Below are 138,655 nucleotides of genomic sequence, written 5' to 3' on the forward strand. Positions count from 1 at the left end.
CTAACTGCTAATAAATATTTTGTGGGAAAATAGGATATTACTTGCGTATGGTGCTAATGAAGATTAGGAGTTTCATTTAATGGCAACTCAAGCTGTGAATATAACATTTGCATAGTGATACATGAAGCATTTCCCCCCCTCGTTTTGGCTGTAAGGGATGCAGAATGGAGCTGCAATATTTCTTATTTGAAGATGCAAGTGTACAAGATTGACAGATTGTGCTCTGGCAAGAGAGAGAGAACGTTTTTCATCTAGCTTGCTTCTTTCAATTCTCTTTTCCAACCTTAATAAATGCCAAAACTTTAACCAACATTGAAGTTTTATCTAACTTCAGTTAGCTGTCACAATCTCCATGGACTGCAATTATAGTTTGTGGAGCTATTGCATAGTATTTATGAGGTATAATCACAGTTTGAGGATAGAATTACTTGATTAAATCCCTTCTTCTGCTAAAGTATCTACTTAAATTGCTAATTGCTCCACTTTTCTATAGCTAGACTCACCGGGTTGAAAACTGTATAAAAAAATGGCTGTGCAGGTTATGAATTACATTGTTTAGTAGATTTATGATATTTCTTCTGGTTTAAGTGATCTTACAGGATCTCTTTTTATCCCATTGTGTGTGCGAGGGGTGTGGGTGTGGAAATTAAGTTCCTTGATTGCTTATGGTAAACATTTGTGCAGATGATTTCATCAACATCATCTAGTTCTTTTGACTTCATAAGGACATTACGCGTGGCTGGATATGGTTTGCTATTTTTAGGGCCATCACAGCATCTTTGGTTCAATTTTATGTCAAAAGTTCTCCCAAAACGTGATGTGCTAACTACCTTCAAGAAAGTTTTTAGGGGACAAGAATGCTACCCTTTTTTCTCCTATAATGCAGCTTTACAAGGTGAACAAATTTTTTATTTCATTATGATTTCAGTGTTCTAGGGCACTAGTATTTTTATAACGGCATTTATAGTTGGCTCTCCAGGGTATCTTGTGTTTTTTTCCACCACAAGGTTATCGAGAGGCAGTAAGTGGTCAATTCTTTATCATCTCTCATTTGTACAAGTCTGTGGAGGCAACACCAGAGCCCTCCTTTAGGTATCAATGCCTGTACTTGGATCAATTTGGCCTTATGGCAGGGCTCCATCTGTTTGATACCAGTGAAGGTTTGGCGTTGTCCTGGATGTTATTGGCTGCTGGCATATGCGGGACAATAATTAATAAAAATTAAAGCAAGAAAAGAAAGAAGCTTTTAGAGAAGAAATTGAGAAGAAAAAGTAAAAAAAAATAAAAATGATTGGAGATATGCAAAATCTGTAAATTTTTCATTAATCATCAAAACTCCCTAACATTTAGAAAAGTATGATATAAATACTAAAACCATAACTAGAACAAGCATTTGGGTTTATGGCTCACTAAATAAAATACCTAATAATAATTAAATCAAACCCAACAAATAAAAGTAAATTAAAAAACCTTAACTAAGAGTTCATATAAATTAAGCCCAAAAACATAAGCTAAAGCCCAATTTCTCAATGATTTGGGCTATCCTCCATCGTCTATGATCATACGCGTGCGTAAACAATGTTTCCAGTTCGGTGTCCCCTTCTCTCGGGGTTGGAAGAACTCGACCCCGTCAAGTATAGGTCAAGGTAGCTCTGATAATGCTCTCCAAGATAATGATCAAGCTGTTCTGATGTCTCTATGATAATCCAAGTATAGTTTGAATCTGGTCGTCGAGCCCATATATTGGGATTAGGGGTGAGCAAAAAAACAGATAAACCAATTAAACCGAGAAAACCGGAAAAAAAACCTAAAAAACCGAACAGAAAAAAAAACCGAATTAACAAATTAAAAAATCACAAAAAAATTCTGGTTCGGTTCGGTTTCGGTTTCCAAAGTCTGAAACCGATTGAACCGAACCGAGCCGAACTGAACCGGTTCAACCAGACCAGCACTTGAAAAAAAAAAACAACTATAAATAGGATGCTTTTTCTAACCCTAAGCCAACTTTGCTCTCTGCATTCCCTAAACAAAAAAGTAGCCGCCCCTCCCCTCTTCTCTATGCATCTCTCCCCTCCCCTTCCTTTTCTCTCTACATATCTCCCCTCCTTTTCTCTTTGCATCTCTCCTTTTTGATTGGAGAAGGAGATCGGGTTGGTGCAACAGAGTTGGACCGGTCGCCATTGAGAGCAAGTTTAGGGTTTTTTCTTTATAGGTGTGTGGTGGCGGCTCCAAAACGAAGTGGAGGGAAGATTAGAGAGTAAAAAAAGGGATTTTTTTAACTAGCGTGTAAGGGTTTGACCCTTCCTCTTTGATTTGTTTCCTCTTGTTCAAATAATAATGTTTTGATGATTTTACATTTTAATAACAGATATCTTTTGATCTTTTCTTTGTTTTTTTTTCTCCAATCAAATTACTTCTGTTTTTTCCTTTTGTTTTGTGTATCATTTTGCAAAGTTTAATTCTTGGGCAAAGATCTAACAAAAAGAAAATCGGGATTGAATTTCTGGATATTATGCATGCCCAACCAGTTAAAAAAAGAGTCATACTTGTTGAGAAAGCCAAGATTTCTCAGAATATAAGCATAGAAAGCACAGATCTGTGAAATTAAAAATAAAACGAAAATAAGATCCTTGAAAAAATATGAACAATGAAAAAACCCAAAAATAATTTTCGGTTTAAATTGGTTTGGAAGGGAAAAAAACCGAACCGAACCGAACCAAACATGGTCGGTTCGAACCGGTTTTTGGTTCGGTTCGGTTCAAAAACTTGAAAAAAAATAATTTCAGTTTGATTGCTTATTTTGGCCCAAAACTGGACCAAACCGAAAATGCTCAGTCCTAATTGGGATTTGGTGAGTTCATCATCCCTGATAAAAACAACTTGTGCATTCAAAGTAGCATTAATATGTTCTTTTTGTGTCAAAGATATGGATGCTGAGGTAGGGGTATCAAAAGAAGCATTAGGGATAGGTTGTATTTTATAAATACTGAGGTATTTCATGTTAAAAGTAGAGCTAATATCAAAGTTTAATGGCAATTTAATGATATAATTATTTGATTTAATTATTTGCAACACTTTGAATGGTCTAACACTACTTACTTGTAATTTATGATCGGTTTCCAAAAGACACCGTTCAGGTCTAATCTGTATCATGAAATAATCTCCAACATTAAGTGCATCATGATACTTAAGTAAATCAGCTTGAAATTTGTATTATTCATTATTTGCTTGAATTTGTTTCATGATCTCAATATGTAAATTATGAACCCTACATGGTAACGACTCGGCTGACTTAGACATCCTATCTTGAGGAGATATGGGAAGGTGTTCTATAGGCTTCTCAGGTTTGTAACTATGAACACTAAGTGATTGAGGGTGTGGAATGAGACAAACATTGTTTGAAACCTGTGTAGATATGGTATGAACACAATCAAGTGAACTAGGATTATCTTCATCTTCCTCATCACGTGCATGTGGTAAGGGGTCAAAAAGCTCAACATGTTGCTCTAAACTTATGATGTGCTGGACACCAAGCATGTTGGGTGAGGAATCAGGTAATTTAGGAGGACTAATATCATGAGACTCTTCTAAGACCATACTTATCTCTATAGGTGATTCCACTGAAGAGTTCCCTGAAACTTCTTCTACTATTGAAACAGATATATCAGACTTTTTTTTAACCTCATTCTCAAGCTCACGTGGACTCCTTGTGTTAGGTCCCTCTTCTTGCACATCCCTGTCATCTAGGTCACTAAAATCCTCAAGATTTGGCTCATACACTTCAACACTATAATATTTCTCTTTACCTATATACTTATGTTTTTGGATGACTAAGGGTTTAGAGGTGCAATCTAAAGAGATATAACTAAAACCTAAACAATTAGTACACTTAACCTTTGAACTCACTTTAGACACTTCATTGACAACTCGTTTGCCCTTATCTTTCTTACAAAGTTGGGCGCTACTAGGATTAGGTCTGTGGGGTGAAGCACCTAACAAGGAATCACTACTTCTGAATTGGAACTTAGTAGGGATACTATAAGAGTCTTGACGATTCTTTCACTGATTCTTTGTGACCAACTTGTAGTCTTTAACTAAGGTATAAGCTTGGTCAAGGGTAGATACACCTTGAAATACAACTTCTCTTCTAAGATCATCTTTCAAGCCTTTATAAAATCTACCCAAAGTCATGGCTTTATTCTCTCTTATGGCACATCTAATCATGTAATCGTTAAACTGCGTTATATACTCATTGATAGACTTATTCCCTTGTCTTAGATTGTTCCATTGGTATAAGAGTTTATTCCTATAAGACTGGGGTAGGTACTTCTCCTGGAGTTTTTGTTTCATTTTGATCCAATCAGTTATAGGAGGTTTACCTCTCATCTCTAAACAATCCTCAACATCTCTCCAATAAATTTTGGCTTCATCAATGAGTTTCATCTTAGCAAATCTAACTTTTTTATTATCAGACAAGTTATGTCACTCAAAGAATCTATCCATATCACGAATCCACATATCAAATATCCAAGGGTCATGACGACTGTCAAAAGTGGGGGCTTCTATTTTGTTAGGACTCAAGACTCGCTCATCAAAGTCATCGTATTTAGAGTAACCTAAATGATAGTCATATTGATGGCGCTCAGAGTGAACTTGTCCATAATAATTAAATCAAATCCAATAAATAAAAACAAATTAATAAACCTTAATTCAAAGTTCATATATATTAAGCTCAAAAACATAAGTTAAAGTCTAATTTTTCAATGGTTTGAACAATTCTTCATCGTCTATGATCATACGCGTACATAAACAATGTTTCCAGTTTGGTGTCCAATGATACTATTGTTGTGCATACTGGACCGAAAGCAAACACAAATAAAACACAAACAAGCAGATTTTACGTGGTTCCCCAAAACCGGGTACGTCCACGGAGACAGCAGATTGTATATTATTGAAGGAATGATACAAACACTCAACTCAACCCAATACAACCCACAAAATCAGTGTTTCACTCTAACACTCTTCTCTCTCAACTCTACACTTGCACTCACCACTGCACTCTCTATTCTCTCTCCCTCGTTTCTCACTTCTGTCTTCTATCTTATATCTACATGAGAAGGGGAAGCATCAATATAATGGCTGAAAAGGAGAGAGTGGTTGGAAAGGAGAGGGTGGTTGAGGGTTGTTGAGAAAAAATGTTGACAATTGCTACAAATCTCCACCTTGGCAAGATTTTTCCATCCAATCCTCATGATCAATCAATGCTGCCTCTAACGCGCCATATGGCGCTGCACCCTGAAGGTGCTCAACACCGAGAGATGTTGACCAAGTCCAAACAATGTTGGAACTTGATCCCTGAGACACATTTTGTGAGCATGTCAGCTGGATTATCTGCAGTACCAATCTTCTGTAGCAGAATATCCCCTTCATCCACAATTTCTCGAACAAAATGAAATCGAACATCGATGTGCTTGGTGCGGGAATGATGAACCTGATTCTTTGCAAGACAAATAGCACTTTGACTATCACAATGGACATCCACGTGCTCTTGAACAATTCCCAAATCTTCAATCAACCCATGTAACCAAATAGCTTCCTTGAAAGCTTCTGTTACTGCCATGTACTCTGCCTCAGTTGTTGACAAAGCTACTGTTGATTGTAACGTTGACCTCCAACTTACAGGCCCTTTAGCAAGTGTAAACACATAGCCTGTTGTGGAACGACGCTTGTCTAAGTCACCAGCATAGTCCGAGTCCACATAACCAACTAAATTTTGTCCGAGTCTATCATCCCCTCAAACTTCAAACCAATATCAGTTGTGCCATGAATGTACCGTAGAATCCATTTAACTGCCTGCCAGTGACACTTTCCCGGATCATGCATATACCTGCTCACCATACTGACAGCATGTGAAATATCTGGTATCGTACAAACCATTGCATACATTAATGCACCAACTGCATTTGCATAAGGAATTTGAGCCATATGCTTGCGCTCTTCCTCTGTGTGTGGAGACATTGAAGCACTTAGCTTAAAATGAGGAGCTAAAGGTGTGCTTACAGGCTTGGTCTTACCATCTACCCCAAATCTCTGTAGAATTTTTTTCAAGTATTGGGTCTGTGTCAAACAGACTGTGCCTTTTCTTCTGTCTCTCTGAATCTCCATGCCAAGAATCTTCTTAGCTTCTCCAAGGTCCTTCATTTCAAACTCAGTTCTCAGTTGAGCTTTCAGTCTATCAATCTCCACCTTGCTCTTCGATGCGATCAACATATCATCCACATATAAGAGCAAATAGATGAAAGAACCATCAAGAAGTTTGCGAAAATATACACAGTGATCAAACTGACTCCGTGTGTATCCATGTTCTGCCATGAACTTATCAAATCGCTTATACCACTGGCGAGGAGATTGTTTCAATCCATACAATGACTTCTTCAGTTTACAAGCCCAATTCTCTTTCCCAGTGACTTTGAAACCATCTGGCTGAGACATGTAAATTTCCTCTTCCAAATCTCCATGTAGGAAGGCAGTTTTCACATCAAGTTGGGCTAACTCCAAATCAAACTGTGCAACCAAGGCTAACAGAATACGGATTGATGAATGCTTAACAACTGGAGAGAATACCTCATTATAATCTATCCCCTCCTTCTGAGCATAGCCTTTTGCTACCAATCTTGCTTTGAATCGGATGTTGTCTTTTCCAGGATTACCTTCCTTCTTGGCATATACCCACTTGCAACCAATTGTCTTCTTTCCTTTAGGGAGTTGTACCAAATCCCAAGTCTGATTCTTGTGGAGAGATTTCATCTCTTCATCCATTGCCTCGTTCCATTTTGCACTTTCTACACTCTGTACTGCTTCTTTGTAGGTGTAGGGGATTCCATCATCAATCACTGGAAGTGCATAAGCCACCATGTTACAATACCGAGCAGGTTTCTTGATAACCCTTTTTGGTTTACTCGTTGCAATGGATTCTTGTTGTGTGGTTGCTGGAGTTGTTGCATCCTCTTCATCTGAACTTTCATCTGAATCTCCTTCAGTAGGGATTGTCTGAACAGTCTTTATAGGGATGACTGAAGTCTCCAACTCCACCTGTTGTGCATCACCAGACTGTTTTTCCTTCTCCTGTGATTTCTCTTGCTGTAACATGCCAGACTCATCAAAAGTGACATCTCTACTCAAAATCACTTTCTTTGATTCAGAACACCAGAGTCTGTAACCTTTCACTCCTCCACTAAAGCCCAAAAATATAGCTTTCTTGGCTCTAGGCTCTAGCTTGGACTCAGTAACATGATAATATGCTGAGCAACCAAATATATGCATAGAGTCATAATCATTTGCAGGAGAGCCTGACCATACCTCCAAGGGGGTTCTTCCATTTAATGCTGCTGAAGGTAACCGGTTAACAATATGACGAGCATAGTTTAATGCCTCGCCCCAGAACACTTTGCTTAGTCCTGAATGTGATAGCATACATCGGACTTTCTCCACCAATGTGCGGTTCATGTGTTCTGCTATTCCATTCTGCTGTGGTGTTTTGCGAACAGTAAAATGTCGTTTGATCCCTTCATCCTGACAAACTTCAAAGAAAGGATCTGAAGTGTACTCACCACCATTATCTGATCGAAGAGTCTTAACTCTCCTTCCAGTTTGAGTCTCCACCATTTTCTTCCATTTCAGAAAGATATCAAGGACCTCATCCTTGTGTTTCATCATGTACACCCATACTCGTCTTGAGAAATCATCAATAAAAGTAACAAACCAACGATTACCTCCAATAGATTCATTCTTTGAAGGTCCCCATACGTCTGTGTGAACATAATCTAGGATCCCTTTTGTGTTGTGTACCGCAGTGCCAAACTTGACCCTTGTCTGTTTTCCAAGAACACAATGCTCGCAGAACCCATGCTTCCCAGTCTTGGCGCCTTTTAATAGACCTTGCTTGACTAATCCTTGCAAAGCCTTTTCACCAGCATGCCCTAAACGCATGTGCCAAAGTCTGGAATTATCTGCTTCATCATCTTCTATGCTTTTGGAGACAGCTGCTGTACCAGTAACTGTAGATCCATCCAGGAAATATAAGTTTCCTTTCCTCGTGCCTCTTAAGACAACTAATGCACCACGGATTGCTCTCAGAACTCCACCATGCATGATAATCTTATAACCACTGGATTCTAGGACTCCAAGTGAGAAGAGATTTTTCTTCAAACCAGGTACATACCGTACATCTGTTAGTGTCTTGACTACCCCATTATGCATCTTCAGATGGATAGTCCCAATCCCTTTGATCTCACTAACATCATCATTACCCATCAACACAACTCCTCCATCGAACTCCTCGAGTCTCGAGAATAAGTGCTTGTTAGGGCACATGTGATAGGAACATGCAGAATCAAGAATCCATTCACCATAATGGTTTTCTGGTGATGAGACCATGAATGCAGAGTCTCGTTCATCCTCATCTCGTGCAACGTTCACAGTTGGTTCATCTTTTTCCTTGTTGCCCTTAATTGGACAATCTTTCTTCCAGTGCCCTTTTTTGTGACAAAAGGCACACTCATCTTTTGCAAGATATCGTCTGTTTGATGATTCTCCTCTGGATTTTGAGCGAGATCTCCCTCGCCCTCGAAATCTTCTGGGGTTTGTTCTGCCTCTAACTGTCAATGCTTCTGACGTTGACTCCTTGTGAACAATCTGGTCCTTCTTCCGGTACTCATTGTTCACCAAAGCATTGGACACATCAATGAATTTAATCTTTTCTTTACCATACAGTAAAGTGGTGACAAGATGTTCATATGTGTCAGGCAGTGAATTTAATAACAGTAGAGCTTTATCTTCATCATCAATTTCCACATCTAAATTCTTCAAATCAGCTATCATTTTATTGAAATCATTCAGATGCTCATTCATAGAAGTACCTTTCTTGTGCTGAAAACGGAAGATCCTTTTCTTCAAGTAGAGACGATTCTCTATACTCTTCTTCATAAACTTGTCCTCCAGTGCTTGCCATAATTCCTTTGCAGAGTTTTGTTCTGAAAAGGCGTACTTCTGATCCTTTACAAGACAAAGTCGGATGGAGCTGCAAGCCAGCCGATTTATCCTTTCCCAGCTTTTATCATCCAGATCCTCTGGTTTATCTTCTAGAGTGAAATCTAAATTCATTTGGACAAGCATATCCATGACTTCACATTTCCACATGCCAAAATTACCTTTCCCATCAAACTTCTCCACCTCAAATTTGGTATTTGATACCGGGATGTATTGTGGAGGTATACTAGCATTCCCCACTGATTTTTCTTCTGAAATATCAGCCATTATGACGTCTTTGGATTACAAATGGAATCCCGAACTTGTTAAAACACACACTTTTATGCTCAAAAGTGCCAAAACAGTAACTTCGGTATGCTGTTTAACAAAACGGACACCACGGTTGCGTCCGGAATGGTTGAAAATGCTAGGAACCAACTTGACTCGGCCAAAAACGGGTCAAAAAATCACTGAGTTGGCTAAAAAACCAATCTGACCGAGTTGACTCAAGAAAGGAATATTCTGTCTCTGATAAAGAATATTCTGTCACAGGAATATTCTCTTACTGTTAACGGAATATTCTTATTCTGTCAAGAGAATATTCTGCCACTGTTGGATGACGTGGCTGATGACGTGGCTGATGACAGGGCGATGTGGACCCTCTGTTGATGACGTGGATGATGACTCAGCGCCTACGTGTCGGATGACGTGGCTGTCTTCTCAGACGAGAATTCCGGCACTGACTGGTTTTTCCGGCGGTTTTCCGGCGAAACTTCGGCGAGCTCTACAGGGCTCGTTTCAACTCCGATTTCGACGATCTTTATATCGCCGGACTCGTATCGACGAGAGGAATCTCCGCAGCTGGTCAAAATCAAGATCTGAGAACTTTGAAAATTCTGCAACTTTGAACAGAGAGCTGAAAAACGTGTTTTTCTGTGTTTAAGCTTCCCTAATGCTCTGATACCAATTTGTTGTGCATACTGGACCGAAAGCAAACATAAATAAAACACAAACAAGCAGATTTTACGTGGTTCCCCAAAACCGGGTACGTCCACGGAGACAGCAGATTGTATATTATTGAAGGAATGATACAAACACTCAACTCAACCCAATACAACCCACAAAATCAGTGTTTCACTCTAACACTCTTCTCTCTCAACTCTACACTTGCACTCACCACTGCACTCTCTATTCTCTCTCCCTCGTTTCTCACTTCTGTCTTCTATCTTATATCTACATGAGAAGGGGAAGCATCAATATAATGGCTGAAAAGGAGAGAGTGGTTGGAAAGGAGAGGGTGGTTGAGGGTTGTTGAGAAAAAATATTAACAATTGCTACAACTATGTGCAAGCTAGCTTTTTTAAAAAACCTTTGGAGCTGTTATAGGTCTTCCGCGGGGCCGTACTGCTCATTTTGATGATTTCTTTGCCTAGCCAGTGCTGCAGCTAATTAAAACAGCCTCGAACAGAAGGCCCCGCTGGATTTTACTGCTGCAACATGATAATTTAAACCAAGCCAGGCACTGTCTTTACATGTTTGCTTTATTGTTTATTTTCTTCCAAAAAAACTGGGCCTCAACCGTATGTTAGGACATGAGATGGCTTTCAATTCGTTTCACTCTACATCCCTCGCTTTAGTGATGGGAGATATGTCAACTTGCCCGTAGACCTATTTATATTTGCATATTTCTCTTATCCTTTGGTCTTTGGCGTTCCTGAATGACTGTTCTGGTACCAACTCAGGTGAAAGCGGCGATGAGATAGTAGCTAGATTGCAGCGTGACCTCCTTCCAACTCTGAGGAATGGTCTTTTGTAGTGGCCAGCATGTGATTTTACGACATATAAATTTGTGCCCGTTCATCTACAGGTATATATGGGTCCTTTTCTTTCCTATATATGAAAATTTGTATGAGCCTAATTTCTATGACTCGGAGGTAATTTGTATATTTCTTTGCTAACATATGGGATTTCCGGTAATGCTTATGACAGCCATTGATGAACAGTATTTGTACATATGTGTGGACAATCTATTTAACATATATGGCAAGCTCAAAGGAAGCGAGCAAGGATTAATCCTCAGATTTGGACTTTAAATGCTGCACATGTTTCCCTGTTTGAGTTATAGGAGAAGAATGCAACGGCTTTACCCCTTTTGCTGGTTCAAGATAATTTAGGCATTGAAATTAGATCAAATTATTGCTTGTAGGTATTCCTTTTAGCTCTAGATAATCATGCTCGTGTCGTGAAATTTAAAGCTTAGATCCTATTGTATAGGATTCTTGATCATTGGAGTTGGAATACATGCATTCATGCTTGCACCTTCTCATATCTCTCCCTATCCCTTTTTTAAGCAGACTGTTCTAAGAATTTTGTAGATAATTAAATTTTTATTGGCTGATACTAATGGATGATGCCCGTTCATCGGCCAAGAAAATTTACTTGGCAGGCATTGCCAACATACAAAGGTAACTTGATGCGTGCAATGATTTGATTATAGTATATTAAGAAAAAAATAAAAGGGTGAATAATTTTACTTCGGTCTGATTTTGAGTTAAAAAACATAACCAAACTAAAATTTATAATTTTTAAAAATCACAAACCAAATCAACATAACCAGTTGATTCAAACTATTCATTTTAATTCAAGTTTTTTTTTTATTAAAAAAACCTATGTCTATTTAATTGGATTTTCTTGAATTTTTTTTTTGTAATGGGCTCGAGCTTTTCTAAGTTTTTCTTAAGTTTTAATTTACATAGACCATGAGATATGTTTTTTTGTCTTCCCAACTCGCTTTTTTTTGGGTCATGGCTCAATTTAACTATATAACAATTAACTTTAATTTTAATTTTGTGGGAGTGCAAATCAGTTTAGTTTGGTTTAGTCAGTTTTAACATTTTAAAATTAAAAGTAAATTAAATATTTTTAAAAAAATTATTTTAAAATTAATTTTATTTTCTTGGTTTAATTTTTTATTCATTTTTTTTCTCACCCCTGAAAAAATTATGTTTGGCATGCTCTTACGGGATTGTACACTATGAATTCCTACATTTGAAACAACGACTAGACCCAATATGTAGCATAGTCATAATTTTTTAAGTGGATCAACCAGCCATACACAATCAACTTAGAAAATGACAAATTGCTAATTATAAATCAATTCACACCAATAATTTAAATACTATAATAAAAAATCAAACTCATATTTAAAGTAAAATACATAGAATAAAACTATTTATACTTAAATTACCTAAAAAACGGGGTGTTTTCTTTGTTGGGAACAATGCAATTCATAAAATTTGTTATTAAAAACAATGCAATCCAATATTTTTTTAATACAAAAGTTGCTGTATATGGATTTTCCTATCTTTATTTATAATTAAATATATTATAAGAAATTAATCACCATCATTCGTCATTTTTTTGGAAAATATCTGTTTATAAAAAAATTAAGGATTAAATCATAGTTAAATTAAATTAAATATTGACATAATAAAATTCAATGTACTCGATTAAATTTTAATAACCTAATAATTTTTTAGCCGGGTTAATATTAAGGATTTTTTTTTAAATAAAACAATATCGTTATAATTTATCTAAATATACCGATTATTGATCCAAGCCCGTGTAGTTTTCCAAGTCAGTTGTGACAACTATGAAATGACCTATAAAAGCAGCAACATATCGCCTCCCAAGTAAAAGAAATCGCGGTCAGGGTTTTTGGCACTTGAGAGCGGCGCAGCGAGTCAGGCATTACTCCGTCGATCACAACAACTAGATGGGCCACTCAAATATTTGGAACTCGCATCCCAAGAACTACGGTCCTGGATCCCGAACCTGGTATTTTATGGAACTCGGCTTCTCTTTGTTTTTTTTTTACTGCCATCTTGATTTGATGATTCCCGTGTTGTTTTAGTTTAATGTCCTGTCTTCTTTTTGATTTGGTGTTCGATGTCTGTATGCTATCTATTTTCGTTGGTTAGTTTTCAAATTTGAAAGAACAACTCATGAAATCCATATTTGCTCAAGTTTGTGCTTAGGTTTGATGTTTTTCTTGATTGCCTTGTTTGTTTAGGTCCTTGTAAAATGATGGTGATCCCTTTTAGGTCAAGATATTGTATTTTTTTTTCTTTTGATTATCTAGTTGCTATGTGGACTAAATCTCTTTCCTGAGTGAATTTCACGTCCTAACTTTATTTAGTTAAGGATTTTGATTTGAAATCTCCTTGTTGGCAGCCGAGTGTGTGGAAACCCTCATGGGATAATCAGGAAGTATGGACTGATGTGTTGTAGGCAGTGCTTCCGCAGCAATGCGAAGGAAATAGGCTTCATCAAGGTAAGACCACATAAATATTTGTTAATTCTGTTATTTTTATTTTTACATTTATTTTTGTTGGCTCATACAGTCTTATGGTTGCTGCATGAACTGTTTTCGGAATGCCTTTAATTTTGGATTGGTAAATAGTTCTTGTCATACAATTTTGAACTCTAGAGATCCTTTATTTTCTGATAATTTTTACAATGAACTGTTTGTTTAGATAAATCCCATAAGTTAGAATGAAGCAAAACAGGAACCAATTCGACTTGGCTCGAATTTGTAGTGGCCTCTTTTATTATGCAAGGTTCATGGTTTGAACTCTCCCTAGAGTATTCGAGCCTTCAACCGTCATCTCTTTGCAAAGGAAAAAGGAATAAAATAGGAGCAATTTTCGTACTAAATTCTTTGAAGTGTGGGATTGCCATAGATTAGTCCGCATTGTCGTTGCTAAATTTGTTTATTAAGTGAGGTGAGACATATTTGTATTTGTTTCTGACTGCAGTACCGCTGAATGGAGAACTCGTTGATATCTGTTTTTGAAGGCTCTGTCTGAAATATGGTGTGCGGGAGTTTTATCTTCCTTTTCTTTTATCATCTCCAGTGATGTAATCTACTGAATTCTGAAGTTTTAACTATATTGTCTTGTGTTATTTTTAGAAAGGAATTTGTTTAGAGTATTTTGATTTGTATTTTCATTTCATTTGTAGCACGCTGTTTATGTTTTGTGATGGTTTCTCCTTTGTTTAGAGTTCTGTTTTAACATTAGCCAATCCTGGGGATTTACCGATGTGGTTTTTGGTCTAAGCATGCACTTGTTCAACAGAGTTGTATAAAGAGGAACCCTACCCAGATACCTTATTGAACTGATGTTCAAGTACCACATGGTAATTCTTGCAACCTTAGCTCAGACAGTGGAAATTTTTTGGTTCGCCTGGATGGCCTTGTGGTGTTAGGTTCCTGTGTCACCCGACCCATTCTTTTGATCGTACCTGTTTGGTATTGTGGTTAAGTTGGCAAAAAACAAATGGAGTCAGAAGTAGGTGTTTGGTAACCCTTTCCAAACCATGTTTTTGAAAACTTGGTACACTTAAAATCATGGTTTTTACAAAAGCTGAAATTTGAGGCTTTTTTAAAACCATGGTTTTAGATTCAAATCATGGTTTTGAAAACAGAATCCCAAATGAAACCTAAGTCAGCTGGGGCCAGGTTACTATCAAAGTCGTGTTTCCAAAAGTAATTTAGCCTGGCATTCAACCTGTTAAAGCAATTTACCAAGTTCTTTCATAACTCTTATGTTTCATATTGTTAGTTAAATTTCTTTGCATCATGATAAATGACTATCCTCCGCCAAGAATTACACAAATAATTCAATTTAATGCAAAACGGCAAGACTTGGAATTGTGAATTTCTTAATTGTAATGTACTGCTTATCCAGTTAAACGTGATTAGTGAAGGAAAACAAGTTCCAAATGTGAAATAGCCAAATGGTCATGCCGCTTGGCGCGCGCGCGCGCGGGGTCAAGAACGCTATTGTCAATGACCAAGTGCACTTGAGGGTCTAGCTGCTGTGGTCAATCGTGTGACTTGTTCCGCCCCCGTCCCGGGTTCGACCCTCTATGTGCACGCCTGTCACCCTCGCGGTGCTTTACCTGCTCCTGGGCTTGCAGGATGTCTAGTGGGATGTGGGGAATAGTCGTGGTGCGTGCAAGCTGGTCCGGACATCTCATGTAAATCAAAAAAAAAAAAAAAGTGTACCCCGAAGCTTGTAAAAAGGTATAACGTGGTTGCCAAATTCAATGAAATTGAAATAGAGGCCCTTAACCAGCTATGATCCAAGAAGTTTTTGGAAAATTCTTTCTGGCATATAAGAAATAGAAACAACTGAAGAGATGGGCTGTACCACTAGGATATATCTCGTAATTTTGCAGTCAAAATTGCTACCCTTATCTTTTTTCTTTAAGCAAATGAGAAATTATGAACAGAGCACGCACCAGTGATACACACACGCTCGATTTTATTTTGCCTGCTTGTATTGCATGGCTTTGTATTGGGGGCTCACTGTGTAATTCACTCACCACCCTCGATTTTGATGCCTGCTGGGGTCTGGTTACTAGCAAGGTCGTGTTTCCAAAAGATTGCTTGAACATGCAAGTCCCAGGTATTCGTGCCGCTGTCTGAACTAGATGAATTATTAGCCGCTTCTATTTCTTACACAGAAAATAATTTTGAATAATCTACGATTGTTAAAATAGGAACTTGGCCGTCTTATGTTGGAAAGAAAAGAAAACCATAAAATAACCAGGAAAAACAAAGAAAGAAAATATAAATATCCGAAAATACCTACGAAATGTAATAAATAAATAAATAACATCTCCAGGGTATAATTCAGGGACCTTTTCGACTTCAACTGGTCAATATGGCTCTTAGAACATCATGATAAAATTTAAACACTATAAAAAATTATATATATTTTTGTTAAAAAAAATTCATTTGACACGTATGAACTTTTTGATGGATTTAAACTTGTAGCCATTCTATGACAAATCCATATCTGATAGCTTAAATCTGCCGAGTCTCTTGCATCAATTCGACTCGACCAGGTCAAATGAATTACTAACAAGATTTGTATCTGAAACACTCCTGGCCCAGATAGAGAATGAGCCTAAATTGCAAAAACAGAACCCACAGCCTATGATACTTCCAACCTTGAAATTGCCCTAGTTATTTACGATCTGTTTCTTACACGCTCACAATGCCCTTACGGGAGCTCTGTTTGCTTGTTGTGATTTTGATGTGTGATAGGCTTACAAGCTTACAAGACTTGGTTATGTAGTTAGGCTTGTAGACGAAGGTAGTTTTGATATTACTAGAAATGGATTGATTCATGATCCATTCAGATGAATAGTCTAATATATATGTGAATGAACAAGTGAAATAAATCTAGATATAGAACAAAGTTCGGAATAACTAAGATTGATTAACTTTTTTCAAATTAATGATAATATAAAATCTGATTATTGGAGTGAATTTAAATTTTTATAAGTGATATTAACGCTTCGTTGAATCAACCGTTAGATATTTCAGAATTACATTTTGAATATTGATGTTTCTGATATGATAATTTTTAATATTTTTTCTATATTTTTTTGGATTCAGTGTTTTAATTTAGATTATTTATTTATTTTATTTATGTTTTTTAATTCTTTGTTAATTTTTTTAACCTATTTAAAGTTTTTTGTAACCTCTTAGAGAAAAAACACCCACAGTATACATTTATTTTCAGACAATAAAAATGATGAATTGAGGATTCACGTAATCCATTAATCTTCTGTATCTTTCTCTTGTGATTTCTTGCCGTTACTGTACAGTGTAGCTTCCGCCTGCGCAATAGTTTTTTGCGTCCCTTCGCAGTTCCAATTATGAAGACCTGTGATGCATTAAATTGGATCAAATTTCCCATTAAATATTAATCTTGTTAAATCTTGATCTTCAATCAGTTGTCAGCTTCTCGCTTTCATCTTCCCCATCAACAATGTCGGGTCTCTGTCCCGTATTTCGTGCTTTGAAAGGCTTTGCCCGTACTTCGATGACTCTTCTGTGAAGAAAGAGAAGAATTTCAAGTCAAAATTTAATGCTTCTATCATATATATATATATATATATATAGATCGGCTGGCTGCTTGCCTTCCATTATGGATATTCGACGTCCTGCTCTTGGCTTTTAAGGAGTTATAAATTGTTACTGCAAATTTTGACCAAGATAACTTTTAGTTGTCGTTTCCCAGATAAGAGAGAGAACCACAAGCACATCAAAATTCTGAATAATAATTCTGATATCCAAAAGAGCTCACAAAGTGACTTTAAATTGCTAGGATTGAAAATTTTGTTAATTTTTTAATATTTCGAAAATAAAAAATTATACGAACTAAAAACAAAGGTCTAAATATATAATAGGATTTGGTGTCTTGAAAAACCTCAAACATCATATCTTGATGCCTGCGACATGCATCTCTTGCATTAAAAATGTTATGATATGCACAAAAACATCGCAAATCCGACTGAACTATTGTTTCCTTAATTTCATCCTTGCGCTGATATGTCTTGCCAAGGCAGTTCAGCATCGTCACTACTCCAAAATACCCTGGATTAGCATGTCATTAGAAGAGGGTTTTACATCGTTCATCCAACTGTAGAATTTGACTCTTTAGTTAGTGAGATCAGTGCTCTTCTTGAGCTGAAAGAACTGGAGCAGCTTTCCAGTTAAGGAAAAATAAGATCTCTAGCTAGTTCAGTAAATAAAATTGCTTAACATCTCATAGATTTTCTTTTCTTGATTGCCAAGGAGTATTCGGATCATTGACTAACTTAGCCCCCAAGGAGATGTAAGAGCTGGAACTTCGTATCAATGATCCCCTTGGAGGGTTGGTCCAAGTGTTAAACGAGTTTACTTTCTTCATAGTTATAGCATCAAATTTAATACGAAACTCCTAGCAAAAAAGCAAATGGTGTCGTTTGATAAACAAGGTGATGCATGGCGGTTTGGTGCAAAATTGCTTTTGCTTTGCTGTCAGGACTCAGGAGCAGCAGAGGACGTGCCTGACGGCTCGCATTCCACCACAACTCTTTCGAAATCTGCATTAATTTCTTTCATTCATTCCTCACTGTTCTCTTCTACACTAAAAAGCATACAACACAAAGACAAAACCCCAATTTACTCCCTTCCTGCATCTCTCTAGCAATGTGAGACAATGATGCCCACATGCTTTCTTTTATTGTTCACTTAACCTCATAAAAACAACGCATTCTCTTTTTTTAATTTCCTAGACATGGGCTCTTACCCTTTTACTCCTTATCTCCACTGATTTTCTGGAAGACTTTCTTGCTCTCTCAATCTTTTGTGACGAAAGCTGATCAGCGATCATCCCTTTTCTTCTGGTCTTATCTGTGGGCTTACTTGCATACTAAGGGGCTGTAAGGTGTCTTCTTAAGGAAGATTCTACAGTTAGGTTCGAGGAGACAGGCTTTTGTTTGTGTGTCCTTTCTGTTATTTTCAATACATTATGAAGGTTTCTGGTCTCTGGATTTTGTACTTGATGGTTGGGACAGCCTTAATGTTCCTTAACTGCTCATCAGGCACGACTTGCTTGGCAATTACTGGTAAGTGCCTAAGTGGTACTACTAACTATTTTCAGCTCCACTTGTGGTTTTGTTTGCATCATCGTACTATAAGACAAAGACATTGGCAGAAAATTTTTCTGATTTCATGTAGGATCTTGTAGAGATTCTCATTCTCATTGTCTTCTCTTAATTTGGTTGTTGGGTTTTGATTCTTGACATTGCTTGCTCTTTTTATTGCATGTTCACATTTGGTTCTCACAATTAGGAAACAGATTGAGAAAATAATGCAATGATAACCTTTTTGTGCGTGGAGATATGTTTTCAATGATCGATACCTAAAATGAGTTCGGTCCCTCTTCACTACGAATTGTCAATGTCAAGGCTATGATTCTGATCTCTGTAATTGAAGCAGAACTGCTTGTTTTCTTTCACCTATCAATTGCCGAAGTCACACTAAGAAATCAGGGCTTGCAATACAAAATCCTTGTGTAGCTGAGTCCCTGCTTTTACTTAAGAGTCGAATTTCGTGATCCCTATTGGGTTGTTCTATCATCATACCAGCAGCATTTATTGTTGTAGTTAGCCGTCATGACAAATCAGGTGAAAGTATACATAGAAAATCCAAATCATGCCCGAGTAAAGCTTCTTAAATCCCAAATATTTATCAAGTAATCAATATATTTAATCATTAATGTGCTTGAAGTAAGTTAATTGAACACAGGCATTTCTGCAACTCGACAGACTGGAGAGTACTGTTAAATAATATTCGTCGGTGGCCGAAATTCTTTTTAAACATGGAGCGCTGGGTGGATTCTATTATCAGGCGCATTGATTTATGCAAAAATGAATTCTTAGTTCAAAGGCTTGTGTAACCAAAGGAAGACTAGCCACTAGATACAAAAATAAAGAAGAGGTTGTATTCATCTGGCACCTGTCGTTGTTCTTGAATGGATCCTTGGTTGTAGAGACTGAATAGTTAGCAGAAGAGTGAATAATATGTATTTGTTGTCTTGTAATCATGCTGCAACTTAAGGGTCGGTCCAGAATATGCTGGCTTCAAATCATAGGATTCTTTGAACAATTGGAAATCTTTTCCAGATACAACTTGTGAATTGTGATTGCATTTTAGTATCTTTCCTCTAAATAACACTCTAGTCTAGAGTGCGCATTGTGCAGCAAGGACCGCAACAATTATACATTTGTGGGCAATTAGTCCTTGGACACAACAATTTTTTGGCCATTTCTTGTATTCTTTGCCTTTCCAACAGTGGATAAGGGTTATCAAACCTTGTATGATCAAATTACATGTTATGTGGAGTCTTTTGGAATTCATGTCAGTGATTACGCTGTGGATTTGGTGCACGAGATATTGTAAGATGGTTTTTTCAGAGAGAACTGCGTCAGCGGGGGAAACCGCGAAATTGTGCAATGATGCCGAAACTCCAATTTTTGAATTGTGCTTAATTATCATTGGTTAGCAGGAACCAATGGCTAGTGAACATGCTAACACTATGTTATTCCTGAATGTAATTCCAGATATGGTCTTCACTGACTCTCGTGGTAGCATGACAATGGCAACAACAAGCAGGAAGCTCAAGGTACATTCACTGTAGGCAAAAAAGGGCACATAGGCTAAAAAGAATCATTCATTTTGCTTTAATTATGAATATGCAACAAACTAATTAACTGATCCCTTTTTATTCTTATCCTATGAAACTGCAGGAAAATGGCTATGATCTGAAAGATGATGTTAAGACCAGTGCACACAACGTGAACCTGGAAGATTACCACCCTATCGATCCAGTTCCAAGTTCAAAAGCTTCCATAAAACCTGGTCCTATTGAGCATGGCACTCCTCTTAACCCATATATTCCCAAGCCTTCTCCTCCTGGTCCTGGTCATCCAAAACCCTTGGGTTAGCTTGGTGAACATACTCATTTCTCAAAAATGATGTAGCCCTTAATCTCTATCTGGTGTTTTGTGTACGTGCCTTGCCTGTTTTAATGTCTACGTATAGCCAACTCATGTATCCTGCTTTGCTTGGTTTGAATTTTCTTGTAATTTGATGGTGTTCTTGGGATTTGCTATCCTTCAACAATAACTCTAATGTTTATGCAGTGAATTAATGGAGTAAGATCGCTTTCTTCCCTGAGTGGAATAATGATTAACAGATCTTGCTGCTTTGTTCGTTAATTATATTACTTGCTTACACTTCGTTATCCATATCTGTGGCCTGAAAGAGATGCTCAAGCTCGTTTCCTAATCTATGGTTGGTCACTTTAACCTACCACGCACCTTTTTAGATTTGTTAAAAGCTTCTTCTTGTGCTCTTGTATCCTTTTTCTTATAACTGGAAAGCTTGAGTTACAAGTCGGAAGAGTTGGTTTCAATACCGGATTAATGGCCGGGTTTTGAACAAGTTATTGGGTCAACATGAAACATGAATTTTTAACTAGGTCAGTGAATTTTTATTTTTTTTGTTTTTTTTTCAGCTTGGAATAGTCTAGATCCTAAGTTGACCAGTTAAATGGATCTGGCTTGATTAGTATCCATTACAATTCGAAAAAAAATCTAAATATTCTGATCAAATTCATAGAATCAAAATCAGAGAATCAATCACGTTTAATAGCTGTAGTGTATACGCTTTATTTATCTACGAGAATTGTTCATGAAGGAAATGAAAAAGAAAAAAGAAAATATCTTTATTAACTTGAGTGCTAACGAAGGAACAGACGTTTTTCATAGAGGTCCTTGTATAAATTAATTTCACAAGCATGCAAAATGCTCGTAGCGTCCAAGTCCTGATTCATAGACCTCAAACTCGTCCATTTCAGTTCAAGAAAGGTTTAAGCAATTTAACCTTAATTAATATAAGCTTTGCCTACTGATCATTCCTCCCTGGCCGAAGAATCTGGGGATTCCAGCACAAGCACCAGCGTTGCATCTTCACCTAGCTATAAGCATTATTTATGAGACCTTCAATCAATAGCTACTCCATTTCTAACTTTACATCTACTTTTGTTTTTGCAATTCTTGGCGACTGATATTGCTTGAAGTTTAATATTTTCCCTGAATATTATACTGAGAATTATACCTACTAAGCAACTAGCAGAAAGCAAGCCAAAAACATGGAGAGAATACTAATCATGTTGTCCCTCTCGAGAGTCCTAGTAAGAATTGAGTGCTAACCATGAACAAGCTTGATCTAGAGGGTGACCAAACCAAACCTAAAAGCAGAAGAAAAATCAAGGAAAGTAGAATTATCCACGCACCAACCCTCATTGACCAGACCCAAGAACAAAAACGATACCTTCTTCTCCAAGCTAAATCTTATTTACCATCCAATTTTTCCCATCAATCAACGTCTCACCTAGCTAGTGCACCAATATTCTCCTAGCTCATTCTCTCTTCACAATCTCTCAATGAGAAGATAGAGAGTATCATGATAAGACTTGCAAAAGAGAGCCCCAATTAACCATCATTTAGTCCATACGTGCTGTCTCACTCTTTTTTCTTCTTTTCTTCTCTGGGCTTGCTAGTGGAAAGATGAGCATCGTACTCATTAAAGCAATTGGACCAAGGAAAAAAGCCATTCATCCTAACTCTCAAAGTGGGGCATCGTTCATTAGTTTAGAAACGTTACTTAATGTAAAGCTTGGTTACTTTAAAACCAATTATAATATAAATTGTTGCTTAAGTCACGACACTTTCTAACTCCTAACGATCATGATTTGTTAATAAAGATTTGATTTTAAACTGATTGCCATCTTTTTTAAGTTACTAACGAATTAGCTTGCCTGTAAATCAGTGCAGATGTCAGCTTGGAACCACATGATGTCCTTGTTAACTTTTTAGTTTGCTAAATTATCATTTCATGTTAATGGATTTTAATTATTTTCTTAATTTTTTAAAAAAACTAGTTTTGTAATTTCTATCTCTAGCTAGGAAGCTATCACCGTCCAAACCACCGATTACCATCAATGGAACTAGATCAAAAAAGTTATAACCGAGTGCATATTGCTTAGGTTTCAATGCCCGTGTAAAGCTCTGTTTAGCGTTGTGTTGCAAATTTCTTAGTTTTCAATGCCTGTGTAAAGCTCTGTTTAGCATTGTATTGCAGTATGTTACACAATATATAATATAAATTATATCCTAAAAATCTCATATAGTAGATTAAATTATTGGATTAAAATGATTCTTTAACATAGTATTAGAGCCTTAATGACTAAACGGTTACGAGTTCGAATCTCATCATCCTCATTTATTTGATAAAAATTAAGCATAAAGTAATATAAGTCCGTGCAAGTTTCAAGTTCAAATAACTTTTATTTGAGGGGATGTGTTAAATAATATATAATATCAATCATATTATAGGACCTCACATAATAGTTTAAGCTATTAGATTGAGATGGTTCTTTAATACAATACAAGGCATAATTAAATCTGACGGTACTGTTGTGTTTTACTCCAAAATTGTTTTCTTAAAACTTTAATTTAAAAAATTTATAATTTATAGCTTTTTTTTAAACCGGTGTTTTCAAAGCGCAAATACAAAAACTATCCTAATACCAAAATTACATTAAAATAGAAAAAGAATCATGGGGCACATGAGATCAATAGCCTATATAAAAGGAAGGGAAATATTCATATAGAGAGGCAATTAAGGACAGAAACAGACAGCATGGGACAGGGCATCCTAGAAAGATCAGCTATGCTTTTTTATCCGCCCATGTGGTGTTTTTCTCCTTGATCTTGATCGGAGTGCTTGGGACATCTTTTATTGCAATAAAACAGTGCTAACTACTCACGTCAGGTGCTTGTTAGAGAAAGAAACAACAAGTTGAGGGTGATTCGGTTAGGTTTATCACCATTTTTGCAAGGCAATTAATTAAGCACTTCTGGTGAATGTTTGGAGAGAAGGAAGATTGCTTGCCATGAGTAGTGTTCATAAAGCAATCATTTCCATCTTCATCATCTTAATTGCCTCATAAAATGATATGATGTATCGTTCTCTGTAGTTATAATTCCTTGCCATCTAATCAATAAGATGTTTAATAATTAAAGTTTGCCAATCAAATGCAAATCTTAAACAAAAACCCTAGTTGGGCAAAAAGCTTGTTTGCGTCATTGTTGCCGGCCGGTTTAAGTCACAAGTCATTGATTGATCGATTGCCGGGTCAATCCGCAAATAACATAGTTTTGGAAAATGTTTTTTCATAAACATCCCAGTACTTACGTCTCATTAATTTAGGCTTGAGTTTGATCGAGTGAATATTTAAAATAATTTAAAATAAAACCTGTTTGATTCGAGTTTTAAATATACAAGCTATAAATCGATTTATGGTCAAATTTAATAATTATGGTTTGTACAACTTATGATTTATATGTGAGAGAATTGTTTATAAAGAAAAAGAAAAGGAAAAAGAAAAAAGAGAACATCTTTATTAATTTGAGTGCTAACGAAGGAACAGGCTTTTCCCGGGTGGTCCTTTTATACATTAATTTCACAAGCGTGCAGAGTGCTCGCAGCGTCCAAGTCGTGATTCTGATTCACAGACCTCAAGCTTGTCCATGGCAGTTTGTATAGTTTTTCCATTGCTGCTTAATTTGTTTGCCTAGCTGTAGCAAAAGCTAGCAGGACCAGCGGCCACTAGATCCTGTTCGTTACATAACTGCACACTAAAACTAACTTCCTTTTAGATTTTAATTTAGTGGCACAAAATAATTATCTTAATTATATCAAGCCTCAATTTCCCTTTTATTTCTTCTTCTTCTTCTTCTTCTTCTTTTTGGAGATATAGTAACCTTGGTTATTAAATACGGATTTATGTGACCCGGGGTTGGTTTATGTTTCACCGGAAAAAAAAAGAGAAGTAATCAATTGTGCCCTGATAAAATACTTGAATTAATTAAACTACAACTCAATCAAAACATGCAAGTTTTTATTAAATTAAATTTATATTTGGAGACATGTTACTTAGAGAGAAAAATATTAATTCTGGTATTAATAACTTATTAAAATTTAAAAAATAACTGATTTTGATGGGCAAAAGTGCTTTTTAAGGCCTTAACCACTCTTCAAAGAGTTGGTATGTCAGTTGGAGATGATGAATGTTTAGTAATGTTTAGCTAGGGTGGGTACAGGAACTATAAATTAAATTCATTCAAGTTTAGGGTTGGGATGGAAAGAGGAGAGGCACGCTTTTATTTTTGCCAAAGCTGCCTACCTCTCCCCACCTTTTTCTACAAGGCAGCTAGTTAGTGCGAGTTAAGGCTCAAAATAGCCCTGCATACATATACAGGTCCTACTTCTTTCGAAGAGGCAAGGCAAAGGTGCTTGACTTCGACCTCAGATTTTTAGCTTCCTACAAAGCTGAGAGTGGTGTCTGAATAACTAGTTGCTCATTCACCCGAATTTAACCACGAGGGATAATTATAGAGCTTAAAAAGCACCAAGACATAAAACATTTTTAGCTGGGAAAGTTAATGCTTTCGCGTTTAGTTGTAAGACCCGAATCAAATCTAGTGATTCCTCGATCCAAAGTAATTAACAGACAAATCCAGGTTTTTTTTTAACAAAACAACATTGTTTAAGGGAAAAAAAATACTTAGATTCATATATATCAACTCATCCAATCAACAATCTCAAGTCTTGCACAAGTCTTGCATTTGAGGGCCTAGTTGCTGTGGTCAACCATGTGACTTGTCCCGAGTTCGACCCTTTATATGCACGTCTGTCACTCCCGTGGTGTCTAACTTGCCCCTGAGCTTGCAGGATGTCCAGTGAGCCGTGGGGAATAGTCGTAGTACGCGCAAGCTGGCCCGGGCACCCCACGTAAATAAAAAAAAAAACAAAATCTCAAGTCTTGAGTCCAGTCAACTTAAGTTATTTCATAATACATGTGTTGGTAATATTATGTAAAGTATTTTTATAAAAATATTTTTTAATTGAAAACATATCATGATCGTCACAGTGTGATGACAATGATATTTTTTTTTAAAAAAAAAACATCTATTATATATTAGTATATTAAAATTATAAAAATATATCTAAAAAATATTAATTTATAATTTTTTCAATTAAAGAAAATAAAAGGTAGGGTGCATTACAAAAACAAAATCACCCTGCTTCCACGTATATACTCAAGCTAAGTAGATAAAATGCATGCTAAAGACAAAATAATAATAATAATAATAATACTAAAAGAAAGCACTATGCAAAGTATTTCGAAGGTTAAAAATAATCAAGAATTAATGTGGGGTCCGGGGTGGAAAGAAGTTGGATTGATTTTGATACCACACGGGTTAATAAAGCAGACACTAATGACTTGGATTAACTTAATATAGAGTTTGAGTTATAATAACTCAAAGCAGGGTGATAGTCCTTTTTCAACAAAAGAATATTAATTATAGTTAGTTAGCATTTGGTTAATGGGGACGCAAGTGACTTTCCTAGGCCCAGATTAATTATTGGGTTCTGATTTAGTTGGTGATTACATTCTTTATTTTCCTTATTAAGTGGTTGATGCTCCACCTGTTTATTTGAAAGTAAAATAATTATTGTTTTTAGATATTTTTAAAAAATATTTATCTTAAAAAAATATCAATTTAATTTTTTTTTATAATTTTAATATATCAATGTCAAAAACAATCTAAAAAATAAAATAATTTAATGTATTTTTAAGTGAAAAATACTATGTATCACAATACCAAATATATTTATAAAATTATAAAATAATAAAAAATAAATAAATAAAAAGGTTTTTACAAGAAGCAAAACATACTAAGTATGTAATTTAAAATTCAAAAGGCAATGTATTGTTATTATCTTGAAAGAAAAAAGAAATAGTAACTTCACAAGGAATATATTTCATGTTTCAAAAGTATATAAATTTAATTAAAAATTATTATGTAAACAAATTTATTTATTTTTTATTTATATTTTCAATCAAACATGTTTCTTCATTTCTTTGTATTTATTTTTTTATCATAAAATAATGACTAATCATAGTTAAATTAATGAAACCTTAGAACACATAACCACGCACAAAACATCATTACCCCCCATTTAATAGTGAAATATTTTACTTCAAGAGATGAGATGATTAAAATATGATTATTAAATTATTATTTTTAGATGATATGTCTTGGAATCTAACTAGAAAAACAAAAGGGCATTGAAGTCTCTCCATCCCATCCCTCTTTTATTGCCTGAATAAATCCACGAATAAATGTCTTGTCAGCACAATTAGGTTGTCTAAACCATGATTTCTATTTGTCCGATGTCTTACTTTGAATATCACTTTCCATTTTACCTCAAGCAAGAGACATAAACCATCATTTGGGTATAGGAAAAGCATGGTGAATATGATCAAATGATGATGAGGAGTTGTTTTAGCTAACAAAACAAAGTTAAATAAAGATATATTTCCCCTCACTGTGATTGTCTTTGTCCTCCCCAATCCAATGACTTACTTTGAAAATTACTTTTCGTTTTACCTTAAGCAACTCTAGTTTGAACTGAAATTTCTTCCTCGTAGATCTTACATTCCATTTACTTTTAGGTGAAGCTAAGAGTTCTAGTTAAGGCCAAACAAGTCATCATTAACGTTATTTTGACACCTTTTTATTTATTTATTTATATTAACATTTTAGCCATGATAGAAATTAGTGTGTATTTAACGATGTAGTGGAAATTATTTTTGTAAAGTTATTTTTTATTTTTAAAGATATTAATTTGATATTTAAAAAAAAATTAAGAAAACAGATTTAACTGTATTCCAATGGAGTAGTTTCACACATGTCAAAATCAAAACGGCTATTTTTTCCATAATTCTAAAGAAATTTAAATTCAGCGCAGTGTCATTTGCGTAGCGTCGCTCCAAAGATTCACACGCTGCCCCTTTCTTTTCACACACCTCCAGTATAGCGTACAAAACTAACCCACAAACTCGCTTTCAAGTATAGCCACGTCATCAAAACGCAACATTCTCCTTGCCCATTTCCAAAACTACCCCCATTATTAACCACGTCACCTCCTCAACGCGCGAGTCTCCAACCCCATATATAACCAGCGAGTACATCAAATCTTCAAAAACCGTGTCTATATTCACATTTATTAGAAAAACAAATTGTAGGACGACAGTTATGCTCCAAAATCTCGCCTCCAGTTAAACGACACCACCCTCTCTACTATCACGCCGGGAAACGGTAACGGTCATAAAAAAACTCCCCGGTCAATTTTTTGTTTCTCTCACACTCTCTCTAAATCCACTCTCACTCACTGATTTATCTCCTTAATTCCCTCTATAGTTATTTTTTAATAAATTATTTGACTGGGTTTTAAACAGATATTAGGGTTTCGACGAAGAATGATATCTGAATTGAATTTTGAATTTATTTTCTCACGACAATGGTAACTGCAGTTTCAACACCGATAAACCCCAAAACGAGATCAACAGCAAGAACAACGCAAAACCTAAACCCTGCAAGGCCTCCTTTATTACCATCAGACCCTGACAATGCTCTCGCTCCTCGCCGTCCCAAATCCCGGGAAGTCAGTTCTCGCTACTTGTCATCGGCATCGGCATCGGCATCCTCTACTTCAACATTTAACCGGTGCGCATCACCGTCAATTTCACGAAGAACGGCCATGATGACTCCAACTCCTTCCGCTGCTTCCGCAATCAAACGGTCACAGTCATTGGAGCGTAGGCGTCCGGCTACTCCGAGAACTAACTCTCTTGATTCAAGAATAGGAAATGCCAATTGTGGTGGTGGTGGTGGTGGTGAGATAACGAATGCTCAGAGAATGTTGATTACTTCAACGAGAAGATTATCGGTGTCGTTTCAAGGAGAGTCGTTTTCGTTTCAAGTGAGTAAAGCGAAGCCAACTTCGTCTCCCAGTGCTGTAAGAAAAGGAACACCGGAGAGGCGTAAAGCAACTACTCCAATACCTACCAGAGGAGCTGATCAGGCGGAGAATTCAAGGACTATGGAGCAACGTCGGTGGCCAGGGAGATTGAGGCAACAGAATTCCATGACTAGAAGCATGGATTGTTCTGATGATGGGAAGAAATTAGCTGGATCTGGAGTCAATTTGAATGTTGTTAAGGCATTGCAAAATTCAATGGTGGGCAGCAGCAACAACAACAACAACAATATTATTAGGTCTTCAATTGAAAGCAGATTGAGCCCTGACTCTAGTGTAATTGAATCCGCAAAGCCGTTGGATGTTGACGGATCTGCTGTGCATAGTGAGCATCGTTTGGCTTCTGATACTGAGAGTGCATCATCTGGTACTACTTCAGAGAGTAGTAGTGGAAATGCTGTTGGTGTCGGAGGACAAGGAGCTCGTGGATTAATTGTGCCGGCAAGGTTTTGGAAAGAGACTAATAGTAGAATCAGGCGGCAACCAGAGCCTGGGTCACCAGGTTCTCGGAATGCCGGATTAAAAGGACCTACACCTGCTAAACTTATTGCACCAAAGAAGTTTGGAAGTGATAGTCCAGTATCTTCTCCAAAAGGAGTTGTTAATAGTCGGGGACAGTTGTCTCCTATACGTGGCGGAGCGTTACGGCCTGCATCACCTAGTAAGTTTGGGACATTATCAGGAGCTTCATTGTCTCCTATGAGGGGAATGAGTCCTTCGAGAGTGAGGAATGCTGTGGGAGGTGTTGTCAGTAGTAATTTGAGCAATGTGAGTAGTACCTTTTCAATTTTGAGCTTTGCAGCTGATATTAGGAGAGGGAGGATTGGGGAGAATCGGATTGTGGAGGTGCATTTGCTAAGGATTTTGCATAATCGGATGTTGCAATGGCGTTTTGTCAATGCCAGAGCTGATTACGCTTTGTCAGCCCAGAGGTTGAATGTAGAGGTATGATCTCTGTTTTCTATGATTTAGTATATATTTTCTTTATTTTGTGTATTTTGCTTGGTAACTACTACCAGTTGATGAATGGCATAGAGTATTTTAGTGGAAAGGAAACCATAATAATATCTTTGCTGCTTCTTTCCATGTTGTCCTGCCATCGGTGTTCTACCATTGATATAGTTGTCAGTGAGGAGTGCCGATTTTCATTTTTTTTTTAACTTAGGGATTTGATCTAATCTGGATGGTTTAAGTAATGCCTAATAAAAACTGAAGTCTTGGGGTTGATTGGCAATCAAGAAGTAAATAGTCATGGTCATTCACAACAGAAGGAGATGAATTTTTTGCACAACTAGTTGGTCACATTTGTGAACTACTAGTGGAAGGGAACTTGCTAGTTCCTGTTAATGCTTTGCATAAGCAGTAGGGAAGAACTTATAGGTTGATATCAAATTTGTGCCATGATGACTGGTGTAAGGTCATGTAAATTGATTGGTTGATGATGTATGATTGGTGGAGGTTGGGTGGGGCAGTTGAATATCCATTTGAACATGCTGCTTTTTTCCGTAGTTTCTGACATGGTTAAAAGGAAACTTACTGCCTGAAAAGCCTAACAAGAGGCTGAGCCATTGGAGATGGGGCAATGTCATTTGGCGCTCTGCCCTCTTATTTTGGTATTTTGGCATTAAATTCCCATCTAGGTACAACCATCCATCAAGTCTAGTTTTGAGTTTCATGTATTCAAGGGTGAAGATGATCTGTTAATATGGTAATAAACATAGTAGGGGATCAGTGGAAAAAAAATATAACTGTCAAATCGCGTGAGTTTAGCTTTTTAAAGTTTTGTGGAGGGTGCGATTGTAAGGTGAATAAAAATTTCTAGTATATTGCTTTTCATCTGCCAGCCTAAATTCTTAATAATGACAACTTATTGAGCGACAATTTTTATATACAGGTCAAACCTTCTTAATTATGGGATTGAGGACTATTATTAACGAAGAATTTGTATTGTTAATGAAACCATACTGACAAGATGAATTTTTTCTTGGCTTGAGATGAGATGGAGAAAAGATTGATTTTTAGTTTTTACCCTTGTATTTAATATGATAGGAAGCTGATTCTGCAGTTCGCTTATTTTGATCATGTTGACAGGTCATGGGTGCTAGGTTTTCAAAATTTCTTTTAGAAGCTTTGACTAAAAATAATTGCTCAGACCCCCTCCCCTGTGTTTTAGTTCCCTTCTAATTTTTTTTTGAGTAAGTCAATTCTATAACATGAAACTCACAATTATATTATTCATGTTGAGCTATTAATATTTTTCACTAAAGCCTGATCGACTGTATAGCTTGTCCATGTGAGAAGACAAGTGTTGTAGATGTGTCCATCTATCACTTCTAGCGTTTAGTAAGATTGTGGCAAAAGTTAAACTATTTAAGCATATCTAAATAATAGTAATACCCAGCATTTCCACTTTTGGCCAATATGATGATGGATGTATTGATTTTTGTTATGCTTACCTTTCATTTTTATTTTGGGTGACTCATTTATTATGCAATTTAACTTAACTAATCAAATTATCTAAGAGGAATTTTCTTGTCTAAATGTTCTTCTCTGTACCAGAAAAGCCTGTATAATGCACGTGTAACAACATCAAAACTGTATGAATCTGTTAGAGCAAAAAGAACAGAGTTACAGTGGCTAAGACATAATTTGAAGTTGATTTCCATCCTCAAGGGGCAAGTAAGATACGACTGCATCATCCCCATCATACATACAAGCACTACGTTTTCCTATGTTGCTGTACTCGTTTTAGTATATTATGCAAATTTTACTGGTGCACTTTTGAAGTGTTTCTAATAAATTGAATTTTAAGATGTGGCATTTGTCATTTTAAGCTAATATTTAAATCCCGTTATTGAAAGTGTTTAAATCCTCTATGTTTGTCACATACACACACGCTTTTTCATGTAAACTTGACTCTCATTAGGCTGTGTTCTTGAACGGATTGTCAAAGATTTTCAAACCATATGTGACTTGATTTCAACCATGTCATTGCTTTGAATGCTATTTAAGTTTACTCTCTTTTATTAAAGAGCAATGGCCAAATCAAAGTTTTATTTTAATGGAGATGCATGCTTTACTGGAGAGCTTGAAGGTAGTTTATTTCAAGTGATTTTGTGTTTTAAACTATTGGTGCATGATTGCTGCAGATGCTATATTTAGAAGAACTGGCATTGATTGACCAGGATTACTCCCATTCTTTATCGGGAGCCATTGAAGCTTTGCAGGCTAGCACACTCCGTCTGCCTGTTGTTGGTGGGGCAAGGGTATGTGCCATTTTCCTTGACATGATTTTCATTTTGGGCATGTTGGTTTCAGTTGGGTATTTGATAGTTGCTTTATTTGATTTGTAATTCTACAGGCAGATGTCCAGAACCTGAAGGATGCTATATGTTCAGCGGTTGATGTGATGCAGGCAATGGCATCCTCAATTTGCATACTGTTATCCAAGGTCATTATTTTCCTCTTCCCACTCCTCTCTTTCATTTCCTTTTTTAACCTTCATTCTTGCACTCATTCTTTTCTGGATTTTATTCAGTATCAATAAGTGAACATTTTGCCACGTTAGGCTCTGTTTGTCACATGTGAAATAACTTGTTTTTGGATTTATGTAAAAAATATTTCCTGGAAATATATCATTTTTCTTTGCTTGGCTATTTTAAGTAAAATTTCCTTGAAAATGATTGTTTGGTGTTTGGTATATATGAAAAAAGATGATTTCGTAAAATATTTTCATCTCTTGAGAACAGGAAGTTGTCTTCCTTTGTTTCAAGCTTTTTTCCCCCCTTTGATTGTAAATATTTTCTGTTGACCAAGTTTTTCCAACTGAACCAAACATGAGAAAATGAGAAATATTTTATGGAAACATATTTTACAAGAAACAAACATAGCCTTAATGTATCAGTGTTTAAGCCCTTTTCTTTCAAGTTTTAGATAGTCCAGTGTTTGTGCTTAGCTAGAGGTCTAAAGTTTAATCTTGATATAGATGGAAGGGATTTCTAGGATGAAGGGCGGCTACTGCATATTTTGTTGCTCGGAGCTGGCCATGTTGGCCTCCCAGTGAATACCCCTTCAAAACCCTAACCCCCCAAAGAAGCTGCATAAATTTTATGGAATTACTTCTGCCTTGTCAGGAGCCTAGTACTGGAAATGATCTACTACCTTCTCTTGGTGACTCACAAATGGAAATATAAACACTTTGTCGTGACTGATTTTTATTGTGCGCATACAACCTAGTGTTGGCTGAATTATCAACCTTCCGAAGATGGCCTTGTGTGATCATTGTCAACGTGTTAACAGTTTATTTATCCTTGCATTACCATAGGTTGAGGAAGTAAACTCTTTGGTGGTGGAACTTGAAAAGGCAAGTCGGAAGGAGTGTAATAGGCTTTATCAGTGCAAGGATCTATTGTCAACCATTGCAGCCTTGCAGGTAATTGTGTTTGGTTTACTCTTACAAAGAATTAAGAAGGTGGTATAGAAGTAAAATTCATTTTAGTGCTTTTGTTATACTTAGTAGAGGAGCCATCTATATCCTGATCCTGTAGCTCTTGGCATTTTCCCTTTAATGCTGTTAGCTTTTTAACTAAAAGTGTTCATGTTGCCAGGTAAAAGAATGCAGCCTGAAAAGTCATATTTTACAGCTAAAATGAGTGCCTTCCAGCCTGACAACACAAGTGTAAAAAGCTCAAATCACTTAACTCCTTCCTTAATGCTAACAATATCAAATCAAACCCTTTTATCCTCCGATTCAAGGAACTGAGAGGAACTAAGAAAGTATTGAATGGACAAGCAAAAAGTAGCTATTTTGTACGCGTAGATGGCACGAAGTTGCCAATCTCAAAGTCAGATTTAGATTGTATTTAGGTACTTCTCTATAGGGCAGAGTTCATCGTATGTAAATATATACAATGATATTTTCAATCTCTTTCTTTTCCTGGTTTCCTCTTCCAGTTTTCTTTCCATTCTTTAGTTCTTGTTTGCACTGTTTTATTTACGTGCATTCGTGACTTGTGAGTTGCATTTGGTGTCCCAACGATGATTCTCTGCAGTTTATTTCTCAGTACATCCATCTGTTGTGTATCCCCGACTTATTATCCTTGCTTGATCAGCAGTTAGTGACCTCAATCAAAAGAATGTTGAATGTTGTAAGAAATTTGATTACACCATCGGAAAAGAACTTACTCTGTATTGGGCCTTTTGCCTGAAAATGGATGTCATCGCTATATTAGGCATTTTCTGGGCCTGCTCCGCAGTTATTCTCTGTCTATGAAAATGGACCGTTGTTATTTGTCACGTTGTGCAGGTGCTTTAAAAATGAGCGTTTGTTTGGATGCTGTTTTTAAAGATGGAAGATGACCGTGAGGGTTGAGGAGACACGTCTCTCTAGCATCGAAAGTCATGCGTCAAGATTAATGAATTTGGTTTTGGGTTACAACTTGTTTGTTTTAAAAAATATATTTTTTATTTTAAATAGTATTAAATTAATACTGTTTTAAGTGTTTTTTTAATGATTTCAATATATTAATATTAAAATTAAAAAAAAATATTATTGTAACATGTTTTCAATTAAAAATCACGTTTAAAAAGTATCTCACGAGTCCTTTTCCCATCATCCTCTCTCGTAATTTTCTGTTTCTTTTAGTTGTTTTTTTCCATTGGTTTTATTTGGTTAGGTTCCTAAAGAACAATATTTTGTTAATCGATGAAGAGTTGCTTAATCGTGGAGTCACAAAGCATGCTTCAGTCACATGAGAGGCTCAATTGCTCCATGCATGCTACAGGAGCCGTCTGTTTAGAGCTATCAAATTGCTTGAAAAGACCATGGTAATAAAAATAATAGTAACTCCCTGTCATGGAACAGGAGGTGATCGACTTTTATAATGTTGTTTGTCAAAAATACAGTGATGTTGAAAGCAAGGAATTATGATGCGATCTCAATAAGATTCCTTAAGAGTCTCTTTCGGCTTCACGTCATTCCCTTCCTTTTCCTTAAATTAATAATCACATTTCTCTCCAAGTACAAAGCATTTAGCCTGCTAACTTTGCTTTTGCATCGCCCAACTCTCCCATTGCTAGGACAGAACGGTGACGGGAAGTATGCTAAAATGGCGATCCAGCGGAGATGAGGTGGGATCCACAGCATATGCCATGAGACGCAGCGACTCGAAAGGATTGGAATAATAATGGCTCTCTCTTTTGCTATTTGTGTTCTCTTTGCATATATGATATAACGCTGTCTTTTTGCCAAGGAAAGTTTTTTTTGGTGTTAAAATGCCGTGGAACGCACTTCCAGTGGAGGAGGACTAGAGGGGGAGGAAGCTGACGTGCACCGCACCATTTTTTTCTCCACAAAATCTCAACTGGGGCCCATCCTTTTCACCCCCATTTTCCGTCCCATGTCAAGAACGTAATTCTATGATGCTCCCTCCTCATCTACCAGCTGCTTGGCTAGTTTGAGACCATGGGTCAAAAATCATCTGCCTTCATGTGAAGAAGTCCATGCTCCTTTTGTGTTGTACTTGGCATCTAGCCTAGCTACTGCCCGAAGCTTAATCAACGAGATACTCGAAATCTGTAAAGAGAGATAGATAATAAGCCAACATCAAATTTATATTAACAAGGCTACAGAATAATAATAATAATAATAATAATACGACGTCATAATCTCATTTGTCATCAGTGAACCTTATCAGCATCAAATCATCCATGTGAACATTACATTATCAGCTAGCAAGGATAGGATAGCTGAACTAGACATATGATTGTTTACATATGCATCTATTTGGTTAGGACTTACCACTCCATCTCTCTCCGAAGACTGGGGAGGCAGCCTCAATTTTGTCAAATTCGACCCGTCCGACGAGTCAATCTTAATTTAATGATGCAAGATCTAGTTTGTGTTGGGTTTTATATTAAAATAAACTTGTTTAGATTTGATTGAGTTTGCTATTTATTATGTGACTTGAATAAACCATCAAAACTTAATTTTAGTTTTTTTAAAATTATGTTTTAATCTTTAAAAAAATTCTTGAAATAACATTATTTTAAATTAATGTGTCAATTTAAGTTAATTTACATAACTCTTCACCCTAAATTTAATGAGTCAATCTAGTAATTTGATGATCTATAATCTAGTTTGTGTTGAGTTTTATACCGTAAAATTTAATTTTAGTTTTTTTAATTATATTTTAATATTTTTTAAAAAAATAAAATAATATTTTTTTAAATTAATTTAAATCATTCTGAGTTGACTCGCACAAGTCAGATAAACAAAATCAAAATCAAAATCGGATTTAAGAACTTTCTTCTCGAGTTGATGTGGTAGCATACATATAGCAGCATGATATTACAACTGATTAGAATCGACATTGTCTTCCATCATGTGTCAAATTCTCAACTCTTGATCTGCGTTTCAGCACTTTACACTTCTGAATCAAATTATCATTATCCTTCAAGGAAAAGATAGCATTGTACAGCTACACCAAACTCTTCATTCGAAAACCATGGTTCGTCTAGGTCTGTCGCCCTCTCCCTCTTAGGTGGTACCACCCCCGTCACGGGTCTCAGCAGCAGCAGCAGCTGCTTCAGCTTATCTCTATCTCTGAGAAGCTCCCTCGCTTCTCCATATGTACGGACCGGACCTACACCCCTTTCATGTACTAGCAAATTAATTAACAAACAAATATCATATTTGTTAAATCCTAGATCTGAATCCATACCCTTATTCAAATCAAGTTTTTAATTAAATCATATAAAATATAAACTTCATTAAATGCATTTAATTCAATTAATTTTTAATATTTTTATTTATTGATCAAGTCAAAATTAAAAAAAAAATTAAAAACTACCATTTTAATAAAAAAATAATAATTTGAATTGAACTAATTCAATAACACAAATCTTTTTTATATTAGTTCTCAAATTGAATTTAATAGGCTTATTCTCAGTTAATTTTACAAATAATACAACCATGAATGATGGATTATACATAAAAAAAAAAAAAACAAACACATGATGAACCATCATTATCATAAAAGCGAAAAATAAAGAGAAAAGAGTATCCAATAATTTAACTAAAACAATAATAATAATTAAAAAAAAAACTAAAACAAAGTTACACCGGAAAAATGTCCATATCCAGCCAAAAACGCACCGGACTAAAATTCCGGCATTATATTTATAGAGGAAAAAAAGAGGTTACAGCAAAACCTTTACTCTGTGTCTTAAATTTATTATTTATTCAAACAAACAGGTTCAAAAGTTTATTCTTATCAGCTCCACTGCTTTCAAAGCTTGTGGTCTCCGATTCTCCTCCTGTATAAAACGACACCGCATCTCTTCCTCTCTTATCTCTTCCACCTCTTCCTCTAGCGAGACACAGATTCACATGATGATCAGACACCACTTGATTATTATTCTCCTTATCAAACGGTTTTGATTGATTCCACGTCATGCTCTGCACGGCGTACGCAGCCGCAGAGAAACTGTCCGATGATTCATCACAATTCGGCGCTAAGACTCCGGTGAGAATTCCAGGTAACGGCCGTAAGGTTTCACCGGCAAGCACTGACTCCACAGCCGCCTGACACACGTGCCAGTTACCGCTCCACAATAACCCCACCGCTCCGTTCACCGGATTCACTGTTCTCCCGCACGCCTCAAATAACAGCGATTGAAACAAAACTACAAAAAGAAAAGGTAAAATTAATTTGTACTCTTCTACATGTACAACTGTGTATATACGGTTTGTTGTGTGTTTATACGTTTATACATACCAGGGCGTTGGGACTCGGGAACGGCGGAGATGAGAGAGATGAGATCACTGCGGCCAAAAAACTTAGCTAGAAACAGGGTAGCGTTACCCTGGGCTTCAGGGGTGGGGATCCAATGCAGACACGACCTCAATACGCATGTCTCGCTGCACCCCTTTCGCAGCACTCGGCAACCATTGCAGCTCATATCCACCGTCTGATATAATTACTGACTGGTCTTGATGCTTTTCGTGATGATCAAATAAAATGGTGATATTTTTCTTGGTGATAAAGCAAGAGAGGATTAGTTTTAAGTTAGGGGAAGGAGTGAGCTTTAGGGAGCGGTGAAGGTGTATAAGAGGGCAAAAGCAGGGGGTGTGGTTCCGTGGTTAAGTTAAAAAGGCAACTGTGGTTAAGTTAAGGGTTTTTGCGGATTGAACGGTGGGGATTTTTTAGTGATTTGTGGGGTCCAGGAGGGGTTTGTGGTTGTCGAGGCGAATATCTTCCAAACTCTGGGCACGAGCGGCTCCGTGTTTTCGCGTCTTTTGTTCTACAAGTCAAGGTACGCCATTGGATTTTATTTTTTTGAGTGTTTTGAGCCGTCAGATTGAAGTGGGTCCGCTTCCTTTTGTTTTTTCTTTTAGTTGGTTTTTTTAAGGTACGGGTACGAAGTTGAAGTCCAGTCGCCCCGTAGGTGGGAGCGTGGGATAGAGCTGGGAATTGATATCTTCTTTGTGCCTTTTAAGAGTTTGCATATATTAAATTATTTTTTATTTAATTTTACTTTCAACCCCAATTTTAGTTAAATATATATTTTAAAGCTTTAGCTGGATAGTAATAAGTAATTGTGCTTTTCATATTATTATAATTTTAGAAGAGATTATAAGAAAATATATATATTTCAAGTGTCAATCGGTATTTATTTAGAATCATTGAAAATATCTACTTATTAAATTTAGACGAGTGTGTGCCAGCCAACTTGAAATTTGGAGTTATTCAAATTTCATAAAAAAGCATAGGAATTAATTGACTTGGTATAACATTATTAAAAACTTATTTATGTTTTTTATAAAAAATTTCTCAAACAACGGTTGTTCTGATTTTTTATAAAAAAAAATATAGATTTTTAAGTTAATTTAAATTAATTTATCCTACTCTGAATTTGATTTAATAACTGTGATTTTAATATATAAAAACTAACATGAGAATATATTGAATTGTTAAAATTGTAAAGGAAAAAGAAAAAATCACTTTTATTATGGTATTAAGCAGGACTGTTAATTTTATCTAATCTTTGCCTTTATTTTCTTTTCTTTCTTGTGCTAATGAGGCTAAACCTAAGCTCATGTCCCTGACAAAACTTGCCAGGCCTAAGAGGTAAGACAAAAAACATGATGTTTTTTTTATATATATATAGAATAAACACATGGTGTTTGAATATATGGAACACATTCATTTTCAAAACAAATGAGAAAAACGATTTTGAAAACTATTTACCATGCTTAATGCGATAAAAAAGAATATAAGATAATTATCATAAAAAATTATAAAATAGATAAGGTAATTCAGCAGATCAATAAAAAAATTAGTTGAGGGTTTTTAATGTAGAAGTTCATTTTATTAACTCACCGTTGACCGTTGATCCACAAAAATCCCACCGGCCACAAAAACTCCATGTAAGCCATCGCAATCAGGCCCTCAATTTTCTGGCCTAACGAAGCTCTGGCTTTGAGGAAAAATTGGCAGGCTCAGATATACCTTCTATCTATTATGGACGAACATACAAATACTCTCAATTCAGATGATTTTATGATTTTAGTAATTGTTTTTTATTTAAAAATATATTAATATAATATTTTTTATTTTTAAAAAATTTAGAGCATCAAATCATAAAATAAAAACAAAAATTAAACTAAAAAAATTCATTTTTATTTTAAATCAAGATTCAGCCACGATCTCAAACATCTTTTTAGTTTATACAAAATTTTTCTCTTTATTTTTTGAACACCTTGAAGATCACAAAATGGAGAATAAAAAGATTGAGTTCATAGTAGATATATACTCAATCCTGTTCACATGAAACTTACCTTACAACTCCATTAATATTTTCCTCCAGCTCCTATGAGAGACATCAGCTCCTCTTTTAGACAAGGCGGAAAATGTATTAGGACAATTTGCTTCCTAAGAACAAGAACATAACCCTTGTTTTACCAAATCTTATTTTTCTTTTTCCTTGATATAATTATTATTCTTGCTAATTAGCCTAATTTAAGCTCATACGGGACCCAAAAAACTTGTCAGGTATGGGAGGTAAGATAGTATACAGCATACCCTTTGAGAAGGAAAATTATGTTGCAGGTTTCTTAGTTAAGCTTGGTGCTTCCCAGATTTCTCCTAGTATGGTTTGGGATTCTCCACCTCCGAGTTCGATTAGACTCCTTTCGGGTGATGCTGCTAGCATTTTGTTCCTGAGACCCTAGTTTCTTTATGTTTTATCCTTCATGCACCGCACAGAAAAAGAAGATAATATACATGATATTTTTTCTTTTTCTTTTTTTTAATCGAATAAATACGGTGTTTAAATACATGGAACACCTTCGTTTTCGGCACAGATGAGATAAACATATTCTGTTTTAGTAGGCCCACTAGGAAGATATCAACAGAGAGTTGGACAGACAACGATATGGAAAGGGCACGGCTCGGCTGAGAGTTCGAGTTGTGAGTTGAACTTCTATTACCCCAATTATTTCTTCCCTGTAGCGAGCACCACCTTCTACTCCCACAATTATTTTAGCACCGTGTTTTTTGGGATTAAATGCTTGACCTATCATCCATGATCCGTAGCTTCACTTGATGGTTCTTTGACGAGAAGAAAGAATCCATTGAATCAAGGCACAAACTCTCGACCTCTTTAACATGGCCAGTGTCCGGAAGTGTTAATTACAATTTAGTCTACTTGATTTAGTAAAATTAGTTCATCAGTTCTCATGATTTCAAAAATTATGTTAAATTTTTGTGTTTTAAACCCATTTATAATTCAGTCCTCTTTGTTTAGTTGATATTTTGTTAATCGATTTTTAAAAATAAAAAAGTGAAAAAAAGAAGTAGATAATGTGAGAAGATAGTTAGATAATATTGTGAGTTGATTATTGTTTTTGAAAAATTATATAGAATTATATGAGCTGAGAATATATATTTTTATCAACAATAAATTATTTTATGTTGATTATTTTCTTATAAATTATTTTACACCAAACAAAATCTCTCTTGACTCTAGCATCCAAGGGAAAAAAAAACTAACTTAATTTTCTTTTAATTACTCTCATTTCCATTCCCTCTCCTCAAAATAGGCACGCTGTTAGTAAATCGAAGTTACTGCATTCTCAAACCCATTTGACTAGATTTGCATAGGCACATCTCTTAGTTGAAGACAGGAAATTAAAACGAGTCCTTTCATCCCAGACACCATTCATGCTATATTGGCATCTTGCATCTAAGCTTCAGTTTCAGCTCGTAGCACTCATGCATCTTTCTGTCCTCGATTTTGTCTCTTTTTTTGGATGCACTGTGAGTTACAAGACGAATCGAACTAGGTCTCTACCGACAGCAACATCAAGTGATGTGGAGCTTTCCATGTTGTGTCATTGCCTTATGCTCTGAGCAGGCCATCTTGTTTGCTCGGGAGGAAAACTGTGGATCAGTTATCGAGGATGTTTACTTGATAATTTAGCCAGGTAGGAAAAACAGAATTTGTACTTGGTCCGTAGTTTAAATGTTTTGTGCTATTAGCAAGGTAACAATGATCTTGTATATAAGAGGTGAGGATGAGTTTTTATTTTTGTGATATAATTTGTTTTTTAAATTTATTTTTGCATAGAAAAAACATTAAATTAGATTTTTTTAAGTATTTTTAGATAATTTTGATATACCGATATTAAAAAAAATTATATTTTTTAAAATATTTTTAATTAAAAACACTTTAAAAAAATATACCCTTCAAAAACACAAAATGCTGCTGATTGTTATATACTTTTAGTACAAGTTTGATTCCAGAATAATCATTAATATTTGATTCATACTTGATATCAAAGTACTGGAAGTTATTTTAAAAAGAAAAGGAAAAGAAACACTTTACTGAAAGCTTTCTACATGAGCTCAATTGCTACTATTGACTTTCAACTGAACTGTCAAGCTTCAGTATTCCGGAGACCATTATTCCACAATTCGCAGATTTGTAAAGTTATTAAACCCCATGCGTGTTTCATAACGTAGTTATAATTATTTTTTAAATATTTTTTTATGTTAAAATATATATTAATAATATTTTTTTATTTTTTAAAAATTATTTTTAATATTAATACATTAAAATATTTAAAACAAACAAAATATATTAAATTTTAATTAAAAAAATTAAATTTTTTAAAAATATAATTTGTATCGTGTTCTCAAACATATTCGCGGCAGTAGGTGGTGACCTGGAGTTGGTTCAAGTGAGATTTATTTTTTAACTATTTTTGATATTGATTGAGTTAATCCTATATGATCCTATGGATTAATTCATGATTGATTGAGTATGACAGACCTGTGTAAGCCTCGTCCATATAAATTCTATATTTAAAAAAAAATCCAAATCAACTTTGTTTTAGTATTTTTCCATTTGTTTTATTAAGAATAATGTCGTTTTGAAATGAATTGAGTTAATTTGGCTATTCAGTAACCTAGACCTTGCAAGTTTTATCCGGAATAGATCTGACAATAATGCAAATACAATGGAGATGTCTGGTAATAAGCACCATAAAGTTTTTTATGTAGAGTAATTTTTGTCTGATAATCAATTTAAGTTTTTTGAATTGATTCTTAGATATAATATCAGAGTCTTAATAACTAAACAGTCACGAATTCAAATCTTATCATATCTATTTATGTGATTAAAATTAAACACAATATAGTGTGAGCCTATGCAAATTTCAAGTTTAAATGATTTTCACTTAAGAGGATGTATTAGAAAATAATATAAATCATATATTAAGACCTAATCTAATAGTTTAAGTAATTGAGTTGAATTGATTATTTGATAATTTTATGGTGCTTAATAAATAAATAAATAAAGTAACCGGTAGTATTTTATTAGTTACTTTCTTGAATTTTTTTTAAATAAAATATATAATTATAAGAAAAAAATTATAAATGGAGATATTCTTATGATTTTATATGTATCATGAGTTTTATATCCTATCTTCTTTTTTTTAATATCAATATTTTTTAAGTAAATCGTAAAAAATAAATGATAAAATAACACTAATTATTCACTAAATACCATAAGTTATTATTATTATTATTATTATTATTATTATGTATGTGAAGTGAACTTTTGATTTAAAATTTCGTGAACTTTTGATTTGTGGCCTCGGTTAACAGCAACATGTATGAATTTATGGACTCTGTGTCTCTGGGAACAAGCCCAGATGAAAAGGGCCTTTTTTAGTTTTTGTTGGAAATGTAAATTGATTTGTTGGGTTTCCATTAAGGCCTCATTAGCTGTATGATCAGCCTTTGGAATCTTCTGCTTGTTTGTATTGATTGAGTCCCTCTTTTTATTATTATTATTATTATTATTATTATTATTATTATGTTGAGGTTCTTTTTATCATAATATCACTAGTTCATATGCTTAGGTGAATTTATGTAATTAAATAAATAAGAAAACAAAATTATACGCATAAAAAATAATTTATTTTTAATAACTAGGTTTTTTTAGTTATTTTTCATTGAATTTACTTTCTTTTAATCATCTAAATTCCATCTCAATTTAAATTCAGTACATATATTCTTTCATCGTGCATTGCCTACAAGGAAGGGATTTAAATTTAAATATTTTTTCATATGACCAAAAAAAAATCGCAACTTATATTCTTTTTTTTTATTTAATTGAAAGAATATATGTACTGAATTTCAGGTAAAAAACAAAAATCAAAGTTATGATCAATAAAGCTTTTCCATGCAAGTTGCAGCAGAAAGGGTGAAAGAAGAAGATTTTTTCCATTCAGCTAGTTGTAAAACAAAGACCAGTTTATAATTAGAGCCATGAATTGCCATGGAGTAAAATTCCAAGCCAGAAAAGTCAATGGTTGACTTAATCTTCCTCTCTTATGGGTGTGTGCTTATTTTACTTTTCTCTGCCTACCAGACTGGAACGCGTTCTCTTGATTCGTTCAGTACAGTCAATTGATGCATTTTTAATTGCTTCTCAGTCTTGTACTTTTACTGTTTAAAAAACCCCTCGAATTGACTCAGCCATGCGAATAACCATTTTTTTTTGGGACTCGGTTAAGGAAAATACCTAATTTTTTTTGTCATATTTATATTTTTAATTTTATTTTACATCCATTAAATATGTATATTTTTTTTTAATAAACCAACATATTTCTATCAATATTAATATAAAAGATGTTACTATTAATACTAATACAAGTATTAGAGATATTTGTTTTCTCTCATGCTATTAGAATAATATTATACTTTAAAATATCATCTTTATAAAAAAATTTATGAGTTATAAATAAACTATGAATTATTTAAACAAAAGATTTGAAATATTTATTTTTTATAGGATATTTATTTTTGAAGTATTTTTTCTATAATATTATTATATTTTTCTTAAAAAGTCATTGAATTAATCATTGAAGAATCCTTAAATTTACTAAATATCATCCTTTTGCATTTATTAATCACTAGCCATCAACAATCTCAAAAGAAGAATCAATCATGTTTTTAGAATCAAGAGATTATCCATTAATTTAAGACATAAACCTTGCTTCTAAATTATTTAGAATTTTTAGAATAACATTAAATTGAGATAGTTATTAAACTTAATTGGACACAGTTGTAAAATTTATAGTTGAACCGAACAAAATATTAATATGATAAAACTTGATTGATTTAATTAAAATTTAATGATTTTATTAATTTATTCAAACTTAATCAAGTTAACATAAGGAAAAAAGAACAAAACAATATTATTTTAATAAAAATAATTAATCCAATGGTTCATCAATTGATATAATAAACTAATAACATAAATATCTTTCCAGATCAGATTTTAAATAAAAATCTAGAAGGTGCCTAGTATTTACTTCTATGCATAATTTTTATTTTACATGTAAAATAAAAAAATTGACAATTCTGTTCACTAGAATTTTATTTGGACCCAGCGAAGGTGCGTACCTGCGTATACTTAGTTTGAGAACGTGACAAAAATGAGTTACCGCGTAAAAACTATCAAATTACTGCTCTCGTTGAGAGTCGAACTCAAGACCTCCCGCTTACTAAACGGGTGCTCTAACCAACTGAGCTACGAGAGCTGTTGATGGACTCAAAAAGTTACATTAATTATATAGTATGTAATGTAAGTCATCAAGTCATTTGCCACGCTTAAATCCCTCTTAATCCTCTTAACTCTGCCTGCCGACCAACTAACTATTAATTAGTTAATTTAATTTATTACAGGATGACTGGAGTGAACCACGATAGTACATAGCTCATGCATGCACTGGAATACCAAAGCTACAGATTCAACGAATAGAAACCACAGGAACTGCTATCAGAAGTGGGGCGTATGAAGCAAGTTGATAGAAACTGGGATTTAGAATGACAAAGTAATTAATTAACAAGTAGGTGGGAATACTTAAACCCCCTTTGAAGTATGCCTCCTTGGTGGTGTGAAATAACCCAGTATAGTTGACTTCTTCACATTAGAGGAGGTGATTATTTTTAGTTCGGTTCGGTTTTTATTAAGAAAAGTAATTAAACTGAATTTAAAAAAAAAACCGAAATATGTTCAAACCGATCGGTTTCGGTTTGGTTTGGTTTTTTAGGACAAAAACCGGTTCCAACCAGTTTGGCTTGGTTTTTTCCAGTTTGGCTCGGTTTTTCGGTTTGGCTCGGTTTTTTTTCAATTTGGCTTGGGTTTTTTCGGTTTGGGTTCGGTTCGGTTTTTTTTATTTCAAGCTTATAAAACTGAAACCGAACTGAACCGGTCAGTTTTTTCAAAATTTTAATCGGTTTAATCAGGTTTTTTTTCACTAATCGGTTTTTTCGGTTTTCTCGGTTTAATCGGTTTTTTTATTTTTTTGCTCACCCCTACTTTACATTGTTATCTTCCATTAAAAGTTCAATTAGTGTGTATTTCACATTGTAGAAACTTAAAAAGTTAAAAATTAAATTTAAAAAATATAAATTATAGTTTTTTTAATTAAAATTTCAAAATAATTATCAATAGATTCCATGCAAAACTGTGATGTGTGTGTTAATTAATCAAACATTTTCAAATCTATAAGTAATCCGCAAAACATTCCACGCAGCAACGTTAACTTTAATCTTTAGCCAAATAACTTGGATTCTCACTAAATTATTGATTACATGTTTGTATCTATTTCAGTCTCTTTGTTTTACATATTCAACCTATTATGATCTGAATTCCAGATCCATGATTAGCAGTGTGAAAACGATGCAGTGAGGGATACTCCATTTACACCAAGTCTTATAAATACATATCATTTATACAAAATACACACCAATTTGTAAACTTTTAAATGTTCCTTAAAACAAAACAAAAAAACAAATAACACTTCATAATACTTATTACAATATAAAATCCAAACTTTAAATATAAAAATGCAATAGTGGAGTATCTAAGACATTGAAAAATTACTAAACAAAAAGCCTTGCAAAAACAAGTAAGGCATACCAACAAAGGAAGTAGTGAGAACTTTCAACAAAGTCAACATGTTAATAGAAACTAAGAACTTGAATATAATATCAATAAGAAGGGGTGAATTCAACCAACTCGGTGAGAAAATAGCATTTAATATATATCTTTGATATTATAAAATGTAAGTTGTGGATATATTGATATAAATATACATACTAATAATATTAGCATATGGCACTGGAATACATGATAGATCATATAACAAATAACAAATGAAACCCTAAGGTTTTCATAACAGAGTATTGTGGGATGATCAGTTGCCACATGCCGATATCTATCTTACTAGCTAGGTATATAAATACAATATACACAAAAACTAACTACTCTCTGTTATTATGGAGTTTATGACAAGAATGATATTAATACACAACAGGTATTCATATAATTATCAAAACATCTGAATGTCATATCAAATAAAATTTAATTCAACAAAATACAAATATATTCAAAAAACTGATGAGTACTTGGAAATGAATCAGCATATATCGATATTCAATAATGTCATATGTCTCATCATATAATTAACATAATTTATTTATATCATATACATATTAAAGATTATCTCCTTCACACAGAAAACATAGCAAAAGACAAACAAATGCAAAACTGGAGACTACTTAGTATCACTAGTAGGAACATTAGCAGGACACATAATGAATACAAAAAAACACTAAAAAAACAACTCAAAACATGTAACATAAAATATTAGAATTCTAAACTTAAAGATTAATACATAATTATAAAGATGAACTCTTGAACATATCTCAAACTGAACGAACTTAAAAAAATATCAAACCCCACTGATCAGTATACCGATACCATTAGGCCAACCGGTTGATCAAGATTTTAGAATATTGATATTCTAGTCTCCTAAATTGCAGATCCCAAAAATAATCGACAAGTTCCTGAAAAACCTATAATTCTAGTTCTCATATCAATTTGTTTTAAGTCAAGTTAACACTCTAACATATCAATTAAACATCTTAAATCATTCAAACTCTAAAATCAAACTTAACCAACATATTCGAGCATAAAAAAAAATCAATATCTTACCTTAGAAACCTTGAACTCTAACTTTCACTTCTTTTTCTTTTTTCTTCTTCCTCATCTCTCCTCCTTTTCACTTCGTCCCCTCTTCCTCTCTTATTGTTCTATCTCAACGAATTATGTTCTTCTCTTTTCTTTTCTTTTAACCTTCTATTTATATTTATCAAAACATAGGAAAAAACTTAAAATACCACTCAATTATTTATACCCTTAACCGACGAGGCCAAAAAAAAATTCAAGGAGAAAAATTATGAACGGTTTCAATGGGTTGATAAAACTGGATTCAGAAGACTTAGTGAGCCCGACAACACTTGCTAGAAAAATATTCTGATGTTTAAGTTATTATACTATTTGTATATGTGATGGGAATTATGAGTATTCTCTAGATTTAAGTGGTATTCAAGCCTTGTTTAAATATTGTATTAGACTTGAGTTGAATCTTATGTTTTTTTAATAGAAATAAGCCCTCTCGATGTTTCTAAAAAAAAATTCTTTATATAAATTTTTTAAAAATAATTATCTTAAAAAATTTGAAGTTTTAATATATTTTATATAAATATCTCATAAATATCTAAGATATAAGATATTTAATATAAATATTATATAAATATCCTAAATATATATTATATAAAATTTTATGTAGGCTTAACTGGACTCGCATAAAAATTAATATTACCGTGTAATTTTTTCTTATATTATCACAACTAGAAGACCAATGTGTTTCAATTTTCAACAGTGCAAACCACCGCGTTTTGTCTTGTTTCTAGCTGCTTCATGAATTGCGCCAAGGACCGTATGTTTTTTAGATTGCAAGCTTGGCGTGGAAAATGTTTTATATTCCCATGAGACACGTAATAAGTGGACCTCAAAACCATGGTTGTTAAATTTGCTTTGCGTTGAAAAATTTATGATTTAAAATTTAATTTAAATAGATTTTCAATTGAATTAAAAAAATATTAATATGATAGAACTTTATTAATCCATTTAAATACAATCGATTAAATATTAAAGATTTTTTAAAAATGAAATAACTTGTTTTAATTAAGATATTCAACTGAAGATCTTTAAATTGACTAATGTAATATAGATTTTTTTTCGAGTTAATCATCAAAACCAAATCTAACAACTTTGCCGGACCCGACAACTACGCTGAATTTTCAAAGAACTCGCCACCACTACTTGCTCCGCTGGTCACGCGGCTGTGCAACTCATCATGAGGAGGTCAAGCTATGCGCACACATCAAAGCTGGTGCGAGCACGCTAGGGCAGTTAATGCCAAAAGGTATGAAATAAATACAAACAACCCAACACGTTGCAACTTGAAAAGAAAATTAGATTAAACCAACAGATCCAACAAGTTAAGTTAAGATAAGAAGATAATTATTAATTGAATTTCAAGTATTACAGCTGAAATATCCAACTTCTATGCACAAAAAAATTAATTAAATAAATAAAAAAGTCAAAACAATGGAATAAATCTCTAAATTGATGTCACCTAACACAGCCTAACAGAGGTTCTAATTTTTTCTACTGAGCTTGGGAGACTTCAAATCTGGGTGGCATCGAAATACGAAGCTTTTTCGCTGCCGGTAGAGGGCTCATAACTTCATCTTCACCAGATACAGAGAAACATGAAGAGAACTCTGGCAAGGCAGGAATATTGAGGTCAAATTCGTTGTGGCTATGACTGCGACTGTTGGTAGATCCAGCACTTTCCGAAGTTGAAGTGACACCACTCTTTTCGCCGCCTCCTATGATGCCTTCATAGTGACACCTCTTGTGACCACCCAAGGCCTGTCCAGTGGGAAAAGTCTTGTGGCAGATGGAGCACTCGTGAGTCTTACCGCTTCCGTTAGATACGGTTTTTGTTGCTGCTATGGCAGAAGTAGTTGTACTGGAAGTAGTTTGGTCTTCGCCGCCTCCAGCGAGTTTTCTGTGACTTGCCTTGTGACCGCCTAGGGCTTGGTACGAAGGAAACTCCTTGTTGCATACAGAACACTTGTAACTATTTTTTAGCTCTGAAGATGTGAATACTGTTGATGGGGTGAGGGACTTCTGGTGGCCTGAAGTGGAGAATTGGAGATTGGTGGAACCTCGAGCCAGCATGACAAGACAGAGAGCGAGATATTCTTCTTCAGTAGGCTGGTGGTCGAGACGTGGACGCTTAGAGCGCTTGCGCTTTACCCATGGCTCTCCAGCGCAGGGGAGGCTTAAATCCTCAAATTGAAACGATGGGGGAGCTGTAGTTGGAGAGTTTAAAGCTTCTAGTGCCATCTGATTCGTTTTCTTAATATAGAAAGCAGAAGAAGAGCGATGAATTGCTGATTACTCTAGAGAGAGAGAGAAGAGAGAGAGAGAGCTTGTTTTTGTGATAGAAGAAGAGTGAATTTTATGAGTTCGAGTGAGGGGATGATGTGGGTTATATACAAGGGGCAAGTACTCGAGATGGAAGTTGCGTGACAAGTGGTTGGAAAGTAAGAGGTGTGAGCTAACAAAAAAAGGAGATTCGAAGGGTTAGTAGGAATCCAAAACAAAAATCCAGTGGAGCACGTTTAGTAATAGGAAAGGCCAAGGAGGCGTCTTCTTGGTGGGCAATTTTGAGTCTCTTGGTGGCCAAGAGTGACTTGCTGACCTGACCAAATTCGGTCAAAGTAAGAGAATAGTCCAAGGACACGCCAGGAGTGAGTTAACGTTGTGAACCGATGATGTGAGTTTTGGTGGGGGCTCAGCCTTAGGGAGGGAGTAGCGGAGGGAAGACTGGGACTGCTTCCAAGTCAAATACGAAGAACCTTTACATTTCCAAGCAAAGGTGATCTTATATCAATTTGCCTCTTTATAGTAGACGGCAGCCGACGTCCGTGCATGCACACTTGAGAATTCATAGGCATCAAGCAACCAACTAGAGTAAACAGTCAATTGGTAGTAATTAGGAGGCGAATTGAAGGGAGAATTTTCTAAGTTTGGTGGACATGTACATGTGTTAACCAAGTGATGGAGGTGTAGTGGGGAAGCTTAAACTTTCATTTTAACCCAAAAAAATAAAAATCAAAGGTGTCAAATATATGCAAGTGGGTGGTATCTTCCAACAACTTATAATAATTGACTAGCTATGTAGTTCTTGCTCAACCGCAGGCTTCTTAAAAATATTTTTCGTATAAAAAAATAATATTCTTTCTATGCTAAATAAATTATATTAATTTTAATGAAATGATTAAAAAAACAATAGTAAAAGGAAAAAAAAAGCCAACAACAAAAATGTGAGAATAATCTTCAAAAAAAGAAATGATGCAGCTAAATTCTAAGCAAGCTAAGCATGAAGGGAAGTGATTATAAGGGGGAAAAGACGGAAAAAATCAAAACAAAATAGGCTAGGTATGCTCTTAGTCCTCTATGCTTGACCCATTTAAAAAGAGATTTGTTCAACGAGCTATTCTTCTCTTGGAACAAGATTAAAAAAAAACTTTAATGTAAAAAGAAGTGAAAAAAAAAGCTCAAGTAAATACATATTAACGCACAAAACCTGCAACCTTAGATATGAGACCTTGATAACCCCTATATATATAAAAAAACTAAAAACAATAATCAAGTTAAATTCTCAAACAATATAATAATGGATGATTAAACAAACAAAAAAATAATTTAAAAAAATACATAAAAAAGTTTAGAATCAACTCATGCTGATTTTTAAAACGCGTCACCCAGTTTATAAGGCTAGGATTAGCCCATAGAGGGCAAGCATGAAAAAATAATGAAGTCAAATCCCCACTATAAAAAATGTAAAGGGATAAAATTAAAAATAAAATAAAAGCAAAAAAACAAATAGAAATAAAAGGAATGGGGTTACAAATTATAACACAAATTAAATGAAATAAAATGTTGAGGGATTAAATTGTAAAAGAAATAATAAAAAAGTATTGAGGATAAAATAAAAGGAAACCAAAACAATGAAGATCAAAATAAAAAAAAAATTGAATCAAATATAAGGGATGCAATTGAGAAAAAAAATTATTCAAAACAAAACAAAACAATTGACAATTAAGAGAATAAGGACTAAATTAGGAGATAAGATAGACTCAGAGGATCAAATTGAAAAAAATAATAAGAAAAATATTGAGGATAAAATAAAAACAAATAAAAACAATGAGGATCAAATTCTAAAAAAATTTAATTGAGTCAAATATGAGTGATGCAATTGAAAAAAATAATTCAAAATACAATAAAACAATTAGCAATAAAGAGAATAGGGACCAAAGTGGAAGATAAAATAGATTCAACGAATAAAATTAAAGTTTGGCAAAAAAAAAAGAGAAAAAACATAGGAAGACAAGAAAAAAGTCCAATCGAAGGTCAATATAGCTCCACTGACAACATGTGCTAGACCACCATGAAGAGGATGATTAGACCTTTCTAAAGCTGTCATGGAAGGTGGGGTGCGATCACCATAATATGCCTCACACACTGATCAAATGGTACAGATGGAGATGATGCACCTTCACGTTGATCCAATGCGCTTGACAACTTTTAATTTTCATAGTATTAGATTTGTGTTAAAAGAAAAGAGAAAACCCTAACTCACTACAAATATAACAAAAAACCTATATGAAAATATAAAAATACCCTTAAAACAAAGCTAAAAAAATCTGGTGCAAGGGGCAATCAAGTATTTTTATTATGCATTAGAAAAAGAAAACGTCCAGAAAGCCCTTAGAATGGTTATATTAAAACTTTGTTTTTAAAGATAATTCAGTTATTGCACTGTATCAAAAAAGAAACACATCAAAATATCCCCAATAAATCTTATAAAAACTATTTTGTCACATGAAAAATACTATTCTACTCTCAAGCAAAACTTTAGAAATAAAAGAGTGAAAGGTAAAATAGTAATTTCATTATAGCAATCCATAATAAAATATATCTATTACTATTGTGAAAAAACTCACACCCTATATATTTTTGTTAAATACGCTATACTTCCACTGAATTGTTCTTGGGAATTGTATTATAGACATTTTACATTTATAATTATAAAACATGATCGATCTAGGAATTGAATTGGTTTAAGATATGGCTTATGGGTTACCTAGTTATTTTTGTTAACAATTGCTTAGTTTTAGGTTTTTTTTTTAAAATTCTTTAATTTTAATCTAGTTAGGTTTGGTTAAGTTAGCTAGATCATAAATTAATCACCTCAGTTACTCGAGTTTAATTAGATAATATTAAAAAAGATTTAAAATGAAACTCATTTTATTTTAGACTTTGGATCATTGTTGTTAAAATCACAAGTTGATTCGTAAAATCGTATGATTTTACAAGTCAATATGTATTAAACATGCAAAATCAGACTAAAAACTTGAAAACTAGTAAAATTAGACTTGACTCATGCAAACTAGATAAAAATGGTAAAATTGATAAACTCGATCTGATTTTATAATTTTACTAAATTTATGATATGAACCAAGTCAGGTCCGAATTTAAAATTAAAATGGTAGCTGATCAGTTTTGCAAGATCAAACATATCTATCAAACTATACATTGGATCGAGCTGTGATTTTACAAATAAATACTAGACACATACAACTATATTGTGGTAACGTTTCAGGTCAAATGAAGTTCAAGAACATATTATTTTAGAGGGTTTAAGTTATTAGATGAATCTTGTCAAACTAGACCTTCGTGTATTGTTTGGGACATATCTAGAGCTACAAGTGAAATTTTGCTGCAATTTAAGTTGGTTTGGAAACTATACATCTCAAGATTTTCAACCATATATGGTAGTCCTAATAATTCATACAGATGGGAGAGAACAATGTATTTGAAATTAGAACTGAAATCTATCAAGAATGTGTGAAAATTAGATATTCAGGTTACATGAATGAATTTTAGCATGAAAACTTTGGTTTTATTATTCTATTTTATTTATCTAATTACTTAATGTTGAGTAATTATTTTTAATATGGATTTATTCTAGCACATTAAACATTGTCTAGAGTTTATTTCATTATTTAACTTATGTTAATTAATTATTAGTTTAGACTCATTAGCTTGCTGTCCATAGGATTCCATTAGAACTTGTTGTGATGGGAACAACAAGTTGTCACCACATTCTTATGTACTTCTTGTTATTCAATGATTCCTCTCTTGTATTAGAAAGTTTTGTTTTAAGACATATATTATTATTTTATTAATTCACACTATCTATTTATTTCATTTTATCTAGATCACTTATTGATTATAATATTGTTGATTTTTTTTATTAAATTTTAATGTAATTTAATTTTTTTTTTGAAATTGTTTATATATAATTAATTAAAAATTTTATTTATAATTTTATGATTTTACAATTTAATTTTATATTTTATTTTTCATCTCGACGTTAAAAAAACATTATTATCAATCTTGCGTTGGATAATATGGTTGCCGACCGGACAGGCTTACTAACTAAGGGATCAAATCATACAAAGCTATGTCTATCGGTACAAATGTCAAAGAAATATTAATTAAGCTAGTCATCTTGTTATACACTTCACATTCACACACAAGATATACACTCCACCATCTGTCCAAGAATCATTTTTGACACGTATTAGTACCTCGAAATTTGGGGTTTTTTTTTAATATAGTACGAGAAAAGGCATGGGAAGTAGATTCGCGAAGCATCCAGATAACTCCACGCGCCACCGACCTAAAGCTTTTGGGCCCTTATAGCCACATCTTCCCTAAATAATTTCCGTCCAATGAAAGCCCAATACAGATGGTCCACGTAATTAGACCAGGGCAGAGCAAAGCTGACGGCATTTTTGATCGATTTGTCTGGTTAAATCCGGATTGAATTGAAATAAGTGTAGTGTTGTTTTCATGTTTTTTTTAAGTATTTTTTATTTAGAAATATATTTAAAAAATATTTTTTAAAATTATTTATAATAACAATACATCAAAAAAATAAAAAATTATAAAAAATAATTCTAAGTTAAAAAATCCAAAATTTATTTGTTTTTGTCTAAAAATATTTTAGGTTTGGTTTAGTGAGTGTTGAGATTTGGCCCGAGTATTATTTTTTTTAACCAATGTAAATATTTATCTGGTTAAATAATATTTTTTTATTGATTTTATTAAGCTGACCAGACCTATCAAGGTGTTGAGTCAGATTACAAGGTATTAGATTTTAATAGCTAATTAAAAAATTGTTCTTTTTTTTAAATTTTGTTAAAATAATTCCCATTTTCCTGTGATGCTGCACTTGTGTAAAACCTCCATTTACAAATTGACAATAAAAAAAATGATTTCTGCTTTCATTGGCTTGTTTGCAGAGGACACAAATAGCTGTTATCCTTCCTCTTCTTGCATGTCTATCTTTGAAAGACAACCTGTTCAGGACTATAAGCCAAGCTATAAAACTATGCTGTGGAATATAGAGGGAGCTCCATATCATTTTGAACCAATCCACCCTACACCCTTTAGCTCTTAAATCTTCCCAAGAACTTTTAACAGTGAACTTGCTGTTGAAGGTTAATTTTCAAGTCTCCGAATCATCCCCAGTTCCATTAGGACAGAGTATCCCACAAATTTGTTTTTAAGAACAGATGGGACTTTAGCATCGGAAGGGATACCTGTTTCGTGTATAATGATCCTTCTACTGTGTTTCTCCATGAGTGGACCTTTTGGATGCCAAGAATCCCACCATAGATATGTTGTTTTTCCATTTCTGATTGTATGGGAGATCCATTCCCAGATTAGAGGTGGAAATTTCAGAATTTTCCTCCAAGACCAGTTGCAATCACAAGGCACTCTTACTTCTCAAATTCTTTTATCTTTAAGCAGGTCGGCATAAGACCGGCCAACCTATAGTGAGCCTGATTTTAGTAATAGGTTCCATATAGATCTCATAATGCATGCAATGTTCCATTCTTCTGTTTCCATCAACCCCGGACCTCCTTCCTGATTAGGAAAAGGTAGTTTATCCCAAGCTACCTCAGCACCATGAGCAGATTCGTATTTCCCACGCCATATGAGCTGCAGTTTCGTTCAATTATCTTCATTACTTTGCTGGTAAAAGATAGAACAACGAAGTTTTTCTAAGCTGAAGATCACTGAGGAGATTAGTTGGAGTCTGCCAGCAAAGGTTAGGCATCTTAAGGCCCAACTCTGCGTTCTTCGCTATATTTTATCTATAAGAGGCTTGCAGTCGGATAAAGATTAACTTTCCAGTGATTTATGGCACACCATGATACTTTACAAGCAATTATCCAAATTTGAATCCTGTTGACAATTGCAAGTTCTGAATTAGTGTGCTTGACACACCGGAGCAGTATAATTCACGTTTCGTAGGATTGAGCTTCATCCCAGAAGTAATATAGAATTGATTAAGAAGAGATGCGACTCCTTGCATAGCTGCCAGATCTCCTATAACAAAGATCAATTGATCATCTGGAAAACAAAGATGAGGGAGATGAGTCTGTTTGCATTTAGAGTGGAATGTTATGGGGTAAAGGTCAGTAGCTTTATTGAGCATGCATGAAAAGACTTCCATAGCAATGACAAACAGGTAAGGTGATAAAGGATCACCTTGCCTTAACCCCCTCTTTGCTTGAAAATAGCCAACAAGATCGCCATTCATGCTAACAGAGAAGCTGGCAGTAGTGACACAAGTCTTGAACCGGTTGATAAATTTTTCAAGGAAGCCCATTACTCCTAAAGCATTCCCAAGAAATTCCTAACCGAGTCAGAAGCCTTCATAAGGTCTATCTTCACAGCAATCCTAGGAGAGAGGTTTACTCTTTGATAATCCTTTACCAATTCTTGTGCAAGAAGTAGGTTGTCTGCGAGTCTTCTTCAGGGGATAAAGGCACACTGATTCTGACTTAAAAGAGATGGCACGCATACCTTTAACCAGTCGGCTAAGATTGATGACATGCACATGTAAAGTGTTGAGCAACGAGAGATCGGTCTGAAGGATATTATTTTTTTAAGCATTTGGTATTTTTGGTATCAAGGAGATTGCAGTGGCATTTACTTCTCTCAGTAGTTTACCGTTAACAAGGAATTATTATGATATAGCTGAAGTAATATCCTCTCCCACAATCTGCCAAGTAGATTGTAAGAAAGTTGCAGTGAAGCTATCTGGGCCAGGAGATTTTTGCCCATTAAGTGAGAATACTATTTTCTTCATCTCTTCTCGGGAAAGTGGGGTAATGAGATAAGATTCTTGAAAAGCTTACGCTCAAAGAGTTTACTGAAATATTGAAATGATTCTCCATAAACTTCTCTGTTTTCAGATCCAGAGAGATTCTTGAAAAAAGAGCAGATTCATTTTGGATTTTGTCAGGCTTCGTGAGTTTGTCTCCATTATTAAATAAACTGCAGTTCCTTGCGTGCTTCGATTTAGTGACTCTGTGGAAATAGAGATCGCCTACATTCAGCCATGTGAGTCTTGATTTCTGTTCGAAAAATGCTTCCTCCACAGCCTCCTTTTCCTTCTGAATCAATATAGATGTATTGTAGGATTAGATAATATGTCAGCTTGAATATCATCAAGGAGAGCTCTCGCATCCAATACCCTCTTGGTAAATCGCATGGAAAGTGTTGTTTAACTCTCCGAGACGGCTTTAGAAGTCTCAGCTTTCTGCAGACTTTGAACAGGGTATTCCCTCTGTGCGCTCCAGATATCATCAACAACATGTAGAAATTTAGGATGAGATGCCCTGAAGTTGTAGAATTTGAAAGGCTTGGGTAGAGATGGAATTTTGGAGGAGACTGGGGCAATGATCAGATTCCCCTGGATGTAGAAATTCCACAGAGCTATGTTGGAAATGTGAGAACCAACCATTGGTTACCAGAACTCTGTCTAGCCTTTTAAAGATAGGGTTTGCTTGCTGCTTGTTACACCATCTGTGGACAGGTCCAGTAAAAGGATAGTCGTATAATTCACATGCATCCAGACAACTATTGAAAGCATTAACAGCACACAGATTCTTTTCAGAGTTTCCAGTAGATTTAGTAAAAGATAGGGTTTTCTGATGATGTTAAAGTCACCAGCAACGTACCAAGGCAGGTCATTCAATATATGAACCGTGTATGAAAGTAGCATGACGCAGGTAGGAACCATGTTGCAGCTGCTTGTCTGGTTTTCCTTGGCGAGGTTTTCAGAGTCGGAGCTTTAATGCTGGCCTCATCGTCAAGAACCTTGGCCGCCACAGCGGTAGCTAGTTGACTAATTTCCATGTTGATATCCCCAGTATCATTGGCTTGCTCATTTAAGTCAGGTTCGTCAACAGAGTTTTATAAACACAGCTTTTAGAAGTAGTTAAGAAACTGTATATTTTTAAATATATATGTAATAGTTGAAAGTGTTTTTTTATTTCGTAAATACATTAAAATATATATATTTTTTAAATTTATTTTCTATATCAGCACATCAAAATAATATAAAACTATTAAAAAATTGATTTAAAATAAAAAAATAATTTTTTTAAAATTTTAAAATAAAAAAACTAATATATTTGTAAAATAAAAAAGAACGTGTCATCTAAAAAGACAACTATTATTGTTATAATAGATATTGTAGTCGCATCTCAAGTACCAATCAAATTACTTTTTCTATAAAAACAATACAGTTTTTAATGAAAGTATAAACACTCAGAAAAAATAAATACAGACATTTAATTCAAAAATAAATAAAAGTATATACACTTAATTAGAAACAAATTAAAAAGCTCATTGATATGCTATGTTTTAATTAAATGACTATATCATATAAAATAGACAGAACTTAACACGATCATTTATTATTAAAAACAATTGGCATACTTGAATAGTAAAAATGAAAATAAAGATACTCAGATCTTTTTTTTAAAAAAATCTCATGCTATTAAGCTCCAATTGGTGTCATCAACGAATAAGAATTTAGTGAATTACAAGTTGGAAAGATTTACCTTTTATTTTTTTAAAAAAAATATATCAAAATAATATTGTTTTAACTAATTTTTTTAAAAAATTCAATGAATTGAGGTCTGATTTTTTACTAGATTAGGCTCGGAACATTTATCAAGTTGAGTTTCTGATTATGTAATATATGTTTTTTTTTTTTCAACCTAAACTGTGGAAAGACTCAAAACCCCAAGTTAATTGAATTCTAAACCAACCAGCTAAGCCGCCGCCGGTTCAAGTTTTATAATTATAATACAAGTTGAGCCGGTACAGATTTTATAAAAAGAGTAAGAGTTGAGCATCGGTCGACAAAAGCAAGTTGTAAATTTCTTTCGTTTTCACTCGCTAATTTCTTTTCATTTTCTCCATGCATAAAGTCAAGACTTTTTGGCAGGAAACTTGCCCGAAGAGCCGGGGGGGGTGGGCGCTGCGCAAGGCAAAAGAGGCGTATTGAGATATCTATGAAAGATATTCACCTGCCTAAAGTTGCACGAAGATTCTTACTGTCTTCTTCTGGCCTTGAGGGGTTGGGTTAAGGTTCAATGAATCCATAATTTCTCGCCGGCGATTCTCATGGTGTCATGATGTACCATCATCCACTAGGAACTATTATTATTTCAATCTTCTTTTGGATCGATTAGCACTCGGAATAAGCCAAGCACTCATCATTATTTTATTGACATTCCGGTGGCTAAACAGGTTAAAGTGAGGTTGACAGACAGAAATCAATTATTTAAAAACTGACGTGGGGGTGTCACAATAATACTACTACTAGACTAGCAATCAGCATGATCCATGCTTTGTTCTTTTGGTGCGGGACATTCCCTTCTCTGTTTTTGATTTGTTTGTTTTTTTTATTCAACCCTCTTTTTTAATGGTATTTTTGTCTGATAAATTAATAATTTTATGTGTTTTTTTCAAATTTTAATATGCTAATATTAAAAATAAAAAAATTATAATTTGATCTGAATTCCAATTTCCCAGTTCATAAAACAGTTTACGAGAGTTTTTGTAATTATTAAAAAAATATTTTAATTAAATTTTTTTTAATAAAAAGCACGACGTTCCAAAATACAACATTAAAATGATAGTTATTGAACATGTTCCTGTCTGACATGCTGATCATGTGGGGGCACGAAGTCAGAATTGTTTTTTTTTTTAATTCGTCTGGACTTTAGCTCGATTAAATTTATGGCTTAGCATGTAATTTGATTAATCCAATTAAATTCATGTAAGGCTGGATTGTTAACTTCAATAATTTTATTTTTGATTTGTCTAAAATAATCATGTTTTATTTTAAAAAAACATTTCAAATGATATTATTTTATTAAAAAAACCACTCAACCGATTTATTTTGAATTTAATTAATAATTTGAGATTTTAGCGTCAAATCCCGGATCGAATCTTATTTCGAAGAGGTACATCCAACGTGATAAATACTGTCTGGACCAAATTACCCTCGTTCAAAGCAATATTTACTTAATAATTTGAGATTTTAGCGAGGTAACATCCCGGATCGGAGATACATCCAACATGACAAATACTGTCTGGACCAAATTACCCTCGTTCAAAGCGAAACCCATATATTTAGCAACACGCTCTACGGCAGCATTTTTGTGAGTCAAGAAAATCATGCAAAGAAGTCTTCTGCTCCGTTGTTCAAATTCCATCTTTCGTCCTCCACCAAACTCTCATCGACTTCGACCACCGTCTCTGAAACGTCAGTCGGCTCCGATTGCAGCCTCCTCCGGTGCCCAATTACCTTTAACTTTCTCCCAGAATTACAGAACTGCCCCCAATCGCCTTCACTGCTCTGGTAATTTCTTTTCTTTTAACAAGGGCTGCCCTAGTAATTTCAAAGTCCAACATGCTTTCCAAAAATAGTAATTAATGTCTGTAAAGTATTATATATATATATATATATAAAATTAAAGGATTAATTTTTATTGGTGTAAAAAAGCCACAAGGCTAGATATTTAAAGCAGAGGACAATTTGGTAAAGAAAAAAGAATGCAAGAAAGACCTACTAGCAAACAGCTTATTTCTCTTTGAAACTAGCCAAAAAATCTGAGTTAGTTCTTGTTGAGTAGTGAGCGAGTCACAGTGGAAGCAAGATAGAGAAATGGCCACTGCAGATGAGCAGCAAGATCCTCGTATAGCCAGAATCTCCTCTGCTATAAGGGTCATCCCTGACTTCCCTAAACCAGGTAACTATAAAGTATGCCTTTACTGCTACTCTTTCCTTTGTTTATTTGTGTTTTATCCATTGTTGATCGATTTGTGTTTGGTCTTTATTGTTTTTTTCCCGGGGGGCGACAGGGATTATGTTTCAGGATATAACAACGTTGCTTCTTGATACAAAAGCGTTTAAGGATACTATAGATTTGTTTGTTGAGAGGTACAGAGATAAAAACATCTCTGTCGTTGCAGGTACTTATTTTTTACAACTGATTACTATCAACTGCTGATCTAGTTTTGCCCATGATCATGGTTGAGCTCCACTGTGAGTTTATTATGTTTACTTGAATTCGAAAGGTCCCTTTTTTACAGTCATCTTTTCTTTTTCTTTTTTTAAATCTGCCACAAGTTGGATAAGGGCTTGCGAAATATTCAAGGCATCCAAATGTGAGTGATAAAGGGATTCTTGAAGAATAGTGAAGTGTACTTTAGCATACATAGTTGTAGAAGGGATTAAACTATTTGATCAAATAAATTTACTCTAGTGAATTGGTATTGCTTATTATTAACAGTAATTTTGAGGAATGCTGACAAAACAAGGCTCGAGAAAAAAGGGAAAAGTGTTAAAACTAAAACCCTTGGGCAATGCTTTTAGATTTCCATGATCGATGCTAGGCTTATACAAGTGTGCCAGCGATTTAGCTGTTACCCATCTGCTAATAGATGGTTTTCAATAGGCATATTTCCCTTGAATAAAGATCACAAGTCCTTTAAATTTTGCAAGGACTTGCTTTCTACGGGAAAGGGGATACTGATGTTGGTGAGACTTTACCGATAGTTACAATGTTTTCCAGTATATCATTTCACTGGGGATATCAATATGTGTTTCTCTAGGAACAGAGTGGTAGCTTGTTCCTGACATGTAGATATGAAAGCCATGCTGCAAATACTTTTCAAATGTGGTATACCTTTGGTTAATGCTCTAAAAGCAATAAAACCTGGCGAGGGAACTTGGCTCCTCTGAGAAAACTGGTGTTATTTTAGATCATGCATATCTGGAGTGCTCAGCAGTAAACTTGGACACGTGTTTATGCAGTATCAAAGAAATTAGCCACTAATAACTATGAAATTTTTCATGATTGTTAAGAAAACTCATTTTTTTAGTTGATTCATCATACTAATTACTGGTTTTTCTTTTATTCTTGGTAAAGTGGTCGCGATATTTATGTATTCTTACCATCATGCATATTGCAGGTGTTGAAGCTAGGGGTTTTATATTTGGCCCTCCCATTGCACTGGCAATCGGAGCAAAATTTGTACCCATGAGGAAACCCAATAAGTTGCCTGGTAAATTTGTTTTGCATTGAATTTTTCCACTTCCTTACAAACTGCATGCTTTTATGGTTTTCTAGATCCTGAACATATCCTTGATTGATTAGTGCAGAAGCATTATTGATGATTATTTTTAGTTTATATTCCAACTGTGAGAATTGAATTCCTAGATCACTTACAATCATTACCTAATATCTGGTGCGATGGAATCAGTCTCAATTAGTCGACACAAGTTGAAGTTCTCTGAATGGTTTGTGTTTCATGGTTTTATCAGGGGAGGTTATTTCGGAAGAGTACTCTTTGGAATATGGAACAGACAAAATGGAGATGCATGTGGGTGCAGTAGAAGCAGGAGAACATGCATTGGTAATTGATGATCTCATTGCAACTGGTGGGACCTTATGTGCTGCAGTGAAACTACTTGGTAGTGTTTCATAACTTAAAATAACTTTTGGATGAATTGCCAATGTTGCATGTTAGTTGGTTCACCATCGTAGTCTCCCCACCCTTCATTCTTTGTTGGGGATGGGGATGAATATCACAAAGCATAACTTGGGTGATTGGATACTTTGCATCAAGGGTTCGGCTCACTTGGTAAAGTAGGCTGTAGGTGTTTTCCTTTATATTGAGAAACATGGGTGTTCCTACATGGAGATCATTGGAATTTTTTTCTTAAATTTAATAATACATGTCGGTAATTTTGGTTTGGTCTACCCACATGGGTATAGTTTGTCTTGCATGCATAGTCTGTTGCTGGTTATGAAATATTCTTTTGCTCACTCATCATTTACTTGATGTCACATTGATGCATTTTCAAATAATTTTACTTCTTTATTGCAGAGCGTGTTGGGGTACATGTTGTCGAGTGTGCCTGTGTTATTGAATTGTTAGGGCTGAAGGTATGTTTAATCACACTGCATTTTCATCCATAGTATGAACTATTCCCATTGAGTTTGATATGCGTTGATTTTTTCTCTGATTCAGTTTTGTTTCCAATAAGACACTGGTATTTTCCACCCTGAGCAATTTGACAGCTAATGATCCTCTACTTGTACATGTAATTTGAACCATTTCAATATTTTTCAAAGTGCAATCTACCCTTGCCCAGAAAAATAATGCTAAGGGAAAAGAGCATGCATATTGAACCTGGACTTTAGTGGTCATGTATTCGACTATGCACCCTTTCCTTCCTTTTCTCCTAGAGGCTTTTATTTTCTTGCAATTTGGTATGGTTTTCGTTACCTCATCATAGAAGGAAAATTTTTGAAGAATAAGTTTTGTAATCTTAAGTCCAATGATTTTATTATGCTGGCCAATTCTTATATCACTATTAGAAAATAAGTTCTGGTCAATGCTACTAGAAGTCAACTTGCTTGAAGCTTTTGATGCAAGTAGAATTGAAGCTACTTCAGAAGCAACTTGTATTCACTTAATTTGAATTTACAGCCATAAAACCTGAGGTTTCAGTTGTTGAGTTCTGTATAGACTCCACAGCCTCATTGCCTGTCTCTTACTTTTTGTCATTAGGTAAACGCAAGGATGCATTCTTGTTCATTAATGCACTACTGGTGTGCTTTTTCTCTGTTTTCAGGGACGGGAACGCCTAGGAGACAGACCGTTATTTGTCCTTGTAAACTCAACTTAGTCTCGCTGTTTTTATGGTAGAAAAGCTCCTTTTCGACCCTATATTTGTTCCTGATTGCTGGAGCTCTGCTCAAATCCATGTAAGACTGGTTAAATAACGAACTTGATGGTTGAAGTGTTGGAAACGGTAGACCAACTAGCTTCCTCCCAGTGTTTATTTTGGACTGATTTAAGCAGTAATAAGTTAGTGGCTGTTTGACATGCTGGCCGTGTGGATTTTAGTAAGGTAATGTCCATTCTTGATGTCTGATGTTTGAGGATGTTAAAAAAAAATGTTAAGATGTGAAGTAACCTTCTTTTTTGCCTGCGTGCTTGAATGCCTTGTCATACAAGTGTGGATGCAAGAGACTCTGTATTGATTCTTCTAATACATTTGAGTTTTGAATTCATGACTTCTGTGTTTTTATTTGTGGTGTGGTCTGTGTTTTGCTTTTTAATTACAGATTTAAAAGTTTTTGGTTAATTAACACTTATTAGAATTTTGTATAGATTTCGTATAAAACTCTCTTTGAATCTGGTTTTTTGAAAAAACTATAATTTATAATTTGTTTTAAATCTATTTTTTTAAATAATAATCGTAAAAGCTATCTAATGCTAAACAAACTAAATGCTTGCCTTGTCCTGACTTCACTGCATGCATGGTCATCATTGCAAGGTAGGGGAAAGGAATTAAGTGGCTGCAGAATACGACTGCAAGATGCTATGTTCTCTTCATTACTTGAGTGTTTTTTTATTTTTGCTCTCCAAAAAGCGAAACCATAAATTTAGTGGTTTGGTCTTCGTTTTGTTTTAGTGCAGCCAGATAACAATGATGATTTTAAAGATGGATGACCCAATGTATTCGGAATCCAACCCGGTGACTTGCAAAACCTAGGAGTTTGGTCGGGGCTAGGTTTTTTTATTAACCAATTTTTTTGCTAATAATTGGTTAATAACTTGTATACTTCATCCTAGCCAAGCCGATTTAGGTTGTCTGGTGTAATTTTTTAGATTAATATAAGTTGTATTTTTTACTTTTTATTTAAATAAAAAGCCACAAATATATTTGATAAAAAATAATTTTTAACTTAAATAAAACATTTATTATAAAACCGAGTCAAGATTTTATCTCAATCAAAAGTTCAAATTTTAAACTTTTAACTTATCAAAAGTTACAATTCATTCTTAAATAAAGTAATTTCAAGTCATTCTTAATTATGAGATGTATTTCTAACTTGAAGTCATTTCAAGTTATTTTTATCATAGTTTATTTTTAAAAAATTAATTCCTGAATCATAACTTAAAGTCAAAAGCTATAATGCATGAATCATGTTGAAAGGAATTTTAAACTATTTGATAAAAAAATAAAAATAAAAACTTAAAACTACTAGCTCCAGAATAAATTAAAAAATAAAAAAACTCACAGTGACGTCTACGTGTCGTTGACTTGGAAGTTGTCAGTGGTCCCCTTTATTTCTTTTTTTTTTTAATTTGATTTTCGCTTTTAAATATTTTTTCTCTCCTTACCATGAATATAACACGCAATTTTGATCGCAGAGCCTTTTTTCAATTTTTTTCAACGTTCACGTTATTATATATGTTATGTATACCTTACGTACTGATTTTATATCTTTTCCTCATTATTTTCTCTTTTTTTTTTAATAATATTTTTTAGGTAATGCAAGGACTATAAGTTTTGCCAAGTGCTGTTGCTTTTGTTCTGAACTGCGGACTACTAATTCTGTAGCTTTTGAATGATTTTAACGAGGAAGTTTTTGTTTTTAGATGTTTTTAAAGGTGTTTTTTTAAAATATTAAATTAATAATTTTAAAAAGTTGGTATTAAAAATAAAAAATATAATATTTTAATACATTTTTAAACAAAAAAAATACTTTTTAAAAATATCATATAATATAACACAACTATAATATAAAACACACTATTAGTCTAAGTCTATGGTGTGGTTGCAAATTAAGGTGAGGCTCAAATCAATAGCCTTATATTAATTACAGGAGCTTACTTATGAATGTGCATTTTGTTTGAAAAATATAAAGAAATCCCTAAGGAAATTTAATTTAATTTTCGAGACATAGAAACATCACTTCCTAATAAGTTATTAAATCTCTTCCTAACAAGTAATTAAATCTAATTCTTTCGGGAAAAATTAACTCTCGTTAAATATAGTTATTAAACTCGGTCTAACCTGATTTTTTTTTAAAGTCAACTCGAGATTAATTTGGTTTGACCTAAACACTCAGCGAGTTAATCTATAAAATCTAATTTGATTTTTTTAATATTTTTTTAAAATGATATTATTTTATTTTTTAAAATAATAATTAAAATCACGTTATTGATTTTAACCGGCTTGAATCAACCTGCTTAGCCTAGAACTTGCATCAAATTATGCACTAAACCGGTTTTAATAACTTTAATTTCAAGCACATTCGTATTGAATTTAATATACGTCTCTTTCTCTATATATCTATCATTCTATTATGAAAAATAGTGTTCATGTATGCCGACCTCTTCTCATCGCATGCTCTTTCTACAGTATTTTGATACCAACTTTTTCTAGAAGTTGAAATGTGCCATATAAAGAAAGAAATAATAATTAAAAAAAGGATAAAGAAATATTACCTCTTAAGCAAATAAATATTTGTTTATGGATTACAGTAGCAGATTATATAAATACATGTACACACTATGAAAATATAATTCGATGCGTACACTATATTAATGCCGACAGTTTTTGTTTATCGTTAATGCTAAGACTTCAAAAGTTTGGAGAAACTGGCCATAATTAATGCTAATTAATTAGTATAAATTGATTAAGATAATCAACCAACAAAGTAACGATTATAACTGGGAAGTTGGAAGTTTCCAGTAACTTAATTAATTAATTAGTTAAATTAATTAACCAGTATAAATTGTTTTACTGTTCAAGACCGAGTTTTAACTTGTTTTTTTTGTTAATATTAAAAAATATTAACTTTAAATTAATATTTTAGTGTTTAATTTAGAATCGTTTTGAAATGCTAATATAAAAAATAAATATTTTTTTTAATTTTTTTTGAGAAAAAATATTTTTAAAAATAAATATTATCACATTTTCAAATTCCCCTGATAAAAGAAAGTTTGAAATTTTCATGAAATAAATAAAAAATATAACGTATGCGTTAAAATTTAACATTTATTTCTTCTTTTTTCCCCCCTTATTTGATACGGTGAGGTTTGACATTTCTCTACCATTGAAAAAAAAAGTTTGGCATTAACAGCCACGAGAAAAATGTTTGGCAATGTTGATAAATTAGTTAAATCTCATATTTCTCTACCATTGAAAAAAAAAAGGTTTGACATTGACTACCATAAAAAAAACACCTCACCGTTTCATCAATATCCTCTATATAATAAATATTTTTAAATGCAAAAAATATATATATTTTAATTGACTTCAAACTTTATAAAAATTAACTAATTAAGTTTGACATTCACTACCATAAAAAAAATGTTTGACACCTCACTAATTTATCAATATCCTCTATATAATAAATATTTTTAAATGAATTTTTTTTAACTGACTTATATATATATATATTAGACTTTTGACAAGCAAAATATCCTTCCGTATGATAATTAAGCATTTAGTGGTATATATGCTTTCCAAAATAGACCAAATATACGTGACTCCATGTTTGCCATGATAGCTAAGCTTCTAATTAAATGCTTAAATGAAGATGCGTGATGGAATTTGAAAAATCCCATCTTCCTGTTATTGTTCTTGGCGGCGGCGGCAGAGATAAGGAGACTTGGAAACAAAATATATAGAGACAAAATGCTAACCCATATATATATATATATATATATATATATATATATATATATGATTTTATAAAAATTAATCAACAATACAGATTTGTTTTTTTAAAAAAGCTTTTTTTTTAATTAGTGTACACTTAAAATAACTGCAAACAAAGATTTTCATGCAAGCGCGCGCACATAGGGTTACAAATTTTCAAGGAGATGTTTCCATTTGTGATTAATTCTTAATTTGTTGGAAATGATTTTTTTAAAAATTCTATATTACAAATCAGCTATAATTTTTTAAATGGCAATTTTGGGGGTATTATAAATTTGGTAGTAATATACCCTAGTGTTGAGTATCATGGGATTGCTTAGTCACCTGAAAAAATAACCAAGTTCAAATCCAAAAAGAAAATGCTTAAATTTTGATGTATTTTATCATCTTGATTTCAAATTCAAGAGAATGTAAGAGTCTAATTAATGGGGATGACCTATCTAGAATAATTTGAGGGATTTAATTTTGACACGTAAAAGCTAACCCCATGAGATTTAAAATCACACTATAATCATACATTCGAAAAAAGAGAGACAAGTGCCTCAACATTCTAAGGCTCTCGTGGTTCTTCACGAGTGATAAGACTAAGGGATGACAATTTAATAGATATCGATTTGAATAGGTTAATATTTTTTAGATTTGATAAATTAATAATGATGAGGGTATAAATATTATTAAATTTAATTTGAAATATATTCAAATCTAACATGAAATATATATTTATTTTATAAATATTTATAATATCATATATACATATCTTAATATTGACATAAAACACACACACACATATACATATATGATCAATAATATTTATCATTTAATACAATATCATATATGTATATTTAGGGGTTGAAAAATCATCGATGATATTTAGGAGGTTTTTGAAATTTTTTATTAAATCAAATATTAAAACAGAAGTTTTTGGTGATGTTTAAGGGGTTTCTAAATTTTTTTAATTAAATTAAAAATTTAAATTAAATATTATAGACAGAATCACTTACAAAATAATTAAAAATATTAATATTTAATTATTTATCGATAAAATCATTTGTAAAATGCAAAAAAAAAAAGATTATAATCTCTCATTTCACAATAGATGTGCCTTTTATCTTCTTCTTATGATTATTATTATGTAAAAAACACCAGCATCCCTTTCTTTTATATTTTCTTTTCTCTCCTTAACTTATTCTTTTCTTCTTTCATCCAAATGTCTTCTTCTATTTTCTTCTTTTCTCTTCTCAAATTTATTTTAATTAATATTTTTTTATGAATTTATTTTTTCTTTTCTCTTTTTAGCTTCACTCACAATTATATTAAGGTAAGATTTTTTTTTTGCATTATATTTGTTATTTTTTTTTAATTTTTTAGATTCTTAATAATTGTATGAATGTTGTTCTTAATAATTTTTTTGGCATGTTTTCCTATCAATTAATCCATCGGTAATAAATATTTTTCTATTACTGACAGGAATTCCGGTAGTGAATGTTTTGATTTTTTTCTTAGTACAAAACACATACACCTTAATATTGATATAAATCACACATGCGCGCGTACACACATATATAATTAATAATATTTATTATTTAATACACACACACACTTTAAATATATACTAATTATTTTATTTTTTATTAATTAATAAATAATAATAAATAAATATTCAAATTTCTCATCCAATAAATAATAAATAAAATACAAATATACAAAAATTCAACTCATAAATAACCATTATCATCTATAATCAAGACAGAATAATATTGCGGTAGCAGTTTGATAAACAATGAAACAGCTGTCGATTTAGGCATATTGTTAAATGGTCGGTAACTTCTTTTATTTTCTTAATGAAAAAATGGTTGGTAACTACAATGTTTGACAAGAGCATGAGCTGAAAACACTAACCCTAATCGTGCAAGCCGGCTATACAGCATTAACCAGGACTTCAATGGAGGAAACAAGATCAGATCTCTGTGGTTTTTATTCCTCCACAATGTCCTGTCATCTGTAGATTTTATTCCCTCCATCGTTATCGCTTTAAAATCCCTTTTTTTCCGGGATTTTTAGGGTTTTGGCTTTTACAAAGGTTCGTGCAATGGCCGGTGTTAAGTTTGAAAAGTACAACGATACCTTTATATGTATGGACCTAGGTTTAACAGAAGAGCATTAGAAAAGAAAAATACGTGAGAAACTGTACGTCCCTGTCTGACAAGTGGAAGTAATATGCGTATCAATCGCCGGAATCAAAGGGGGTTAGAGGGTGTGTTCATGGCTCTGTTCGGGTAATCTAAATGGATTACTACGAGGCTTTGTGGCAAATCTAGGGCTTCAGTTTTTCAAGGCGGTGGTGAAGATAATTATAGCTGTGTATTTTTGGGTTTCCATAGAGATAATGTTCTTTTGTTTACCTGGAGCCATTGCATTGTAATCTGCTTGATTTTATTCACTAAGTTGAGAGATATGCTATTTATTCTCTTTCTCCTTTTCTTTCTTTTGAGATGCTTCTGATCTTCTATTTTATTTCACCATGATTCTCATCTATATATTTTCAAATGCACGAGAAGAGCACTAGCATGTGTAGTAAATATAGCATTTTAAAACAATTGCACTACCCATGATGGATTAATAAGGTTAATTCTATGAACAACATGGTTGTTAGTTGACGCAGAAAGAAAATCACGGACAACAAGGCAGAACAATAAATCACCCATTGTTAGCTAGCTTAAGATATATAAACGCATGGTGGTTCTGCGATTTATGATGATGAAAGCTGCTAAGATTTGTAAATGTTGCATTGTGTATTCCCATTAATGTTTTCGATAAAATGCGGTGTTTATTAATCCCGATTATACCAATCTGACTTTGCCAAGTCGAGTTTAAATGGAAAATTAACCCGGTTAAACATGAACAACCTAATTAATCAATCTGCTATCCAGATCAAAATTTAAGTTTTTTAAAAAATATCATTTTAATTTATTAAAAAATTAAATTAGATTGTTGTAATTGACTTGAGTTATCAAAGCCAATGTATGACCTGGCCTTGGCGCAGGCCAGGTTTAATAACTTTGGTAAATGTGTTATTAACGTCAAGATAGTAATGAATTCTGTAGTGAGAGGAACTGCAAACTGATAAATTGCAAAAAAATAACTTCAACTGCGGAACATGGATTAGGTTCAAGCAGCAATTGAGGAGACCAGGAACTAGTTCAAAGGTTAACGTGTCGGGTTTTGCGTGTTTTTGTAGCAATGTCACAGTCATCTCCACGATCAAGCCGTCCTTCGGCCGCGTTTTGTTTATTCTCCACCAGAATTCTCCCTCTTTATTATATTCAAGATGAGTAGAAGACAACCCCACGTTCTGACATTTTCAAGTACTCAAAACGCATGCTCTCATTCTTATTTTCATTAATTCTCTGCCTAATTACACTTATCATTTAGTGAGTAATTAATGACACTTTAGTATCACCCTCTCAATGATTGTCCTTAGACCCCCTTTGTCATCCTAATCTCAGTTTATCAGATATAAGTTGCTTGAAAGTCCATTGAATCCTCTCTGTTATTTTAATCCATCATTGCATGAACTTGGTCCCAGCTTAGTTGTACTTTGCCTGGTATTGGCCCCACAACGGACTCCTGAGTTCAGTTAACAGAATTAGGACCTACACCAGAGTAATCATTAGGAATTTTGAAGTTTTATATACAAGATGAAGTCAATCCTTGCTAGTGACGTTCTTTGAAGGTGCACTGGTATAAATATGTCTCTTACGTTTTGGTTGTCTCAAGCGAAATCAAGGTTCAATTAATTAGTAGCATCACCAAAGAAAGATAAGAGCCTCTCTCTTAATTTCTCCACAGCTTCCAAGTGTAAAATGAATATGCAGACCATGGGAGATTTTCCTGATGGTGAATGGGACTTCAGCAGAATGTTCCTCATGGAAGAGCCTGATTTCACCCCGGAATTACTTGGCCAGTGTTCTTTTCCGCAGGAGAATGACGAAGGATTGCAATTTACAATCCCACCTGCAGCTTTCTTCCCTACTCCTGAAGCCAACGTGAGCATGGCTGGGAATGAGAGTTTGTTTTATTCTTGGAACGCTCTCAACCCCAATTTGCATTTTGATTCTCAAGAAAGTGGTAATAACAGTAATTGTAGCAGTGGTGTATTTCTTCCTTCTTCCAGCCATGAATCCTACTTCTTCAATGATTCTAACCGCATTCAGGCTGCTAACGATAACTCCATGTCCATGGATATTTCACTCATGGATGAGAAAACTATTGGCTTGTTTATGCCATTTTTTCCTGAAATTGCAATGGCAGAAACTGCCTGCATGAATGGGGATATGGGCAGTGACAGGATAGGAGATTTAGACGATAATCTGCAGCCAGCTGCTAATACTGTTCTGGCCAAGGGATTGCAGCTCAAAAGGAAGCTTGATGTTCCAGAATCAAATACGTTGGACGACATGAAGAAGAAACCTCGGATAACAAGAAATGTAAGTACACTAATTCAAGTCTACGACAATTCTTTCTATGATGGAGTTTGTCTCATTGAAACAGTAGTTTCTAATGTGTTCTGTCAATTGTGATTTGCATTGCAGGTGCAAAAGAGCAAGAAGAGTGTACAGTCAAAGAAAAACCAAAGGTCCACTCCAAAAATTAGCAATGAAGAAGAAGAGAGTAATGCTGGACCAGATGGACAAAGCTCCAGCAGTTGCAGTTCAGAAGATGATAATGCCTCTAAGGATACTGATTCCAAAGTTTCTGAAGTTCTCAGTTCCAGTGGCAAAACAAGAGCTAGTAGGGGAGCTGCTACAGATCCCCAGAGCCTTTATGCAAGGGTAAGATACTAGAGATTATTAATATACTAGCACATAAGGCAATCTCTTGAGCATTATATTCACACATCTTTGAACAATCCTGCAGAAAAGGAGGGAGAGGATAAACGAGAGACTGAAAATCCTACAAAATATTGTCCCTAATGGAACCAAGGTTGATATCAGCACAATGCTAGAAGAGGCAGTCCATTACGTAAAGTTTTTGCAGCTTCAAATAAAGGTAAAGGCTCTTGTGAATTTCTTACTGCATGCTGCCAAATAAATCATTTTTCCTCTTTATCTAACTACACTTGCTAAAATCCGATCATATTTATTTGCAGCTTTTGAGCTCGGATGATCTATGGATGTACGCACCTCTGGCCTACAGTGGAATAGATATTGGCCTCGACCAGAAGCTCTCTATGCTTCTATGAGCATGAAAGAAGCTACTGAATTTTTTTAATTTTAATTCATCAATTTATATAGAAATGAGAAAATAATATGTATATTTACTCCTAATTAATAAATTTCTGCCTTTAATATATTATTCTGAGTAAACAAATCACTGTATCTATAATTATATATTATAATCCCATCTGATCTGCTTCTTGCTTTTTGGTCATACCAATGACTTGCTCCTTCACATGCTTGAAGAAGCAGGCAACTTTTGCTTCTGCTCGTTAATGAGCATTTATGGGAAATTAAAAAAACTCCTTTTGGCAGAAGCTTGTAATTTGAATTTAATCTCTTTTGAAATGGAAAATAAAAAATATTATGATACTCAAACTAAAACTATTCAAACTTACATAAGAGAAACATAAGAAAGGAAATTAAAAAATAATAAATTAAAAAAAAAGTTCATTTAAATATCCGGCCCACGAAAGTGTGCTAGCCCAAATAATACAAGCAGGATTTTCGACGGACAGCCTTCAGGGCTACATGAGTAATTTCATTTTACCGATGCCCTCCGTCCACAATCGAACCCCCGAAACTACCCCTCAACCACAGAGATCGCGGCCGCGCCATCTTTCTCCGCTCCGCTCAACCCATGGACGCTGCAGAGCAGCCACTCAAGAAGCGGAAGCTGTACGAGCAACAACCAGAAGAACCTCCACCAAAAACTCTGGACGAGTCACCTACCACTTTAGCACCGCCACCACCACCACTTTCTCAAGAAGAAATTAACGCGAGACGGAGAAACAGAGATGAGATTAAGAGCGTCTACGAAACTTACAAGCGTCTCAAGTTTTTTGTTTCTCAGAAAGAAGGACGTCACATGCCTGACCTCGAACAATCTTATCTCGCACTCATTACTGCTTCAAGAGGTTAGCAATTTTGAATCAGAATCTTGGAATTATATTCTTATTTGTGGAATTAGGGTTTAGTGTTTGATTTTCCAAGTTAATTGCATCACTAATGCTTTTTTGGTTTTTTTTTTTGCTTAAAAACCTAAAAATATATTTGCTGCTAGCATTGCAGGTTGTACTAGTGTGCAACGAATTGTAGCTGATCTTATTCCTCGATATGCTTCACACTGTCCGACTGCTCTTGAAGCAGCTACTAAAGTTGTAATCAACATGTATAACTGGAGCTTGGCAGTGATAAATAGAGGAGAGGATTTTGATGGTGTTGCAATGGGGACAGCTAAAGCATGTATTTTTGGTTTAGTTGATATCTGTCGAACTGCTTCTTTGGAAGCTCCAACATCAGCTGTTATTAGAGGCATTTGCTCTGCGGTTTTTCAGAATGTGTTGTCATTCTTTGTGTCATCGTTCGAGGGTAAGGATATCTTTCAGATTGTTGATAAGGAAACTTTGAAGATACAAGATGATCTCAAGCTCTTTTCGGAGTTGAAGCAAAAGTTTGATGATGAGGATGGAATTTCGTTGGTTAAATTGTCCAAGTTGTGTGCCTTAAGTATGCTCTGGATTTTCTTTTCTTGCCCTAAAGATTTGCTTGCTGCCTGTTTTGAGCTCTTTAAATCAACAGTTCCAGAAAGAGTCCAAGAAAGAAACTTTTTTCTTAGTCAGGTGACCAGCATTATAGCTGATGATGCTGTGCCTCTGGCTAATGCAAGTGATGGAACTACCTCTCGTGAAGGATCTGTTGGACCAAGTCCCAAAAGCTATGATGTTAGTGGCGAGTTGCCTTTAGATGGTAACCATGTTTCAGAAGATGCATCTTCACCAAAGAACTGCTTGTTGAGACTGGTTATACTCCTAATTTCTACTTTCTTTCCTGATTTTCAATTTGTATTTTTCTGATGCTGGCTGTTCAGTTCTGGTTCAAACTCAGTACCAACTAGGTGTCTTCTTTGTTAGTAGCAATATGATATGCTTTATATAATATTTATGATACATCGCACAAGTTTTTCAAGTACATATAGATCTTGGTTAGTAGGATGTAAAGATGAGAGAACTGGAGTTATTTCCCACTAGTTGAAGATAACTAATTGAAATATAATTCACAAAGATATTCATCTCCTTGTTTAAGCCTAGGCATGGATGCGCTGAAATCAATCTAGTGCTCCCTATTGTCAATTTCTTGTACTGAGGCTTCTTTCATGTAGGTCCTTGGCAATAACGCATCTTTGAGAAGCTGGATGTTCTCAAAGTACAAGAAGTTGTGCAACATGACATCTTTTATAGCTGCATCAGACATTAGATCTGCTCTAGAAGGAATCTGTAAATCATTTGCAGAATTCAATAAACTAGATGACAGTCAAATTGACAGTGACGGGGATGATTCTGATCCATCAAAATTTGTAAATCGACAATTTCCGGTTCCTAGGATGTCTAATGAACATGAAGTCTCTGGTGAACCAGCTGGTATGTTAAGTGCTCATGATTGAACCCTTAATGATGGTTTTTCTGGAAAATTTCTGGTCAGTATCTTAAAGACAGCCTAATAGTTCCCCTTGAAACTGATTTATGCCTTTAATGCAGGTACTGGTCATCATAAAGGAGGGTCAAGGTCCATGGATTTCGAGATGAATCACCTTGGAGACTCTTCACATGGCAGGTCTTCCATGCCTAGGGATCTATTAAACCAATCTGTGCTTTCACCTGCTACGAGAACTCCATTAGACTTCAGGAGCAATTCATTTGATGGTAGAAACTTTAATGTCCATGTGGGCAAAAATCCAGCTTCAAATATGGAGTTTAGTTTACCTGCCTTGAGATCTCCCAGTGGAGTTATAAGTAATTCTTTTTCTCCTAAACATCATTTGGCAGCACCATATGGTTCCATAGCTGAAACTGTTTGGTTCTGCGATGGGGACCCAGCTGCACTGGATGTTTTTTCTGCTTCTAGACAGCTTTGGTTGGGTTCTTTAGGTCCAGATGCATCTGAAGCTCATATGAGGTATGAGCTTGAGAGGTTTGGTCCTATAGAACAATTTTTCTTCTTTCCAGTCAAAGGATTTGCCTTGATTGAGTATAGGAACATATTTGATGCCATTAGGGCTCGGGAGTATTTGCGTACCCATTTCCCTTGGTGGATTAAATTCATGGATATAGGACTGGGAGCCAGGGGTGCTATGAATGGTGTTGCGGTTGGCTCCAGTTGTCATGTTTATGTTGGACATATTTCAAGCCAATGGGCCAGGGATGAAATTCTGCATGAATCAAGGAAAGTGATTTTCAAGGGGCCACGCATGGTCACTGATCTCACCAATGAAGGAGCAGTACTGATGGAGTTTGAAACTCCTGAAGAAGCAACTGCTGTGATGGTACATCTCAGGCTGCATCGTAAAGGACAACTCCATCACGTGCCTGCTTTGAAAGATGGATCAGCTAATGCTGTGTTGCCTCAGTTAGATGGTACAAGATCAGCATCAGCTGCTATCCATGCTGACCTTAGAACCAATCACTCAGTTAGTATGTTCAATAGTGCAACAGAATCGCCTCGTACCCAAAATGTACCCCAGAGTCCTGCTGACAACTCTAGGACAAGGATGTCTAATTTATCTTCCTTACTTGCTTCATTGCGTACAAAATATAATATTAATCAAAACCCAAATTATTTTGACAACTATGTACCTGGAAGCAGCATGGCTCCTTCTTCGAGGGATGCTGATCGAGAGCCATCAAGCACACTTTGGATTTGTCTTCCAAATGTCAACTCCCCTTCCCTTAATGATGATGAGCTGATGGCTGTTTGCAATCTTGCTATTGCCAATGTAGGGTCTATAGTCAAATTGACACGAGCAAATATGCATATAGGGTGTGGTTGGTTTCTTGAATGCACCAATGTTGATGCTGCAATCACTGTTTTGAAAAATCTCCGCAGTTGTCATGGGACATTCTTTCAGATTGAGTTCAGGTTTGAATTCTCAAATGTTTTGTTTATGTCTCATACATTCTCTAAATTTTTCTAACAAAATATAATTGAATGTTTATTTTTTTAATTGTCATTTACTTCATACTGCTGCAGTATGTAAGCTTGAGAAATATGTTTAGGATATCTTCCATTGCCAGCAAAGGGCGTCAAGTTTTTGAATTGATCACTTTGCACATGGGTCATTTTTTAAGTTCAAATACAAAGTAAAAACTAAAATATTCAGTGTCAAACATAGGACTTTGACTGGAAGTGGTTGATTTGATTGGAACTGTTATGGTTTGTATGGTCTGAAGGCCCGTTACCTCCCTGACCTCCCGTCATCCCTCTAAAACATGTATATCACCCAGCAGGGGCCATTCACATGTTTACAAAATCTTCGTGACACAATGTAGTTAATTGTCTTGTTGTACGCAGTGCCTGGTTCTTATATGTATCAAGTTTTATTGTTTGAGCTAATAGTGTTGTGCATGTTTAGGTTTTAGATCCTTTCAACTTTTGTCCTTGCACGAGATAACAATATCTTTGCTTAGTGTAAGTGTCTTTGAACCTTATGAGAAAATTTCCCTTTCGTTTGAACAGTCATCCAGAAAAGAATGCTGCTGCATTCTCAATCAAGCCTGAAGGTGGCTCCACAGAGCTTGTATCCCCACAAATAAAATCAGAGAATCACGCGACTCCTGTACAAGGTGTACATGCATTTGGGGTGGTGGATCCTTCGCCAGGAGGTGAAATTTCTTTTGTTAATGTTCTTACTCTAGTTCTTTGTTCCTGCCTTCGCTGAAATATTAACACTTCCATATAGGTGGTCATGCTGTTCCTGCTGCACCTGAACCGATGTGGATGTACAAGAACAATGAAATTGAGCTGCTTCAGCCACCTGTAAGCATTTCATGTGCTCCTACAGGAACACACGGACCCCCAATACCGCCACCACAGCAATTCCAGCCACCTACATTTTTGCGACCTGTTTACCTTCCTCCAAACAATTCATGGGATCCACGAGGCTTAAATCATGTTGCAATGAACCCAATCTCACCAGCAACAATGCCAAATAGCTTTCAAGGAAGCTCTGTTGCATCTCCTTTTATACCTGCTTCTGTTACTCCACTAGCACAGGTACAGCGGGCTCCAGGGCAGCACTTGGACCAAATGTTTCCCAGATCTGCTGTACCACCAACTTTGTCATCTATGCCACTCCAGCCTGAAATACCCCCACCATTGCCTCCATCTCCACCACCTGCTCCTCCTCCACCTAGTTCCCCACCTCCACCTCCACCTGTTGCAGAATCAACTGATGCAGAAAGTTCTGGAAACTCTATGTTATACCAGTGGCAGGGCACATTATGCAAAAGCGGGGTTCATTACTGTAAAATTTTTGCGCAAAGAGTGGATTCAGATATTTGCAAGTATTCGGATGCCATGTCTGAACCTGCTGGGTAGAACTTCAATTTCCAGTATACTCTTTCTCTTCTGATCATGTTTTGTAAAATAAGATGAATTTATAGTGATCCTTCCGACTTATTCCTGGTGCAGATGGCCTGCTAAACTAGACATGACGAAACGCACAGTTTTTCGGCATGTAAAATCAACATTTACAAGTACCCCTCCACACAAAGTGAGTCTGTGAATCTATGCTGAAATTCTCTCTTTTATGTTGATTTTCATTCATGGATTGAATTATTTATTTATTTTTTCTCTGAAATTTAGCATGTGACTTTCATATTATAAAACCAGCATTGCTCTTTGGCCATTTGATATTTACTCAGTTTGTCACAGCTTGCCACAGTTATCTGCCTTAAGACCTGTGATTGATGTGCTGAATGAATGCCTCTCAAAAAAGGGTTCATTTGAACTTTTTTGTTTTTGAATATAGTTTTGCTGTTCCTGAGATTCTCATCATTTTCAGGGGCAAGCTTCCTTTGATCCTTAAAACAATATGAACTGAACCCAACCCCCCCCCCCTCCTTCTAGTTTACTGTTCACCTCCAAATGATCCGATCTCTATGGCAGTTGAGTTAGAAAATGTTAGGAAGTGCAGGCTATTATTCAAAGGAATTACCCTCTGGAATTCTTATGATTACAAGACTTAAAAACAACATGAGATGGATATCCAATGGCATTCTACAGTCGCACATTGTTCTTGAGCACACACTATATAGTTCACAAGAATGGAAATGATTTATTCTTGCTGTTTTTAATGGATAAAGTATTAAAATATCAATAGACTAATGTTAATTAAACAAGGAGAGGGCTACCAGTGATCATTGATATTATTTTGCATGGCTTATCCTCTATTGTATTCTGTTCTCCAGTTGATTCTTTCCATCATGATCCTTCTTTTCGTCTGTGGCTGTGCTATGATTTTTATGGGTTTTAATGTTTGATGCAGAGGGAAGTATGCCGATTGATCCCCTTGTCTGCAAATGACCAAAAGGGCGTAAGTTATACCACTTGTTTATATTCATTGTGCACTTGTATGTTTCATCTTGGTAATTGAAAATTTATCCAGTATTGCTCCGATTTTGCATTGACACTATGCACAGGCTTGCATTTACTATATGCACCTAAAGCTCCATTGTTATTTTTGAGTTACAGAATGTGTACTTTTTATTCAGTGCTAATTAAGGCCCACGCATTATCACCAGCCGGGTCTTAATCTAGGATGGTGTGGTGTATTCTCTGCACGCATTCTAGGATCAGTGTCTCTATATAACTCATACACTGTCTCTGATAATTTACTTGTGATGTGCATGATTAGGATCCACCGCATCGTATTCTTTGTGTGCTAAACTTTCAATTCTACAGTTTCAGGATTTCATATCATATTTGAAGCAGAGGGAATGTGCAGGAGTAATTAAAATCCCATCTGGGAAATCCATATGGACAAGGATTCTCTTCATCCTTCCCTACTCACAAGATACTTGTTCCATGCTCTCAATTGCTCCCGATACATCAAACTGCCTGATTGGTCTAGTTTTGCCAAAAGAAACAAACTTCGACTGGGTTTAAAGATTTTGATCAGCAGGAAGCTTGTAACATAGTCTCAATTCCACCATTGAAATGTTTTTTGAGCTTTGAAACAGTAATGTGGTTTTTTTGATCAGCAGGCATCGTGATAGATGTAAAACAGAAGTATCAATGATTGATCTGCTTATCAACCCAGGGTTCATTGCAAGACAGTAATCAAGATCCAATGCTTCTGGTGTGCTGAGAAATCAAATTATCTGCTTAGTACATAGCATTTTCCCTTTGAGTTAATTATAAGTAAGTCCCTATAATTTATCAAGATGAATTAATCAGTCACTCTAGGATGATAAATTATTAGATAATCCTTAGGCTCTTGCATCTGTAAATGTCTTGATCCCTGTCTGTCCTTTTCCCGTTAATGTCTTACTGGCCAAACTGTTTTTCCAGAAATATCCAGCTTTTCTACGAAAAATTGTGATGCAGTGACTGAATTGAATGATCTGAACAATGTAAGTGCTGTAATGTAACTTCCGCTGCCTGAAATTTTCCAGCAATTCAACGCAAATCTGTTAGCTGCAACAAAACCTCTAAAAATCATTTCCCACAAAATCCAAACTTCAGCTTGGCCCTTGATTCTCCCTCCAATCAACAACTAATTTTTTGGCGGCAGGCTCAGGGGCGATGACGGCACCATGAGATTGAAGTCCAATGATATTGGTTTAAAGAGAGAACTATTTTTTTTTTTCCGCCAGCTTTATTCAACTCGTGTTCAATAAGTTGGGATTTATTTTGCTGAGGCTCCAATTAGGGTCCTTTTATCGTAGAGATAATACCTTGAAATTAGATATTTAATAATTAATAATTTTTAAATAGATTTTGCTTGGATGGATCATTTCTTTTCTTGATCGAGAATACTGTAATAATTGGAAGCTGGTGTTTGTTTTTTGGGATTATGCAAGGATTACTTATTTTTTGCTTTCAAAAGACCATTAAATTATTTTTTATTATGTAAGGATTAATTAATTATTTCAGTAAACTACAAGGACTAGAAATTTAAGCTAATAAATTAGAAAAAAAATACTTAAAATATTCTTATATTGTTAAGTGTGTATAATTGGAAAATCTTATGTTGCTTGGAATGTGATTAAAAAGATAGGCCTAAAGAGAAGAGATTATAGAATTATGATCTATCAAAAATATTAAAATAATATTTTTATTTAAAATTTATTTTTTGTTTTTGTACTTATTTATTTTTCTTTAAATTAGGTCTAGGAAGTATTGTATTTCTCATACTAATAGGATGTTATATGTTTAATTATTTTTAATTCATTTTAAGAAAATTACTGTGCAAAAAACTAAAATAAATATACTATATAATTTACATAATATGTTAAAATTCCTTTTAGTAAAAAAACTTATATGCAATACACTGAGATTAAATATTTACATCAAAATATTTTTTTAACTATGCAAATTTAAAAAAGAAAAAGAAAAGAAACACGTGGTATGCAAGCAAAACCTTGGAACGCGCGAGCGCGACTATACACGCCCTTCCCTCATCAGTCATCGCATCGCATCGCAACTGGGAACCTTATAAGTTTTAACCGAGAGAGAGAGAGCCAAACCTTCCATCCATCCTTCCTCTCCACGCTGACATCTCTGCTTCTCTCCGTAGTGCATTGCATCGGTTAACTGGATAAAGAAAATCATGTCACGCCGTTACTCTCAAAACAACAACAGGCAGCAACAACAAGAATGGAGAAGCAATAACAGCAGTAATTTCTCCAAACCACAAACCAAATTCGTCCCCAAAAATCAAAACCCTAACTCCAACCCTACTCTATCCGATTCTCTAAGGCAATCTCTCTCAAGTCAATCCGATGCCGCCGCCGCCGCCGCTCCAGCATCGAGCGGTAATATGGGCGCAGGGGAGTCGTCGAGTAGGATTCAAATGAGAGATGACGGGGCGTGGATGTCTAGAAAAGCTGTAGCTGGTGTTCAGGGCGGTGGCAAATTTGTAACTTACTTGCCGCAGGATGAGGCTGTGGCTGCGGGACTCGGTGCCGACGAAGGAGGGTTGGATCCAGTAGAATCACAGAGAGTTGTTGATCTTTTGAGTAGAGAATTGTCTCGGTTACTCAAGTTGAAACCTAAAGAATTTTGGAAAGAAGGTAGCTCTATTATTTGCAACACTCTCTTGCTTTTTCCCCCCTGAAAAAAATAATTATTATTTGTAGTATTAAGGTTTCTAATTATTTTTGGTATAGCTGGAATTATTTCTGGAGCAGTTTAATATATAATTTTTGCTTGTAAAGGACAATTTTCTCTGATTATCTTTATTATTTTCTGTTTTCTCAGTGGCTAGTGATGTGTCGTTGCATGATTTTCTGGATAGCTTCTTGAAATTTAGGAGCAGATGGTATGATTTCCCACATCGTGGAGTCAAAGGAATTGTTGCAGGGGTAATTGTTGGAGAGCTTGACTTATGTCGCCGTGTTTTCATGGTATTGTATCGCATGTAAGTTCTCATTTTCTGTATTGACAACTGGTGTCCCTCCTTTTGATTTGTTGTTCTGACTTTGAGTTTGATGCTGTTGCTGCTGCTGCTGCTTCTGCTGCTGCTGCAGATCTTCCAATAGGGCTCCGGGTGTCGAGGCCGCTGAAAGCTTGAACTCAAAGGATCATGCTGGTGGGTTGTGTAAACTTAGATCCTGATATATCAAGTGCCACATGATTGGACTTCATATTGACATAAATATGGTTGTAATTTTTCGTGTGCATTTTTCTCACAAATTATGAATGTAGTCCTCTTGCAGGAAAAGAAGTTACTGGACTTGCCTAAGTTGTTGGATATATGTTCCATTTACGGTCATGAAAATGAAGAACTGACCGGATTGTTGGTAAGTGTGAAAAAAAGACTTCCAACTTCTATGTGTTTCCTCTGCAATGGATGCGAAACTTTTTCAACTTAAAGCTACAGCATTCTTTACTAAGGCTATACTATCTAGAGAAACTTAATTCTGTCCTCCTTTTTGTTTATACTCATGAGGTTAAGGACACCTTATTTGACCCTTGCTTTTAGTGAATTTTAACTTGATTTTTGGTTTCCAGCTTTAGTCCTAGTGCAGGATAAAGTTAATGCATGTCAGAAAAGGAAATGTGATATTTTGCGTGGGATGCCAGAAAATTATTTTTTCAATCATGAGACACAATGCATGGCTTTTTACTGGGGGTTAAAATACCAAGGGAATGCATTTGTTTCTTCAAGATTTGGTTTTTCCTTGTTGATTGCAATGTATTGCAGCAACAGATCATCAAGACACCAATTACTTTATTTTTGTCTACAATATTGGCCTTCAAGGACCTGAATGTTTCACTTCGATTCAATTTGAATGGCCCTTAAAAAGGATGTATATCTATTAGCAACAAAGGCCACAAAAAGGATGATGTTTCTCATAAATCTGCAGACAGAACTAGAATTTTCACCCCTTAAGTTGCCTCGTCCTGTCAAAGTGGAAATGTTTTGAAATAGTTTCTGTTAAAGTATTTGGAGTTCATCCTTTGATGGATGCTTATGAAAGCTGACATTTACAGGGTTGGCATTGTATGTGGACACTGCTTGTTCGTGTGATGCCTTCAATGGAGTTTAGTCAAATTCTCTCTCTCACACACATTTTTTTCCCTCTCAGGTCAAGAATGCCTTGAAAGCCCAGCCTTGGCTCCATGATGATCTGGCCACTTTAATGACCCATTTCCTGGGCATCATTCACACAATGCATCAACGTTGCATCTCATCTTTGGAGGTGCTTTTCTAGATTTTCCATATTAGGATACTCTGATGATTTGTAGTTATGTGTGAGGGAGTATTTCTATCTTTCATGCATGGAAAGATGTCTGGGCACAGATTCCCAGCATTTGTTTCTTGGGACCCCCAGTTGACCTTGGTTACTTCAACTTATTTTCTTTGTACCACTTTTGTCAGTTACTATTTAAGAATTTATGGCATTCCATGACTTTATATACAATGTTGCATGAAGTACTGAGGCATTGAATCAATGAATCACTCAGGAAATAAGTGTAGAAAGTGATTGAACATGGATAGAGGTATAATACCACATGGATATGATTTTGATAGAAGAAGTCAGAACCTCTGCAGGAATACTTTATAAAAAATAGAACACACATCAGAAACTAAGCAAGGCCTAGGACAAGGGGGTTTTGGCATAAATGGGTAGAATTTTTACATTGACCATTTTTAGAACCTACTTTCTATCACACAAAAGGTGGTGAAATTCATGGGGGAAGTACCTGGAATCAAATCGGGGTTATCAGTTGGAGGTAAAATTTTACAAAGTTGCAATTAGATCAGCAATATTCTATGATTGTCAATTGGGCAGTGGAAAAGTAGCATTTTTTTCAAATGAGTAATTGAGTATAGAGCTAAGGTGAGAATGTGAAATAGATATGCCGAAACAAAATAAATAACAGGGTTAGAAATGAAATCACCCGTGGAGCTTTCTAATAGTTTAATCATGAAGTGGAAGTATGCTTACTTTCTATGATACACACGATAAACTTTTCTACTGATATTTTATAGGTATTATTTTCCGCTGGAAGCCATGAAGACCATCGATCCAGCCCGCTTCTAACTGATTACTTAGAAGTGAGTTCTTTTCTGTTCTTTTGTCGGTAAATTAATGATGCAGTGAATTTTTTTCCTTAACTACTGCTTTTTTTCCTTCACTTGCAAGAGAATGGCATGTTTTCATTTCACATATTTCATTTAAAAGAGAACAAGTGTTTTTTGCTTCAAATTACAGGGTCTTGTCCCCTTCCAACTTGAACGATTTCCATGGAAGAAGACTGAAATTGACGTTGTATAAGATAATTGGCTGAAACATTAATTCCATACTGTCACAAATTGATTCCTACTGTGATGGAGAGTCAGAATGTAATTACATTTCTGTCCTTTTCTGGTGTTAAGGTGGATCAAGTGTTATATTATCATTTTTGGTTCCTTTTTCAGGTGATGGACTTTATAAATGATGCAATTGTCTCCATGGATGCTTTTGTTACAGCATATGAATCAGCAGCTGTGTTCTTCTCGTGCCCTGTTGAAATGAGGTACCTAATTAAACCTTGCATTGTTCAGTTTATTTATTAGAAGAGCCAGGAGTTTCTTTCATCACAAAGAGTTGTGGTTGTATATCACACGGTGCTTGGTTTTTCCTTTTTTATTGATGTAATGTTTTTAATATGCCAACAATAATCTGCTGGTGGATCACAAGTGTAGTAGTACTCCTGCTGGTACTTTATTAGATCCGTACCTTCTCTTCTCATCATGATAGCAAGAAATTCTTTCTTCTCTCATCCTAAATTCCCGTCTCCAAGCAGTCATGGGAATGAGGAAATGCTGATCACCCTTGCAAGATTGCATGATACTTTAATTCCAGCTTTGCAGCGAGGCTTTCGAATCATCTTGACAGGAGGGGATGATAGAATGATATTGAATGTTGCGGTTAGTTTAAAGATGTTGTCAATGAGGCTGTCCAAATTTGGATGGAAATTGTTGGACACTTGCTATTTAAGTGATCGAGTTTTTGAAGATCACCTTCCCATTCCCAATGTAACAAAGATGTTTCCTGCAAAAGTAGAGGATCCCGTCATAAGGACAGACATATTGATTCAGACTTTTAGGGAGATCAATGGAGTTCTCCTTGGTGCTCAGGAAAACCAGAGCAAGGTTTCATTCCTTCAGAATCTTGATAGGAATCATCATATAATGAGTAGGCTTCAGAGTTTACAAAATGCTGGTAAGGGATTTGAAGTGCTAGTGCTTCCTATTTATACTTATACATTTGCTTGACTTGTATTTGCTTGGTTTTTTATGCTCACACGTAGATGTCTGTTATTTATCTTTTTCCAGGACAGAATTACTTGGTGTCTAATGTTTTTGGAAATTAATAGAAAAATACATGAAGAAAGAAAAAAAATAGGACTCTCAATATGTAGAATATTTGGGGGAGAATCATGAAAGATTTTGTGAGTCTCCATGTATTGAATTATTGGTGATGAAAAAAACTACATTAAAGAACGCAAACAAGCTAGAGGGATTTGGCTCCTTCTCATTAATGATGTAGTGCATTTCTTACTACTCCTTGTCCTTGGTGTCCCACTCAAGACTTAGGATGGCATTGGCTCTATAATGGAAGCGAATGTTACAATTGCCACCTTCTGTGAATGGGCTGCAGTTAAGGATCTCAAGGGTCCTGAAACCATGAATAAATGTGGTGCAGCCTTTACATCATACCAAGCTACACATCCTTGTGAGTATGTACTTTGCTGATTTCATGGCATGGTAGGATAAATGGGTTGCTATCAACATGACTATACCTAAATTGAGATGTCATGTCCTGAATGTAGAATAACATGTGGTTCAGCCTTTAGGATAACCGTCTGCTTAGATTTTGTACTCATCATAACCATGAATTGTTCTTGATGGTACCTGTTTTTGGTAGAGGAACTCACTATTGTTTAGGTTTTGATATTTAACTTGCTTACTGCAGGGTGGATTTTCATGGATGATGAACAGCTCCAGTATTTATCTGGGATAATGGCTTCTAATCTGAAAGGTACCATTAAGGAGTCACCTGCTCTTCCAACTGCCACTGCCACTGCGAGCAACAAAGTACAGATGGGTGAAGATGCTGCCATCATGGAGTCCAAAATCAGTCAAATAAAGGACCTTTTTCCTGACTACGGTAAAGGGTTCCTAGCTGCTTGTCTTGAAGCTTATAATCATAATCCAGAGGAGGTCATCCAGAGGATACTAGAGGAGACCCTCCATGAAGATCTAAGGTGTTTGGATACTTCATCGGAGACAATGCCACTGCCCAAAACTGCTTCAACCGTGGGCAAGAAAGATAAAGGAAAAGGAAAGTTGGTTGAATCTACACTTCCTTCAACAACATCACTGCACTCTGTTAATCCAGTGGTCCCAGTGGAGCAGCGACAAGTTGAGGGTCCCTCTGTTTCGTCATCATCTACAACTGGAAGGTTTGTCAGGAAGCCTAGTGACATCCCTGGTCACTACACCACTGACACCAGAGATCACAAGGATACTGCAAGGATGGCTGCTCTAATTTCACAGTATGAATACGAAGATGAGTATGACGACTCCTTTGATGATCTGGGTTTCAGTGTTGCCGAGTCCGGGGTGGAGGAGAATGAACTATTAGGTAACAGAATAAACTCTAATTCAGGGATATCATCAGGGACCAAAACTGAAACCTCTGCTCAAAACTCTCCTAATACTAAATGGGGCTCCAGGAAAAAGCCGCAATATTATGTGAAGGATGGAAAGAACTATAGTTACAAGGTTGCAGGTTCAGTCGCGGTGGCAAATGCCAATGAAGCTTCTCTTATTAATCAAGTACACGGAGAACAAATTCATGGTCTTGGGCGTGGTGGTAATATTCCCCTAGGTGCAACTAAAAAGTTGGCCGAGTATCAAGAGAAGGATCGGGACCAGTCTGATGAACCCGAGACAGATGGGAGAGGGAATACAGGGAATTACAGGGGTCGGCCCTGGGGCAGAGGAAGTAGGGGAGGAGGAAGGCTGAGGGAGTCAAATGATGTCCAAGACAACCAGTCTGATGGCTCTGAGATTCAAGGGAGAGAGAGCACTCCTAACCATAGAGGTAGAGGTCGGGGAAGAGGAAGTAATCATAACTACAGGAAGGATAGAGCCATGAATAAGCACTTCTCTGGATTGTCTGGTTTCTAAGTGCTCGTGGGATGTTCATGCTTACACATGTATAAAAAAAAAATGAATTTATGGTGAGATATACAATGTTTGAGAGCCTCATACAGCTGTATAGTCGGGCTGCTGTTTGCGTGGCCTGGACTGTGGTCAACATTTTTGTGGCATTTTATATCAGGGACACTCTTTCCTGGTGCCTGTTTTCTATGGTTTTACGGTCCAGTTTGAATAAAAAACTCGAGACAGAGTTGAAGCAATTGACATGAATGAGTGAAATCTTTGTACATCTTTTTTGTAGGGAAAACTCGAGACAGAGACTTCGAAAATTTAATGAAAATATTTTAAACTTTCATCATGAATATTTAAAAATTTCAAACCATGACTTGATTTAACAATCCTGGTCAATGATTTTGTCTGAATATTTTTAACCTTTACATTTGCTAAACAAAAAAAAAAGTCGACTATAAATTTAAAATTATAAATAATCAAGAAAATCAAAGGGGAGAGGAAGAGAGAAATTCCCCGTCAATGAAATTTGGCCTTAATTCCAATTGCTAAAACCATCACCTTTGGAAATAAAGAAGATATGTCAATTTGAATAAAAAAAAATTAAATTCGAATTTCGTATTGATTATTTATGAATGTGTGTTGAGGTTAGATTTGTGTTTATAAAGTTTAGAGGATTGTAGAAAAAAAATAAGAAAATCAAGATCTTTAAAATCAATATCAGCTGATGAAGGTGGTCTTGGGATTAGCTAATTCTATGATGTTTCGACTGCTACAATATCCCGGCGCCATTGTGAAGAAATGATCAATAAACGATATGTCACCTGATTGATTACTACAAGTGTCGTCCATATTATTTTTTAAAATTATAATTGGGCCTGATTTAAGTTATAAGCCCAGGAGCACTAGGCACCACTCCAAGAGTCTCAGCGTTCTCTTTCTATACTTTTCTCATTTATTATATTTTAATAATTTCCTTACTAAATTTATCATTTTTATTTTTATTTTTTTATTTATCTGATACTTACAATAAAATAAACATTACATTTTTGTACATTTTAAAAAATAAATTAAGAGTTAATAGTTTACATTTTTGCAACCTTTAAATTTGTATTTTCTATACTATCATGTTATTAAAAAAACTATTTAATTAAAATAAAGAATAGTTTATATATATGTATATAAAATTTAATTCAATGAAAAAAACTTGGGATGGTAAGAAGATACAAGTGAAGAAAAAAGAACAATTTTCAAATTCATATTTTAAATATAGTTGACAAATTTGGTTCGGCTCGAGCTGGAATTGATAATGGACTAAAAAGATAGGCTATGCATAATATATTATACATAAAACTTTAATGTCCCGTCATAAGAAAATGTCAAAAGTGTTACGCATGCATTGTAAGTAAAACAGTTTTAATATATTTATATTATATTTTTCAAAATAGATAATTAGATCATACTCATTAACTCAATCCATGTATATCAACCCTAAGACCTTGTTCAGGTCAAATTCCAGTCTACCGACTATGAGCACACATTTAATATATATATTTTTTGTTTTGTTTTATTCTCCACAACCAAACAGAAAGAGAGAAAAACTTAGGTACTCTTTCCTTTTTTTATACCAAATGCTACTGCCTCCGACCAAATGCTTGAGACCCCGTCACTCCCAACAGATTAAAAAATTATGGTCCATGTTGACCACTAGATGCAGAATGGTATGAAAATCATACTGTTAAGATACATTCGAGTTTCATGCTTGCCTTCGTGCTCTCTGTAAATCTACGGAATATCTTTCGTTGCCCACTCGAGGAATACGAGCTCAACTTAGTTCTATCACATCAAACCTTTCTTAAAATCTTGATCTTCCGAATCATTAAACTTGGTATTCAAATCACATTCAGTAATTACAACCAGTTATTACACAGTACAACTACAAATAAAATGAATGATCTGATCAGTTGACTTGGGATACCAATAATCTGTGAATGTCGTCAAAAGCATAGCCTTCCCACAAAATCCATTTCCCTGTTCCCAAATTCATAAAAAATGACGGTAACATTAACCCTACAATCTGCTAAATTATTCCAGAGGATGTTCATCCTACAACGTCTAACAGCTAGACTGGATTCCTCACATATCTTCATCGCCCATGCCAACAGCAAAGTGCCCAACGTTTCTATCCTGGATAATCCAGGGAAGTGTACAGGTCAACAACTTTGGTAACGCAAAAGCAACTAATAATGTCAACGCAAAAAAAAGAAAGTGTCTAAAGACCAGAAAAATGTTTTTTCAAATGTTTTTTGCACCAGAAAAAAGGGACAGTTAAAAGTAAATGCCCAGAGAACAGAAGATAGTATAGAATAAAGCGCACTGGAGCATTAGTTTTTGAAATGTTCCTCGCATCAAAAGGAGCAGTGGTGACCAGAAAAGTACACACAATAACTATACTGAATGAAGAAGAACCAACCTTAGATAGCATCCGCTGCTTGTTCAGAAACTGGGTCCTGGCTTTATTTTGTATTGAGTTTGGCGACCGGAACATCCTCTGTAACAAGGAATGCATCTTATCAGTATCTTAAAACAAAACTAAGGCACTAAAAGAGAGGTCATCAATAAAAGTAAATGTCTCAATTTTACAGCCCTTGTTTTCCTCGCCATGATTTTCTTAGGAATAGTTTGTGTTCTAGGCGTGCTGAACAGTGCCTCAATTTGAGAGATTTGGAAGGGGAGAATTTTTCAAGACCGGAGACGGAGATTGCTATATTTGCAGCAACAAGAGAATGCAGATCTTAAATATGAACAAAAAGGTACATGAATCCATTAACAACCAATCATTATCATTACTATATAAAGGAAGTTTAGTTCAAACCATTACCAAGGTTTAGCACATCACTAACCAAATTTAACTTCAATCGAAAGAGATCAGCTAGTTTACCTAGGCAAATATCCAAAGTATCAGAACACACGTGCTGTACTGACACTTGAGATGAAGAAAAGTTTGGATGGTGCAGGCACAAGAAAATCTCACAATTGTAGGACAAATAAATAATTCCAGATTGAAGACTGTCATAGAAGGCCAAGTTGGAGAAGAGCATAACTGACCTTTTCACCGCTTGACATTTGATGTTCGACACCTAGGAGATGCTTCCTCTTGGGCGTGAACCCAAAAACAACTTGAAGGAATTCATTGTCCTATTTAAACAAAATCACTTGTTAATGGTATTAAAAAGCAATTGACACCAACAAAAAAAGTAAAGCGTCGCATAAGAAGCAAGAAGGACAGACAAAAGCAGGACCAAGAAAACCAACCTGCATGTGCTTAATAAACCCACCACCAAGAAAATGCTTCATGAAGTTCAACTGTTAAAAGAACTCGAATCAGAGTGCTTGAAAATCTTAAAACACAAACCAAAAACATGACCAGAAAGAAAAAATAATGATCAAAGAGAAAGAAACCTTTATAAGCTCAGACCATGTTGAAGTTTGTAACGAATCTCCTCCAATCTTCATTGAGATATCAGGAGCGTAGCCATCCTGGTAACATAAAAACTTAACATCAGAACAGAAGCACACGCAAACAGAAAGAGTCGGAAGGACAGGAATGAATTAATACCTCCAGGAACTCCAAAACATCCTTGAACAAGTTCCTCTGGCTGTTAAGATCCTTCTTAGCGGAACCTTTTCCACCAGCCTCGGCAGACAGGCTCCTAACTTGATTTAGGATTTTTGATTTCAGTCCTAGTATATGTGTATATCCTTCACGAGATTTATTTCCTTCTGGAACTGAGCCATCTGGGGTAGTCTTATTTTCAGTAGCAAACTTTTCAATACTTCCTGTCTCAAAAATTAAAGCTAGAGCTTCACCGGAAGCAATGCGTACAGATCTGTCATCCTTATCTAGCAGAGTAGAGAAATAAGAAATGTACCTGCATCAATGAAAGTAATGATCTTTATTGAAGTTTTACTTCGAAAACCATGACATGGGAACAGACAACTGTCTAGACAAGACTAACTATTTACCAACTCCTTCATCATGGACTGTGCAAATGGACTGGGGATGGATAAGTTAAATGACTATCTGATCAATTTCAGCGCACTTCACACTGATTATCATATAAAAGAAGACAAGAATAGAAAACGAGGTGGAAAATCAAATCAAAAGTTCACTTACTCTTGCCAATCTTTGGAGTTAAGGGAGCATCCATCCATGGTAGTCAAGATAAATGCCCAAGCAGACACCACTGCTGTTATTACAACTGCAGGGAGTTTGACAGCAACTACCTGAAAGTGAAATAGCAAAATTTATTTGTTGGTAGAACATAACCAATAACAACAGCATTGGACTGTTACTGCATGGGTTGAGGTCTTGAAATCAAGTAATTAAAGGATAGATGATAACATCATTAATATCACTGACACAAGAAAGCAAAGAATAAAAACAGATGCATACATTAGAACCTAGTTTAGGATGAAGCAATTGCCACATGATTTGCATTGATCGTTCAGTTTCCTCGGTCTTAGTTGCACCAACAAACGTCACAATAGCCAAACACTCCACTAACTGAAAATGACCACCCAGCAGAAAATAGAAGAGATTCGACGTCACAACAATTAGTGGAAACTGGAGAACATTTAAACTCTCAAAGATTTAGCAAATCATACATACCGATACAGTCTTCAAGGAATCAGACAGAGATTTAAGAGCTTGGGAAATAGGAATAACTGATTCTTCCAATATTTCATGTGCATTATCCCCAGAACCAACAGTCAGAGCCAATAATCCTACAACAACAACGTACTAAACTAATAAAAGTTGAAAATACAGGTAAAGGACAAAAGAGATGACAAGATGGGCTCGACACTAACCGATGGCATGACATGCTAGAGACATCTCTTTGCTAGAGCCCTTCTTAATGGAGTTAAGACACAGGTGTAGTAAAGTAGCAAATCTGAAGAAATAAACAAAACAAAATACATGTAAGAGCCTCGGGATGAACAACTATGACTAATGTCTTCACATAACAGCACAAACCCACCACAACATAAACCAAATCAATCAAACTAGGTAACCAACAACAACCCACTGCACATTACAACTATCTCTTAGCCAGTGCTTACTTCTTCTCAACAAATTGATGCTGCAAGTTGGTATTAAAAGCATCAATAATCGCTGCCAGAGCTTTCTCTCTTGTCGAACCCCTTCATCCACAAAACAACACCAACACCACCAATTCAGCTCAAGTTCAACGCAAAACAAAGAAACTACATTAATCACAAACACAAACCACCTAAAACCTAAATTTCAAAACCGAAGCACAACACCAACACAAACCTCTTCTCATACAAAGCATCTAGAGCTTGTTCTAGTAAACTATCTTTATCAACTTGAACCTCGTCGGTCCCCGACACCGACATAAGATCCGAACGGGCAGTCGACGATGAACTCACGCTACTATTTTCATCATCACTATCCAGCATCGCTTTATTTTTCCGCTGATTATTACCTGCACAAATTAAACCCTAAGTTTTTCCATCTCATGATAATAATAATTCAGTAATTGACCAAGAAAAACCCTAATTAGACAAGTCAAAAATTGAATTCAACAATAGAAGAGCGAGAGAGAGAGAGAGAGGAAGAACATACGCTTCCCCATCGCCGGCGGCGGTGAAATTTAATAAACCTAATTGAGAGAGGGTTGATAAATGAAACAAAATCTACTAAAAATCTGAAAAATAATAAGAGATCTTTGTGAAAATAAAAGCTGGGCAGATATAAATTGAACCAAGATTAGAAACCGAGACGGCGACGGATTTGAACTGATTAAGGATTTATCCATTAATTTACTTGAGGTAGATTTATATAAGAGAGCTAAAAATTATTTTTAGGGTGGAAAATAAAAATAGAGAGGAAATCTCTTTATCGAGTAGAGGAGGAGCCGAGGAGGATCTTAATGTTTTATTCGCATCGACTGGTGTAGAATATTCGAGCAGCGTGTTGTCAAGTGCAGCCAGTGAATTGTGTGGATTACTACGTGTTTTCGTCTCTACCGCGTGATTGGATGAGGTGGGGGCTGGAGTACATGGTTTCGTTCTTATCTGTTCACGTTCGGGTCTGACGTTAAAAAATTACAAGTTCCTGCGATCGTGGAAAGTGTTTGCGTGTGTTTTTTTTAATATTTTTTATTTAAAAATATATTAAAATAATTTTTATTATTTTTAATATTAATTTATTAAAATAAAAAAAAATTAATTTGAAGCTAACCCGTTAAAATAATTATGATATAATGTATTCATGATCTATGATTTAAAACTATTGGGTGATGTTTGGTAACTAAGAATGAAGTACCTGGAATGGAAATATATAACTTAATTTCTTAATATTAAGGTATTTGGCAACGAAATACGACTACAGATAGGGAATGAAAATAGACTTTTATTGTGGATTTAAGGGACTGTTTGGTTACGCCGTGTCCTATAGAGAATGAACATGGGGTGAAAGAAGAATTCAAAAATATCCTTAGCTTTTATTGTGAATTTGTGTACAGCTTGTGAAGCACTAGAAGAACCCAGTAGTAGCTTCGATATTTCATATCTGGAAAAACATTCGTATCAACCAGCTATGGCTTTAGGTAGGAGATTGTATCAGGCCCATTTCCAAGGAATAGGCCCACTCAAACTACTCCTGGCTCCTGGCCACTGAGGTCCGTAAAATCTAAGCCCATCATGCGAGTGGAAGTAGGGCCTTTCTGTTCCCGACGAAGACATTAGAGCATATCTTATCAAGGTGCCTTGTGATTTTTATCGAGAGTGTTACAATTACTATTTTGTTTTTTTTATTATTGTCAAGTTCATCTGGTTTTACGCAACACTATGGGATGGTCCTCGGTGAATTCCTCCCAGAAAAGACAGATGCAAAAGTAATTAAGCGTTTTGGTTAAATAAATAAAAAACAGACATAAAAAAATAAATTTGTTTTGAGAATAATTTTAAAGTGATTTTTTTATCTTTTGAAGTCTTGGATGGATTTTTATACAGTATTGATTTTCGATCCTTTGACCGGTGGCTATCCTGATGGCTGCTCCCAATCAAGCAATGATGAGTTGCTACTTAAATAAAGCAGACTTAGAAAGCATCTGGGAGACCCACTACTGGATAAAGGATAATAAATAATTGATTGATTTTTTATGAATTATTATCTTATGAATAAGAGAACTGCAGGATGGAAGGATCGAAATCATGTTGATTTATAAGAACAATGTGATGATCAAATTCATAAAAACTCTTCCTAAATGAATGAAATATTGAACTAGTGTTGATGTTGGTAGCCACTTGTTTTAGTTCTTGGTAGAGGAGAGTCTAGCTGGGAGAACGCTTCCCTTGAAGAAAAGAACGTGGTTGATTATTTGGTACATGATAGCCGACCCTGTCAGATAGGGTCCATGAATTATAATTGAATTGATATTTATTTATTTATTTATTTATTTATTTATATGATACCTGTGGCTTTACAACTCACATGCCCAGTTCACTGCAAGGAATTATAACTGAATTGTTATATACATGAAGCATGGAAATTGATGATGCCATGTTTTAATCTCTACTCAACAAGTGCTAGTGGCTGTAATTCATCTTCTTGTGACAGACTTCTTGTTGCAGTACGAGGAGTCACCAAAATGCCAGGACTTGTTTAGTGTGTTACTGGCAAGGTAGTAGTTTTTCGGTTGTGATTTAAAAATATATATTTAAAAAAAATTATAAATTTTATTTTTTTCTTGACTAAAGTTTTATAACAGAGTTTTTAGTATAAAACATATAAAATTATAATGTGTACTGATCAAACAAATATTTTTAAATTTATAATTAGGATAAAATAAAAACTGTTCTGTCGAAAAAAACATAATTTTAGAAGGTGTTTGGCATTACAGTCCAACTATACTTTTAAAAATCTTTGATTTTTTTGTTTTAAAATATTTTTTTTTGTTTTTATATTTTTTTGATGTGCTGGTGTTACAAATAAATTTAAATTTTTATATGTATATATATATACACACACTATTTTAATAAATTTTTAAGAAAAAAATATTTAGGAAAATGATATCATTACTCCAAATCAAAAAAAAATATGTAGTTGACTACAGACAACACATTCAAATCGATATCAATACAAGTGATGTTTTTCATGCCATTACTCGTATGGCTAAAAATGATGATTACGATTTGTTAGGTTAGCACGGTGCTCATGTATCACAACGAGATGCACAGAGAAATTAGATTTTTATATAAACACGTCATATAATTACCGACAAAGAGTATATGTTTTGGTACATGAGTATAACACAATTGATCATTACTCCAAATCCCGAGCATATTTCTCTGCTTAAACATATGTAGTACGATCAACATGTCAAGCAAATTAAAAAATACGTAGGTAATAAAGTCTTTTATGATTAATATATGTTAACCATTGAATTTTATGTATTTATATTTGAATTTATAATTAATATTTTATTAATATTAGATTGGATTCTTACCATGGGAGGGTCAAGAGACCACATTTTATCTCCATGCTATTGATGAAAAAAAATCACATCATAGTGTCCTAGTGATTTATTTGTCGTACTGGACTTAAAATATCTTGAGAGAGGCTAACTTGTGATGATGTCGTGGCAAATAATAAGGTCACTCAAGTAGGATCAAGAGCTGGATCCATTCATGCAACGACGTAAACATATAAAGATAAATGAGTTCTATTTGTATATTTTGGGATTACTTAGATATTATACTACTGAATTATTTTATATTCATTATGCATGCATGTTTGTTTGTTTGTTTTTATTTTTCTAGGGCTACTTGTGATTATGGAATATGAGAATATGTTGAGTTTATTTAGAATTTGTTAATTGTGGTTATTGTGGTTTTTTGCATGTTTTTTTAAGCGGTGTAAAATTTCAAAATAGTTTCTATATAGAGAAATTTTTGTCCAAATTTTGATAAAATAAAAAATATTTTAACTCTCTAAAATCACAAAGTAAATAAAATTTAAAATTAATGAAAACTATAGTTTTACAAAAAATTTCAGGCCTAAAATATGAAAATGACCTAGAATCTTACAATAGCCAAAATAATATGACTATTTTGGCTATTATCTAATTATTTTATAAAATATTCAGTTATTTTTTAAAATTATTCTCTTAAAAATATTATAGTTCAAAAACACAATATTAAATATCGTTAGTATGAACGTAACATGGTTATAAATCACGATATAAATCAAATATTATAATTTTAAACGATAATATTATTAAAATATCATATTTCTAGACTCTCAAACTATATAATTTTACCAAAAAGTTTTTTTTATCATTGTGTTATTTGAGTTATTTATTATATTTTAGGTGGGAAATAGACGGATTTATCCCAAATAAAAGCACCATGTGAGCACGCTGCCCCAGGGGGGCTTTGCGTAGCAGGGGAGTAAGTTTCCAAGGGGATCGGGTCAAGGCAGTCAAAACATTGGGAATCGAACTCCTATTCCCTGACCTTGCCTGTGGCATCTATCTAGGTAAAAGATTAGCAGAAGTTTTTGTTGAAAGAGATGGCCGACTCTGGGAGTTCTCAAGGATTAGGTGTTCGTGGGGCACAACTCCCTTCCTTGTGTGTCAGAAAATTCAAGACATCTGCCACAATGCTGATCACCATTCTGTTCTCTTCCGGGCACCATTACTTGTTGGTTGTTATTTACTACGACAGCACTTTCAGTTTCCCATTTCCAAATTCTATAATTTGTTGACCACCCTTTGTTTTTGCGTCACGGCTTCTTATTTGTCGTAGGGTAGATGTTTTTATTTTTTATATAAAAAAATTATATTTAAATTTAATAGAAGACATTGTAAACATTATTTAATTATTAATTTTTAGTGGGGGGGGGGGGGTTATACTCTGTAAAAAAAAAATCATGATAATTAATTTTTAATGGAAGATTTTTAAGCCCCATGATAATACTTAAAAAGGTTAGAAGCTCTCACTCTTAAATAAAATCTATAATAGTTTAGAAATTTCTAAATATAAGTTTACTCCTTTTGGATTTCACATAACCATTTAAATTTTTTTATAAATGATGGGCATAGTATCCTCAAATCTCTTCAAATTTTTTCAAGTATGGATTATTGATATTTTATGTATGGAAGAATTTCTTTCAGTCCAAATGTATATTTTTTTCAGGCTTACACCCCTTTTTATATGAGCAAAACTCACCTCTATACCTGAATTAGGAGATTAATTAAATTATTCGCATATTATTATATTGCAAAGATTAGGGGGCTGCTAATGAACCTAGATTTAATCAGTATATATTTATATATCTTTATCAAAAAATATTAGATAAAAAAATATACATGTATAATTTTTCTGAATTATTAGATGCGTTAGGCTAGTATGTGTCACACCAAACATGTCCTAGTGGAGACGTGCTGGGTCCGACTCTAGCCAGACCCAGTTATAACTGGGCTTGACAGTGCATCAAGCCTAGGCATGGTGGGTCTAGCACCCGACCCAGTCATGAATGGGCTTAGTAGTGCTCCTGGGTCAAACACGCAGAGATGATTGGGTCTAAATACCATTAATTCTATAAATGTTAATATATAATCTTAGAGAAATTATTTTTCAACAAATAATCTTAATTAAACAAATATATACTCCACCAATATCATTAGATGATTAAATTCTATCATGGCCAATCATGTCTATATTTTTTAGTTAGATAAAATAAGTGAAATATAACTCACAATACAACTTAAAATATTATAAAATAAAATTACACTCCATTTCTTCTCTAAAAAAACAAAACTCATAAATTATAAATACAATATAAATCCTTTTGCATTTGCGTTTGCGTTTGTCATCACTTTAAATTAGCAAAGCACATACAGACCTCATGCCAGGTTGAGCACACCATTAAACTTTTTTTATTCATGTTTTTGCTGGGAGAGATGCATGCCAGGTCTCCTCGCACCAAATCCAAAAAACTTTCGGACTGGTGTTGAATCCGTCGATCCCTTTGACATCATATAAATGGATGATATATTTTTCTTCTTGGGTCCATTATTGTCATCATAATAAATAGTGATATGGATTGATAGCTCGCAATATTAAGGAAAAGCCTCTGTGTTAGGTACATTTTTCAAGTGCATAGCCGCATAAAACGCCCCTTAAAAGGTCTCGTTAGGTGCCGTGGCAATACATGCAGGGCTCGCTTTAGAGGGGAAATTGTTGCCTCTTTGAAGAACGATGTTGCTAAAGGTGCGGGAGGGGGACATGCTGCTCTTTCCGGCTTCACTGGGTCCAGTCCCAATGCACCCTCAAAGTGGAGGAGACAGCAGATAAAAGAGCCCTTCCTTGCCTTCTATGTTTATCAAATAAATATAATAAAGTCCTCCTTATAATTATGAGGACTTTCATATCTAATCTATCTCACATGAATAAGTAATATTACAATGATTATAAAAATAATTATATCAATTTTTTAACGTCTAATGTGATAAGCAATATTGTAATTGTAACCAAAATCAACATAATACCACTAAAAAATATATATATTTATAATAAAAAAATTTAATAAATTATAAGGCAATTTTATCCTAGGTACATCGAAGAAATAAAAAAAATATAGAGGACTGTTCAATTACACTGCTAAATCTCGACGAGTCAAGTCTATTGAATAATAATAAATAAATAAATAAATAAAACAATAGCAACATGCCTAGTGCTTATCTATGGAATTAGTGCTCTGACAATGATGATGAAATAGTAGAAAATAAATGGTCGGGAGTGTGACAAAGGGACTCCATTGATTTAATTTTTCAATCTATTGCTAGCTAGAGTGACAGTCAAGTACTCAGTGATATGAATATCCCATTAATGAAAAGGTAAATAAAAGAAGCAATAATGAAATTAAAAAGCATGAACACATCCATTTAACACAAAAGTTAAAAAATATCAAAATTTAAATAATATAAATTATATTTTAAAATTTATCTAACCATTTCAGTTATTGAGTTGAGATGATTTTTTAAAATGATATTAGAGCTTTGATGACCAAGCGGTCACGAGTTCGAATCTCACTATCCCTATTTATTTGATAAAAATTAAGTATAAGGTAAAGTGAGTTTATACAAGTTTCAAGCCCAAAAAGCTTTCACTTGAAAGAATATGTTAAAGAATAATACAAATCATATCTTGGACCCTCACCTAACAGCTTAAGTTATTGAGTTGAGATGATTTTTTGACAATCCGCTCATTAAATTCATACTTTTTTAGGTTTTTTATAAGTTATTTTTTAATATTTTCTTCGTATAACATAACATATAAAATAGTTGAATTTTCTTTATTATTTGGCTGGGAATATTTTTTTTATTATTTTCATTATTTTCTTTATAATTTCAATTGATTTATTTATTTATTTTAATTTTCCTAGGATAGTTTAATTTTCTATCTCTATCATTGAACCTTGATGGTAATATTTAGGAGTGGACTCCACTCCCAATTCTCAACTTTGGATAAAATCATAGTTATGATCTTATATTATGATCTTAAATCATAGATAAAATATTGTTTTGATAATTTATAAATTCAATAATAATAACTTGCCATGAAAAAGTAGATACGAATTGTAGCTAGAACCGACTTCGTTAAATAAACTTAACCGAAATAAGATTCTAAGTCTAATTAAAAAAAAATCAGAAAATAACTAAAAAATAAAGAAAAAACTAAAAGCACAATCTTCCAGACCTTCTTTTTACAATCTTAGCTAGTTAAAGTAAGATAATTGATTATGGAATTAAATTCATAAAATTTAAGCACGATTTAATTAAGAGTTGTGCTTGTTTATGTTAGAATGCTTGTTTGACCTATATAGACTTTTTATTAAATTTCTTCGTTTTCTTTTAGATCCACACACACACTTGAAGGTAAAAGATGGTGAAACGAACAATTTACACCAAATTTAGTTGGTAATTTGTGGAATTTTCTAGGCTGTTGTTTCCTCAAACTCAATTTATTTTTTCTTTCGAGAAGAAGCCTGTCATGATCCCAACTACTGGGGACTGATTTTGAGCTTTTTCTTTACGAGTAGAGACCCGGCAAACAGAACGAGCAGCGATGTCCCTCTGGGTTCTATGTAAAAGCCATGGACCCTGGAGACGAAAAACCAAGCTTTGTATTGTCATTCAATGTTGTGGATAGGCAGTGCAGCTGGAAAAGAAAGTGATTCTCGATCGACCCCACTTTTAGTTTTTTCAGCTATTCTTTTCAAGATCTCATAATAATATAAATTATTTACTGAAATTTAATTAAAATATTTAAATTGAGACAGGTAATTGGTATAATATTTTATTTTTATTAATCAATTGATTATACGTTTAAATCTTATAGTTTTTTTTTTATTGAGATAATTTTTCCCATGTTTTATATAATCAAAAGAACTTTTAATAGTCATCACTTGACAAAATAAGACATAATAATGCCGAAGTATTTACTACAGAAAGCACAAAGAACATTAAATTCTGAATTTTGGTGTTCGCGAAATTCATATTCATTGTAATGTAAGGGTTGAGGTTAGAGGGTTGAATTCTAAAATGAATAATGGCGGCCTTCCAATGAAAATAATATTTTTTAGAAGTATTTATGATTTGAAAATATATTAAAATAATTTTTTTATTTTGACATTAATACATTAAAATAATTATAAAATAATAATTTAATATTTTTTTAATTAAAATACACTTATAAAATGCTTCTAAATGCATAAATTACCACATTCATAAACACTTATCAGTTTAAAACCTGCAATGAAATAGCTCATTAAAAAACACAGTGTGTTCGTGCTAGGAAATACAGCCAAGCACTAGCCAAAAGGAAAAATTACTATAAAAAAAAACAATCAAAACTCAAATATCTACAATTAAAATAACAAGAATAATGACCATAGTATATTTACATGGTAGAAAAGAGAAATAAAAAAAGAAAAAGGGTCATAAAAAATACACCGGTCATATTTGAAACACATGTATCACTTATAATGAAAGAGAATACGATTATGAATAATGTAAGACAATGAACAACTGTTTTTGACAATAAAAAATTATTGCACGCACTGTTCAAAATGTGCAGCAGTTGCAACATGATGACTCGATTTTTGCATGCGTTAGCAGCTTTTTAAATAAAAAATTATTATTTTAATGGTAACTTATATAATTACCCTCACCCAAACTTATAATGAAAAAAAAAATGTATTAAAAAACCAAAATACATTTGACAACAATGAATTAAATATCTTGCATCTATGAGTACATATGTAATTCTATTATGTATAAAAAATAAAAATACCTAAATACCCTCACATGACACCGCTTAATTTTATTTTTTTGCTCCTCGAAATATTTTGGTTATTTTATTATTTATAAAACATTAAATAAACAAAAATATCCTTAAACAAACCAACAATGACTCATAAATCATATAAAAATACTGAAATACTCGTAATCTAAAGGCATTTATTTTTTCACGAGAACGACAAAACAGCCACCACATTATAGTGATCTGTACCTTGCAAGGAATACTTGATTGGCTCGTCTTTGGCTAAGGGCAGTTCAAGTATGCTGACTTAAAAATAGAGTTGATAGAACAAATATATATATAAAAAAACATAAATGTGTTTAATTAGAGAGTTAAACACATAAAATAAATTTATATTTAACACAATTTTAGAATTAATTTCTATTTTTTCAAAATAAAAATGCTAGGAAAACACATTCCCTCTGTCCCGGCTATCTTTTTATCCAAATCCGTAACCAAACACAAGAAAGGAAAGGGCAAGTTGGATCTACAATCAGGTGTGGCTGCGACCCGATAGCTTCCCAGTCAAAGCAAAACCAGTGACAACGTATTAAAAAACGAACCCATGGAGCCATCCTCACAGTGCTGTTTAAACTCTAAACAACTGGCCAGAAAGACAAAACAAGATTCCACGGAGACTTTCATGGGGGGGATGCATAAGGTAAGACACGAACAGAGGCATACAATACCATTCCAGCCCAGAGACACTTTTTAAATCACACTGAACACTGGTGGTTTACAGTGATTAGTATTTTTTACTCGATTATCGAAGCTGGAGAATAAAAGAGGTATGTGGGCACAGTCAAAGAAATAGATTAGAATTTGTTGGAGCAATTAAAGACTGTAAGAGATAACATATGATATGCTACAATGAAGTCATAAAGTGAGGTTCCAGTAAATTTTTTAAGGCTAATTAGACTTTGAATCCCGTGTCATCTTTTGATTTTACTACACCGTCAAGAAGGGCAATTTTGCCTGTATATGCTGCCCTAGACTCCACATGATGAAATAATTATTTCTAACAATTTAGGGTTGCTTGAGAATTTGACGAGGAATAATTGAAATTGTGTGTTATTTTCTTCATGGTTTTGAAAGTATTTGGTTACCATAAACAAAGGAAGTTGCATTTCCCTTTTCTTAAGTAACCACGTGTGTTTTGCTCGGTGCTTGACCAAACTTAAAAATATTAGATATAATAGTTTTATTAAACACATATATATTCAGATTTGATGTCTTAGAATCATTAATCCATGTAAAATCGGTAATATATCTTTTAATTTAATGGTAAAATTATGTTGAACAATTTAATAATTATTAGCATATACAAAAAAAAAAACATTCAAGTTAAAAGAATTAAATTAACATTAAAAAATAAATTAATATTTAAGGTGTTGTTTAACTATTATTGATAGTCAGAAAAGAGTTCTTTTTATTTTAAAAATATAAAAATTAACTTTAAATAGTCTCAAGATATAAATTTATCCTTTTATTTTGTATTCTTCCATTTAACCAAGATGTATTTTTGTTATTATTTTTATCTCAAGATACTAATCAAAACACAATTTAAACTTTTTAAAAAATCCTATTAAATATAAGGAAATATTTCTTTTCATGGGACCGTCAAACTTAACATGTATTTAGTGTTGTAATAATTTTTACTAATATAATTTAAAAAAAAACCCGTAAATTATAGCTTTTATTTATTCAATATTAAAAGAAAAAGTTTTTAGTGGGATTGATATAAAATCACGGTGGGTATTGACGTATTGACGAACCAAGTGCTTTCAAACATGCATCGGAATAAAATACAAATCCACATCACATAAATTTCCATCTTTTCAACCCTAAATTTCTAATCCTCCGAGCCCATTAAAGTGCGTGGAGTGAATTTTTCTACATGTGATTCCTACTCTAGTTAGACTAATGCAATCCGAATGCCTTTTTGACGAGTCTTCTTAGCCACGAGGACTAATTGTGTATCCTTCTGCAAGGATCAGGAGAGATATTTCACTCTGTAAAGCACACCATGATGAAGTCGATCACACAAGAGAAACAACTCCCCAGCCAATCACTAAAGATCAACGTGCAATTCTCAGGCACCAATACCCGCTGTATGGTACCCGCCTGACAAGTGACAACCCCCCCATCTTCTCTCCATCTGGCCGTGAAGCCCACGCTCTCGACATTCACGTACCATCCACCAAAGACCACCACCACCCTTCTCTTCCAAAAGTCCAAAAACTGCTCCCTCCCTTTCCCACAAGAGTAGAGGTATTTTTAGTTCGTCTATTTAGCAAAACTAAATCCTTTCCGGTTCTTAAATCCGACCCGATATCCTAATTTTTTGAAGCGGTTTAACAGTTTTTTAATGTGATTTCTAGTTGATTTTTTCTATGATTATATAATTTTAAAAAATATATTTTTAATTAAAAATATATTTTTAAAAATCATCATGTATTACATTACTAAAAACACACTAGATTAGAATTTTAGTTAAATTTAACAAGATATTTACCAAATAAAACTTAATTAATTTGATTAAACTCAATTCAAATTTGATTGATTTAATATAATAAAGAAAAAACAAAACACTTTTTTTAACCAGAAATCTTTACAAATTAATGTGAAAAAAATAATCATAAAAACATAATTTAATATCTTTTTAAAAATAAATTCTCTCAATAATTAATATTAACACAATCCGTTAATGGGATAAAATCTAGAAGATATATACAATGTCACAGAACAAACACAAACACCCACATTTTCTCTCTTTCAACAGACAACCGTTAAAACAGTAGCCAACACTTTCGCACCTCATCTCCATCTCCTTTTATCAAGAACCTTGGTCAAACTTCATTTTCTTCACTTCACAAGTCATGCGTTTGGGAGTTAATTTTACGCATGCTCTCAGCATGCAATGAAATAAAGAAAATGGCAGACGAATCTTTATCTCCCGGTGATCTTTTTTGTTATGAAGATTTTCTTGGTGAATTGGCAGTAGCAGATGAAGATGATACATACATTGATATTACAAGGACTTATGTTGGTGACCCAGATTCGGAAGACGAGTATTTGACGTTGTTGGCTAATCGAGAGCCTCATCAAGGTTTTAATGCTAATGAAACTTTGGTTCTTGATGCCTCGTTTAGAACTGCCCGCTTGGAAGCTATTACATGGATTCTCAGAGTTAGTGCCTCTTGATTTCTTTTCTTTCAAATTGTTATTCATGCTTGATCTTTAAGTTTTGTGAAGATTAAGACATTTCTGTTTTCTTTTGTTGGATTTTAATGCAGACAAGAAAAAACTTTGGTTTTCATTTTCATACCGCATACTTGTCAATGATATATTTTGATCGGTTCCTTTCAAGCCGTTTCATTGATGTAAGTCTTCTGAATTAGAAAGTTTCAATTGAGTATCCATTCTTCTACTTGTGGTTCATTGTTTCTTGTTTCTTGGTATCGCAGAGAAATTATACTAGGGTAGTTAGCTTGATATCTGTAGGCTGTATTTCTTTGGCCGCAAAGATGGAGGAGGTACGAGTACCCTCTTTACCACAGCTTCAAACAGAAGGAGTTACATTTGAAAGCACAAATGTTGAAAGAGTAGAACTTGGAATACTGAGTACATTACAATGGAGAATGAACTATGCAACTCCCTTCGCTTTTCTTCGCTATTTCATAATAAAATTCTCCAGGCAGGATTCTCCACCAAGGGAAACGGTATCTAGGACCGTGCAATCCATTTTGGCTTTAATGAGAGGTAATGTGCCTTTAGATTCATCCTTTAATTACTTCTTTCTTTGCATTGATTATGGTATACATTGATGTAAAGTATGTTATATGCAGAGATACATTTGATGAGCCATCGACCTTCGGTTATAGCAGCGGCTGCCACATTAGTGGTATTAAATAACAGCTTAACAAGAACCACATTGGAGACCCAGATGAATTCAATTGCTTATCCAGGATTTCTTAATATTGTGAGTGATTAATTTGTTGGCTTTCTTTAGAAATATCCTTTCTTCCTATAATTAGACGAATCTGTTGACCTTGGACTTCTTCTTGGCCTTTTTGTGTCACAGGAAGAGGTGTTTCAATGTTACAATCTACTGCAGCAATTAGATGTGGAAAACCTTCACACACCAAGAAATGTAAATTCGGCTAGTAGGAGTAATGACATCAAGAGACGAAGACTTCAATTTGATAATGATGGCCCTGCTTAAAATCAAGGGTAACTGAATGAAACACTTAGATAGAGGAAAAGATTGTTTGTGATACTTAGATAGAGGAAAATATTGTTTGTGATATGATTTTTCTTAATGATTTTGTTCTTTGCCTATGGATATAATTCGGAGTTGATTGAAACTGTCTCCTCAAGAAGCAACCGAAGAAAGGAGACACAGAGAAAGGAAAAGGAGAAAAAGGCAACACTCTGGGTTGCATATAGTAAAAGCTGATAGTGTTGTTAGTAGACCAATGCCATAAGGTGGAAAGAAGATTAGAGGGCAGGGGAAAGGTCTAGAAGACTGCTTGTTAAAAAGTTGCTTCATATGCTTACTCACATGTTCAATTCTTTTTTGCATAATTTTTTGGTCATTTTAACTTTTCTATCTGGGTTTGGGTTTATAATGTCTCTTGCAACCCTACCTTTTGATGGGATGCTTTCTTGTGTCTTTGAAAAGGCTGATAGCAGATTGAGGGCTTGTGATATGAGCTTGGGGGGGGGGGAGCTAGTTCTGTTTGTGTGGTTTGATGAAACAGTGCCGCATGCTAGCCATCAGAAAAGCAGTGTAAAGGTGGATGTGATTGCATTTGCTTGAATGTTTGGGGGTTGCCTTTCATAGCGGGGCCTGCTTTATTTCTCTCTGAAGCCCCGTTGGCTTTATTGAAGTTTGAGAGGGGTCATCAGACCCAAAAGGAATTTCCATGTTTGTGATTATACATTGATGGAACAGGTTTTCGCGCCTGTAAACTACATTTTCCCAAGTCATTTTAAGTTCCAATACTGATATTATTGCTGTGATTGTTATGGCTTTTCTAGTGATGGTACTTGATGCTGGTTCTGTAACCAAACATACTCGTCTCAGCAAGGAAAAGGTTCTTTTATGCTCTTTTGGTTCTACTGATGCTTACCTGAATCCGAAACTGCATTCACCATGGATTTAACATTGTTGTTGGTGTAGGAAGTTCAGCCCAAATTGTGGGCTAGAACCCTAATCAGATTCACAATCGATAACTAATCTCATTTTGTTTTTTTACGCTAACCAGCTAGTATAGAGTTCATTTGTCTGCCGCGTTTCAAACTGTGTTTAGAATGAAAGAACATAAAAAAATAGTGCCTTTTCATTTCAATTACAATTTCGACCGTGTCATTACCGCTTAGACAAGCATAGCATAAACAGGTAGCCTCCCTTCCTTTCATGGCAAAGCGAGTGTGGCGTAATGTATGATAGGCACAAGCAGCCGTCGTGATCTGTGATAGTAAACTTGCTTAGCTTTGAAATATGAAGAGAATAGAGCTACCCAGAAACCAAGTAATCATCGTCGATTTTTCTCAAAAAAGATATAGAAGAAAAGGCCAGTCGTTTTTCTTGTATGGTCTTGACTGAAACCAGAGACGAGTGCAGATTTGGTTGACGTCTCCGGAGATACCATTTATTGTGAAGAATTTTCTTATCTCAGAAGTCCAAGAGACATAACTCTGCGGTCAATACTGGCAAATAAGCAACTCGGTACTCTCTCTGGCATTAGCACCAGCTGCCAATTTTGCTGGTGTGGGGCTATTGTATCTAGATGTGAACCATCATCAAATCTTACTTTCTTCTCCTATATGTATGTATATGTAAAGAAGATTTCATTTGATATTGTGATAATTTTTATTATAGTTATGATTTTAAAAATTAAAATTTTTTAAAAATTTATAAATTATAGATTTTTTATAAATAAGATTTAAAGCGAATGATTTTAATAAAACTCGTATATTGATTAATAGTTGTAAAAAGATAAAATTTCAACCACTCCGCAGCACATTGCTAAAACATACCTTTATTCTCAATAGTCGAAATTAAAGTACAGTTTCACCATCAATATTTAATGCATCAAGCATGTATTTGTTTAGGCATATTTACACATGCAAGACACCATTTTCGTGACGGCAAGGAAAGTTTCCACCTTTAGAGTAAAAAACGACTCTTTTTTTTTTTTAAGGATTGTTTGATTTTGTTTTTTAAAAGTATTTTAAAAAATATAATTTTTTTAAATTTTGTTTTTGTTTTCATATCATTTTAATATGTTGAGATAAAAAATAATTTTAAAAAATAACTACTACTGCCTATATAATATCTATATAACAATGCAAGGAGTTTCGTTTGAATGTTCATCACCATGACTTGAAAGGGTGCTTTCTCTCTATTTGCATCAGCTAGAAATGAAAGCTTAAGAATCAAGGCAGTAATTATCCAGGCCCGGTCAACCCATTTTGACCACTTGATGCGTTGCAGAGAGCCCCAAGTTAGGCAAAATGGATGCTTAGAGTATGATCGCCTAGAGTCATAAACCACAAGATAATTCTTTTAAGATATGTTGAAGGTGTCCATGAAGCAATATTATCCATCGTCAAACTTTTTGGCATCTTCCTCGTAACGGCATCTCTAAGAGGAAGAGGAGAGCTATTTAAAAGAGTGAAGTCATAACATGATTTTTTTAGTAGTATAAATATGATTATTTTTTTTTGTTTATATACACTTTAATGATTAAAAACCTATTTAAAAACACTTGTTGTATTTTAATATATTTAATGTACCAGAAGATGAAAAAACACGTTGTTTTAATAAATTCTGCTCTTTTTTTTGTGTGTCAATTGGGTTAGTTTTTTTTTTTTCCCAAGAAGTAGGTATGGCTCTTTTTAGGAGAAATAAGATTTTAACATTTTATATGGCTATCCTGTTGTGGTATGATGAGCCAAAATAGCCATTGAAAATGCTCTAACACTTGCATCCATGGAGATTCATAGATGGCCTCTGCCTTCTACACAGAAACTAGTTTGATATAAAACCCGATCTTATCAGACTCAGAATCATCAGATTATCAGGACGGCCATTAGAGGCAGAGTTTAATAACAATTATCGCATTTTGGGCAGATTGAAGCAGGATATTGAGGCAGAGGGCATTAGATGATGACGATTTATAACATCAAGTTCCCATGTTGATCTGGAAGAGCATGCACTAATAGAACCCTAATGGTCAAACTGAAGGTTTTATTTATAAATCCACACTACAATACTTCTCCTATCAAAGCTTACTAGTCAGTGGTGAGTTTCAGGACAAGTTTTTAGTCAAGTAGTAATGATTTCAGGCTTCCAATCAAATCATCTGCGACCATTGCAAGGCATCTATGGCCCCAGTAGCCTTTCAATCTATTACTGTGCCAAAAAAAAAAAATCTGCTGCTGTACGAGGAGGTAACAGAAAAAAACAAAGAACGAAAAGGGGGGAAATATCATGAAAGAAAATTTGATGACCAATGAAGTACCTTGTCTACTAGCTTAGATTTCAGTTTGAAACCACGGGAATCATCTTCAAAGCAGCTGCGATTGGCATGCCAAGGAATCCAAAGAAGACGCTGACAAACCACTGCTGCCAGCTGAGAGGAGTTGTGTTCGCGAATGTACCCAGGAATTCAACAATTATAATTTGGAAAAAGGCAGTGCAGGCGAGCACAGACACAAACACATAGTTTTTCAGTATGCCTTTGAACACGTTTATCTTTTCCATTTCTCTGGAGCTGATCTCATTGAAAACCTGGAGGAACGATAGAGGTTCATTGTCAGCAACACAAGTAAAATCTGCACAAGCCTACAATTAGATAACTAACAAAAAGGTAACGCAACTCATTTTGCTCCATCAGCCAGCAAAAGCATTTATCATTATCACATTGCGGTTGATTTTAAAGGAAGAGAGAAGGCAGTAATTAGAAAAAGAAAGTGTAATGCTTGACATAATATCATTAAAAACTTTCCGTAAGAAGCATTACTTAAAAAGAAATATGTTTCGATATCCATTGAAGGGGAGAATCTAGAAAACATGCAATTATTGCATAACATTGAACGAAAGTCTGATTGACAGCCCTAACATATCAGAAATAATTGCCTGCATTATACAAATACATGCATGCAGCATCTGTGAAAATTTTAACATATATGGCCCTTTTTCTCTGGATACAAAATTAAAGCATGTTCATTTAGTTTCAAATGTGTCAACATTACCTGACAAAAGACAAATGAGTTAAAAATGAGCGTGTTCAGTATCAAATCAGAATCTGGCCCATCAAGTCGAAAAACTGCTTTTCCTCTCGTCTGAAGGTACCATATAACAACAAATTGGTACAAGGACTGCCCCAAAATATTCCTCCACATTACATTACTGATGAAGTTTCCTTTCCTTCCAACGGGTGATCTCTTCATCAAGTCATCATTTGGAGGTTCTGTGGCTAATGCAAGTGCTCCCAAAGTATCCATGATCATATTGACCCAGAGAAGCTGAACGGCTGTTAGGGGAGCATCTCCTGAGAGAACACCAAACCCCAAAGCATAAGTGGAAAACTAAATAGTTAGGTCATCTCTCTGCAGTATTCCAGGGAGATGAATTTGAAGGGAAAATGATTAGATCATACTCCAAATACCTGTCAAACAGGCTGAGGAGAAGTTGACAATCAAGGCAACCACGTTGACTGTCAGTTGAAACTGAACAAATTTTTGAATGTTTATATAAACAGAACGTCCCCATTTTGCCACCGTCACAATTGTGGAGAAGTTATCATCCAGAATTATGACATCAGCACTCTCTTTGGCCACCTTCAGAACAGGAGGATGCTTTTCATTATATTTAATAGGATTGGGAGAATTTTGGAAACACAGGAAGCGGTTCACAATTTAAATGACAAGGTAGAGTTAACGGCAAGGAATTAGAGTTTCTCATCAAGGGTCAACAAGAATGCAAACAGTTCAAAATACCTGAAAACAGTGTGCATCATAACTGCTGCACTTGACAACTAAGAGGTGAGTATAATAACGAATCAAGTACTACTAATTTAGGGAACCTCTCATGCTGTCTTTACCAAATGTTTCAGAGAACAAAATTTAGTTCAAATTAAGATTGAGCATGTTATAACATACAGTCAAATAAGAAATCAATTGTTCCTCCTCAAGACAAAGATTACCAACTACATAAATGTTCATCTTTAAGGGGAAGATTGCATTTCCAATCACAAAATTACTACCATCCATTATTTTATTGTCTTAACCATCAAAGGCAAGTCAAAGATCTCAATATCCCATTCTGGCTTAGTTCAAAGAAAGCAAATAACTACGAGAATTTAAGGTAAGATAGCAGAAACTGCTACAAATGTTTATGTTCATTCAAGTGGTAGAAAAATTTGCGGACACAATCAAAGAGCACCTACGCTTGGTATACAAAATTCTATGTATTCATCAAAAATAGGTGACATGTACTCTTTTCATACTGAACTTTTGTGCTTTAGCAGAAACTTGACATTCAACTAAAAATTGAAGTAAAGACGGCTAATATATTATTTTGCATGCAATTTCTTTAATGATTCTATGCATAAATAAAGCTTTTATAAAGAAATCAAAAGGGAGGGTGTCCTGCAGAAGCCTTTATGGCTGACAGATTTAGCGAAACAAACCTCAGTCCCAGCAATGCCCATTGCAAGTCCAATGTCTGCTTCATGAAGTGCTGGAGCATCATTTGTACCATCACCAGTCACTGCAACCACTTCCTGAAAAGTTGTCCGTAGGTGCCTCACAAGGGCATGCTTATCCAATGGAGATGATCGAGCCATTACCTACAAATTGTAATGAATTGTTGAGCATGCAAGTTTCTGACAATTATTAGGTGATGCGAAAAATGTGACGAAAAATTCATATGGAAAACAAACTTCGGTTACTGATCAAAGACTCCTACTGCCCCATGAGAAAAATAAATTAGTATCCCGATCATTAATATTTATGCATGATTCTTGGATTTCAATTCTTGCAATTACTCCCATCATAATTACTTAGCAAAAATATATAATGATATAATGCAAGCGAGAGTACTAGGATAAATGTTTCACGCTGTAAAAACACTACTAAATAGCAGAAGAAATTTTATCATTCTTCAAAAAAAACAAGAAACAGAAGCAAAGCGCCTAATTGTCTAATGCAAACCATATCAGAGACTATCAAGAATAAAACAAAGAGCAGGAGACACACTTTAACATAAATCACTTTGTGGATAAAGCCGAAGAAAAAATCATTCGAGACAACAAATAATGTCATGAAAAAGAGGTTGCATCTTAAACTCTCGTAGAATTGAAAAACATTTCATCCACTTAATACACCCTCCCTAAATTAATGGAAAGAGAAAAAATTAGATGTACCTGAATTTTTGGAATAAGTTCTTGCAATTCTTCTTCACTCTTTTCCCGAAATGCTGGTCCTTCAATTGCTATGCCATCATCAGTCAAAATCCCACATTCTCTAGCAATAGCCTTTGCAGTGGTTAAGTTGTCTCCGGTTACCATCCGAACAACAATTCCAGCTGACCTACAGATAGCAACAGACTCCTTGACACCAGGGCGTACTGGGTCTTTGATACCCACAATAGCTATGCAAGTGTAACCCTTGGAAGGAATAGGGCTTTCGTCAGAGTATTCATTTCCTATTTCCAGGTACGCAAGGCAAAGAGTTCGAAGGGATTCACTAGCAAACCTTTCAATTGTATCGTTTAAATGATTGATGGATGCTTCATCAAGGGGAACAACCACACCATTTGAGTCTATAACTTTATCACATGCAGCTAAAACTATTTCAGAAGCACCCTTGCAGTGTGCCCTGAAACCTCCATTAGGGAGCTCTATAACCACCCCCATTCGCTTCTTTGTAGAGTTGAATGGTTCAACCTTCACAATTTTTGATTTCTCTTGTTTTTGTCGGGAATCTCCACCTAGTAACAGTCCAAACTCTAAAAGAGCAGTTTCAGTGGGAGTTCCCAGTATCTGAACTTTCCTTTCCTCATTGACAACAACTTCTCCCCCAGTGTTGTTAAATATTGATTCAAGTAAAACACTCTTCGCTAAATCGGGAATTGCTGATCCAAAAGAAGTAGTGCTCTCAGAGCTGCCCACTTCCCTAGTTTCACCAGAAACGCATGCTTTTACAACAGTCATGTGGTTAGTTGTTAGAGTCCCAGTTTTGTCACTACAGATAGTTGTGCTAGATCCCATTGTCTCACAAGCAGCGAGATTGCGGACAAGTGCTTTATCATTCATCATTTTCTTCATGGCAAAAGCAAGACTCAGAGTCACAGCCAATGGCAGCCCCTCAGGAACTGCAACTACAACAATTGTAACAGCAACAGCAAAAAACTCCAACATTTCCCTGGCATCATCTCCAGACCAGATCCAGTGGGTTCCTTCTCGAAGCTTACGGTTACATAATCCTTGTACCAGGACAGCAAATGTTACAACAGCAAAAAACAGGCCTATTTTTCCTATGATAGTCGCTACTCCATTCAGTTTTACCTGCAATGGGGTCTCATCGTCTCCTCCTTCACTAAGAGTAGCCATCAGCTTACCCCATTGTGTTCTCATTCCAACAGTGGTCACAAGCATTTTACACGACCCATCCTGAACTTTGGTTCCAGAAAGGAGAAAAGGATTCGCAGCATTCACATTAACTGGTTCACTCTCTCCTGTTAAACTTGATTCATTTATTAACACAGAAAACCCTGAAACAAAAAGTCCATCAGCTGGAACCTGATCTCCAATAAAAAGATGAACAATATCACCAGGAAGTAGATCGTATATTGAGATCTTCTGCCTCACAGCATTTCTGGTAACCTGAACTGTAATCTTCTTTTTCTCCCTGTCCAAATCTTTGAACTGCAGAGATTGCTTATAATCACTTGTGGCAGTGACAAACACAACAAGCAGAATGCTCGCAACAATTCCAAGTCCATCGTGGGAACCTTTTGGCCATCCTTCCATAGCTATGCCAACAATAAGAGAGACAAGAGCACAAACACCAAGGATCATAAGGGTCATATCTTGAAGGGCTTCCCACACAAAAACCAAGAAACCTCGAGGCGGGCTTTCAGTAAACTTATTAATCCCATAAATTTCCTTCCTTCCATTTACTAAATCCTCAGAAGTAGAAATCCCATCGTTGATTGATGTGGAGAGCTTCTCCGCAATACCCTCCACCTCACCGTGAATTTTCAGTTTCTTAACATCATGACCTTCAACAATGGAACCCAACTCATCCGCACAAATTTGAAAACCAGCTTCCTCGACCTCCTTAGGTACAACGTAATCACTAGACAAATTTAAACCTGTCCAAAATAAGAACAAGAGTCAGCTCTAGATCTAAACCCTAGAACACCGCCCCTCCCCTGAATTTTAGTAGCGTAAGGGATTCTCACAATGTATAAACTGAAGAGCAGCTTTTGAAACCAAGACAGCAACTCTAAGCTTCTCCTGCAATCATGAAAATGTGTCAGAAGGATCACATAATTTTTACTTTGGTTCTATAGCAAAAACCTTCAAATAAACAGCAACTGATCAAAAATCAATCTGCCATGATCTTTAAGCGATAAATTAACCAAAAAATATCCAATAAATTAGAAAACAAATATTAACAGAAAAAATCAAAATCAAAATCCACAGAAATCTGAGTTGGTCAGCGACTCAACTTTTGTCAAACACGAATCCTAAATACAAAAAAGAGATGGAAAAAAATCAGATTGAAAAGAAAATGAGAAGACCTGATTGGATCGACGAATAGCCTCAGCTTCAAATCGTTTAGAGAGATTAGCAGTGAAACGAAACCTCCTTTTGCGATTCTTAACTAACCAACAAAGTTTCCTCCATCTCTGCAACGCTTCATCCGATGAGTTCTTAGCCTTCACGTCACCGAAGTTCTCATTCAAGTAGTTCTCCATCAGATGATGGTTCCTCCTTGTCTGTTTCTTCAAAACACGAAACCAACACTAACAGTGTTTAAAATCTAAACTATTCCTCTAGCTCTACCAAGCTGCCTCTTCTGTAAGGAATCGACGGGACGGGACGAGCTTCGCAGGTGCAAGTCTTGTTGTACAAGGAGGAAGGTCAAAGAATTTGATGCAAGCAGGCTTGTTGAGTGAAAGAACTGGTAGAGTAGATGGCAATTTTTCCTGGTTTATTTATTATTTATTATTTTTGGCGATCTGATTCGTTGATGTTGGGGACAACGCGTTACTGTTCATGTGGGGTAGGTAGTTGCCATAAGAATATTGATAGCGTCGACGTTGACGTGAATGCCACAGAGATATTTTCCTTCGCTTTTCTTGTTTCAAAACTTGGTTGTTAAACCCGATTAATAAAAATGTGGTTTTAGTTATTTTTTAAAATATTTTATATTTAAAAAATAAGGTAATAATATTTTTTATTTTTTAAAAGTTATTTTTAAAATCAGTATATTAAAATAATTTAAAAATATTAAAAATATATTATTTTAAAAAAATTTAAATTTTTTTTAAAATATTTTTGAAAAACACTCCCAAACGGTCTCTAAAAAAATCAACAATTCTAAAGCTTATTCAAATAAAGTATTATATTAAATTAAAATAAATATTGATTTTATAAATTTGCTTAGGCTGTTTGAAATTATAGTACAATTTTATTTTTTTAAAAAATTAGTTTTAAATTAATAATTTTTATTTTTTATATCGATTTGATATTTAAATGTTAAAAATAATTTTTTTATAAAAATAACTTTATTTTAATGTATTTTTAAGTAAAAAATACTTTGAAAAACAACATTTACTACACTTTTAAATAAACCCTTAATCTGGGTAGATGTTTAATAACTTGATTTTTAATATTGATTTTAATGTATTTTCAATTAAAAAATATTTTGAAAAATAATAATTTAAATGATAAAAATAAAAAAATATTAAAAATAAAATGTTTAAAAATAAAAATAAAAACTGATAAATAATTAATAAAAAAACATGATATTTTGTTTTTTAAATTTGATTAAAGTGTTTTTGAAAATTAAAAGAAAACAGTTTGAAATGATTCTCTTCATTATTTTTTCTGAATCATTTCTTGGACTGTCATTTATTGAATAAGTTTGACAACTCAACTACTCATATTTCAGCATGTTTGTCTTTATATTTTTAAAATATTTTTGAAAAGATTAGAAATTTTTTATTGTTTTATTTTAAATTAATATTTTTTATATTTTCAAATTATTTTAATACTGGCATTAAAAATAATTTTTAAAAATAAAAAAATATTATTTTAATAAATTTTCAAATAAAAAAAACTTCAAAAAAAATCAACTTCTAACCACATTCTTTTCCCAAATCATTTCTCGGACGGGGTTTGACGACCAGTCGTCACGTAACAACTTCCCCACGCGGGAAGATTGTCTTCTCCTTCGAGTTTTTAAGATGGCTTTTCAGGCAGTTTTCTTATGCTGAATTTCCATGCAAATCCAAGTCCGGTGCCTGGAAGGATGTGTGGGTCTCTTCTCTTTGTACTTTTATTGTATTTACAAGGTTGTTTCGTCCTAAACAGCGTGTCGGTTTTATGAAGGTAATTGACCATCGGTGGCCCTAATTGATTGGCTCCTTTGCCTATTGCCTATTGCCTATTGCCCAGCTCCTAAAGCTCGCATGAGACTTTTTTAAATTTTATATTATCCTTGTCAGAATTGAGCAGATGACATGATAGAGATCACATGGGGGCCTATGGAGCAGGTAAAGTGACCTCCACTTGCTGCTGGCCCATACCCAGAATTTTAATCGTAGTTACCAGGAAATTGGCTATCCGCGGCTTCTTTCCCCTGACCCGGTAAAACCAGTGACCCCCGCCCGGAAGCCATTGAATATCCTGGGCAAGATATAGTTCCACTACTCTTCCAAAATGTCCTGAATTTGACTGAGAATTCACTTCATCGAGAGCCCTTGATTTTTCGCCTCCTCAATAACGACAATACTGCGGGATGCTGGTATTTCATTTCAGAAAGTTTGATTTAATGGTTAAGAAGAAATATTATATTTATGTTGATGTTAGTATAAATCTAATAGGCTCAGGGGAAAGTTGATATTTTGAATAAAGTTAATCTCTTGGTTTTTATGACATAGACTGTTATCTCTCCTCAAAGTAGCTAATAGATAATACTTGATATTTGTAAAAGTCCTATCTTATAGATTTTATGACTCTCTAATTCTTAAACAGGTATCGTTTAAAAAAAAGTGCAATAATATTTTAAAAAATCATATATATTATAAGGAGTGAATAAAAAATGAGAACCTCATTGAGAGGAATCTCGGTCCCATTGTATAGTCCATCCTGCTTATCTTTTTTTTTAAGATAATAGGTTAAAAAGCGAGTAAAATATCTATTCCTCATCAGAATAATCACAAAAAACCTAAGATTTTTCAGAGTTAAAAAAAATCATAGGCTCAAAGCTTGGTTGGGCCCAAATATGATAGGTCTGACAGTTCGTTACACTCATATATATTTAGACTCAACGCTTAGCTGGGCTCGAATATGGTGGGTCTCTCAACTCGCCTCACCCATAAATATCTGAGGTAGTGGGTTTGCCAACTCGCCACACTTATATATGTCTAGGGTCAGTGCCTGGTTACACTCAGAGATGTTGGGTTTGGTAGCTTGCCATATCCATATATGTTTGGACTCGGTGCTTAGTTGAACCCGAGAGCACTGGGTTATTACCCTATCTTTGATTACTCTTTTAAAAAAGAGGATCCAAGTTAAAAAGCAAACATATTGTTAGATTAGTAGCCCCTAAAATCTTTGTGTATTAGACGCAAAGATTTTGAAATTCAATGTTAGCAGCAAATAAGAGCCTTTTTACCTTTCCTATAAAATTTTGTGTGTGGGATCCTTAAGTCAATGTGGTTTGTATTTACAAGGAGGAGATGTTCATTAGGAAGTGAAACGATGATTGTTTTTATGTAGTATTTGAGTGAACTTCTTGAGATCTACAATGACATGAAAGATTTTTCATCTAACGGTGAGGATAAAATTTTTTATATATATAATCATGGTCGTTCTTGCTTCTGACTTTTTTTTACTTATACTTTTCTATGACTTTTGAGAGGTTGCTCTTGTAAAAAACCATAAATAATCTCTTTTATAATCAAAGGGATGATAAAACCCACTTTAAACATTTTCATTACCAATCTCTTTTTTCCTATCTTTCTTTCAAGCAGAACAAATAGACCATGGAAATGTCATATCTGTTTTTAAAAAGAAAGGCATTTTTATCCCTGACGAGGAGTTTAAGATTAAACCAGATTCTGAAAGAAGAAGCAAGGGTTAAGGGCCTGTTAGACTGAGTCTCAATACAAGAATGGGTGGTATATTGACATTTTCCTCGGGTAGGGAGATGAGAAAAACTTCTCACATGCGTCTTTCTCCTCATCTTGTTATGGATACTCACGAGAGAAAGATGTTGTCTGAGACTCATGTGAACGACGCCCCCAGTAGCACATATGCTAAGGATGTAAAATATATGAATTGCCACCAAACAAGAGAGAGCGAGGCCTAAATACCCGACCTTACTGAGCGTATCAGCCAACAGACCTTGAGCTCCACCCATGGTTAATTTGAAATTATCACCCTTATTTATATGTGTGCAACAAGGTATTCTTTACCTCTATAAGGGTTCGTAAGGAAGGTGTTCGGTAACTACAAGTTGGGTGTAAGCTAGTTACATCCCAGTAGATGGATAACTTTGTCCTTTTTTGAAAAGTTTTGTAGGTTTGTTAGGCTTGAACCTAATTTCAAAAACTGTTACCAAATAGTTGCTAGCATTAATTTTGACAATAATATGCATTGGTTTTTCACCTTCACTAATAGACTCACTGGAGTCATGCAAGGGATGCTATAGGGGAAGCTAGTGCATGTTAATAAGTGAAGGGGGGGATGGTAGGTTGTAAGATACAACGGGACGTCAACCCCAAAAAAAAGTTGTAGCCAATCTGGGGTTGTACCCATTACTAGAGGTGAATAACAATCCTCGTCTAACCTTGAACGAGATGAAAAACCATATTATGCCGGCCTCAATCTCAACTAAATATAAAGTCAATAAGATGACCAAAAGATATTACCAGGTTGTCTTGAAAAGTATGCTAGTTCCCGTATTTTTCTTTTTTCTTTGTTTTTTTCTAAACTTTTTTTGTTTTGTTTTTGCTTTTGCAGGACTAATAGTTCAAGGAGAAGGGGAAACTTCAGCAGGGCCTGTAAAAAAAAACTTTACCTCGAGGGTTTTTACCTCTTGTGGTTGGTGAAGACAGGTGATGAGGGACTTCCCCGTCATTGTTAGTGGACCCTCCACTTCTAAATATTATGTTTTATTAGGAGATAATGGTGGGGGCCATAACCTTTGTAGAAGTTAGAGGTAGTGATCTTCCCTCAGTTAAGGAATTAGCATATTTGACTCTTCATGCAGTGCCCACGGGTGTTACCGCCTAATTTAAAAGGATGAGGGTCTCTACCCCGATGGAATCTCACGTTCCAGCCTTTTCTACAAAGTCTTTCATAGCAGTACTTTCTCGATCTCAACCTCCTATCTAGTCAGTTAAGGAAGCAACATATGGGCTTTTCATTGGGGATGGTACTGAGAAGTTCAAATATGTTCTTGCTGATTTAGCTCTTAGCCGCACTTTTTTAAATTTTCCCTTCTTGACGGATGAGGAGAGGTAGCTCATGAAAGCTATTATTGGTGGAAAGTCGGTCCTTAGGGAGATTGGCCTCAAATTAGTGAGAGTGCTGAAAGGGATCCTCACCATTTCGTCAAACATCTCCACAATGTTTGGTGAAAGCTTCCACCCCTAAATGGCTTTTAATGTAATGAATTCTCTTGTTTCCTTTTTTATTTAGTTTTATGATTACCATTTTAAACATTTACCCTAGTCAGACCCTAATGATGTGTGCCCACTCTCAAAGGCATTGGGTAGCTAAAAGGGATCATATGAGTGAGGTCATGGTTGGGAACAAGGAAAATTAAGTTGCCTTCAAATAGTTGCATGGGGAAAAAAAATTGTTGTAGAGGCCAAATTGCGTAACCTTAAGGTGGCTTATTCCACGCTAAAGGACCATACGCATGGCCTTGTCTTTCAACTGAATTCTTGTGAAAAATCGCTTCAAGCTACCTATAACTAAGTGGTTCCCGGAAAATAGAAGCTCCTTTGAGCAAAGGCCTCCCAGGCTAGTTTACGAGATGAGCTAACTATTGTGCAAGAAAAAGCCTAGCGTTTCCAAGGTAAATTAAAGGCTTTAAGGTACTCTCATAAGAGTTCCCAGAAATTTATAGGGGGTCGACATCTTTGATCGAAATAGCCAGATAAGATATATATTGTCATGTACAACTTGTATTTCTTCAATCTCTTGAGGCGAATGCATGTGAATTTCAATACAACCTTCCATCTAGTCCTAATCTTGATTTTATAGACGCATTACTAGTTAGGACCATCGCTGCCCGACGTGGGGATTATCTAACTAAGAAGCTTGAGGTAGATTATTACCCAATTATTTTAGAAAAAAGGATCCCTGCGAAAAAAAAATATTGATCCATCAATTTCTTTATTTTTTTAGTTTCAAATTTAGGATCAACAGGCAAAACAATTTATGATTTTTCTTTAAATGTATTAGATTCAAATAAATCCTTATAATCGGACCAAATAAAATGTCAAAACTAGTTTGAGTTAATGGTTGGGTTTGCATTTACGGTGGGGTAAATTTAAACAAAATATAAACATCAAAAGCATTATTTTCATGCTCCCATTTATTTTTTTAACTTTTAATGGAGGTCCCACCACTAAACACAAGTTTTTAAGTTGGCACATTGTCAGCACATAGAAGAATTCATTAGATTCACCAATATCGATGTGAGGAATATGCTTTCCAGATTATACAGATAAGCACTTAATCTCTGTTAACATATAAGCTGACCTGTGAATACTTTTATTATATAAAGAAAAACCCCGAAAAAGTTGTCTTGGTAGTTAAGAAAATATTTTTTATTATATTAACTTGTTTGGATGTATGATTGTGGTTGTTTTTTAAAATAATTTTTATTTAAAAAAGTATGTTAATAATATTTTTTTATTTTAAAAAAATTATTTTTAAGATTAGTATATCAAAATAATTTAAAAATATTAAAAATATATTAATTTAAAATAAAAACAATTAAAATCTTTTTAAAAACACTTTTAAAAATAACTTCCAAAGACTCTATTTCCTGATATCAAAACCTAAGAGAATTTGCTAAAATTCCTAAAAATGTAATAGGGTGATGTGGGGACACGCGTCAAGAATCTTCGAAGATGCCCACTACTCATCCACTTTTTAATTCTCTCTCCTCTTTTTTTTTTTATCCTCTCTAATTGTCCTTCTCAGCCTATGCTTTACTCGTCAGGATTCCAATTGGGCTATTCAAAATCTTCTCTAGAAAGATAAAAGAAAAGCTTGCTTCAAGGAACACGTTTATGACCTTTGACCAAACCGTACATGTAAAAGCAGCGGACTGAGGCACGGTTAATTTCTTACTGTTTTGTTTTGGTTGTTTTTTTAAAATGTTTTTTATTTATAAATAAATTAAAACAATATTTTATTATTATTTTTTAAAATTTATTTTTAATATCAGCTTATTAAAATAATCCTACACTAAACAAATTAATTTAAAATAAAAAGAATAATTTTTTAAAAAACTATTTTAAAATACAAAAATTAACGGCTGATAAAAAAAAAGGACCACGATGTCTGATCCGCGTAGATGGAGAAATGCTCCGCTTTCATCTCTACATTTTGAACGTTTCTAATAATAATCCTGTAATATCCAGGAAGTTCCGTTTTCGCCAGAAAAACCAACACAAAGTTAATTTGATTTGATTTTTTTATAAAAATAATAAAATATTCTAAATTCGTAGAAACATTGTGCAAGGGCCCACGCTATCAATTCTTTTAATTTTTCTTTTTGGACCATCCAATTTCTCTCTCTCCAAGATTTCACTATCTCCTTTATGTTGCTTTTAGTAATGGATTTCCATGATTCAACCATCAAGTAAAAACTTTTAACTTCCAAAATAGAATCATCCTCTCTTGACGAGAATTATATTATATTATCGATTTATTTACTAATTAAAAAATAAATCCACTCAATTTAAAATTCAAACGCTTTCACCGCTAAAGCAAGACGGGGAGCATTTGGATTCTATTTACTTTAATAAAGAGCTCTAAGTAAAAACTCAACAGATTTTCCACGTAGTTTATAATTACCAATCAGTTTAATCCTACCAACACAAGGTCTAATAAAGACGTTAGCTTTTGCCTGTAGCTTTTTGAAGTGTTTTTTTTGTGTTTTAAAAATATTTTAAAAAAAAATTAAATTTTTTTATTTTATTTTAAATTAATATTTTTTGATATTTTTAAATCATTTTGATGTGCTAATGTTAAAAATAATTTTTAAAAAATAAAAAAAATATTATTTTAATATATTTTTGAATAAAAAACACTCTAACAAACAACCACAATTAGTTAGAATAAAATACCATGTATTTAGACTTTCGCTTTCGAGAAATGAATCTAGTATTGGATTTTCTTAAAGTGACAGGGATAATATTATAAAAATTTTAAATTAAGAATGCAAAGTGAAAACGTTTTTTTTTGTTTTTTTTTTTTAATATGGAGATGCAAAAATATAGTTTACCCAGAATTATCTTGATTGGGCAGAACACACACAAGTTAGAGGTTCGAAATCGTAGCTATTGCCGCGCCTTGTGCTACAACTGCCTTTCAGCAACAATCAAGTACTGAGTGCCAGCTACCTCAGATTAATCGTTGAATTGTTTTTTAAAAAATACAAATAAATTTAGATTATAAATAAAAATGCAAATTATAAAATATATTATAGTTACCTCGCATTAAAAAAAATATATAATTAATTAAAAATAATATGCACCAAAATTTTTTAATCTTTAACCGTTCAATCCAATGAACTTTATTTTTGCTCGTCTCAAAAAACCTCTATTATCAAAAACAAAACGCCCCCATTCCAATGCCCCTTTATCCTGTCAAAACCCATTCCAAAGCTGTCAAAACCCAAATCGCCGTCGTTTTTCCTCCTCCTTTACTAACAAACAATATGGCCTCTCCCCACCACCGCCCAAACCATGTCTGCGTCCCCACCACCTTTACAACCACCACGCCCCCTTGCTGCTGTTACAGCCACTGTTCCACGCAACCTCTCCACCACCCAATATCACCAACACAATTATCTATTATCCACTTCTCCAATCCCTTCTTTCTTTCCTCCAGCAACAGCAACAGCTGCAACACCACCAGTCTCATCTCCTCTCCTTGCCTTCCAAACCGAACAGGACAAAAAAACGTCACACTTGAGTCTCCTGGATTCCGGGTTGACGCCGCCCGAGTCTAATCAGGCTAACTGCAAGTTCAGGTCATGATTATTTTAAACCCAATCAAAATCCTGGATCAACCACCTAAACGGGCCGGGTTTTACAACTATGAGCTAAAGAAACTCGATGAGCTCGGCCTTTGTGGATCCATTTCCACTGCAGCGGCAACAAGAATGTATAGCTTGGGACTCCAAGTTTAAGTTCAAAACTAGCGAGTCAAGCCCATGTCTACAGTCGTGATCATCTGGACCGAAACCATGACACTAGACACACCCTGGAAAGTTAAAAAGGCTTTTCTTCGATTTTTAATAGGACTCCATGTGCCACTCCGAGGAGCCCAGGCTATAACTTCCAATCAACACAAACCCACCATTAAAGCACTCATTTTTTATTTTCGATCTCAAGAGTCCTCGCAAGAACATTAAGAAGGGTCCCTTGTGAAGGGATGACCATGGTAATCCGTGGGCTCAATTTTTATTATATTTATACTTTATACATTATTTAGAGATAATTTTTTTTATATATTTATATTTTATTTGTTAAATTTCATCTATTTATATAAATATTTATTATCTGGATATTATCTATTATTTAATATAAAATAAAATAATGATTTACACACAAGACATATAAATAAGTTGGATTTAACAATATTAATATCTTATTTATTACTTATTAACAAGGGTAGAGACGGGTTAACTAGGGCTCGAGCCCCTAAAAAAAAGAAAAAACATGAATATCATCCCCATATAGACGAACAATTTTAAAATTTAAAATCAAAACTAGTAAAATTTAAGTTTTAATCATTCGAAATTTTCTTCCTCATGTTAGCTACCCTTAAAGAGATTTCCTTGCTCTGCCTCCAACTTATAACATGACTGTTAAAAAAACCTCATTCCATTCAGGTTTATTCGAATAGTATCCATCAAAGCTCGTATTAGATTACCATCTCTACACACAACCTAATCAAGCCTTTTGATGAACAGTTTACCACAACCCAACTGAAGCTTTTCTGTGCACGCACAAGCTACTACTTAAAGGAGGATCCATGAAGATCCTGTGCTGGTTGAAAAAGCAATTAAGACAGGATTTTCCAGCACTTTGACAGGTGTAGAAACAAGATAACAAGATGATAATGTAATAGAGCCGACAGAACAGTTACCAACAGGAAGAAGATGATAATTAATGGAATCCCCACCAAAAGAAATGCATGAATTAAAGTTTATATAAGATGAACGCACGCGTGAAAGGCCAATCTAATCACACACAGCTCTCTTGGAATTAGTGTTGGAAAAAAATAATTCTTATGTGGTGTTTATATGTTACCTAACATCGTGAATGTGAATTGTTAGTTTTTTTCTTGTATCCTGTGGGATTTATTTGTTTTTATAAATTCTAAGAGTTCATTTATTTTAATAAATGATCAATAATCAATTCTAATTAATTTTACATTGCAAGCTTTCCGTGTAAACAAGAACAATAAATTCTAATTAATTTCACATTGCAAGCTTTCTGTATAAACAAGAGTGGAGGGAGCTCCTTCTTAGATATAGGAGTAGAAAAGATGCAAATAAATGTAAAAAATATATATTTAAAATTCTATAATTCTACAACTAAGCACTTTATATATTTATAAATACTTATATTTTATTTAATATTTTCTTCATGTTTTTATATTATTCTTTATTACACTTTGTTATTACTAAGCAATTTCCCTACAATTACATGCATACTGTGTTCTACCATCGTGAATGTGAATTTGATTGGTCAATTTTTTCTTGTATCTCGTGGGATTTATATATTTATTCTATGAATTTTAAGGATTAATTTTAATTAACCAGTAATTAATGTGGTTTCATTATTTATTGATCATGCAAGTTTAAGAAATGATCAATAATCAATTCTAATTGATTTTAAATTAATTCTACATCGCTTCCTGTATCAAATTAATTTAATAAATGTCAATAATAATTTAAATTATATTATTTTTTGTCTTGTTTTTTTATTTAAAATTCTATAGCTCTACAAGCAAGCACTTTATATGTTTGTGCTTTATCTCTTGTTCAATATTTTCTTCATATGTTTATATTATTCTTGTTATACTTAATTTGTTATTGCTAAACAACTTGCCTACAATTACAGGCATGCTATGTTATGCATCTTCCTCGAGCAACTGTTTCCATCTGCATAAATTAAAAGGGTCTGCGTTCCAGGTGTTTATGCACACATAAAAAAAAATTAATATCTCCACAAAATTTTCGATCCATCGATCATTACTATTTTGTATACACCGAAAACCTACAATATTAAAATCTGGTTTTATTGTGTTTTTTTTTATTTATGTCTTAGATTCCAGTAGACGCCAGTTCTCTTTTGCCCTAGGACAGGCCACCACAAAGTGACAACAACAGTAAGCATGTAAAGACGTCCAAGGTTTAGGGAAAACTCTCGTGTTTCTCGAAACAAATTTCCAAATCTCTTGCAAAGAAACTCCATCAGCACAAATTATTGTTCCTCATGATCAACACAAGACCCACTATCAATGCACCCGCACCCAAATCTCCTACGAGGCATGCAGAAAACACATTGTATATATTCAACTTATCCATGGACATCAAATCATTGAAGGTTGAAGGTAAAACACTAAAGTCACCTTCTATGGTAGGAACCCATAGTTGGAGTGGCATAAAAGAATCAACACGCGTGCCTAGAAAAGAGAAATTTAGACTCTCTTTATTTTAATCTATATCTCTGCAATGGAAAAGAAGAGATATTGCAAAAGAAGAGGATGATAGAAGATAGTGTGTGAAGGATGTACATGCCCTGAAATGATTATGTCGAAATTCACTTGTAAATTGTAATAATCTCCCGCGTAATGATGCAAGTGTGTATTTTGCATTGAGGTAGGTTTTGATAGATTCAAAAAAATAGATTAATGTGTTGATTAATTAAATATTTTTGAATATATATTTAAAATAAAATACAAACTGCTACACACCACACTATATAAATAAAGAGTATTTGATATTGTGATACATGATATTTTTTTAAGAGTATTTTTTTATTAAAATAAAATTTTTTATATATTTTTATTAAAATTTCAACATAAACACATTAGAAAACGTAAGAAAAAAAATCAATTTCTTTTTTTTTTTTAAATAAAACACAATTTTAAACATCTTAAAAAGACATAAGTTCTCGAACCGGCCCAAACAAATCACAACGAGAGACGTTAGGGGCTCCCCTATTCCAGCGATGAATATGGAATCCAACAAAAACCTCTCTTTCGACAGTAGTTGCTCCCCTTTTCCAGTGACATGGAATCCAACAAAAACCTCTCTTCCGACCTAAAACTGGTTTTCAAAGTCTTTCCGTACATTAGGCAGTTGTAAAGTTGATTAGATGTTCGGTTTCGGAACACCGAGGCAATGGGCTAAAGCACTTCTCTTGAAATACGATGGTGCATGGAACTGCGCACGACCTGGCTCGGAAAGGGGGGCATGGCTTGAGTTCAAGCCTCTGCTCATGCTCGTTAGAGATGATAATAGAGATTCATGAAAGCGGATGATGTATTTTTCATTGAACTCTATTATACTGTTTTCATTTGAACGGGAGGGAAGTTTCAATCCCCTTTGTCGATCGCTATCCTCGTAAAGTTATACGCCATTTTTATCATGACTAATTTTCATTAAAATATAAAATATTCTAAATATATGTCAAACAAAGTTAATCAAAGTAAAAAAAAAAAAAACGCACACATTATTTAAATTATATATATATAAAATGTGAAATTATAGGATATAGAGGTACCATCAACGCGATGCCAATGTATTACCAATTAAATCCAAGCTCTTGGATGAGGTGGAATAAATTTTAAAAAAATAAAACTTTTTTAAAAATTCAAGTATACAATTAAGAAATTAAAAAAGGTATGATTTTTTTTTATTGGAGGGTTGAATTTAAAATAAAAACAATTTCAACAAAAAAAAATAAGGACCAAACTGAAAATAATAACACAATATAAACTTGGGTTAAAGGGTAAAATTAAAAACCAATAAAAAAATTATAAAAGAGCTAAGGATAAAAAATAAGATATCAAAAGAGTAATCACTAAATTTAAGAATATAATATATGTGAATTTGAAATGAAGGTCCAAATTAAAAAGAAATAAAACTTTTACAAAACAATCAAAGACAAAAATTAAAAATTTAAAGAAAAAGGGTTAAAGTAAAAATATAAAAAACTAAGAAGAACAATATGCAATTTATGGGTGGGAAGAGAAAAGAATGGAAAACAAAAGGAAAGAAGAAAGGAGACGCGATAACGCATCTAAAGAGACAATGAAAAGACAGATTTCACTATTGAACAACACCACAATCAAAATATAAGACCACCCTCCATACGCTGACACGTATATTGCACATACTAATAACTTTTTAAAATTTAATATTAATTAATCATAACACCCTCATCAACTAAACAATTGTTTTGTAACCTTTGAATTTAAAAATTATAAATATGTTTAGCTATAAATAAGCTATGATTGAAATTAAAATTTTGTTACAAAGCTAACTTAAAATAATTATAATTTAATATTTTTTAAGTAAAAAATAATTTAAAAGATATTTTAAAAAATAAAATCTACCGCATTTTAAAACAGTCACTTAATGTTGTATAAAACATCTTAAAACTACGTTATGTTTTTATCGGTCATTAAAATTATTTTTAAACTCGTTAAATTAAATAATTTATTTTAAATCAATTTCTATACCGTTTAATTTAAAATTCAAACTATTCAATAAGTTGTGTTGTTAGATTTAAAGATTAAATTGATTAATTGGATTAATGATCCTGAAAAAAAAAGTTTAATACCCAATATTTTTTAAAAATCTAAAAAAAAAATTAAATACACAGCAAAGCGCCGGCGAAATTACTAGTTCTAACATAGACAAGGTCTCAGAATAGGAGTAGATTCTATATAACCAAGTAGTTAAAGAAGAATGGAAAAGGTATTAGATAAGATAAGCACAATGACTCATCCAACCCATTTCAGACTTCATGGAAACTGACTTCCACAATGTTGTACGATCCATGAATATATAACTCATTCTGCACCTACCCTCGCTCTATCTCCCTCCCTACCTCTCCCTCCCTCCCTCCCTCCCTCCCTCTCTCTCTCTCTCTCTCTCTCTCAACGTCATTGTTGGTCAATATGCCTCTGCAGGGATCTGGGGACCCAATTAGCTCCATAGGTTATCTGCAACTTTCTCGCTCTGTCGGTCTGTCCTCGCAGATTATATCCCATGTAATGGAACTTGGAAGCCCGAGCCTACTGTTCTAGCCTAGCCTGCCTCGATGACAAAAGATGGGCTCACGCTGTTTTGATCGTTACACTTATATCTTCATCTCGCGGGTCACTTCACTTCTATAGTCCCCTTCTATGTAATCAAGGATCTATATAGCCAACAATGAAGGCAAAAATAGGGGGAATGTGCATAGAGAGATCAAATGTGAGCATTAAAAGCATCTGGAAATGACATTAATCAATGGCATACATGTTTTTGCAGATCCCTATCATTATTTGTTAAATAATTACATTATATTTGACTTTATGAGGAGATAAGATTGCAGAGCTACAAAAGATTATATGATCTGATAAAGCATTTCAGTGGATTATGCCTTAGGATTTTCCTGGTCGCGTGGTGTGCTCGTGTATGCCAATAGTTACGATCAAATCTGTCCATAGAACTATTTCTTGCATCAATTACTTATAGTTGCATGCTCTTTGTCTATTCTGTGCAGAAACCCCTCATGCTAGGTAGCTATCATGAATAGTAGAAACGAAAATCGTGTTGGGACTAAGGCACGTGTGTGGTTCTTGAGCTATGGCTAATCATGGTAAAAACGAAAACTATGCAGTGAAGAAAACCTGCTATATGTTCATGATATCTGTGCTTCACACAGCCAAATCTCTGTCAAGGAAGGGGAAGTTTTCAAAAGAAGTGTACGTGGGGTAGTGAATTCTGTGGCCGATGAGCTGGATGCGGAAACAAGAAAAAGATGGGCCACACAGTACATTTTTTGGATGAAAGCTACCCCATTGAATCAGATTCTTGTATATCATGCCCCTGCTGCCTTCAAATTCACAGGAGATCAGTAGGAGATCTCCTGTATGAAACGTTCACGCTCAGCTTACTATTAGGCACCTAGCACAATCTCATGATCAACAAAAAGACATCTAGAAGAGACCGACTGATCGATTCCTCCCTTCACCTCCTGCGCTGCATGGAGTACACTTAACTGATAAGCAATTATGCAGCATCCTGCTTTAGGATTGTGTTTGATATAATTTTGTCTGTCTTTTGTCGTCACCACCAACATCAGCAACACTATCATGGTCCTTCGCTCGTCTCGTCTTACAACTAGCATTATTGATAATCAATAGTACAGATGAGTATGATATTGATAGCTGGCGCAGGCTCTACTGCTTTAGCAAAAATCCAAGTATTCTAGAATTAAAGTTTACGTGTTGAATACTCTATTGATAAATTATAGTAACTTTATTTATTTATTTTTAATCAAAATGATTGATTTCTTGAATTTGATATTTCGAAGATGACTTATAGATAACATATGTAATTGTTTTTTTCATGGACAAGAAGTTTTTTTTTTATGTTTGAATGGATATTTTTTTAAAAAAAATATAATAATACTTTTTAAAAAATTCTTTAAAAATATATATGCAGCAGAGAATAGAGATTATGATCTTTTACTCTAAAGGTATCAATATGTATTTATCAACGAGGCTTGTCCTTTTATACAGAAAGAGACTGAAGTTTAATTTTATCTTTGTGATATTTATAATTGTATTGCGAGCTTTATTCCACTTATTATATCTAGCTAAAATATGGTGACAATGCTAGCCTTGAAAGACTTTAACACATCCAATTATCTTGATAAAATATAGATTTTTTTTTAATTAAGCTTATTTGTTGAGAAATAATTTCTATTTGATTTTGTATAAAAATCTATAAAATTGATAATATTAAACCTAATTATCTTTTAGGTTTGACTAGTGTCATACTTAACGCGCTTGAGCTAACACATTGTCAAGCTCATTCGTGTTTGGGTTTGTTTAGCACAAAACCTATCGCATATGGGGCTTGGCAATCGTGGTTGGATCTAACATTGATCACATCCAACACGACTAAGACTTGACACACTGCTATCCCAATCGTAACTGGATCTAGCCAGCGTCAAACTTGACACGCCTTTACTGGAGTAAGTTTGTGTTCTGAAAAATTTATACTCATAATTTATTTTTAATTCGATATTTTTTAATAAAAAAATATGCTAATAAAATCTTGGTCGGTCAATACCAAGAAATAATACACAAATACAATTTTACAAGGGTATCTCAATTCCATAAATATTCCATGATTTTTAGAATATAAAACGTTGGTACTTGTAAGCAAATTGGTTTACTCTCACCCAATATATTTAAAAACTCGAAGCTAACATACCAATATGTAAACAATAAATATCAACAAAAAAAACCTAAAATAGAAGGAAAAGTTACTATGCCACTCCTAAAAAAAACTGTTTACTATAATATTATTTTGTAAATTAATTTCTTAGTTTTTTTTTTAATATCATTCACCGTTATAACTATTGGAGATTGAGATCCTTTTCTTTTTACAATTTACTTTTAATGGTGTTATCTTATATTAATGACCCGGGCTGTAAGTTTAACAAGTTAACTCGATATATTAGTTTTTTATTTTATTTTTTTAATTGATTTTTTTTATCAATTTCATCATTCAATATTAAGTTGATTACGAAATAAACTTTATAATTTGTTTCGATTTGTTTTCTATAAATTTATCCACGTCTCATGATGTGGATCACGAGTTCGGCAAGTTAACTCTGGTTGATTCGAGTTATTTTTTTGTTTTTTTTAAATTTTATCTTTTAATATCAGGCTAATTGAAAATTATGTTTCATAATTTATTTCAATTTTATTCCTGGAGGATTATCTCGGTCTTGTGACTCAAATAACAAGTTTGGCAGGTTGACTTATGTCATTTTTTGATTTTTTTTTCAATTTCAACATTTGATTTTTTAGAGATTCAATTTCATAATTTGTTTTTGTTTGTTTTTTATAGGGTTATCATGTTCTTATGACTCGACATGCGAATTGAAAAGTTAACTTGGATTGGCCTTAATCGATCAAATATGTTTTCATATCAATGTTTATATATAAAAATCTTATTTTAAATATTTATTTTAAGTCGGACTATGTTTTCATTGACCATCTAGATTGTCTTTGGATCTACTAAAAAAATTGAATTATATAGATCAATTTTCATATAAATTAATTTTTTTCTATTATAAAAATATTAGTAACATTATTTAAATATCTTTTATGTTAAAAAAGATTTATCTCTTCCACAACTTAGCGCAAATAAATGATATAGGAACTCGCTATTTTGAATAAAAAAACTATCTTGATGCAATTAAAAGTAATAACAAAGAGAATCTTTTTGAAACAAAGAGGGGAAATAATAATATTTTTAAATGGATCCAATGTAAAATTATTTAGCTCATTAAATCACTTTGGTCATCCAAAATAATGATGACTAGGCTCGTCTGATAAAATTTCTTTATAAATAAGGATATAAGACAATTTTAATTTACAAAACAATAATTACAATGTCATTAATATTAGCAAAAAAAACTAAAAGAGGAGGGAAGTTTATTCTACCATTCTTCACAAAATATTATTTATTATAATAGCATTTTTTTTAAAAAAATTAAATTTTATCTTTTAATATTATATTTATTAGAAATTAAACTTTCACAAATTTTTTTAGTATACTTTTAACGAGATTATTTGAGTATTATATGTCAAATTGTGAGTTTGATGAATTAACTCATTTGACTTGAGTTTTTTTATTTTTATTTAATTGATTTTTTTTTTCAATTTCATTGTTTATAAAATAACAGGTTAACCCGGGTTAACCTAGATCGATCTAATAAATTATCGTTTCAATGTTTGTAAATTTTTTTTATTTTAAATATTTTTTTTATATCAAATAATATTTTCATCAGTTATTTGTATTGTTTATAGACTTATTAAAAATATCAAATCATGTTAGTTAAATTTTATATTTTATTAGAAAAAACATTATCAAAATGTCTAGAAACATTAATAAAATTCGCACCATATGACGGGCCAATAATATAGTGGGAACAATGGCAACAGCACTATGGGCATTTCAGATTTTATCCATTGTCAAATCACAGAAGCAGATGGATTGAAAATGGGGGGTCCTTTAGGGTTAAATATAATCTGCATATATTATTCTTCCTTTAAAGGATATGGTGCAAGGATGACAACAATGCCATCAGGGAGGTCACCCCCTTTGCGCCTGCCCCAGTAACATTACAGGCACACCTCGAATCAGGGCAACAAACCTAATAATATTTCGTGTCCACATTGTGTGTTTATATAAAAATACATATAACAATTCTAAATTTGGATCTTTGTCTTCATGCACGCGCGTGTATTTGTGTGTTAAAGTGTGGGGGACATTTACTCACCCACAATTAAATTAATAAAAAAAATTATTAGAGGTGTAGTTCAACTGATACACAATTAAATTAACAGAAAAAATTTTAAAGATGTAGCTCAACTGGTTAGACTTTAAATTTATTTTTTAAAGATTGCTGGTTCTAGTTACATAAACCTTAGGGTTACTGAAAGTTTACATAGTCGTTAATTTTAGGATTCGTGAAATTAATCGAGGTACACATAATCTGACCCAAACATCTATATTAATTAAAAAAAAAATTAGAACCAAACTTATTAAAATCTGCTGGTACATAATCCAATTTAAAAATCAAGAGTTTGAAATATTATACAGATTAATAGAAAATCGTCATTTTAAGATTTTTCTAGTTAAAATAATATTATTTCTGTCTTATTTAAAAAAATAAATGAAATTTGGATCGGTCGTATTTGATAAAGAAAAACTCCTAATCATTTTTTTTTTTTTAAATCCAGTTCAGAGCAAATCTCAAGTTCATGATTCGTGGGACCGACTGCACCCGTATTTTTTTAAAGTAGTTTTAAAAACACATATTTTATATAAATATAATAAATTAAGAAAAACAATTTCTTTCAAATGATAATCTCAAAATTATAGCTAAGAGTTTTGTGACAACCGTACCAATCCATGGGTGGATCGCTCAAGATCTGTTCCAAATAAAATGACTCGCAACACTATCCTATGTTTTGTGTCCTAACATGTACGGTCCACGTAGCTATATAAATAGCACTTATCCATGCTTGCAAACCAACACCACCCGGCACACCTACGCCTGCACAGCCCCACTCCCTGACCTTCATACATGTACTCGCCACAGAAGAGAGTGGCCGCTCCCTCCCTATTTCCAATAGCATCTTTCACTCAATCAGAGACGTAGTCTCGCTTCCTCGAAACCCCATTTATCACCTCTCTCTTTCGTAAATGAGTAGCCTCATCCTAGACGCTCTCAACGTCCGTGTTCAAGGCGAAGGTGACAAAGTTCTGGTCTTTGCCCATGGGGTTGGCACTGACCAATCCGCTTGGCAACGCATTCTCCCCTTTTTCACGCCATACTATCGTGTAATCCTCTTTGATCTTGTATGTGCTGGTAGTGTCAATCCTGATCATTTCAATTTTAGACGATGCACCAATCTTGAAGCTTATGTTGATGACTTGCTCAACATTCTTGACACTCTTGGCGTTGACCGGTGTTTTTATGTGGGACACTCTGTTTCTGCTATGATCGGTATACTGGCATCCATTAGACGTCCGGAGCTCTTCATCAAGATGATTCTCATCGGAGCATCACCAAGGTAAAAGCTTCATATACCCAATTTTGCATTTACCCAAAAAAGTTGTGTTCTTTTCTAATCTTTAAACATTGACTTGGTATTGTTGTGTGTGCCTGTGCGATTAATCAGTGGTTTATTTAGATTTAGCTGAGAAATCGGTTTATTGACCCAAGTTTTTTCTTGACATTTTACGCAATCAGGTTTCTGAATGATGAAGATTACCATGGAGGATTTGAGCAAGAGGAAATTGAGTCTGTTTTTAAAGCAATGGAGGCTAATTATGAGGCTTGGGTCAATGGTTTTGCGCCATTAGCAGTTGGAGCTGATGTACCCCTTGCTGTCAGAGAATTTACTCGGACCCTTTTCAACATGAGACCAGATATTACATTATTTGTATCAAGGACCGTTTTTAACAGTGATCTAAGAGGGATACTGGGCCTAGTCAAAGTACCATGCTGTATAATCCAAACGTCGAAGGATGTATCTGTCCCAGCATCAGTGGCCGAGTATTTGAAGAACCATTTGGGTGGCGAAAATACCGTGGAAACGTTAAGAACTGAAGGGCATTTGCCCCATTTAAGTGCACCAGCTATGTTGGCACCGGTCATCAAGCGAGCCCTTTCCCGGTGAGTGGTTTTTTCTTGTGCGTGAGTCGGGGGCGATATTTAGGCTCACAGCAGCTAGAGTGGGGTAAAATGGTGGCATCTGATGAATAATTTGTGGACAGTAGTCCTGAGATTCTTAAGAAAAGGATAAGATTAGCCACGTGATAGTCACGTGATGATGTATGCTACTTTCTCTTCCTCTTTTCTTGTTGTTTCTCTTGCCTTTCATCTTTGAATTGGACGCAAGCAAGTGGAAAGAAATTAATGAAAATGCAATTAATGCTTCTACTTTGGGTGCTCTAAATTTTCCAGGTTTTGATTTTTCGCTCCTCAAGCAAGAAAAATCGCCGCTTATATGTGTGCGCATCTTTTTTGAGGGTAACAATTCAGTGTTTGATGGCCAAGATCCAAATTATGCATGACCCGCCACCTTGACTTGTCCTTAGCAAGTATAATTGTTATGCTCAAATAGAGTTGAATAAACAAGATTTTAACTCAAATGAATTAATTATTAATTTATGATTCGAGTGTTTTTGTTGACCCCGTTAAATCTTATTAAATAAATATCAAGAAAAAAAACAGTTATTTTAATAAATAAATAAACAACTAACCTTCCTGCGACACAAGAGTTGATTATCTAACAATCCAAATTCTTCTCCGTGTCTGTTTTTGAATCGAAATCTAACAATTATGACATGCATTTAATTTATATGATCTTCCGAGCAACCCGTTGCTATAGATTTTATTTCTTTATGGGTTATTGACGTGTGGATTTGTCCTTCCTTCTTGGCAATTTTTTCCCCGAGGAGTTCCATTCGAGCAGGAGCTAATTCAAAGGTCACGTCCTCCATAACAGCTCTACCTGTCGATTTGAGATCGGAAGGCTCCAACGAGTGAGTTAAAGAGAGGACAAAAATGATTTTAAAGGACAAGCTTCTTAATACCTAACCATGAGAAATCAATCTTGCAGGACGTTAAAGAAAGGCTTGCGAGTGTTCTCTTTCTTTCCCTGTTAAGAAACCTAAAAAGCTTTCCCAGCTTTATTAATTAGTCTCGCAATCCCTTACGTATTCCATCTCAACAACATCCGAAAATAATCTGTAGAATTTATTATAAGACACTATAAAAATATTAAATGAATAAGAAAATTTTGTAAAATAGCTTGTATGTTAAGTAGATAAACAAAGAGCTGAGTTTTATCAATTTTGTTGTTATAAAACGTGAGAGACATTAAATTAATAGAATATTTGACTGTGTTGAATATATATATATATATATATATTTGAAGGGTTGACTTTTAAATTATACAAACATATTGATATGAAATAGTATTATTTTTCTTTATAAAAATCACTTTAATATTGGTAAAAATCAAATTAGAAAATGATTTTCTTCTCTTCTTATTTTTATCTATAAATTTTCTATTTATATTTATCAGAAAATAACTAAAATTCTTAAAAAACTTATGAAAAATATTATTTATAAGTTTTAAGGGTTTGTTATATCCTTGAGGTATACTACTTTATCTCTATAATAAATATAATAGGAGCAAATAGTATTTAAAAGAAAAAAAATAATTTTACAACTCAAAACTTGTTTGTTATAATCACTGACTTGACTTAATATATAGAAAACTCAATTGACAAATAATTGTCTATCACCTAGTCTGCCACACAAGATTTGCTAAGTAAAATTTGATAGATTTTCACACAAGATTTAATTTTCCAAGTAAAAGAAAAGCGAGAGTAAAAAAACGGAAAGCATGGAACATGCACGCACACAACGATAGTACGCCAGGCGTGGAAAAAGCATTCCAGCATTTAATGCTTTCTTGCACTTTAGCAGACGGTAACTTATTCCTGTCTCGCAGTCATAATTGTTAAAGTTGGAGTAACTCGACGACATGCTGATTCGGAAAATTCAAAGTTCATAATTTAATTTTAATTGGATTTTTAATGAGCGTTTGTTAATCATGCGGCACACGTAACTAACAAAGTTGATTGGACAAGATATTCATCTAATAAAATCTCGCTAATGAACTTTTAAATATTCACTTAGCCTAATTAAATCCGACTAGATCATCTAGAAAAAAACATTATCATTTAAATAAAAAATATAATATAATGACGTGTCCGTACATTGTAAATCTCTTAAGAGGTATTGTTGTATTAGAATTACATAGTAAGTTTTATCATATTCTTTTTATATGTCGAATTTTTTTTTTGTGTTTATAAATGTTTACTACCCTCTTTTCTTAACCGGTATGGGATTTATTATAGCCATTTAAATAAAAAAAATTGAGTGATTATATATGATTGATGTTTTTATAAATAAAATTATTGTCATACTGGAATCACATAATAAAATTTATCATTTTAAAAAAAGTTGTCTTTTATGTTCATAAGCGATAAGACACTTGTTCTGATATGAGATTAATATTATCATCATCATTATCTAAGAGGCGAATCCTTTTCTGAATTAGTATTCCGGTCATGTCTGACAACTATACTAATCCCTCAGCCTCTTCCTTTTGTCTCATGAATTGATTCCTTGCTCGTCCTCTAACTAATTATTTAATTTGTTTTGAATAAAAGGGAGTCCAACAGGCTCTAATTAACTAGTACTATTGCTATGTTTCGGCTTTTGAGGATTCGAATAACTACAATTAATTAAATTATGAATGGTTCTTGTGTACTTAATTGTGTATACTTGAAGCTACCACGGCTTCATTGCCGAATTTGGAACAAATAGAAATCCACTCGAATTTCCAAGAGGCTCCAGCATATATAGATCACTCCGATGCTACTTCATTTATTTTCCGTGACAAAATGTAAAATCACTCATCGGTCATAACCTGAGGTTATGGAAACATATTCGAGAATTTATAGAATAATAATTTCAAATGGTTGTGATATCTTTCCCGTCTCGAGATTATGCTTTAGATAACATCTTCTTGTTGTTTTAGAATTGAGATGGAGAATGCTTATTCTTTTCTGATTTGAAAAAATAAAAATTAACTCAAAAATTATTCCATTCTGTCTCTTCTGTAGGATACAAATCAAACTCGATCCCATGAACATATTTGGTATGGAATTAATGGGTTTAAATTTAAAAAAAAAAAACAATTTTAGGCTGTCTGGTGAAAAAAGAAAAACAGTAAAGGGGATCAAAATCTAAACCCAAGGAGATTAATTTTTTTATTTTTTATTTCTTTCTCGGAATTATAACTCATTTATTACACCTTGTTCATCCTAAAATTTAATACGCCATGTCTTTTTTTTTTTGTTTTTAATTAAAATTGTTTTTTAACTCTCTGCTGGAAAATATTTTCTTAAAAAATCCGTCTCCATCATTTTGATTACTTAAGTACTAATTCTTCTCCATTTTCTTGCCTCTTTCCAAAACGTAGTTTTTGGGAGCATTTGAGAGTGGATTTAACTTGTTTTTCATTAATTTTTTTCTTTTATTTAGTTTTAAAATTAGTATTTTTAAATTATTTTGATATAATAATATTAAAAAAATAAAAAAATATTATTTCAAAACAATGAAAATTGAACCAGCTGTCTTCAAGTACGAGGGGCCGTTATTATGCCGCCGGGGTAGCCCAATATAAACACGAAACAGGATGAGTGGGCCTTCTTGATAATGAGGGGGCAGGAAATAGTGTTGATGAGAAGATATCCAATGGCCTCGAGGCAGGAGGAAGTTTCAAATTATCGGCAGCCCGGTTCTCAACTTCTCATGGACCCTAAAACCACACCAAATCTTAGGGTGGCTCAAAAACTGGACCCCCATGATGGTAAAAATGATCTTCCAAAGGTTCATACCTGGTTTCCCCCCTGGAGAATCGTTAATTGATCCCTTTATTTTTAACAAAATAATTAGTTAATATTAAGTTCTTATGTTTTAGTTTTTTAATCACAAGTAAATTATTATTTTAAAATACTCTCCATTTGTAAAACTAGAAGTGCATTTGAAAAGGGTAATTTGGAGATTTTATTTTAAAAAAAATTATACCTGCTTTCTTCCTCTCTCTTTTTTTTTTCTTGCCTGCATTAACTTATTCTTGTCTTTCATTAATGACTTGTCTTATCGTGGTGCATTGAATGATTATAAATTAGCTGAGTAACAAAATAAATGTAGATTGGACCTCGTTCGTCTAGTTTTGATCATGGGCCTACACCCTCCTGCTATCCATGACTTGTTTTGATCACTGATGGCATGCTTTAACACTCTGGCATCGACCACGTTGTCGTATTTATTGCATATACTTCCTCCTTCTCATTTTAGCCAGTGATATATTAATATAAAATATAAATTGGTTCGAGTTAAAAAAAGTATATAATAAAAATATATTTGATCTGGAAAAATAGAAAAGATTGACTTGCAATTTAGACTTGAATCGATTAAAATTTAATTTTCAATCATTGACTTTATTTAAAAATAATATATAAAAAAACTCCTATAAATTAATTCAAGTGAGCTTTAAAAATATGATTTCAGTATTGTCAACTACGAGTAT

At 34.1% G+C, this 138,655-nt stretch overlaps 12 protein-coding genes, 1 long non-coding RNA gene and 1 other non-coding gene across 19 annotated transcripts; 9 read left to right on the forward strand and 5 right to left on the reverse strand.

The window, feature by feature from the left end:
* Nucleotides 1-12,677: 12,677 nt before the first annotated feature.
* LOC133682003 (small ribosomal subunit protein uS14z/uS14y/uS14x-like) lies at nt 12,678-14,019 on the forward strand. 2 transcript variants are annotated; one of them, XM_062105226.1, is made up of 3 exons: nt 12,703-12,864; nt 13,261-13,360; nt 13,845-14,019. In XM_062105226.1, exons 1-3 carry the CDS (start codon nt 12,803-12,805, stop codon nt 13,851-13,853), a joined length of 171 nt encoding a protein of 56 aa, XP_061961210.1. In that variant the 5' UTR covers nt 12,703-12,802; the 3' UTR covers nt 13,854-14,019. The 2 variants fall into 2 exon arrangements, with proteins under 2 accessions (XP_061961209.1, XP_061961210.1); XM_062105225.1 differs by lacking the exon at nt 13,845-14,019 and having other exon boundaries at nt 12,678-12,864; nt 13,261-13,486.
* Nucleotides 14,020-17,935: 3,916 nt separating this feature from the next.
* On the forward strand, nt 17,936-20,608 carry LOC133683177 (uncharacterized). Its single transcript, XM_062106719.1, has 3 exons — nt 17,936-18,498; nt 19,996-20,057; nt 20,182-20,608. The coding sequence occupies exons 1-3, from the start codon at nt 18,402-18,404 to the stop codon at nt 20,377-20,379; spliced, it is 357 nt and encodes a 118-aa protein (XP_061962703.1). The 5' UTR covers nt 17,936-18,401; the 3' UTR covers nt 20,380-20,608.
* A 6,959-nt stretch (nt 20,609-27,567) lies between these two features.
* LOC133682791 (QWRF motif-containing protein 2-like) lies at nt 27,568-33,342 on the forward strand. 2 transcript variants are annotated; one of them, XM_062106313.1, is made up of 6 exons: nt 27,568-29,335; nt 30,950-31,069; nt 31,540-31,656; nt 31,752-31,841; nt 32,715-32,822; nt 32,998-33,342. In XM_062106313.1, the coding sequence occupies exons 1-6, from the start codon at nt 27,872-27,874 to the stop codon at nt 33,040-33,042; spliced, it is 1,944 nt and encodes a 647-aa protein (XP_061962297.1). In that variant the 5' UTR covers nt 27,568-27,871; the 3' UTR covers nt 33,043-33,342. The 2 variants fall into 2 exon arrangements, with proteins under 2 accessions (XP_061962297.1, XP_061962298.1); XM_062106314.1 differs by lacking the exon at nt 30,950-31,069.
* A 3,186-nt stretch (nt 33,343-36,528) lies between these two features.
* LOC133682210 (LOB domain-containing protein 39-like) lies at nt 36,529-37,351 on the reverse strand. Its single transcript, XM_062105493.1, has 2 exons — nt 37,168-37,351; nt 36,529-37,075 (listed from the first exon to the last, which is right to left on the reverse strand). The coding sequence occupies exons 1-2, from the start codon at nt 37,349-37,351 to the stop codon at nt 36,633-36,635; spliced, it is 627 nt and encodes a 208-aa protein (XP_061961477.1). The 3' UTR covers nt 36,529-36,632.
* On the forward strand, nt 36,949-37,921 carry LOC133682212 (uncharacterized). Its single transcript, XR_009836634.1, has 2 exons — nt 36,949-37,090; nt 37,171-37,921. It is a non-coding gene; the product is annotated as an uncharacterized LOC133682212 (long non-coding RNA).
* Nucleotides 37,922-44,430: 6,509 nt separating this feature from the next.
* TRNAT-AGU (transfer RNA threonine (anticodon AGU)) lies at nt 44,431-44,504 on the reverse strand. The gene has a single exon. It is a non-coding gene; the product is annotated as a tRNA-Thr (tRNA).
* A 3,814-nt stretch (nt 44,505-48,318) lies between these two features.
* On the reverse strand, nt 48,319-49,359 carry LOC133682007 (zinc finger protein ZAT10-like). The gene has a single exon (XM_062105232.1). The coding sequence runs from the start codon at nt 49,232-49,234 to the stop codon at nt 48,488-48,490; it is 747 nt and encodes a 248-aa protein (XP_061961216.1). The 5' UTR covers nt 49,235-49,359; the 3' UTR covers nt 48,319-48,487.
* A 10,120-nt stretch (nt 49,360-59,479) lies between these two features.
* On the forward strand, nt 59,480-63,426 carry LOC133683099 (adenine phosphoribosyltransferase 1-like). The gene is made up of 7 exons (XM_062106621.1): nt 59,480-59,699; nt 59,974-60,090; nt 60,203-60,313; nt 61,316-61,408; nt 61,668-61,817; nt 62,234-62,292; nt 62,985-63,426. Exons 1-7 carry the CDS (start codon nt 59,516-59,518, stop codon nt 63,036-63,038), a joined length of 768 nt encoding a protein of 255 aa, XP_061962605.1. The 5' UTR covers nt 59,480-59,515; the 3' UTR covers nt 63,039-63,426.
* Nucleotides 63,427-70,610: 7,184 nt separating this feature from the next.
* LOC133682184 (transcription factor RSL2-like) lies at nt 70,611-72,302 on the forward strand. Its single transcript, XM_062105461.1, has 4 exons — nt 70,611-71,359; nt 71,465-71,704; nt 71,790-71,921; nt 72,022-72,302. The coding sequence occupies exons 1-4, from the start codon at nt 70,736-70,738 to the stop codon at nt 72,112-72,114; spliced, it is 1,089 nt and encodes a 362-aa protein (XP_061961445.1). The 5' UTR covers nt 70,611-70,735; the 3' UTR covers nt 72,115-72,302.
* A 279-nt stretch (nt 72,303-72,581) lies between these two features.
* Nucleotides 72,582-87,017, forward strand: LOC133682183 (uncharacterized). 3 transcript variants are annotated; one of them, XM_062105460.1, is made up of 18 exons: nt 72,582-73,005; nt 73,160-73,890; nt 74,250-74,508; nt 74,626-76,003; nt 76,601-76,746; nt 76,824-77,457; nt 77,555-77,636; nt 78,411-78,458; nt 78,827-79,024; nt 80,664-81,159; nt 81,347-81,506; nt 81,616-81,677; nt 81,794-81,888; nt 82,678-82,791; nt 83,586-83,651; nt 84,015-84,112; nt 84,383-84,801; nt 85,555-87,017. In XM_062105460.1, exons 1-18 carry the CDS (start codon nt 72,729-72,731, stop codon nt 86,772-86,774), a joined length of 6,483 nt encoding a protein of 2,160 aa, XP_061961444.1. In that variant the 5' UTR covers nt 72,582-72,728; the 3' UTR covers nt 86,775-87,017. The 3 variants fall into 3 exon arrangements, with proteins under 3 accessions (XP_061961444.1, XP_061961442.1, XP_061961443.1); XM_062105458.1 differs by lacking the exons at nt 72,582-73,005; nt 73,160-73,890; nt 74,250-74,508; ... (5 more) ...; nt 78,827-79,024; nt 80,664-81,159 and having other exon boundaries at nt 81,352-81,492; nt 81,805-81,888; XM_062105459.1 differs by lacking the exons at nt 72,582-73,005; nt 73,160-73,890; nt 74,250-74,508; ... (5 more) ...; nt 78,827-79,024; nt 80,664-81,159 and having other exon boundaries at nt 81,446-81,506; nt 81,805-81,888.
* A 1,608-nt stretch (nt 87,018-88,625) lies between these two features.
* LOC133682786 (uncharacterized) lies at nt 88,626-92,759 on the reverse strand. The gene is made up of 13 exons (XM_062106306.1): nt 92,407-92,759; nt 92,095-92,266; nt 91,881-91,961; nt 91,629-91,711; nt 91,429-91,544; nt 91,213-91,323; nt 90,934-91,043; nt 90,376-90,688; nt 90,219-90,296; nt 90,072-90,122; nt 89,865-89,954; nt 89,230-89,307; nt 88,626-88,943 (listed from the first exon to the last, which is right to left on the reverse strand). The coding sequence occupies exons 1-13, from the start codon at nt 92,414-92,416 to the stop codon at nt 88,893-88,895; spliced, it is 1,344 nt and encodes a 447-aa protein (XP_061962290.1). The 5' UTR covers nt 92,417-92,759; the 3' UTR covers nt 88,626-88,892.
* An 11,152-nt stretch (nt 92,760-103,911) lies between these two features.
* LOC133682560 (cyclin-D5-1-like) lies at nt 103,912-106,178 on the forward strand. 2 transcript variants are annotated; one of them, XM_062105948.1, is made up of 5 exons: nt 103,912-104,342; nt 104,450-104,536; nt 104,621-104,915; nt 105,002-105,135; nt 105,238-106,178. In XM_062105948.1, the coding sequence occupies exons 1-5, from the start codon at nt 104,058-104,060 to the stop codon at nt 105,376-105,378; spliced, it is 942 nt and encodes a 313-aa protein (XP_061961932.1). In that variant the 5' UTR covers nt 103,912-104,057; the 3' UTR covers nt 105,379-106,178. The 2 variants fall into 2 exon arrangements, with proteins under 2 accessions (XP_061961932.1, XP_061961933.1); XM_062105949.1 differs by lacking the exon at nt 105,238-106,178 and having other exon boundaries at nt 105,002-105,147.
* Nucleotides 106,179-108,394: 2,216 nt separating this feature from the next.
* On the reverse strand, nt 108,395-114,404 carry LOC133682559 (calcium-transporting ATPase 1-like). Its single transcript, XM_062105947.1, has 7 exons — nt 113,977-114,404; nt 113,635-113,689; nt 111,593-113,544; nt 110,858-111,016; nt 109,835-110,006; nt 109,419-109,717; nt 108,395-108,954 (listed from the first exon to the last, which is right to left on the reverse strand). Exons 1-7 carry the CDS (start codon nt 114,151-114,153, stop codon nt 108,706-108,708), a joined length of 3,063 nt encoding a protein of 1,020 aa, XP_061961931.1. The 5' UTR covers nt 114,154-114,404; the 3' UTR covers nt 108,395-108,705.
* Nucleotides 114,405-132,976: 18,572 nt separating this feature from the next.
* On the forward strand, nt 132,977-134,421 carry LOC133681881 (probable strigolactone esterase DAD2). The gene is made up of 2 exons (XM_062105065.1): nt 132,977-133,549; nt 133,729-134,421. Exons 1-2 carry the CDS (start codon nt 133,179-133,181, stop codon nt 134,156-134,158), a joined length of 801 nt encoding a protein of 266 aa, XP_061961049.1. The 5' UTR covers nt 132,977-133,178; the 3' UTR covers nt 134,159-134,421.
* Nucleotides 134,422-138,655: the final 4,234 nt, after the last annotated feature.

This window comes from Populus nigra, chromosome 2 (genome assembly GCF_951802175.1).
Source record: "Populus nigra chromosome 2, ddPopNigr1.1, whole genome shotgun sequence".
Taxonomy (NCBI): Eukaryota; Viridiplantae; Streptophyta; class Magnoliopsida; order Malpighiales; family Salicaceae; genus Populus; species Populus nigra.

Excerpts from the sequence above, each read along its gene's own strand:
- LOC133682003 (XM_062105225.1), top strand. The coding sequence starts at position 12,803 with ATGGGCCACTCAAATATTTGGAACTCGCATCCCAAGAACTACGGTCCT. Across the intron at positions 12,865-13,260 it reads GGTCCTGGATCCCGAACCTG|CCGAGTGTGTGGAAACCCTC; the intron begins GTATTTTATGGA and ends CCTTGTTGGCAG.
- LOC133683177 (XM_062106719.1), top strand. The coding sequence starts at position 18,402 with ATGAAGGTTTCTGGTCTCTGGATTTTGTACTTGATGGTTGGGACAGCC. Across the intron at positions 18,499-19,995 it reads GACTTGCTTGGCAATTACTG|ATATGGTCTTCACTGACTCT; the intron begins GTAAGTGCCTAA and ends ATGTAATTCCAG. Across the intron at positions 20,058-20,181 it reads CAACAAGCAGGAAGCTCAAG|GAAAATGGCTATGATCTGAA; the intron begins GTACATTCACTG and ends ATGAAACTGCAG.
- LOC133682791 (XM_062106313.1), top strand. The coding sequence starts at position 27,872 with ATGGTAACTGCAGTTTCAACACCGATAAACCCCAAAACGAGATCAACA. Across the intron at positions 29,336-30,949 it reads CCCAGAGGTTGAATGTAGAG|AAAAGCCTGTATAATGCACG; the intron begins GTATGATCTCTG and ends TCTCTGTACCAG. Across the intron at positions 31,842-32,714 it reads TTTGCATACTGTTATCCAAG|GTTGAGGAAGTAAACTCTTT; the intron begins GTCATTATTTTC and ends GCATTACCATAG.
- LOC133682210 (XM_062105493.1), bottom strand. The coding sequence starts at position 37,351 with ATGAGCTGCAATGGTTGCCGAGTGCTGCGAAAGGGGTGCAGCGAGACA. Across the intron at positions 37,076-37,167 it reads TCCCGAGTCCCAACGCCCTG|TTTTGTTTCAATCGCTGTTA; the intron begins GTATGTATAAAC and ends TTCTTTTTGTAG.
- LOC133682007 (XM_062105232.1), bottom strand. The coding sequence starts at position 49,234 with ATGGCACTAGAAGCTTTAAACTCTCCAACTACAGCTCCCCCATCGTTT.
- LOC133683099 (XM_062106621.1), top strand. The coding sequence starts at position 59,516 with ATGCAAAGAAGTCTTCTGCTCCGTTGTTCAAATTCCATCTTTCGTCCT. Across the intron at positions 59,700-59,973 it reads CAATCGCCTTCACTGCTCTG|TGAGCGAGTCACAGTGGAAG; the intron begins GTAATTTCTTTT and ends CTTGTTGAGTAG. Across the intron at positions 61,818-62,233 it reads TGCTGCAGTGAAACTACTTG|AGCGTGTTGGGGTACATGTT; the intron begins GTAGTGTTTCAT and ends TCTTTATTGCAG.
- LOC133682184 (XM_062105461.1), top strand. The coding sequence starts at position 70,736 with ATGAATATGCAGACCATGGGAGATTTTCCTGATGGTGAATGGGACTTC. Across the intron at positions 71,705-71,789 it reads CCCAGAGCCTTTATGCAAGG|AAAAGGAGGGAGAGGATAAA; the intron begins GTAAGATACTAG and ends ACAATCCTGCAG. Across the intron at positions 71,922-72,021 it reads TTTTGCAGCTTCAAATAAAG|CTTTTGAGCTCGGATGATCT; the intron begins GTAAAGGCTCTT and ends ATTTATTTGCAG.
- LOC133682183 (XM_062105460.1), top strand. The coding sequence starts at position 72,729 with ATGGACGCTGCAGAGCAGCCACTCAAGAAGCGGAAGCTGTACGAGCAA. Across the intron at positions 73,006-73,159 it reads ACTCATTACTGCTTCAAGAG|GTTGTACTAGTGTGCAACGA; the intron begins GTTAGCAATTTT and ends CTAGCATTGCAG. Across the intron at positions 81,160-81,346 it reads TAAAGAATTTTGGAAAGAAG|TGGCTAGTGATGTGTCGTTG; the intron begins GTAGCTCTATTA and ends CTGTTTTCTCAG.
- LOC133682786 (XM_062106306.1), bottom strand. Across the intron at positions 91,044-91,212 it reads ATCCTAAACTAGGTTCTAAT|GTAGTTGCTGTCAAACTCCC; the intron begins GTATGCATCTGT and ends TTTCACTTTCAG. Across the intron at positions 89,955-90,071 it reads GGTTTATTAAGCACATGCAG|GACAATGAATTCCTTCAAGT; the intron begins GTTGGTTTTCTT and ends TTGTTTAAATAG.
- LOC133682560 (XM_062105948.1), top strand. The coding sequence starts at position 104,058 with ATGCTCTCAGCATGCAATGAAATAAAGAAAATGGCAGACGAATCTTTA. Across the intron at positions 104,537-104,620 it reads TTTCAAGCCGTTTCATTGAT|AGAAATTATACTAGGGTAGT; the intron begins GTAAGTCTTCTG and ends TTGGTATCGCAG. Across the intron at positions 105,136-105,237 it reads ATCCAGGATTTCTTAATATT|GAAGAGGTGTTTCAATGTTA; the intron begins GTGAGTGATTAA and ends TTTGTGTCACAG.
- LOC133682559 (XM_062105947.1), bottom strand. The coding sequence starts at position 114,153 with ATGGAGAACTACTTGAATGAGAACTTCGGTGACGTGAAGGCTAAGAAC. Across the intron at positions 113,690-113,976 it reads CTATTCGTCGATCCAATCAG|GAGAAGCTTAGAGTTGCTGT; the intron begins GTCTTCTCATTT and ends TCATGATTGCAG. Across the intron at positions 108,955-109,418 it reads ACTCATTTGTCTTTTGTCAG|GTTTTCAATGAGATCAGCTC; the intron begins GTAATGTTGACA and ends TCGTTCCTCCAG.
- LOC133681881 (XM_062105065.1), top strand. The coding sequence starts at position 133,179 with ATGAGTAGCCTCATCCTAGACGCTCTCAACGTCCGTGTTCAAGGCGAA. Across the intron at positions 133,550-133,728 it reads CTCATCGGAGCATCACCAAG|GTTTCTGAATGATGAAGATT; the intron begins GTAAAAGCTTCA and ends TTACGCAATCAG.